Raw genomic sequence first — 139,573 nt, forward strand, 5'->3', positions numbered from 1 at the left:
GTCTTTATCAAAAAAACTGTAGTATATGTAAAATAAAAACTTATACAAAATTGAGTTGAGTGCTTAGTTGTTGTTTTTTACCTGAAAGAAAATACTTGACAATCAAAAATTAAAACCAGATATTTTTTAATTGGTACATTTTTAAGCAGGGTAGGCAAATTCAGTCTTCAATTAAAAACAAAATATAGCCATAATTCTGTTTTTGGGATTATTATTACAGAGATTATCATTTTGTAAATATAAACAACATGACATCATCGATCTTTGTAAACAAGTATGTTTAAACAGAAAATAAAATGATGGGTAACAGTGTTGTTAATATTTATGCCAATGTTTTATATTAACGCTGCATTGATTGATGATGTTTTTCCTCAAATGGAGAAACAAAGAAATGTTGTGACCACAGTAACGTAATAATGTTACAGACAGTTTTGAGGTAAACATGTTGGGAAATGTATTGATGTAGTTGACTCAGTGTGTTTGTTATGGCTTCTTGTGGAGCATTTTTCACAATGCTGCAGTTAAAACTTTAAAGGTTGAGTGTGAAGGATTTAGTGGCATCTAGTGGTGAGGTTGCAGAATGGCCCCATTTAGAGCCAGTGTTTGGTTTGTCCCTTCTGGGCTACTATAGAACACAATGGCTGACTCCATGGAAGCAGACCCGCTCCGTGTGCAGATATAAACAGCTTATTTTAAGGTAACAAATCTTATTTTCAGGTGATTATTAACAAATTAAAACATGTTTGTGAGATTATATTCCATGTTTGCCAATAGATGCCCCTAAATCCTATGCATGAAACCTTTGAAGGGTCAGTTCACTCAAATTATCACCACAGAAAACTTTAAACCTTTAACAGCATCGTATCTTTTCAGAAATGATCTGATTACCTTTATAACTCAAACCAGCAGCGTTCATTCAGGATTAAATCTTCAGTAGAAAGTTACTCCAATAAAACTACTTTACAGGACTTTATATTTATGAAAATGCATGTTAACAGACAAAACAGTCTCCCTGTGAGGTCAATTTAGTAGCTGTTCAAAACATTTGAACAGCGTTAATGTTCAAATTTCCATTTTTCCAGGCACTTTTAAGGATAAATTCTCCATGTTGGCTCAAAGCTGAGACTGAAAGTTAATTATTGTCCAACTATTTTTCCCTAGTTTCAATTTCCCAGGTCAAAAATCAGCTTTCCATCTCAACATTGCTGTTAGGTATTTCATTTTCCAAATCTCTGAGCAGCACAAAACATATTCAGTCTGCACTGCTTGATATCACAACAATAAATAAGAAAATATAAATTCTTATATAATTTAGGTGAACTGGCCCTTTAAAACAATGAAGGATTCAGGATCTGATGCATAGCTGTATAAGGTAGTTACCACATTTAAAGGATTCATCCGACACTTGGGGAAATACACTTGATCACTTTCTTATCCAGATTTTGATGAGAAGCATCAGGGGGTCATTAGCTTAGCTTAGCACAAAGACTGGAAGCGGGGGGAAACAGCAACAACAACAGAAGTCTTGTGAATTAATGAGCTTTAGAGATGAATTTTTGAACTTTGAGCTGTGCTAGCTGTTTCCCCTTGTTTCTAGTCTTAATGCTAAGCTAAGCTAATTGTGTCCTGGCTGTAGCTTCATAATAAAGACAGACACGAGAGTGGTATCAATCTTCTCATCGACCTTAGCAACAAAGCTAATACGTGTATTTTCCCAAAGGTCAAACTATTCCTTAAACTAAAATATGTACAGGATACTATCAAAGTTTACTCATCCAATCATGTTTACTTATAAATGACCTTTTAACCACCGTATGTGAATAATGTTTGCCTTTAAATAACATTAACATTTAGCTTCTTAAACTAAACTCAGTTGTGAGTCTGCACTGCTTTGTGCTATTAAGTGTAAACAACAAATAAATCTAACACACCTAAAGCCAAAGATATGTGAGTGTGCAGTTTAGTGACCACAGTTAGAGGACTTACTATTCAAAGTGAAAGGTGCCAAAAATCGGAGTGTGGTCTTTAAAATGATTACATAATCGTACCTTGTGTAGTATCATGATTTCTTGGCTTACTCCTTTAAAACATAATTGAGGGGTGCTGCTGCATCCGCCTGCGTTCTCACACTGAAAACCAGATGAGTTGTGAGGGGAAAAATAATTTAAAATAAAGTCCCGTCACATATTAAACTCTCCTGAGCTCTCATTTCATCGTAACAGGTTTGGCAGCTAAAGGGCGACTTCAAATATGCAGGATCTTACAGCAACAGTGATTACTTTGGTATTAGTGCATAGGTGCAGTTCTAGATACCAGAGCTGTAATAATATGAGGAATATGTACACATTCTTTGATATATTATCTAAAGTCATGCCGGGCAGCAGGATCAGGTTAGCTCGACACCGAGTCCCTTAGCAGAGACACACACTGCCGGACGTCCTCCAGGAGATGGAGTGATGCGCAAGGAGGCTTCTTGGGAAAAAAGAGTGCTTTTCACTACGCTAACGTGTCTCTTCCTCATGGTTTGGCTCCTCCCAGCAAAGTTGAAGAGCCAAAGCAGGCAAAAGAGAAACCCTTGGTTCCATAGCATCATGCTGAAGCGACTGTGCTACATGTGGAGGTGAGGCGTTTATATATATGCGTTTCCTCGCTCTAAGCTCCTCCAGAAGCCTCTTCTCTCCTCAAGTTGCATTTAAGGGATTGGAAGATTCTCCATGATCCGTGTCAAAGAGGACGTGTAAGTTAGCATAATGAAAAGCACCCAGTGATCATTGCCTGAATAGTTTTCTCTGATTCAAGGAGCCTTCACCTTGTTGCCCACAAGTCTGCCCCGCTGCATCACAAGCTTACATCTGCATCCCATCTGTGTGAATCACCAAACAAGAGAGCAACCCTGCCCTCCATTTAGACAACAAGTATTTGTCCATCAGCTGGTGTCATACTGAAGACAAATGGACCAGCTGACCTACCATAAACCAGCTCCCTGTCTCCTCCTGGTGGACCGCAGTGTGAAAGGGAGCTCTTGTGTCTTGCAAATGTGCAAAAGTTTTAACAAGTCAAAGACCCGTGTAGGTCTGAGTTGACTCTGAACAACAGACTGTCCTCTTCACATCCCAAACTCTATCCTCCGAGTGTTTATGATTGAGGGCCTTTAATCTGCAAGACAGAGAGGTTGTTATCGGTCAGGTGAATCAAATACACCCAGCTTCATATTTATCATACAGACATACGATCCTCTCATCTAACCCTCAGCAAGACAGTGAATGAGCTAATGTCCTTTTTCTAATATTTCACTTCATTCAGCTCAGTTCAGACACCAAAAGAAGAAAATTACCTTTTATCTTGTGAATCATCGTCAGTCTTTCAGCAGCATCTAAACAACAACCTTGGAGATAAAAAATAATTAACATCAGATGCTTTTACATAACTTTAGCTTTGTCTTTCGTGATAACAATGCTGCAAAAATATTATCACTGAATATAAGACCTGCATTCCAAAACCTATTTATGCCAGAAAAGGATTCAGTATGTCACAGTATGTCAAATGCAGTATGCCAGCAATACCAGGATGTCCATTTTCCAGTATACAAACATGTTTTTCTGACTATTCTGACCCACAATCCTCTGCACAGTGGAAGATACGTCATATCGACTGAGCTGCTGACAGCTGACAGACACCGAAATGACAGATAATGGCGCATTCATGTCTACAAACTATTTTTCTTTTTGTGACTTTTTTTTTAAGCAAGGTCAATGTTCAGCAACTATTGTTATGACGAAGTTGTATGTCTCAGCTGTATGCAACAGTATCTACTTTGTAAAAGCAGCTGCAGTACTTACTCAAAGTAAGAAAAAAACAAACAAAAAAAAAAACTAGAAGTACTACAAAGCAGCTGTATGCCTCCGTAAACGGGTCAATTTGCAGTAACAGTTTACATCTATGTGATTCCAGACTCATATGTCAGCCATGACAACAAATATGTATGCTGCTGCAAAGAAGCTACAAATTCTAAAACATGGATGCTTCACACACATCTTCCCCCTGGCAGCACAGAAGATTCACACTCAAGATTAGAGTCATCAATTCAGCATCTGTCCAGTTGTCTCCCATTCTGTTCCTGAGACATGATGTTAATTAATGGCCAGAAAAGTGATTTTGCAGAACATTATGATGTCACAGTGAAGCTGACCTCTGACCTGTTGGATATAAAATGTCATCACTTCACCATATTATCCTGTTAGACATTCGTACGGAAATTTTGTCATAATTACATATGAATTCTTGAGTTCAGTCCAGAAACAATGATCTTTGAACACCAAATTCTAATCAGTTCATCGTCGAGTCCAAGTGGACGTTTGTGCTAAATTTGAAAAAATTCTCTCAAGGCCTTCTTGAGCAATCATATTCACAAGAATGGGACGGACAAAACTTGAAACCAAAACGCCTCCAGCCACTGCTATCACCAGCATGGTGGCATAAAAAAACCCAGCGTTAATATTACCTGTTAAGGGTCGATCACCAGCCAGCGCTCGGTGCTCGTCTGCATGTCCTGCCCGCTCAGCGGCTCTCGCAGTCGGACCTTCACTTCAACACGACCACCTGTGGGTTTACGCCCATCCATCACCTGACACCAGAGACACAAGGTTTGAAGTTACCAATATTCATTCTGTCTGTCAACATCTTAGATAACAAGACTCATGTGCCTCCATCTCTCTTGACTAGCTTTGTTTTATGGTGTCCTTTTTTAAAATCTCACTCACCTCTACGATCTCCCTGATTTCACTCTGTGACTCCAGTTTTTCCAGCTTTACGAGGGCCGTCCCGATCGGCTTGTCGCTCCGCAGGAAGCCGCTGTGAGACGACACACAGCGACAGCATCACTGCCACAGTCTCAACACTAAACAGCACACAGCTGCTCAGACGTGAATGCAGTTCTGAGATCACTCACTGGCTTTCATCTGTTTACTTGTTAGTGTTTGTTGACCAGCTTGTACATAAAACTAAAAGTAGGAGTCCAAACTTTAAGAACCTTCCCCTGTGGTTTTACATGTTTTATAGCATTAAAGAAGCTTTGACTTTTGAGGTTTGAGCCACTCATTCCTAAAAAAAACACGGCACCACATCCGCTGATCTCATACTGCTGCTGTGGTCAATTACCAAACTGAAGACGAGAGAGGTCATCGTCCTGTATTGTGTGCAGCTGTCGGTGACTCACCCTTTGTGCAGCAGCTCCAGTTTGAGGCCTTTAGAGTTCACCACCCTCCTGAAGCCGCGGTGGTTACGGTTGATTGACAGGGTGAAGCTCTGGTTATATTCTGGTTTAAGAGAGGTCACAGATGAACAAATGCAGCCTTCTCCAGACACATACGATGTGAACTTCTTAATTCATTACTTAAAAAAATCTTTTGTAAACTAAATTTATAAAGTGGATGAATATCAAAAAAAAAGATCTTGTAAAGTCCCTACACTGAGAAACTTTCTGGATATAATGAGCTAGTATTGTTTCTCATTATTTTAAGACACTTAGTCTTTTTCTTGATACAAATATATGACCACAAATCTACAGCGAAGCATATGTCTCACCTGGGGAGTTAGTGTTCTTGATGACAGCTGTTTTGTGTTTCTGTGGCTGCTCCTGGTGGAAACAAAACACAAACCAAACACTTTAAGGAGAGAAGTCACCTGTTTAAACAATCTCAGCAGCCTGTGGTGGCTGTGAACATGGAAACGAGCTGCTGTAGTTCGAGTCTCTTACCGAGCTGGGGTAGGGGAAGTCAAACTTGACGTATGCATCCAGATCGTTTGTTTGAATCCCTGAAGGACAAATGGAGTGTATCACAAAGCATCAAGCAATGTTTAGATTATTTAGACCTTATAATCTTGATTGAATGTGAAGGTTTTAACAATAAATTGGTAAGAAAAAAAAAAAAAGGTCATAATGACATAAAGGTCACAGCAACCTCTATTTTAGACTCTCAAAGCAGGGCTTCAAACACAGAGAAGAATGAAGCATGAAAACCATCATCTAGAAGCCTCTAAAATTAAAGCTATAAAACACCATGTGGACTTGCTGTGCTGTATGTGAGGACTGATAGGTGAAGACTTCTGTTTTTACCACTAGGAGCAGGAAGATTCATCCCTTTCACGATAATAACAACCATGTCAGTGCTACTCAGGTCTGGAAATATCCTGAAAGGGAATGAAAGAAGAGGGGAAGACAGAATGTAAGTTAAAAAAAGAAGAGGAAAAAAGATTTATTGCTTTGGCTTCTAATTGACGCGCAAAAAAGGAAAAAAAGTTTGACAGTTACTTTAGGTTTGAGCAAAATATCAAGGCACATCTCAATTTATACATACCACCCCGGCACATTTCAGTGCACCACAGGGAATACAAACCGTGCTCTATAGTGAGGCTGTAATATATCAAACATACACACTGGCAATACATTCTACCTTTACATAGATAATCATGTTTAGTTACACATTTGTCATACACTGTAGCATAATGCATATATTTTTATATACTTCTTTTATTATATTTTTGTATAATTCCTTTATGCTTATAGAAAAGCAACTGTTTAATACTAATTAATACATTTAAAGGTTTATCAGACGGCAGATCACTGAACAATGGTTTGTAATCCTCATGGTCAGGATTTTACAACTCTGTAAAGTTTTTACAGTGGCAAATATTTTATTTTTTCTGGCAATGATCATGAGGTATGCAATAGAAAAATGGTGTTCACGTTGCAAAGTCATCTGCCAGGAATATACACTTGCTTGTAACTGACTAGCCAACGCAGCACATGAAGGGTAACAGCAGCAATGTGGGGCTGCTGTCAGTCTGAACGTCACAGCCTCATTCAGGTAGAAGTTTGCAGAGATGTTGAATTGAACTGAATTATACTGAGAGAGGTTTTTGACTTTTTGCCCAGCCTTTTACAAACATGAGAGGAAGATTATTAGAAACTACAACACCGCCACTAATGAGACCTTAAACATATAGTCAAACTGACACCTCTCCTAACATTATAATTTAATTAAAACTGCATTACATTGTTGCAGACATGTACCTAATAAAGTGACCAGGGTGTGTATATATTTCAACATTTTCATTATTTAAACAAAGCATCTTTTACTTTAACCCAGGCACTGCCAGTTTCTATATTTTTTTTTACTTTTATAACTAATAAAACAGAATTTGTTGGAATAATAAAAAATAAAAAAAATGTATGAAACTTTAGTTGAACTTTTGCAGCGCAAAACCGACCTGACAGTGTGAAACGATCTCTCCTCAAAGTGATGTTTCGGAGGAGGCAGACCTCTCGACTGCGCCAGCTTCAAAATTTCCAGACTCTTCTTACATCTCTCCGCCATCTTCTCAAACCTGAAGAGCATGCACGCATCAGCACATCATGCTGTTATTGACTGTATATTTTATCATCTAAATATTCAGGTATACAATCAAAGACACAAAAATTCAGACAAGAAATATAATTATTTAATCATATTTTCTATATTTGATCTAAATAGATAATCAGATTTATTAATTGATGAATAAAGTCTGGCATTATAACTGAGTTTGGAGCTTGTGTGTATTGTTCTGACACAGGAAGCTTACTTTGTTGTTTCCGTGATGTTCCCCAGGTGTGTGAACTGCTTGGAGTGAGTCATGCATTTCTAAAAAGGATGAAGAGGAAGACGAAATCTCAGACATCTCAAGGAAAATGTTCATCTTCACAGCAATAACAAGAACAGTGTAGAACAACCAGACTGGGAATAGAAACACAAATGCTTTTTTGGCATCAGAATTCATTTGGAAACTTATATATATGTTGGATTCTAGAGAACGTTTTTCCAAGGCCATCGGATTTCTGAACATCAAGAACAAACAAGAAGTTTACTCGTATGATTAAAATGTTATCGTAAAGAGAAAAAAAAATATTGAAATGCATTCATTTAAAACTAATTAAGGAGATATACCAATAAAAACTTTAATTAAGAACAGTGAACACGACAACATGATAATCTGTAGCCCTGCAGTTTTACCTCGTACTGCTCTTTGAGGATCTTGGCCAGTTGTGCGTAAAGCTGCTCTGCTTTCTCTGAGATCTGCACGTCACTGTGATGAACCAGAATGAAGTCGTCATCTTCGTCACCAGGGGGCGAAGGCACCTACGGGGAACAGCACAGAGAGCATCAACCACAGTAGGCCTCCATGAGCTCTATTATTTCTTAATTCCGTGCCTCCTTGTCTCCTCTTCCTCCGTCTTCCTGCCTGTGACCAAGCGCACCATCTTGTGTGCAAGTTTTCCTAAAATGCATCTCAAGGAAATAAACGAAGTGAGAGGAGGCTTAGCAGAGAAGGTATGAGAGAAGGTGCAAAGGTGTATCCATTGCAGAAGTCTTTTTGGCACTTGTGACATACAAGGCTGAGCTCAGACTACAGGAGTTTTAAAATCCTAACTGATTTTGAAATCGGGTTGCATCAAGCACATGAAGACACACAAAATTTGAAAATAATGGTGCATCACATTACAGGACAAGAGGCATCAATCAATCTCTGAATATATTTTTTTAAATCACTTTCTTCTCATCAAGTTCAAAGTACGTTGTTCTATAAAAAACTTGACATATTCTAGGGCTACAACATTAATCAGAAAAAAATCTAATTTCTCACAAGCAAGATGTTGCCATTTTAACACAAACAGTTCCTTCCACAAGGTAAAGAACCTCAATAAATAAAGCTGTGACACAGAGTGAATCACCCGTCTGCTCACCGTGCTGATGTCCACAGACTTGCCGCTGCGCGCTGCCTCGATCATGGGTTCGAAGCCCTTGGCGGTGCGGAGGAAGATCTTGGCCTGCTCCATGTCGTTCTTCTGCTTTGCCTGCAGAGCCGCCTTCATGTACTGCTTCTTCCTGCCCTCCAGAAACTCCAGTTGCTGAACCGCTGCAGGACGAAGAATGTCAGAAAGTAAACAGACTGTAAACAACTATGTACTTAAAGGGTTATCTCTCTCTTTAATTGTCACAGAAATGAAATAGTGTTGGGGTTTTAGATGACATGCATCCTTTTAGGGACTGACCTGTTGGTGAGAGTCCTTCTCTGGCAGATGTCCTGTCAGGTGAGGCTGACGGAGACCTTTTCCTTCCTTGACCTGGGGTGGGGACATCCAACGTGATCTTCTTTGGCTCTTCTGGAACAGCAGGCTTCAACTGCAACAAACACAAAACAGGGTATCAACAATTTATCCACTAATACGTATAAAACATTATAATGTGCAGCTGATAACCAACCTCCTCCTCCTTTTCATCTTCTTCCTCATCTGCTACTTCGGTAGCATCAGTGGAGGCGAGCTTATCGGCTGCCTGCAGAGCAGCAATGAGTCCCTGCTCAGCCCCCGTAGCTTTCAGGCCTGGGATTGGAGGAAAACCTGAGAAACATAAGCAAATTTGTCATTCTGACTGGCATCACATATCTTAAACACCACATTCTAGTTTTACTCTCTCTGTCAAGTACAAAAACATGTCCTTATGTAGCTGATACAGACTCACTGAAGGCTTTCACAGTGACACAGTTCACAGTAGCACCCCAGGACAACAGACCCAGAATGGCAATTCAAATCCAATTTTACGGAGCTAAATGTGACTTGGAAATTACACCGTCAACTCAAAAACATGAATGACAAAAGAGTCTTACCAGGGGGCACCGGCAGCTCCTCAAAGTTGACCGCTTTTCCTGCTTTGTGAGCTCGGATGGCACTCTGGTATTGCTGCAGAAGGAGAGAGGTGAAATATTATTTCACAGCTCAGCTTATGCTGATGTGATGCTGTAAGGGAAGAATGTGTTGCTGTAAAGTACAAAAAATGTTATTGAGAATAGTGCCATTATTGTCAGTAGTTTTACTGTTGTCATGCTGTCTTTAAAATAACTGGCTATACACTATATAGAAGAACTAACTGAAAAAAGGAGCTGTAAGCTTATAATGTTTCAGCTTCATTCTATTATGACACCTGTAACTGAAACATAATCATGTAGAAAGATGAAGCCTGACAACAGTTTTAGCAGAAGAGTTCTGTAAAGGTAGATACAGACATCGGAAGGAGTCTTTTGTCTTATACCTTGGCGATACGGTCGTGCATTCGGGCCTTGCGATCATCTCCACTGGCTTTGGCCTGATTGGACGCCTCCACATACTTGGCTCGTCTCTGCTCCAGAGCCTCCAACACATCTTTGGGAGCTGCAGGGGCTGATGGGGGTGCAGCGGCTGAGGGAGAGAGGCCACAGCATTTACAAAGAGTTTCTAGATACGTGTTTTTTTGTTCTTTTATTGTGAGATTTTACCTCAAAGCTAATATTATTAAACAAGATTATGAGTCTACAGCCACACTGTGAGGCAGTTTTAGGAGACATCAGAGGTCTCATTACAGAAATGTCCTGCATCTGAATCCTATCTAATGTCTGTTTAGGATAGCATTTAGGATTATGGGTATTACAGAAACAGATTTTCCAATTGCATCTTAAAATAGGATTTCAATGTTACAGAACTGTCCTAACTTAGAATTTCCCAAGTTAGTAATCCTGAATTAGGAAGACATACATCCTGTCCTACATTCACAATAACTGCCAAAATGGCAGCAGCACTGTTATCAGGTCTGTATGACAAAGACAATTAAGATGGGGAACAACATGAACACCAAAATATAATATCTGAAAGACAACTCAAACCCATTACACTTTAAATTTCTCAGACCATGTATATCAACTGCAGATTAGTGCCTCCAACTCCTCTTAACTAAAATTGAATGCAACTTTTTTTGTCCACGACAGTAAGCCAGCTGACCAGTGACAAGTGAGAGCCGTCAATATGATGTCTTGTCCGTCTCAAGGAGCCTACCGCCGGTACATTCTAATCAAAGATACAGGCATGACAGGACGAGTGCTGATTAAAAAAAAATCTAATTTACAGTTATAGTTAGGATTTCTCAAGTTGACATAAGATGTCTAAGACATGATGGGACATGCCCATGAGTTTAGGAATTGCTTCTGTGATAGGAAGACAGGTTTTTTTTTTTCGATCTTTAAAACTTAAGTTAAGATAGGACAGGCAGTTAGGATATTTATTTAATGAGGACCCACAGCTTTAAGCTAAATGCTAAATGCTTAAATGACAATGCTAACATGCTGACGTTTAGTAGGTAGAAATATATCCTGTTCATCATCTTAGTTTAATTTGCTGGCATGCTAATATTTGCTAATTAGCACTCAACACTAAGTACAGCTGAGGCTGATGGGAGTGTCAGTAGTTTTGCAGATATTTAATCAGACACCAAAGTACTCAACAAATTGAAATTTTGACCTGGTGACTGCACTCAATGACATATCAGGGGATCACCAAATTCAGTAGAATTTATCCTCATGAGACCTTGACTATCTGTACCAATTTTCATGGCATAGTGGTGGAGGAACCAACAGTGCCATCCCTCGTGGCGTGCTGCTGAAGTGGGGTACTGTTTTAAATGTTTCAATACTTATGCCTGATAAATGGCAGGTACTGAAGTTATATATATATATTTTTAATACTTCTTCTACAAAATCCTTTCATCATTTAACAAAATAAGTTAAACCTCTAGATGCATCAGTGCTGTCTTAACACAATGCGCTGTTCAAGAAGTTTGCCAAATAAAATCAGAAAGTATTTGACTGAAGAAATATATACAGAGCTGTGAAGGTTATTTGGTTGGTCGTCAAAAAGTATCAATGTTTGACATTAGCTGGTTGATATGAATTATGTTAAGAGAAATAAGGGAGAATTGGAAACACAACTGCATGACTGGTCAAAAAGAAGCTTGTGCCACCACAACAGCACAAGTGAAGTACAGTTACAGAATGTTGAAATTATTAATACCTGGAGCTGCTGCAACCGGTTGGGTGACTTCTACGTTTTGCCCAGCAGTAGGTTCCTTCACTGGAGCAGAGCCTCCTCCTGGACCTAAAACAAAACAACATTTTGAACATACAGAAGCAGATATAGCAGGTTTCTGTCCGGTAAAATCCATCCTTCCATAATCTGAAACTTCAGGGCTATGAGGAGGGGTGGGGGCTGGAGCTGATTCCAGCTGACACTGGGCATTGGACTCAAAGAGTGGGAGTAAGAAGCCAAATCAGCAAAACTTTGTCTTTTCCTTGTCCTCTTCTGACTCTGATATTTCCCCCTTAACCTTTCATTCCTCCATGTTTTAAAAAGAACTGTATAAAATGAGTTTGTTGTGTGTGATACACTTATTTCCTGTTATAGCAGCATTCCTCACCCTGTCCTGGAGATGGAGGAAGGCCACTTAGGTCGACTGCTTGTCCTTTTTCCAACGCCTCAATCACAGCATCGAACCTCTGCACCAAAAATACAACAAACCACCAACTCTGTCAAACATAATGATGGTCTTTGTCTTCTTCCAAATTGTTGGCATGTTTCACATACTTTAGAGGGAAATCGTCCAGTCAGAATATGCAGCAAGAGACTCCGACAGCTCAAATAGTTATGTGTAACTGCATGTTAGCAAATTAACTTTAAATATATATTTGTTTTTAAATCGGAGACATTAAAAATTTCTAAATTGGTTCATGTGTTTCAAAATTTGTCATGGTTCTTCTATTCGTCATCATTAATTTCCTGACACTGTGTTAAAATCATAGTATTCAGTAAGAATACCAATGCTGGCACACAACAGAGAAACCTGTTTGTAGGAGATTCAAATTTATATAAAACACAACGCTGTTGTTACAGATTTTGTACAGGGGCCTCTGTCTTGGTTTAAAAGCAGACATTTGTGGTTGTCCTCTTTGTACTCACCTTGCTGGTCTTGAAGTAAAGCCTAGCTTGATCCAGATCTCCCTGCTTCTTGGCCCTCAGTGCTGCCATCTTGTATTCTTTCTGCCTCTCCAAAAGCAAAGTCTTGGTTGCCTCGTTGGCTGTAGATCACGCGGACAGAAACACACAACAATTACCACAGTGAAAGGCCACATTCATCACTTATTGAGAAGCTAGAAGACACCCTCTGTGCGTCGACAATTTAATATACCTGCCACTGGGAAAAGAAAAAAAAAAAAAATCAGATTGGTACTAAAAAAGAATTTCACATGCAATCTGGTAATGTGTTACCATTACCGATAAATATGAGGAGGCCTAGAATTTACATTGCCTGTGACTTAATTCCTATAACAGTGTGTCAGTGTGTTATACGCAGAGTGTTGGAATACAGAATAAGAAATCAAATTATAGATTAAAGTATCTAATGAAGTTTATTTGTGGATTATTAAGCTTAACAACCCCATCATCTAACCAACTGGTCTCAAATTTAGGGCCAAAAAATATTTATATTTAATATTTATTTATCTGTAACTTTTAGATTTTATTTGATTTTTTTGTTTGTTTTTCTTACTACTTATTTATCATTATTAATATCAATTTTAACAATTATAATATTTTTAATTTTTTTTTTCTCACCTACAAGCTTTGTTATACTGAATTTATTGATACACGCATGTAATTGTTAATTTCTGTTTGATTACTATAAAGTACACAGGGATGGGGCTCTCTTGGTGCAGAAACGCACGCGGCAGGGTTTTATTTTGTTGATCTAACCCAATTTCATAATCAATGTAACTGTACAATCCAAATCACACAGACCATCTGTTGGACTGGTCTGAGGCTGGTCGGCAGGCTCCTCTGTTGGCTCCTCTGGAGATGGGATGGTGCTCAGAGTGGGCGGGGTGGTGGGGGCCAACTGCTCCTCTTCACCGCCAGGGGTGATGATCTCTGGTACAGCAGGCGGTGGCGTTGTGGCCTCTGACTCCCCCTGCTGATCTGAAGGAGTGGGTTCAGGAGGTGAGGGAACAGGGGGAGCAGGTCGAGGGGGAACAGCAGGACGAGGCGCGGCACTTGGGGCTCCAGTGGCAACAGGAGGGGGGATCCCTGCCTCGTCCACAGATCTCCCTTTTTTAACAGCAGCTAACATTGACTCCAGATTCTGCAGAGAGCAAAATGAACAGTCAGTATCATCTGCACCTGCATGACTGCAGTCCAGTGATTTCAGGCACAAATTATAAACTATATAACAAGACAATAAGTACATATCATAAATTATTGGCCCTGAGAACTGATTTAAAAGATGACAAACAGCAAAATGTCGTCCTTAAGGGAGCTGAACAATGTGATCAGACATGTAAATACCTAAAGATTGTAAGAATCTGTAGCTGTTGGGCATGTTTAGTGTTGTTGCTCACTGATTTAAAGAAGAGGCCTTCACTAAGGAATTGTTTTCAGCTGAAATACTGCTTTGATTTTTTTCTCTTAAAATATAAAACGTATGTTTGGAAATTGAATAGCAGTAGACCATTAAAATAACTGGTAATAAAATAAAAACTTGAAAAGCTTCTCAACACAGAGGTACTACACTTATGTCTGTGCTACGTGAAACAGTGAAACGCTGATTATCATATTAAATGTTGTGACATTTCCAGCTGACATTTTTTAGTATTTGAAGTTTGATTTTGTAAATGTTCCTTATTCATAATTAATAAAACACATGGTTACCAATTTCTAGCAAGGCTTTAATAAGGGTTCTTAAGTTGTAATTAATGGCTTTATAATTGGTTAGTTAATAATTTACTGATGCTTTTATAGATTCATTAAAAGGCATTGATGAGCTAAACATTTGGGTTGTAAAAAAATCATTTATGAACACCTTATTAACATTTAAAACTGCAGACTTGATTATTATTTAAACCTTTTATTAATAACATTAACATTTGTAAGTACAGACTTGACAGCTTATTAGAGAGTGAGAGACCCATGGAGCATTTATGAATGGATTATATCATTTAGAACTTTAACCCTTTATTACCAAACAGGCAGGATATTTCACATTTTAACTGATCTCAAAGCATTGGTAAAGTATTTATTCACCATACTAAAGACACTGGTTACAGGTTAAGATCCTTTTATAAATGGTGCCAACAATTCAATCCATTTCAAAATCCCATCCCATATTTTAACTATGACAGACAATAGTTCATAATTAAAACACTGCTGTGACTCTGCACCTTGATCATATATCTTGTCACGAGCTGGTAGTTTCACTCACCTTCAGGCCACGCTCATATCTCCGGGCTTTGGAGGTCTCCCCTGCAGTTTTAGCATTTTGTAAGGCCGTCTTGTACATGACAATTCTCTCCTCCAGTGTATGCTGAAGAGTGCCAGGAGCTGCAGAGGGGACCTTTACTTCCGGCTGCTTTACCATAACAACATACAGATACTGTCAACATTATCAGAAAACAGCTGGTGAATCTACGCTGTAAGAAATTACTCAGAACTGTGGGTTGAGAAAGTATTTGTCACAGATAAATAATGGGAGGAAAAATGCTGCAGTTTCAACAGATCTATATCTCACCTTTGATCACTGGTTTAAAAACTAGTCACACAAACTACTTCAAGGAGACCCAGACACAGGTGAGATAGGTGTCAGGAAATGTGTTTACAGAAATGCAGAAACTTACCAGAAAGATTCAACCAGTCATGTTATTAAGTAAATGACTATTGTTAGGAGATGTGACTATACTATAAAAAGATCTGAGGTGATTTAAGACTAAAACCACCAGCTAAATTTGTAAACCAGCAGCAGGCAATGAGGACAAATACAACTACCCTTTCCTGTTACTGGCAATAGCTAAAATTCTTATTCTTATTTTGGTGGCTGGTGAGTCAATTACAATGCTGACAGCAAGTAACATGTTGTGTACCTGCGGAGGTGGCGACTCTGGTGTTTCAGCTTGAGAAGATTCAGCAGTGGCGGAGGATGTGGAGGAAACATCCTCAGCTTCCTCCTCACCCACCACTTCCTGTAGCTCTGCCTGATGGGGAAAAAATACAGCAACCAATCAACAGCCAGCTTTGACTGTTCTTACACAAGGCTCAATAGAGGCACAGCGTGTGAGATAAGTTTTCCGTAAAACAGGCAGTTGTTTGACAAACGAAAGCTCTGCAAACCAAAATGTGCATGTGTAATGAAGGCCCTACAAATCAATAAATAAAAAACAATAAACAACATACTTAAATTAAAATGCATGGCAACATACCAACCAGGTCATGTTTCGTTTTGTTCCTTCTCTTTTCGGTCATTGCCTGTGCCAGTAATGAAGTGCACCTCTGATGGTTATTACGAGTACACCTGCACCTGTCCAGCTCAACTCTGCACTGCAGAAAAACTGGTTTCTGCTCCAGTTGTTTAACTAGGCTTGAAGGAGGATCAGTAGCTGGAGAAATTACCCCAAATCTTTGTAGGAATATTATCTTTGTGGCTACAAAAATCAGCCAATCACCTTAAAAACACAGTATATCTAGAATTTAAGGGACTCAGAAAATAAAATGTGCTACTGCTTTTATCTTTTGTAGGCTTGACTACTATAACATCTGTCTTTACAAGTCTCAGCAACAACTTGATCAGACAGCTTCTTCAGAACGCCGTAACAAGAGTCCTCACTTATATCAACAAAGTGGAAAACATCCATTCATTTCTTTGCACTGGTCTCCTCCACCACACAATCATAAACTGAACATGTTGACACTAGTATTGCTCTGAGGATTATTGTATTTACATTCTTGAACGAAACACTGCAGAGGCAAATTCATCAGGGAAGTGTTCTGCATAACAAACACACTAAGACATGATATTCTCATTGTGTGGAGCTTGGTGGTTGTTCATGCATTTGCAACAAGGTATGTGTGTCAAGCCTGTGTATGTGCGTGGTTGTGAATATACAACAGAGTGAAAAAAATTGAATTTCCTCTTCAGGGATTACTAGAATACGCCTACCTTGTTTCCTTCCTTCCTTCCTTCCTTGCTTTTAGCCACTAAAATACCAGTTAAAAATAATAATAAATCATTTGATATGAAGTGCCTTTCATGTGACCCAAGAGACTAAAACAATAAAAACCCTGGCTAAAAAGATACACAGTGATCGTCTACATTTGTCACAGGACTGACACATTTAGGATTCCTAGTGTTTGAAGGCAACAAGACATTTAAACCATGTGGCTGACGGCCAAAAGGAACCAAAAGAAATACAGTTTTCTTTTGTCTGATAAATGGACTCTCAAAATCTAAGCAGCCACAAACTCTGGCATGAGAGCAGTTCTAAATATACAGTAACACCAACCAATAGATCTTCATCGTCCTCCAGGTTACTGTCATCTTCATCATCATCCACATCTCTCATACACTCATCTGCCATTTTTGCGATGTCTTCCATGGGCAGCGGGCCTATGACACAAACATGATGCCATGTATCCAGCTGGGTTTGTATTTGAGATTATCAACACATATTACATGATAGAGCAGTAATAACGTAGATGTCAGCAGGGTCTATCTATAACTACCATAACCATTCTGCCAAGATAATAAATATGGAGAAGTGTTTCTTTGCCATATTGTTTTTACCAACTTAGATGTATCCAATCATGCTATGTGGCCATTTGAATAAAAATAATGTGTCCACATACACGCTTCTAACTGTACCTGTACTTCCCAATGGACTCAAAATACTATTATTTGTAGTGTTGATGTTAATGTTAATTCTTCTGTACCAGTCAAAGAGCCAATTTGGGCTCAAAACATCATACTTTTTTATTGGAGTAAAGAAAAAGAAGATTAAAAGGAGCAGATAACAGTGTAATAAGTCCTTTAGGAGACAGAAATCAGTGAGCACGTTTACATGCGCACAATAATCAGATAACTGGGAATAATCAGGTAATGGTAATAATCCAATTTGACGTGTTTACATGCACTTCAATAATCTGATCATCAGAAAAACCTGGTTTACATGATTCAGTCCTTCAGTTGGATTTCTCCCCAAGTACATGACATAAAACTCAAACTTCCTGTTACAGTAGGTACTCATATCCTTGAAAAACCTCGAAAAGTACCTACGCAAGTCATATATTTGCAGAATAAAGCACTCATCATGCCGACAGCTTATATTCTTACAGTACTGTTTGTTTTTATCATTAACAAATACATGTGAGAGCATTCTAATGTGTAGTTTATCAATGTGGAGCCAATTTTACATACTTTGGGTACATTTGTAGTAAAAGTACTGCAAAGTGCAATATACAAGTGTATTGTATATAAACTTGTCACACAAAGTGCATAACATATAACATAACATATAAGTAAGATAAAATAAAAGTGACAATTTAAACACTGAGAATATAAAAATATATTATTTTATGTAAAATCTTTATCTGAAAGGAAACAAAAGCTGTCAGATTAACGTAGTGGAGTAGAAAGTACAATATTTCCCTCTAAAATGTAGTGGAGTGGGAGCATAAAATAGAAACCAGATTAAAGGGTATACATGCACCGAATAATCTGACTATTGGGGAAAAAACTAGGTGTGTTTATCTGATTTCTCATAATCAGATAATGGCTTTTATTTGATAAAGCCTATCGGATTATGCTGTTTACATGACCACTTGAATAATCAGGTAACTCCAGATATCAGATAATGAACGGTTTATTAGTGTGCATGTAACCTCACTCATTGTTTGGAGATGGTCTTTCCTGTTTCAACATGACCATAACCCCAGTGCACAAAGAGAGATCCATGAGGAAATGGTTTTTCAAGCTTGGTGCAGAAGAACTTGATTGGCCTGTAGAGACTCTCGACCTCAACCCCATTAAAATCATTGAGATGAACTGAAATGTCGACTGTGAGTCAGACCAGTGCACAACTTCTTTGTCTTCTCTGCTGTTGTGAATAAATGGAAGCAAATCCCTGGAGCATGGTTCGGAAATGCCATCCCAGTAGAGGGGTGATAGAGCATATGGGTGAACAGTTCTAGCCTAATAATCAATGAGAAAATCCTAGATGTATGGAATGAGTTAGAGGGCTGGATCACACTAGTAATGCTCAGTTGTCCACACACTTTTGATACTATAGTAGATGTACTAGAATAAATCAACCAAGCTGTTATGTTGGCCAATAGTAGCTTTTTGCAAATATAGCAGTATTAGCAATATGTCAGCTGCTAATTCATGATATGTTTTAGGATCACCAATCTGTAGTTTGTCCACCAGAGACTAATGTTTATTTTTTTAACTGTAAAATGTCCTGCCAAATAAATGTCTTAGTCACAATTATTAAATGTCCAGTGTGTAGAATTCAGGGCCAACAATTGACAGAAATGGACAATAATATTCATAAATATGTATGTAGTTTATAATCACCTGAAAATACAAACTATTGCGTTTTCATTACCTAAGAATAAGCCATTTATATCTGTATACGGAGTGGATCCTCTGCCACAGAGACCGACATGTTGTTACACAGTTGCCATTCGCGTTTTCGTGTCAGCAGCCGTAGTTCTCCGACACGCTTGGCACACAGGAGAAGTTTTGGCTCTGCAACCTTACCGCTAGATGTCAGTAAATTCTACACACTAGACCTTTAAATAAGCAAATTTAAGGGAACTTATCATTATCAGATTTTTTAAAACTCTTTAATCTTATAATTGGTGTCTGCCTCAAACATCCAGGTATCAGTCAGGCTGTAGTTCTGACACCAGGCATGGGGACAACACAAAATACAAGGGAAAAGCCCCTCAGAGCTATAAGCAAATATTAGTGTAATCATGACCAATAATATTAACTGGTTACAGCAGTATACATCACAGCACTCACTTTTCCCCTTAGGTTTGGCTCTTTCTCCAGCAGCAGCTTTATTTCCAGTGATAGCAGCAAGTTCAGCCTCCAGGTCAGGGTCGTCCAAATCCCCCTCCATCCCCATCATCATCTGCTCAGGGTCCAGGTCTACAAACAGACCCATCTGAAACCAGGAAGTAAAAGATAACACCATGACAGCTACTGTCCAGGGAAAACGTCACATAAAACATCTGTGCCGGTTGTTGTTGTTGTTACCTGCTTGGCAGCAGCAGCGCCCTGGCCTCTGGGCTGCGGAGCTCTCTTCTTCTTCCCAAACATGTTGTTGTTGTTGTTGTTGTTGTGGCTTGTTGTTTAACAAGCGACACTCCAGCGATACAAACTACAAACACATAAAAACAATCGGTTTCCTGTTGTATAATGTCATCAGTCTGTGCGCAGCGGTTAAAATCATGTGAGCGGTTGTCAGGTGGCTCCCAGACAGAGTGAGTGGCAACGAGCTGCCCAACTGACGGTTATGTTAGCCGAACGGCTAGCTGCTAGCTAACCATGTTTGTCGCCTCTAACTCGGAAAGTTTGTTTAAGAGAAAGAAGACGACTGTTTGTGCCGCTGTAAGCAACATTTAAGTAGAGTTCTGCCCAGGTTTATATAACGTGAGTGTGTTTACCTGCTCGTTCAGCACTTCATCAGGTAGTTTTCAGAGGAACAGTTTCATTTCTGTGGTTTGACATGGTAATGGGTTAGTGTGAGTACGCATGCGCAGAGCGAGGGAGCGTCCAGGGCTAATTTTAAAGGTGCAGCCCTGACATGACCTGACTCCTGATAGACTGGATAAATAATGCACAAATAAATCTGTTAGGCAAGTAAGAAATGAATCTGCAACTGTGTTATAAGTTACATTGTTATAATTTCATCTTTTACAGTTATCTCATGATTTAAGTTTCATCAGCATCTGCATGGGAAACACCAGAAATCTGTACAATGACTTTCCTGTGCCAAGACACTCAAAAACATAGCAAACTAAGCATTTAAATATACTATATACAAATGTGTGTAATTGATATATGATAAACGTCTTTCTTTTTTTTTAAAAATGTATATACAATGTGAGTGTTTTACATTAAATACAATTCATAAAAACAAATACGATTGGATATAAAAATATTTTTCTATCTGAGGGATTTGTTTTATGACTGCAGAAAAAAATCAGAATAATTCCTTTCTAAACCCCTAAAAATTGCAGATTTCAGAGAATAAATGAAAAAAAAAAAATTCAAATCATAAAAATATCTCAGAATTTCTAACTTTATTATCAGATTTCTGGCTTTATTATTATATCAAGATATTATATCTTTTTTACTGTCAGGAATCTGGAAAAGTGCTCCCAACTGTCTTTAATAAAGCTGCATCAAGCACTTTGTTTTATCTTCTTCACAGTCTGTTGTTGCCCAATTAGTCAGGTCATGGTACAGCTGCCAAATAATTGTTTCTGTGCTACATTTATGTGTAATCAGAAATAATACTTTAGGTGACAATGACTTATGGTAAAAACTGGAACTTTCATTCATTTCAGCTTTTGATGACATGATTTTATCAGAGTTTACTCTTTGATTTTTATGTTGCTTGAAAGGAAGTCTACCTGACAGACTAAAATCAAGGCAAAAGAGACCACACTTTGTAGCTATCAGAAACACAGAATCTAACTATACTTAATTTTGTATTATCTCTCTAAATATTGTGAAATATCTGGCCTAATTACATGAACATTACAGGATAAAAATGACAGCACTACTTTGTAACCAGAGTATTTTTTTTACTCAATAACAGTATACAGAATAACATGTAAAATGATTAATAAAAAGTTATATTCCTTCCATGATATCAATCCAGATCAGGAGGTTTAGGCTGAAAACTTTGCTCATTATTGACACTTTGAGCCTGACATTTAGTGCAAAGAGAACCTGATCTGGATTTGTCTTAGGATTATACTGCATAGGTACAAAATGAAAGTGTAACACATATTGTTAAACTGTAAATATAAATGTTTACATGACAGCTGACAGCTCAGATGTAGTGATATTACAGATCTCTGTGGTTGCTGCTGAGCAGTTTAGGGTAGGACGTGCCGATGGATCTCCCGTGCCGATAGACAACCAGCTCCAGCACGTACTCGTCCACTTTCACCACCACAGACGTCACCTTCTCATTCGACATGAGGAAGATGATGGTGAAGAGAGCCACCTCAAACTCTGGGCTGACACCAATGAAACAGCCACCGACCGGCTTCACCAGGCCTTTCCAACTGAACTGCAGATTCAGGACGTGGTCATCTTCATCAGGCTGTAAAACAATCATACATACATAATTTATTAGGTGTTTAGTGTGTTGAGGATCTTCATAATGCACATGGTAACAAAGTGTTGTCTTACTGTATCTTTGTTGTCTCTTGCTTTGTAGCCTTTGTAGTCAACATGGTTGTGTTTCTCCTGCAGGTAGAACTGAACCCAGTTGTGGAGACCCATAATCTCCTGGCCGTACTTGGTCTCTCCCACAAACACATGTTCAAAGCCACAGGAATCCTCTCTGTGATAAAAAAAAACAACAACAATAAGTTTCAAAGACAGGCTTATTGAGTCTCCATGTATGACCTCAGTCATCTGAGATTAGAATTTTATTTCCTCTAATCTACTGTGTTTGCATTGCTGCCTAGATACCAAATGAAAGCACTCAATGTAACACCACCTGAAACCCTTCTTTACAGAAGCAGCTGAATATTATATGCATGCAATTTTAAGAGTTTTTTCAGTGTAACAAACAAATGTATCGTTGTTGTATCGCTGTATTTATTCATGTAAAAATTTAGATTCCTTTTTGATTCTTGAGAAAAATATTCATCTGTCTCCATGCCAGTTTATTCAGCAGCAGAAAACAGTCAAGGTTGACTTCCACCAGTTATTCTGTAGATGATTAAACCTGTGCGCTCTCTGCTCACCTCTAGTATCACATCTCTCTACACTGCAGTAGCTCCCCCTGCTGTTACTTTGAAACTCACCCTCCATTTCTGTCCCTGTGGTAGAGGCGGAACCAGATGTCGTACAGCTGTCTCTTGAACTGTCCAGGGTCTGATGACGACTGCCCCTTCTTGACCAGATACTTGTGAGCACACTATAAAGAGAAAACAGTATGATGACAGTTCAAGCTTGGGAATAGTAAAAATGTTTCGAACTTTTAAGGCAATATGAACAAGAAGTCTTAAAAATGGTCAGAAAAACAGATATTTGAACATCTACATACCCATGACAGCTGAGCAAACTCCCTGAGGAGGATCTTGTAATAAAGCAGCTCTCACGACTTCAGCTGGTACAAAATGCAGCTGCTCGGCTTTTATCTCACACTAGAAAACATGACCATATCAGCCCTGTTTTAACCTCTCTTCACTGGTTACCAGTCAGTTTTAGAATTGATTTTAAGATTTTACTGATCACTTTTAAAGCAATTCATGGCTTAGCCCCCGGCTACATTGCTGAGATGCTGCTGCCCTGTTGGGTCGCAGGCCGAGATCCTCAGGCAGCGCTCTATTGGCTGTTCCTCAGTCCTGGCTAAAAACAAAAGGTGACTGGGCTTTTCTGAGGCTTACTGAATTAGTGACATCTTTTAAATCGCTTCTTAAAAGGTCTCTGTTCAAAAAAGCCTTTTATTAGTTTTAGCACACTGCTTATTTTATATACATCTCATTCCATTATTTTTATTATTTCTATCTTGTGTTTCTTGAAATTGCCTCATTTTATTTGCTTGAATTCTGCATTGTTTTTTCCAGGATCAACCGTGTTAAGTACTTTGTAACTTTGTTGTTTTTATTAATATTATAAAGCAGCTAGAGCAGCTATTAAAGGAGCTCTGTACAACATTCAGAGCATTAATACAGCAGAAAACAGCTTCCTGTGTGAAGATATAGTGGAGCAAGAGAATGAAGTCACACTCCCTCTGTGTGTGCTGTAATCTGAGCTTCTCTGTTTCTTGTTGTGGTAGCCAGTCTGGCCGCAGGTGCATGTTAGTGCATATGTGTCTCTGTGTGTGTGTGTCCTACTGGCTAGCAAATCATTGCTACCCTGCACTGGGCTCATATACTGGTTACCACTAGGGGTGAGAGAAATAATCGATTCTTAGGTGCATTCCGATACGCCTGGTGGAGATAATAAGGATGCACAACACACACAAAAAAGTGTAATGTATGAAAGAGAAGTTACAGTATGGCATTTTTATATGTGATAGCATATGGCAGTGGTTCCCAACTGGTCCAGCCAGGGGGTCTAGATTTCTCATTAGGTCCACTCAGTTTAGTACGCATGTGTTGACTGTGCATGCAGCCTGTTGCAGGTGCTCCTGATTAGCTTTAGCTTAGCTTAGCTTTCTCTGTACTTGTTTCACAATAAAGTAAATGATCAATAAAGTATTTATGATTCTGATTAATACATTCAGCATCATGCTTGTATTTGGCCTTGTACTCAAGCTAGTTTGCTGTCTCTGTCAAGTAGCTGTCCTTTATTCAGTCAATCTATAGCAGGAAATGGCACCTCAAAATAAAAACTCTGTGCTGGAGATTCACTGTACTTAAAAATACAGTTTGTTTTTTACAAACTTGACATGTTTCTGAGTCACTTGTGGTCCATTCAGAATGGACTCTCCACCCAATTTTGGACCCCGACCCACAAGTTGGGAACCACTGGCATATGGTATACAGTTGAATGCATTCTACCAATCTACTGTACTGAATGTAAACTCCTTTGTGCAGTCTGTAGCTGGAAGTTTGGGTGCATGTTATGTGCACATTTCATTTAAGCATTCATTCTTATGTGAGATATCATGTTGAGAAAAACTTTTATAGAGTCTGCTGACGGATTTGGCCTGAAACTAAATGGTTATAAAAGTGTCACAGAGTGGAATACAGCTTGAATCTCTGTCAGCATTTTGGGAGGTAACCAGGAGTGTGAACAGCTGCTGTGTAGGATCAGTGTGTGCTGTTTGATTGTGACGATAGATGTGTTAAAGAGATGGGCTCCCTCTCTCTCACAGCCACTGCACCTTCATGAGTTCGGTCTCCACGATGGAATCAATGAAGAGCCTGTTCTCTTGAAGCTCCTCTGACGTCACCGTCTCTGCTACACCCGTGGACATCTCATAGTTGTCCAGCAAGTTGACGAAATCTGCATTTTAAAAAACACGCTTGTTAAAGGTGGTTTTAGCAAAAGAAAGAGTTTAATGGAGTACATGCACTGATACTTACGTAAGTATGTCTCGATGCTCTTGAGTTTGTCTTCATTGACATATGTGAAGAGTGGGGCCCTGGCCCTGTCTCTGGCATAGTTGCTGCCCTGAGCCACATAACCTGCCCTCCCCTGAACACAACACACACAAATACACAGACAGACATCAGCATGTAACTCTGTGGGGTTTGCGTGTACTGCATGTATCTCTGACAGAGTGTTTTGCATTGCAGAGAGGCAATGAAGGCAGACTTGTGGTGCTGACCTGGAGGGAAATTATGTAATCAGTCCCCGGCTTGAGACGGTTTGTATCCAGGCGCCAGAGGTCGTTCAGCACCTCAGTGAGCTCCTGGTTGGACTGTTTACTGTGATAAAACATTGTAACATACACATTTTGGAATCTGGTCAAAGTTATAAAGATATCCAAGAAAGAGAGAAAAGGCTTTTTTTTGACAGCAGACATTTTGACTTGTTGACTTGTTACACGGGGAAAATCACATGGTACTAATAACATTAATGATGATTCATTCCATTGAAGAGTCCCAGTAAGACACCAGTGTGACAAAAGGAAACTTGCACAAAAATAGGACCCTGAAATGGAAGCAGCTAAATGTCTTCTGGGAAAAAAGCCTGTTCTTTGGGTTAAATAAGATCAAAATATTTTCTCCATATGCAGAAATGATTAGTTTTCCTGGGGGGGGGGGGATTAAAGAAGAAGAAGATGTTTGTTTTCCACAGCCAGCATGAGTTTGAAAGACGTCTCTTGTTCTACCACCACTGATTAAATCAACCAGTTAAACCAACCAAATAGTGTCGTTCAGGAAACCTCCCCCTCATCGGCACCCTTTTATGACAGTGTGCTGCCTGATTAATTCATCCAGATAACTGTAGTTAACAGGAAGTTGCTGCAACATACCAAGACAAGTCCTTCACTTAAGGCCCAATAAAGAGAAAAATATATCGTCACATATGAGTACAACACATGAATGACAACCGGTGACCTTGTAGTGAAGAAGATACGTTCCAAAGCGTCGACAAAACATGACCAGCAGGAGCTGTGGCCATGTAGCAGAGGTAGAGTCAGGTGGTCAAAGCAGTAAAAATAAATAACATAAAAGCATTAAAGTGCGAGAGAGTGGAGCTACAACATAGATGAGAGCAAAAATGATAACAGCTGCACAGGCTTCAAGCAAGAATCTATGAGAAAAATGCAAATTAAAGCATTTGTAGGTGATAAGTTTTAATGTAGGGCTGATTATTCAGCATTAACACATGCATCTGGATACCTATAATGATGTACCTAAATGGAAAACATGAACAAAACAGTCAGTGTGAGAGGTGACCCTTAAAATATACAATATCCTACACATTTTTGAGTTGCTTAGCTCTTGATTAAACAAAAGGATGTTTCAAATGCTGGGATCATATTGTGGCTGCATTTATTTAAAAACCACTAAAAAACATTATTCCTCCTTCTCCTTAGTGGTACTTCCCCTTGCAGACACTGTAGTCTAGTTTTATTTGCAGAAGTTCTGCGATTTCTGTGGCCTAAAAATCAAATAATACAATTACTTTTTACCCTATCACCACACAACTATGGGGACACTGTATTCTTCAGTGATTTAGGTGAGCTGACCCTTAACCTCCAGATGTTATACTGTACGTACATGGCCAAAATGACAGGAAACATGTTGACAGTCCAGTTTGAAACAAGTTTATCAGGTATTATCCAGAGAGCCACAGGATGAGCTTGTTGCACTGTACAAGGGGACCTGTCTTGCACCTTTTATAGACAACACAATGCTTGCAGAAGAAATCGATATACTAGTAGGGAACACCATAGCTCCATAAAGGAACCACGCCTCCATCATTAGGTTACAACTGCATGGCTTTGAGGTAGGTTGTAACTTGAGATACACGCACCTTCCAGATGCTGTTTTTATGGGTGCTATTAAAACTTGGCCAAAGAAATATGATTCAGGGTTGTTTAATATGACACCATGATCAGATGCTTTTATGAGTTTAAAGCCTTTGTGTCTGCTCCGTCCCCTGATCACTGTGCGTTGTCTGTGACAATGCCATTGCAAGTATCAAAAATAACTGTCCCTCCCTTCCTGTCATATAAACTGAGCAGATGTTTGACACATTCAGGGGGAAAAAAAAGTTGACTAAGAAGCAAATGACAGGAAGGAGCACATAACAGTACAGAAACTTCTCTGTTCTTAATTTAGTCAGGCTTCAGTTGAATATCACAAGGGAGAACAGCTTCACACTTTGACTGCAGCAGAGGCTATTTGTTTCTAGTCTGGTCCTGTCCTGTTGTTGTATAATACAACCCCCCCCCTAATCACTACCAGACCCTGCAGCACTCACACACAAACAAATACAAACACACAACATGCAGATATCCACTGTACTGACTGTACTCTGCACTGATAGCAGCTGTTGGTTGGTCTGAACCAGATGGACATTTGTATTTAAGAAATAAAACCTGCTAACCTTTAATTTTTTCTCGACATTTCCATTAAAAACAACCATGAGACGTATCATGTTACACTTTGGCTTATGTTTACACCAAATATTTCTGTCTTGGTTGAACGCCTCGGGTTTAAAAGTGGCTGAAAATGTGTCCTCCACACTTGCACAAAACAAGAACTGAAGACAGATTTTTAAACTTAACTTATCTTGGTGTATCTCTATTATCTATAATCCAAACCTTACCTTCTTGCCATGATTCTGATCAGTGGAGGAATTCACTAAGACTTCTCATCCTCTGAAAAACTGTAGTTGCGGACTGTTATCTAAGGCGTCAATCATGATGTGTACAACGGAACCAGCCAATCATGAGACACATAGCGCCCTCGCCCCTCCCCTCTGTCATTAGATGGGCGGGGCTCATCCTGTGGTCGTAGTAGAGTAATACAGAATGGACAATGGGCTTACTGTGAGTAAAGTTTGGTATTCATAGAGATCAGCTGATTATTAAACATGCATTGATTTTTAATCGATGCTTTGTCTTAAAAACATTAATTACAAACAGTTGTTCAATTGTATTTCTGTAACCTGAGTTCAAGCAAATGAACAAAAAATGAGACTATTTTGCTGGAAACAGCATCTAACATGAAGACCCTGGGCTCTCTGAACTAAAATATTCTGTTGGGAAATTATAAAAGATCTGACGAGTTGTTATAACCAAGGTTAGGATTATGGGTTCATATGATTTATTAATATAAAGTTAAATGTTGTAACTCTAGACCCCTAACCCTAACCATAAACCCCAAAGTATTCCATTGTTCAAAGACATATTAGGAAATAGCCTATTAACAAAAGCTAATTGTGCTGTATTTTTATGTAGTTTAAATGCAAATTTAAGTTGATAGACTAAAGCTTTTCTCAATTATTATATAACTAATTATTGCGGTGGCAGGCTTCAGTCTCATTCATTGTCATTTACTATTGAACAGTCATTTAATTTTTCTCACAGCATCGTAACTCCTCGAAATGAGGCCAAGAATATGTTTTTTACAAGGTCCTTGTCCAATTTTGAGATTATTTTTATTTTTTATTTTTTGGCTTTTTTTTGGGGGGGGCTTTTTATTTGTTTATTTGTTTGTTTGTTTGTTTTGAGGCTTACAGATAGTACACGCTTATAACGTTACACATCGTTAAAGTATATAAATCAGCATCAAAAATGCCTGGCTCAAAAACGCAAATGTTTTCACACCACTGCCTTTTATTTTGAAAACCACCACCCACCAAATGGAGGGAAGTAGATTATTGCGCATGCGCACCAGCCGCACACGTTGTTTTGGATTTGGAGTGGGTTTGTCAAAAGTAGCAAGTCGATAGTCATGTTTAAATAGGTTCACCACGTTGTTCACGTTATTTATAGTCGCGGTGTTTCTCGTGTAGGTCTCTGCTTGGACTGTTACTAGCTGTTATTAGCTGTTGCTCAACCCAGGCGATAGGAAGAGGTAAAGTTTAAAAGCTAACTAGCCGGCTAGCCTAGCCCCCTGACCAAGTGGCAGCATGGCAGCTGTACTGGAGCTGATTGCTGGGAGCTACGAGCAGATCGCCTTTGGTTACCGAGTGAAAACGGATGAGAAGGTACGTTTGAGTGTCTTATTCTGTAGTTGTGTATAAGGTCAGCATTTCACTTATTGCAAAGTGTCCATTATTTCCAGTCGTTTCACGTGTTTTTGTTTGTCATGCAGGAGTGGACAGCCACGGCAGACTTCACACATCACGCCCACACTGCATCCATATCAGCTGCTGCAGCCAGTGAGAGGTTTGTTGTCACAGGAAGCAAAGATGAGACCATACAGCTTTATGACATGAAGAAGAGGACTGAACACGGAGCTCTGCTGCATCATGACGGTGAGTGACTTCTGTTTGGCATCAAAGTATGCATGCTGACAAGTAGCTGTGGATCAGTGGCACCAAGATCTCCCCACAGGGCCTTCCTATGGATGTCTAACATTGTCTGTGGCCTGTGGTGATATTCATGTGAAGTAATTAAACTTTCTACATGGGAGTATGAAGGAATCGGCAGTGAGGGAGTATATATGGACAGTTAGCAGTTGTTGGCAGTGAATTTTTTTGTCTCAGGCTCCCTCCGATAATGCTACTATTACTATTTAAAAAAATAAATTAAAAAAAAAGGTAAAAATGAGAATCCCAGACACAAGAAATAAAACATGAAATAGTGCAGTTATCATAAAATCAAATATAAGTACACATGACCCAAACCTCCATCTATTACACAGGTACCATCACCTGCCTGGAGTTTTATGGGGCGTCTCATTTACTGAGCGGAGGAGAAGATGGACTCATATGTGTGTGGAGCACAAAGAAGTGGGAATGTCTCAAATCCATCAAAGCTCACCAGTAAGCACAGAGAGAGAGAGAGATGCTGCAGAAGCACTGAGTTGATTTTGTTTGTGTGATTGTTGACATGTATTTTTTGTTTGATGGGACGAAGTGAAGTAACTTGCTTAATGCTGTTGTTTTCCTCAGTGGTCATGTCACATCGCTGTCCGTCCATCCGTCTGGAAAACTTGCACTTTCAGTTGGGACAGATAAGACTCTCAGGTAAAATTCACAGCTCTGATGGAAACTCTGTCAGGCAGATGATTAGTTTAACAGGGAATCAAAAATGATTGTTGTGTCTTTTTTTTTCTTGTAGAACATGGAATCTGACTAACGGACGATCGGCCTTCATCAAAAACATAAAACAGAGTAAGCGTTTTCTTGGACTGTGAAGTGAAGGAAATGTTCTGTTTAAGTTCTTTTAGCAACAGAAGTATGTCTGAAATGAGTTCAACCTTTATTTCTCAATGCTTTACACAGATGCACACATTGTCAGATGGTCTCCAGATGGAGATAAATATGTGACCGTGGTGAATGACACAGTGAGCATCTACGACCTGGAGACAGCCTCTGTGACAGGAACAGTCAAAAACCCCAAGAGGATCTCATCTGTTAAGTTCTTAAATGTGAGTTCTGACAAAAGCTGCATTTACAATGACATTTACTGTATATGTGATATAGAGCTTGTTGCGCTTCAGTAATAAGCAACATCAACAAAACAAACCCTGTAATTTTAAGGGGAAATTTTGTAGTTTTTCACCCTGAACCCTGTTTTCCCGTGTATTTGTTTCTAAGTGACTTATGGGTACAACTATTTTTTTAATTGGTCCAGTATTGAGAGAGAGCGCTGCAGCAAGGCTTCTCATTGAGTGAGCCTTGGACAGACACAAAAACAAACAGTCAGGTTGAGCGAAAATGTAAGAAAAATGTTTGAGTCCTTTGCATAATGCTGTCAGACCCTTATAATAACAATCTGGACCTGCCAGTGGCAAAACAAACACTTTTAGTTGACATAAATTGATGGTGCATTTTGTCCAGAAGGATTGCATCGCAGCATTTTGTGGCTGCCAGCTGCGGCGTTGTGGCTCAATACTTGACCACGTTCAAAAACTGTTGTTCCCATTAGTCACTTAGACACAAAACATGGGGAGAATAGGTTGAAAAATGTAGAAGTTGCACTTAACATAGATGTTGTAATCCTGCTTGTTTTTCAGAACTCCATTCTGGCCGTCGCAGGGGACGATGAAATTGTGAGGTTATGTGACGTAGGAAAAGAGACATGGGTGTGTGAGTTTAAGGCTCATGAAACCAGGTAAATTCATAGTGTTTTTTATTTTGCAGATTCATGTATTTAAAGTATTTTGAGTTGCATTTCTAAGCATACATTACTGATGATGAGGACAGAGAAATTTATATCCTCTTGTGATTTCAGAGTGAAAGCAGTTGACAGTTTCATGATGGAGGATTACTGCGTGCTGGTGACGGCTTCAAACGACGGATTCATCAAAATGTGGAAACTCCATCTAAAAGAGGCACGTCTATAGTGTTATATATGAACATTTAAATTCAACAACACTGAATTTGCAGCAGCAGTGTATGTTTTAAAACAACGACCAATTTACATACTGTATCTACTCAGCAAATCAGAGTAATAAAGTTCAAGCAATAATAACTACAATAAGATATGCAGATATAGTCAGATAAGTAGTGAAAATTTCTGACATAATAAAACCTGTTATAATAAAAGCAAAGATTAGCAAAGTGACATTGTTGTTACCTGATCTAGCAATGTACTCTTACTGTCCAACAGGAGGTCGAGTCTCCCTCTCTCCTTGGGGAAGTGAACACAATGGCCAGACTGACGTGCCTGGCTGTGTGGAAACCTTCATCAGTGCAGCAGATCACTGACGAACCAGCAGCTCGGGCAACAACATCTGAAGGTCCTGAAAACACTGACTGTTGTTGCATGTCATAATCATGGCACGTCTATATCTGTAGATATTAGATGTTATACTGAGGCTGGTGATTTTGGTCTTTTTAGTTTCCATGTTGATAGGGATGCACTGTAGGTGGTTCAGCTTTCTCTTACTAGAATAAGGAGCCTTGTGGTTTAACTTCTGTGTAACACACTCCCTCTGTTCACTCCTGTCCACAGAGCTCACTCAGGAGCTTTCAAAGACGAAGAGAGTCCGAATCGCAGCAGAAGAAGTCATTCTGGAAGACGAGAGCAAACCCAAAAAGAAGAAAAAGGGCACTGGAAAATAAATTGGAAAATAATAAATCTGTTTTTTCATTCATGGACTGTTTTATACTTGGTCACATATGCATGTGCTTTTTGTGATTGCTACAGCCTTTTAAGAACAGACTTTGTGAATATATTTGGCAGTCAACATTGAAAAGAAGAGAAATGACAATAGAAATGACACAGCCAACAATAAAAATGTTTTATAATCCATGAACAGTTTTTTTTTTTAGCTTGAGTTTCATTGTCACATGCATTTACTCATGGTGACCACAGGGAGGCGATAAACCACAGCTGCATATTGTATGTTCTGAGGGATATATATATTTGATTTCTTGGTGGTATGATCGTCATGAGTCGGGTTTGAGACACCACGTGTTTCGTTTGGCTCTGTTCAAAACTAATGAGAAATAATCAGTTAAAAATAATGAAAAATAGTTACGTACTTTTATTCTGAAAGCGCCGTAGTATACCGGAAGTGATATGGTCAGGGTGCGGAAGTTGTGTGCCAAGCTTGTTCTCAAATTCAGGTAGGGCTCGTTTTCATACGTTTTTGGTAATATTTTAATAGCACAATGATTGGCAGACACTTTATCGCTATTTTGTAATTGTTCAGCTGTTGACAGTTTGTTTTAAAATAAAGTGTGATTTACAGCAGCAGGTTTGTGGTCTCCTGACATGGCTGTAGACTGGATTGGGTTCACCTATGCTGCTCTGGTGTCAGCAGGAGGAATCATGGGTTATGTTAAAGCAGGTAGGAGAGACACATACCAACATAGTTTGTGTTTAGATATAACAGTGGTGGAGGAAATAATGTTATTCAGAGACTTTCCGTACTTCAAAGTACAAATTGAAAATGTTTCTTGAGTAAAAGTGTGTAAGTCATATCAGAAAAATGTACTTCAGGTATTTTAAAAGTATAAAAATGCCTCCGTTACTGTTGTACTTTAATATTATCACTCATACATTAATATAAAAACAGCATTTTACTGCTGTAGTTGTATGAGATGGAGCTCATTGTTAACTATTATGTACAGGACTCAAACTAATGTAATGATAATAAATACTTTCATTGTGAATTCATCATCTAATTATTTACTTGATTATTCAGTTGATTGTTTGGTTCATACAGTACCAATATTATAGAATTAAAAAAATATTACATAAAATGATTTTATAAAGGAAAAGCAGTAAACCCTCACAGCTGCTGCAATGCTGCATGAAATATGACTTAATTATCAATTGACCAATTGCAATAAACCCAACCTTCATGAAGGTTATAATGTTCAGTTTTGCTTAAAGTCTAAATTGAACTTTGTGGTCATTTAGGACATTTAAATTTGGGGTGCTTTTGAATTGTATTGAATTATACTAACAAGTGTTTTCATTATTTAGTCTGACCTCATTGAAATAAGTAAGGTGTATAAATATAAGAAACACTTCTCAGTTTAACCACAAAATCCTCCAAAATGATCATGACATTGACACAACACCTCTCTAAATCAGTTTAAACAAAGCTGGATATTATAACCTTAATGAAGATTGATTTTTCTTCTGCAGGGATGATGTCTTATAGCTAGTTGTCCCTAATAAACTGGCATCTTAGTGTACATACAGTATAATTCTGCAAATAAAATGTAGATAATTAGTTTTTTAGGTCAAAAATGGAGAGTTGAGAAAAAAAATGCACCAAATATAATTAAACAGTTCAAAATAAAACCCAGCTGTGTTTCCTCCGCAGGCAGCGTCACCTCTCTGGCTGCAGGGCTCCTTTTTGGCCTGCTGGCTGCAGTCGGTGCTTATCTGGCATCTCAAAATCCCAAGAATGTCTGGCTTTCACTTGGTGAGCAAGTTTAGTTTGTCAAAGTGTGACAGTCCAACTGCAGCTTTCATAAACACGACAACAACTGTTTCCCTGCAGGCACCTCGGGGACACTGGCCGTGGTGATGGGACTGCGATTTCTCAACTCGTGGAAGTTCATGCCAGCTGGTTTAATGACTTTAGCAAGGTAAGACATATTTTCTTTTATTGTCAGATGCTACTGCGCCAGTGTAGATTGTAGACCTTTGCATTTACTGACCTGAGACAAACAGACAATTATCACATTTACTATATAAATGTTTCTTTTCAGTGGACTGATGCTGGTGAAGATCATCACTGGGATGCTAAAGAAAACACATACAACTTGAAAATACACATATATGTACTCTTTCTGTGTGTCTGTACATATTTTTGACATAAAAAAATGCTCCCACATGCTGTTCATTCACAAACATTCCCTCAATGCAGTTTTCTATTATAGTCTGATTCTGTATAAAAAAAAATGTAATATAAAATATTTTTTAGAGGAAAGGGTACAAGGGTACAGTTAGGTGATGTTTTTTTAATTTTGTAAATGTATATCTACTGCTGTAAAATAATAAATTCACCCACTTGATAAAAAAGGTGTACTTAAATTCATTTTTTACTCTATTATTTAAAAAAATTCTGACAGTAGAATTTATGAGACACTTAAACAATATAAATAGCATAACAAATGTAACGACAGACTAGCAGGAAACACTTCTCTGAAGTCTGTCTTTCCTGGCAAAAGTGTAGTGGGATCTTTTTCCCATGAGTCACTGGTGGAGCAGAGCAGACTGCTGTGCTACTGGTGGCCTCCGTATTTGGCAGTCCAGTCCACCCGTCCGTGCACTGGTTGGATGTTTGTGCTCCTTGGAAACGTGTTCCTCCCTGTAGCGCTGGGCCCCATGATGTGAGGATTCAGAGATCTGCTCTTCCACCCTTCGTATTCTGGGAGATCGTAGTAAGAGAGAAGGAAAGTGCGTTTAGGATGAAATCAGGAAGACACATCGAGCTGCATATGTTGTTCTCATAGTGATGATTTTTGTCTTTACCTTCATTTGAGAGTGACAGTTTATTTGAGGAGGTCTTGCTCTTGGATGATTTGATTTTAGACTCAACTCTCAGGTCAACTAGAGTCACAAAAAGGCAATACATAAAAAAGGTTAAAAGACATGATACTGAACAGATCCATCATGTCAGTGTCTGAAAGTACTGCCTACAAAATCCTTGAATACTTCATCATCAGGGACAGACTCTCATATCTTTAAGGAGGACATTGACTTCTTTCTAACACCAGGGGGCGTTTTTGCTCAAGTATGACTGTAGAGAAAGTTAAGGACATGTACTCACTACTGTTCTCAAGACACAATGAATTAAGTTTCCAGGAACCATCTGACTCAACCATTATTCTGTGCAAGAAATAAAAAGTTCTCACCAGCAGAGGTCCCTCCTATTGGTGCCAGTGTAACCCTCTGTCGAGCTGCTCCTGTTTCAGTCTTCTGAAACGATGACGTGTGTGTCTTGTTTGGGTGGTTGGAGTTGCTCATGAAGGAGTCTGGAGAGGATAGTGAAGAATGAGATGTAAACCACTTCTCTTAAATCATTACTTAGAGGTCAATTTATTTGCCTCATCTTGAAATTTCAACAATGTCAATTATCTCCAAATGACAGTAAGGTAGAAACACCATCATAAGTCACAAACACCACCTTTAATTCGGTGACCTGCTCCTAAATTTTAGAGATACCTTTGGAGAGATCAAGATCCTCCAGGGTCTTTTCTTTCAGAGGCCGTTTATCTGGTGGTTTAGAAAGACTATTGTCTAAAACCACAACATAGAACGAAGAGAGGAGGAAAACAACACAATGATCAGAAAATAATCTGAATTTTACTATAAGAGAATGATTATTACTATGGATTTTTTTTCATTTCAGATTACTAAGTGACATTTGTATATTTATTACATCATTATGAAGTAATAAAATGGAAAGCTTCTGTATTCACCGAATTTTATTGTTTGTTAAAAACACAGGACAGCTTTATTATCAGTCCACCTGACGAGAGCGGCTTCAGCCACAGGTGCTTTCTCCACGTTCATTTTCTGTCTCCATCACCAGCAGCCATGACTGTTACACATTTTTTGAGTGGACTACACAAGGTAGCCTGAGGAAGACCCAAGTTTCACCGCTGTACCTCATTGACTCATTTTTGTCAGTTTGTTCTAAGCTTGAAGGAGACTGTTTTTCATTGAGATAAAATGACTTTCTTTTTCTTGTCATATTTTAAATGTGCACGCAGCACCAGCCTCATGTAGTCAGCTGGGAGTAGCTGAGTTGTAGCTGTATGAAAAAAACCCAAATGAACACTGTAAGCAGACTACTTGACTACACGCTAATTATTTAAACAGCATTTATATAGGAATGACTCTGTCCCAAGCCTTTTGATCCACTGTGGTGACTGAAAGCGATATACACTATATAATTTTTGCTCCGGCTGCTTCATACTCTCATAAACAGAAATCAATACGTGCACGTTACACTGATCTTTTCACCACTGTGATGCTGTAATTATCTGCAGTAGTTTCAAAACTATATTTACCAATACCAATAACTTTGTAGAACTTGAATGTCTCCCAAATTGTATTCTCAAAAAAAGCATCAGTACAGTGCTTCAAAAATTAGATGAGATGTTTGCTGCATGCGGTGAGAAGAACCAGAAAACTTACACCAGGGTCTTAGATTAATTCCCATACGGCATTCCCTCAAATGGCAGTACAGGTACCCCCAGGGGTACTTTGGAGTACTGCAGGGGGTATGTGAGATTTTTTTTATAAATACACATTCTCTAAAAATTCCTATCTGATTCCTAATATAATTATACTATAATAAGTTAAATTAAAATGTAAATGCAACTGTACACCCAATAAACCACATTTTGTATTCAGCATTACTCTTTTCAATGCAACTGTTAACTGCTGCAAGAAATGCAATCATGTGTGTTCACTGTGTATTTCTACCAAAAATGTTTTGCACTAGTCAGCAAGTACTTGGCTGAAAAAATATTTAAAGGGGGTACATTATTGAAAAAGTTTGAGAACCACTGCCATAAAGCACCAAAACAAGGTAAATTTGCTTTACAAAAATATGTAGCCCATGTCAAGAGACCTAAAGAAGTTTTTTCCCTCACTGACACTGCATCAGCATATTATCTAGTAATTTAAATTACTTTAATCATGTGATTTTTCACTGACTCTTTTACTCTGTGAACTCCTCAAACCCAGGAAACTGCTCACACCTGCTTTTCAAAACAGATATCAGTGCTACATATAAACATCCTCACATTTGTCCTCGAGTCTTTCTTACCTTTATCCAGTGGAAACTCCGGCACCTTTCCTCTGGTTAAAGACGAGCTGCCCCACAGGTTTCTGCCGACTGCCTGACGTCCTACTGATGAGTTGTTTTTAGGATTTATGCCTGAAAAGGAGAAAGTCAGAATGAACTCACTGTACCTGAGCCTACACAACAATTCACCCAGATCTCATAATGTTTCTGTTGGTATTTAATCTTCTGTCACTGGTTTTAGGCAGAGATGCCACTTTTTAATCTCACAAAAAAAAAACTCCTTTGGGAGTGGATGAACCCAAAAGTTTTTCCAGAGGGCATGGGAACCGTTCATGTGATTTTTGTGATTCAGTAGATCATGTTTTCTCACCAGGCAGATATCTGGACTGGCGGAGGTAGTGCTGCTTGGCAGACAAGGTGGAGTCAGCTCTGTTCAGCCCGCTGCTGCTCGGCACCTTTGCTCCTGTGTTGCTCTTTGACTCTGGAAATCTGGACAGAAACTTGTTATTGTATTTTTTCTTTTCAAAACAGGAATGAAAACACATCTTTTACATTAAATGAAGAGGTCTAACCGACAGCTGGGCCCGCCCAGTGCCCTGTCCTTCACAGAGCTGATGGTAGGTTTTTTGGAGATGGAGACTCCAGTGTCTGTGTCTTCACTATCGTCCCAGCTGTCGACGGATTTGAAAGACGTCTGGCCCCATCTTCGACGTCCTGTCCTCACCCTAGATATGCTGTTCTCTGCTCCTGTGGGTGCTGCTCTTGTAGGCTACAAAATGAACAAACAGAACAAAAAAGTTCTGTAAGTCCCCAGAGGGTCCCAATCTGACATTTAGAATCTGCACTTGAGTGACACCTACAGCCTGCCAGCTCACCGGTTGCCTGTTTTTCACCAGGCTGAGAGGTTCCTGTTGCCCCTCTGTCAGCGTGCTGGAACACAGTGCTTGTTTTGTGCTTGGCTCCATGTTGTCCTGAGGTAGAAGGATCTGCTGAAGGGGCTGGTGAGAAGTTTGGCTGCAGAGCTGTGTCCTACTTGGCTCACCAAACTCTGGGTCCATCTTACAGAGGGACAGGGGCTTTGTTTCTGCGGCTGCCTCGGACATCTTTGTCTGAGCCTTGTGCTGCTCCAAATACATCAGAGGAGCACCAAGCGCCTGGCCGACATGGAAGTATGGATACCGTAGAGCCTGGAAAAACCAAACCATGAATAATCTTCTTTTTACAGGGTGGATGCAGGCCCTTAAAAAAGCCCTGAAAAGTACTAAACTGTCATAATTTGGATTGGATTGGATTTAAGATGTTTTTAGTAAGGTTACTGTAAGGTTTTTTAGCGTTGGCACTACAGGAAACATCATTTTAAGAAGGGAATGGACTTCTACAAAACACCTGTATGCCCCTGTTTTTGCCCCATCTGTGCATTCAGATTACACACTGAGTTTGCATCGTTAAGCTAAGGACTTGCTAGCCTGCTCATTAGCGTAGTTGTGCAGAGCAGAAAGCAGAGAGAGTATCATTAGTGTCATTTGACCATACTGTTCAATTTGAACTGACATCAGTGTTTTTCTCTAGGAAAGACTACATTTTCACTTGATGTGTATTTCCATGGTAAGTTTGGTCTTACATTTCACTTAAAGTGGTATTAAAAAGGTCTTTAAAAGTGTTAAATGTAACTCATTTATACCCGTAGACATCCTATTTTTAGTTCATGCTCAGGCTCAAGATTTAGATTTTCCACTAATGAGAAGCTTGCAGCATAAAAAAAATTAATTAAGGGAGGAATATACATAAAAATGTGATGCATATAGCCTACTGTAAAACGTCAATTAATAGCTCGGGCTATCATTTGCTTAAATCACTGAAATCAACAGGCCTATATTTGGGACAAGCGTCTATATACTGTAGGAAGGGCTTTTAATTCCTTTCACACAAAAGCTCAGCAGAGATTGGGAAATACAATCAAATTGTTTATGTAAACCAGTATGAATATTACTTGTATATAAATTAGGCTTCAGATAATATAACAATTATAAATCATTCATTTGATCTAGCTCTGACAGATGGGGCATCAGAGAGGATTATGGCACCTTGCGTACTGACACAACACCACATCATTCTGTTAAAACAATACACACAACTTAGATAATTTTTATGAGAAAAACTTGTCATTCTTTTTATCTGAGGACCCTTATGGAGTAAAGGAGTATAAATAACTAACAGGGTAATCAAGGAATGGACACATAATTAGAGGTAGCCAACAACCCACTTTTATACATCTGAAGATTTTCTGTGAAAAAAAGATGAACTGCTTGGCAAGCAGATTAGGCCTCTAGTTTAGACAGGCGTTAATTTGTCAAAATGTGTAAAGTTTCACAGTAATAAAAACTATTGAGCCATATCACAGTGAAAGCACAGACAAAAACATAAAAATAAGTCAGTGGGTACAGGATATGGGATATGTAAAGGGAAATGTAAAACGAGTTACATTACTAGAAGGGCAGTCGAAGAGTGCAGACCTCTGCCAAGGCAAATAGTCCAGTCTTCTATGATATGCAAATCTGCCAGTGCAACCAAAATATATGTCTGTATATATTTCCTAAACTATTGGAATGATGTCAAAATATGGTTGTGCCAAGCTGAAACCTTATAATCTCAGCTGTGCATTTATTATGTATTTCTAAATTGGAAATATTTTACACACTTAACATGACTCCTGTGAAACCACTGTTGCAGTGTGCTCCATAACAACTGCTTTCTGTGTGAACTTTGAGCAGCAACATTTTTAGGCTACCCCAGAGGATTACTGTTACTGATGAATGTTGATTATGATATTGGATTTATCTTATTTTACGATTGGCTGTTTTGCCACTATTGAACTTTACTACCATCTATTGGATTTTAAGATTTATTAGCATCTATTATGCCAGGGCCAAATGCCCCATCACACACTGTTAATGAATTTGAAAAATCATTCATGTATCTGCCCCGTGATTCAGATCTGCTTCAAAATTGAACAGGTTCTTCCTTGGCTCATGCTACACCCTTCCACCAAGTTCCATTAAAATCGGGCTCGTAGTTATTCTGTAATCCTGCTGACAAACATACCGAACTAAAAACATAACCACCTTGGCGGAGGTAAATATGTGGAGCACTGGAAACTTCTTTTTTTGCGTTTTCAAGATTCAGCAGCAGTTAAAATGTTTTAATAATGCTATGTGTCTGCAGTCTGTGGACGTGCATTGGCTCAGTCGTTCACACAGATACCAAATTTGGTATTACAGTAACTGCCAAGGGTAAGCTGATTGATTCCCACTTGGGCCTCCCAGACTAAAAATAGCTGCACTCAAGGTGCTCTGGATAAAAGCATTCACCAAAGGACTTGTGTCCCTCTGCAAACACTGTCACCTCCACATTAGTCAGTCGTCTTCACTGTAGTCTTTGTAGGTTTATTCCAACCAGTGTATGCTCAGACTGAATAGGTTTTAAAATGTACCTGAGCAGCACTTGGTCTTTTCTCAGGATCCCACTGCAGCATGTCTTTCATCAGTGTGATCGCCTCGTTGCTGGCGTTAGGGATCAGGGATCTGAGGCTGGTGGCGACGCACTTTGGGAAGCGGAAGTTCATCGAGGTGGCCAGGTTGAAGCCCTCAGGCCAGGCTGACTGAAGTGGTGAGAGACACGATTTTAAAGATACATTCATGTCGACAGCAGAGCCACAACATTTGACACCCTGTTTTGATGATTCACCTTCTTCAGCGTTCCCAGCACCTGACAGATCTTGAAGATTTCGTCCACCTCGCTGTTGCCGGGGAATAGAGGTCTAAGTGTGTAAAGCTCCGCCATGATGCATCCCACAGCCCAGATGTCAATGGGTGAGCTGTAGGAGTTAGATTTTAGTAGAACCTCTGGGGCTCGGTACCTGTAACAAAAATAAATGGAACATTTACATTTAGTGATTTAACTGTACTCTTGCTTTTTTGGTCAGCATTCCTTTTACATCCATGCTATATTCCAGTACTATCTGTTGTTCAATTAACAAACTTTCCCTTTATTTCATTGTACATTTTAAGACTTTAGGCGGCTCGTGGTGCAGTGGTTAGCATTTTCGCCTCACAGCAAGAGGATGGGGGTTCGAACCATGAAAGATTAGTGACATGTTCTCCCCATGTCAGCGTGGGTTACTCTGACTTCCTCCCACAGTCCAAAGACATGCAGGTTAATTGGTGACTCTAAATTGGCCGTAGGTGTGAATGTGAGTGTGAATGGTTGTCTGTCTCTATGCATCAGCCCTGTGATAGTCTGGTAACTTGTCCAGGATGTACCCTGCCCTCGTCCAATGTCACCTGGGATAGGCTCCAGCTCCTCCATGACCCCTAACAGGATAACAAATTGTATGGATATTTCATATAATATTCAACATATCACAACAAAAATATAGAACAACTAGCACACTGTAAAATAGTAAACGCAATAACTGCAGGAAGTTTGTGTAAAATTAGAGATTTGGATGCATTTTGAGCAGATTATTTCCTGTGAATATTACATCATCAAGATTTTCCTGATATTAATAGAAATGTTTAATACAGTTCTCTATATCATGTTTGTTTTAAACAGTTATACATACTTTATGGGCTTCTTTTTGACAGATTCAATGTTTTGATCTCCCTGATCTTTGGCCATTGTTCTGTTAGCTCTTTGGTTGTTTTAATTACTATTTTTCTAATGCAGGACAAGGCTGGTGTAGAGTGAAGGCTCTGTGAATAAAGGTTTAGTTTAGGTCTTTGTGCTCTTATCCTGCAAGGTTTTTCCTAGAACTTTATATCTTGAATAATAATCTAAATCTTAAAATTGACAATTTCATTTAGTTTTATTGGCAGAAATGGATAAAATGCTGAGATAAAGGCCAACTGTATATATTTTTAAAAGGTTTCTATACACCTCTTAAAATCAAGAGGATCTCCCGACCCCCATCAAGCTCAGGCGACCCCAAGTGAGGGTCGGGACCACAGGTAGAGAGCCGGTGGATAAAGGCAGTGGTTTTCAAACTTTTTGTGCCAAAGCCACACCAGCGGGCAAGTTGAAATCTCAGGGCACACCTGTTTTTGTGTACAACAGCTTATATAACTTGCTTTATCACCCTTATCACGACATAAGACAATAAAAATAAGAAAAAACAGCTTTCATGATACTGTCTACTTCTCTTTTCTTTTGGTGGTAGGTCATCTTTGCTGGTGCTTTGCTGTAATTTACACTACACACCAGTAATTCCCATACACAACCGGTGACAAATAGGTTCCCTGTAAAGTGCCCATAAAGTGTAAAGTAGAATTTGCCTCTTAATTAGGAAATGGGTGCCCACAATATACTGATCCAGTCAATTTAAAATTAATTTGTAACTTTTTGTATGGGCTCAGGTGAATATTGCAATAATAATGTGTGGTTATCACAAAATCCCACGGCACACCTTGATTGGCATCACTGCACACCATTTGAGAACCACTGTATTAAAGGATCAAATTCAAGGCTTTACAAGGGAGAGTATGTTGTTGAATTTTCTAAATGTATGTTGGGATTACTGAACTCCTCAGATGATTTGTTCATTTGTACAGCTTTATTGAGGACATGGGAAGGCTTTTCATCTAGGTTCAATGTCCTAAAACGGGATAGCTAGTTGACATTAGTAGAAGTAATAAATTAATGGTGTTGTGTAGTATAAATAGAGGACATTAGCCAAATTAGCCCCATTAATCTCAACATTGATTATCCTCTGTCTATTCAGTTTGTCTTCCATCTCTTGAATGGATTTACTTTTCTGCAGTCAGTATCAATTTAATCTAAGCGTCTTTTTAAAGTAAGTGGTATTACAGCAGGTGTTACTGTGAGTCAAACGTCGATTCAGGTCAGACTACAAATCAACAACGCTTGTTATGTTGATCATCTACAGGAATGACTCGTACATTGCTCTGATTTTATCTTGTAGATAAATTCAGTCTCACCATCTTGTAGACACGTAATCAGTGTACGGTGGCTGTGAGCGTATTTCTCTGGCAAGTCCAAAATCAGCGATCTTAACCAGCTCTGGGCCCATGCAGAGCAAGTTCTCTGGTTTCATATCACGATGGAAATACCCTGAAAAACACGAGACAGTCAAGTAAACCTGCGCTGATGCTGCTGTTTATCTAGGCTAAACACTGCCTCTAAGTTTCTGCTACTATCACAGCCAGCACCACTTTTACTACTAATAATGACATCACTTTCTATCTATGAATATCACAATTTCATTTTTTTTAAAGATCTGAAACACAGAATTAAAACATCTCTGAAAAAAAAAGATGTTTTAACCTGATAAAGCACAGACAAGCCTTTACGGAAGTGGAGAGGAAAAGCAAAAGACAGGAGGAGTCTCTTACCGTGCTTGTGCACAAATGCTAAGCCAGACAACACTTGGAACAGAATGTTCCTTATCTCATTTTCAGAAAACATCTTATCTTCTCTGGCAGCGGCAAAAGTGGTAAGAGACAAAAGAAAGAAAGAGATGATGAAGAAAAAAAAAACCACACACACGATGCAAACAATCATGCCTTATTGAAGTGGGAATGACACTTGCACCCACGAGCACTAAAAACAGTGCTGATAGAGGAGAGAAAAACTTGTTCAGTTCAGCTTTGGTACCACTCACACCTCCTCTTCTCACAGGAGAAGTGAGTCATTTTTGGCTGGAGAAAATCCTTTGATGCCTGATGTCGTATCAACTGTCCAGCATTCATATACTTCTCAGATTTAGATATGTTGTTTAATGTTTACTCAGTTATAAACTATTTATACCAGGACAGTGCTGACAGCTTGATAACACATCGTTTTATAAGACAGAGAAGACAGCAGAGTCAGGTTTTCTTTAGTTTGTACTGAAATGCTTTGCTGGAAGTCACCTACCATGATTATGAATAAAAGACAGTCCCTGTAATATCTGAAATGTAATGTTTCTGACGACTGACTCAGGGAACAACTTGTTTCTGCAAAAATGAAGACCAACACATGATGACTCAGGCTGACCCAAATAATTCTTACATTCTGAATGGTAATAAAAAAACACACTGCTGAATTGTATCACAAAAATAACTACACAGCTGGTAAAAATAAAAAAGGCTGTGTGATGTGTTCTTACCTTTCTTTCATGAGCTGATAGAGGTTTTCTTTCATGTACTCAAAGACAAAGTAGAGATAGTCGTTTTCTCTGATGACTTCTCTCAGTTTCACCACATTGGCATGGTTCAGCTTCTTTAGTGACTGATAACACAAAGTATTAAGGAGACACATAAACAACAGAATCATCAAGAATCAGCTCATTATGTAAGTACGTTACCTCAAATGCCTCGACACAGTGTCTGAAATTAGCTTCTTCATATATCTCCAAAAGGCTCATTTACAAAAACCAGTACATGCCAAGAATAATGTGGTTTAAGTTGCCAAAATGTTTCACACTCCTTATTGTCAGTGTGTTTCCATACACAGACTCAGGTAGGGTTCATCTAAAACTTTCTGGCTAACTAGAGCAGTTTATGAAGTTTGTAATTCATCATGCAGTGCAACAGAATTAAAAATGACAGGAAAACATTGTGAAGCTGACATCTTCCTCATGTATTGTCATGTTTTCATTGTCAAAGCTAAGTTAAGACTCAAGTTTGGCCAATAACTTTATAACTTAGCTTATTTATAACAAACTCTTCAATAATATCTTAATATACCCCATGTTTATATGAAGAATAAGAAAACATACTTTATAAATCCCTGAGGGGAAATTCTATTTTTTCACTCGTCATACACACACAGGCCGGAAATACACACACATGCACAAACTGTCTGCACAAATTCTGTCTATTTTATTCGGCATTTTATATTACTGTACTCGTTTACTGCATTATGTGTTGTGATATATATTCTGAACTTTTTAACTTCTTAATCGTAGACTAATTCTTAGTCTGGTTTACTATTATATTTGGCACTTTACACTTATGTACTCTTGTATTGCATTGATGTGTTGTGACCTGTATTTTGAATTGTGCTCAATGCAGGGCGTCCTTGAAAAAGAGAGCTTGCTCTCAATGGACCTCCCTGTTAAAATAAAGGCATAAATAAAATAAATAAACAGGACCCATACATACACTAAATGGAGAGATATCAGAGCGTGTGGGCTGCCATAGACGGGCACCCCGAGCAGTTGGGGGTTCAGTGCCTTGCTCAAGGGCACCTCGGCAGTGCCCAGGAGGGAAACTGGCACCTCTCCAGCTACCAGTCCACGCTCCGTACTTGGTCTGTACGGGGACTTGAATCGGCAACTCCCTGGTTCCCAAGCCAAGTCCCTATGGACCGAGCTACTGGGGACGCAGTGGCTTAGAGGTAGAACAGGTCGTCCACCAATTGGAAGTAGGATTTTGATCCCTGGCTCCTCCAGTCCGCATGTTGAAGTATCCTTGGGCAAGATGCTGAATCCGAAATGCCCCCGATGGCTGTTCCATTGGTGTGTGACAGCGTGTGAATGGAAGCCTCAGCCACCAGTGTGTGAATGTGTGTGTCTCTGGGTGAACGTGACTCAGTAGTGTAAAACTGCTTGAGTGGTCATGAAGACTAGAAAGGTGCTATACCAGTGCAGTGCAGTGCTTAAAACAGCAATGGTAGGGCCTTCAATAGTAGCACAAAAAAACTATACTTGTCAAACAAATTATATTAGATATCAGTTTCTGTCCTTACAGCTTTACTTCATAACTTCAATATATGAATATTCCAAAACAACAGCAGGATTTTACAGGCGGAAAGACTGATTGTTTGAAATGATAATATTGCCAAATAAAGACCACCCGGACATGGTCGGCCAGAGACAACAAATGGGAAGCAAACAACCCCTTCCCCATTTCCTATCCCCCTACTTCCAGCACCCTTACTCGGACCACACCCAAGTCCGATCTCAGCCTTCATGTTTTATCTCAACCACACACCTGTAAAGTTTTGTGACTGCATCTAGCACAAGTTGTGACACTATTGTGATGACAAAAGAAACAGAAACAGAAACCCAAAATGGCTTCTTTGGTAGTTCCCTCTACATTAGGTGCCACCAGGACACACAGACACACACACACGCACACACAAGGTGAAAACAACAGCGCAACAATAGTGTTGTCATGGCTGGTACATATTATCGTTAATGTAGCCTACTGTGTGTAAAGCTACTGTATCAGCTAGTGGTGATATCTTGTCTGACTGCAGAGTTCTCACCTTCACCTCTCTTAGATTCAGGCACTCATCCCAAGAATAAAACTTCCTCTTCATCCTGTTGAGAAAAACAAATTTGCATATGTCTGATAAGTGTTGACAGTAATATGAAATGTAATTGGCCTTGTCCTAGACCTCTAAAACAAAACTCACATCTCTAATTATCTTTAAAACATATGAAATGTTTCAGTGCAATTATCATGATATCTTTACCGTGTATTCCAACTGTTATATTTAACCTGATAGCATGAGCTAATAAAGACAGCCTAGAGCAACTTTTCACATTGACAGCCACACAAAATGGCACAAAAAGCCTTTAAAATGGTAGGATAAAGTGCCTAGAATTTATATAATACAAAGCCATCTGACTCTGGTTTACTCCTATATTAGTTATTTTGTAGCAATTTTAGTTTTCATTTAACACAAATGTCAGAAGGCACTGTCTAAAACTTTTGAGAGCATTCTCTCCATAAAATGTTGCATCCCTTTATTGATATGTTTTACATGTGTAACTTGTTTTAACCTTCCGTCTTCCCATACTCCAGGGGCCACACTCTGTGGTGTACTTTCACTCCTTTCACTGTCATCTGTAGTATCAGCTTGCACTATAACCTTACATTTACAAACAGTGCCTGGCGGAGCCTCGTGAAACATTCATTATTAATTTCTTGCCAAAGATCTTAAACAGCTCATCCTTAAAATGTGCTCTATGTTCAAAGAAAGAGGTTAGGAAAGCACAACACTGTAATAATTCCAATAATAATGACAGATAAGTATTCTGTTAGTCTTCAAATTTTCCTAAACCTTGTCATTCCAGGAGCTTATTAACTATAAAATGGCTACACATGGTGCAGACCAAGGCAAAACTTTGACTCAAACATTTTCTTTTATGATGTCACGATGCAACGTATTTGAGTCTAGAGCTGTGAAGCACCTTGGAGCAGTCGCTCTGAGTTTAATCAGCTTAATGCTTCGAGACAAAACAACACAGTAAGTCCCTGGCATGTTTACTGGAGCTACACTTACCTCTTTATGGCCACCAGCTCCCCAGTGTCATTGCTCTTGCCCAGGACCACACTTCCATACGTGCCATCCCCCAGCTGCTTCAGCATGGTGTAGCGGTTCATCGTCCACAGAGAGCCCTGCCTTCCTGTCACCGAGGAGCCTTGACAATCCCAAACAGTCCAACAGTTGGTCATTGTGAGCACAGTAACATTCCTCCACAGATCAGCGTCCCTCTGCACTCCTTTACCCTGCTGCTACTATGAAGCTACTCAGAGGCTTTTACTGTAGAACCACAGAAACAAAGCCTGAGCGTTCAGCCTTTACCTTTCTCTCTGCAGATTGGTGATGAAAGAAGGTTGAAGGTTTACCTGGCAAGGGAGAGTGGAAAAGTGACGCTGCCTGTTGCCTGTGTCTCACCTATCCCAAGCTAAGCCTTGACGGCGGACAGAAGAAGGGCGATCCTCTGTGAGGGGAAGTGGATTAAAGTTGACTTGTGATTAGTTGACATGTGCCAGACAACAGGCTCAAAGGAGAACCTGGAGACGTGGTCTGACATTATCGTGTCTACATGAAAGTGGGACACATGGTGACGCATTTTTTTAAGTTTTGTTGAATTTATGATCTTGCAAACCACAACTGCACTCATGAAAGTGAGTGCAGAAACGGAGGGCTATACCTGCCTTTGTCTAACACTGATCACATACAGGTGAGCCAGCAGTGAGCAAGAGGTGCAAATGATATTATCTGAGGATGCTTTTGTCCAAAGAACAATGATGCTTGTGTCCTGCTTTTCTTCTACATCCAATTAACCCACATTTTCCAGCGGGCAGGACCTGGGAGTTCACTGTGACCAGACTTCAACAAATTAGGGCCAGTGTATTTACAACTTACATAACACTAGGTTAGAAGGGTCAAACTGGTGAAAGGGTTCACTTGTTAGTCAGGACGGTAGGCTACCACTTTATAATAAGGTATACTTTATAGCAGGGGTTATAAGCTTGTTGATAGTTAATTATTAGTTCCTCTCTCCTTGTGTCTTTTCTAGACTTTGTAAACCATGCACAATAGCAGCAATTCACATATGCATGATTCTGTATTAGGGTGTATTTATTTTGACACTTCATAGAAGTTTAAGTTATATTTTTTTCTGTTTTTGTGTCTGTGTTGTGCTAATATGTTTTAGAATTATCTTATTATTGTCACTTTTTTCTGTCTTTTATTTATTGGGTCATAAACCCATTTGTTGTCGCTGTTTCTTTGTCTCACAGGCTCAATTCTTTTTTATCTTTTAATCTGTTAAGTTGTATTGTTTTCTTACATATGCAAAAAATAAAAAAATAAAAAATATAACAACACAAAAGAAAACAAAAAAACTGTCCTGCTACATGTGGATAAACACCAGCCAGCTAGATTTTCAACAACCAGGCCACCCAAAAGTTGTTCCTAATTATGGCTTATAACTGATCAATAAAACATTAGTACCTAATATATTGTAGCAACGCCCACATTTCCCATCATGATGGACTGAGTAATTTATAGTCTGCTTTTTATTTTGATGTTTTATGTTCCATAATACACAGTCACTTTCATGTTACTGCCTACGGTGTGTCTGTTCAGAAAATGGTGGTTTATGCTAGTAATGGTCATTTATGTGTTAGCTTGTAGTTTGCACCATTAGTGAGTTGGCTATTACACTTTATGATACCAGGTTTTCATCTGTGACACAATAATAATGACAAACAATAATCAGAATTATTTCTTATCCTCTATGAAGCAGAAATTGTTGCATTACCAACCATTAATATGCATTAGTTAGACTCAGTGATGAGAGAAGTACTCAGATATTTTTAGTAAAAGTAGTATTACCGTGTAGAAATGCCTTGTTACAAGTAGAAGGTCTGCATTCAAAGTTTTACAAAGTGCAAATACATGTAAAAAAGCCTATCAAAAGTAAAAAAGAAAAAACATTATGCACAATGGCTTATTTCAGAATAATCTACAAAATATTGTTGGATTATAATTATTGATACAATAATGTGTACATCACTTTAATGTTGCAGCAGGCAAAGTTGGAGCTAATTTTAACTCTATACTGCTGGGTATTTGATTATATTTTGTTTTAATATTCTGAATCTGCAAAATAACACAAACTTTAAAACGAATGTATTGGAGTAAGAAGTACAATATTTCCCTCTGAAATGTAATGGAAGAATAAAGAAGCAGAAAATGGAAATACTCAGGTAAAGTAAAAGTATACCGACGTTTAACACTTGAGAAAATGTACTGTAGCCTACTTAGTTAGCCTTATATAACCTCATTAACCTGAATACAGAACTTCAATTTTGACGTTTTTCTCTCTAGTTTCCTTAAAAAAGGTTTTGATGTTGGCTAATATTGGACAGAACTTCACAAACTTCAAAATGCTGATGTTAAAATTCACTTTTAACCTAATAAAACATTTCATCGCTATGTCTGGAAACTTTATCACACCGCTAATTTGGCTTGTAGCAGACACCAAGCAAGACTTCTACAAGTGAATACAGTAGCTGAAGAGCAATATAAGCTAACATTATTCGGATTTTAAGACTTAATTTTTAACCATACGATCTAACAGAGTTTTTACCAACTGTAACGTCTTTACATTTACAGTAACTTAAAGTAAACCTACCATATGAGATATGTCGGTGCTGATGGTGGAAGATGCTGGTGCTCTGTCCGTCTGCAAGGGCGGCTTCCTGTCGCCTAGGCAACGCAGACCTACAAAATAAAATGTGGCCTATTAAAATCATTGTCTATTAATAATATGTACAAAATTATGCACTTTCAGTGGTGGAGAAAGTATTTAGGTCCTTAACTTAGGTAAAAGTACTAACATACTTTAAAATTACTCTGCAAGTAAAACGTTTTGCATTCAAAATCTTATTTTAGTAAAAGTAGGCTATTCCAAATACAACAAAGTATAGAATATAACCTTCTGAAGTACCAAAAGTAAAAGTACTCATCATGCGGAATGACCCATTGCAGAATAATATATATAATGTCACTGGATTAGCATATGTGTAGGCTACTGCTGGTTGTCTTAATCCATAATTAGACATAATATTTTATTATCTGAGTTATATTTTGTATTCATAATCTGAATCTGCAAAGTAACTAGTAACTAATGTTGATCAATAAATCTAGTGAAGTAAAAAGAACAACATAAAATGGAAATATTCAATGGTGTAGTGGAGGGTAGGCCTATGTGCAGGTATATGTGGCATACCCACCTATTTTTCTGACCCTTTACAGTAAACCCACCACAAAGCCACTAGAATATATAGGAAAGTATACCCTCTTTCTCCTCTGTAATCTACCCATCTACTTTGTAGTACAGCCACCACTTTAACTACCACTACACCACTGGGAATACTCAAGTAAAGTACAAGTACCTCCAATGTTCACTTAGATAGATTACACTGTGATATGCCTATAATATTGTCAGTGGTGGAAAGTAACTATCTACTTTTACGTTTGCAAGAAAAATAAGTACAAATTTGAGGTACTTGTATTTTACTTGAGTCTTTTATTTTAATGTCACATTATACTTCTACCATCTAGAGGGAAATATTTAGGTACCACACTACAATTATTTGACAGTTTTACTCACATCTAGTAGGTCAAAAGTGAACAGTGATTCTCAACTTTTAGGCCGACATGGACAAAAAAGTCATAAAAAGAAAATCTGTTCAAACCCTATATGCTGATGAAGATTGTGATAGGATCAAAAGCTCAATAACAACTTCTAAATGGACCCTGTGGTACCAAGGTAAATTATGAACTTTCAATCTCAGCTTTAGAGACCGTAAGCCTATAAAATGAATTGTATATGTAGAGAGAGAGAGAGGCACAAATATACATATAAAAACATATAGACTGTACCAACATATGTAGAAGAATGTAGTTTCAGAAGTAGTTCCCTGAAGTAAACTCACCTGAGATGTTGTATTATGTCACAAGTGCTCCATCTAATGGTTCATTTTCAACCCTGCACCTGATTGGGACTGTGGCCCCTGTATCCCAGGTAAACCCACCTCTGACCCTAAAGTGATCATGCATGTCACAAAGGACCATGATTAGTTGGCCTAACTATTTCATTCCAGTGGCCCCCATCTAAAAACAACAACATAATTTTGTTGTACCAACTGTCACAGTGTAGGTGAGTAGACAGTTGTTGAGAGACTAAATAAAGGACCCAGAGTTTTACTTTATTTGGACTGCAAAAGGAAAGAATTCCTTATTTTCCTGCAGAGCTCCCTGAGATCACCCCAAGGACCCTTGAAAAATCCCAGGACCCCAATTTGAAGACCGGATATTTCGTCCACATAATATTTACATGGACACTTGAGCTGCTTTGTGGCTCAAAATAGGTCCTGTATTTTTAGAGATTTTATAAATAACACTCAGATGATGGGAATTTGGAAACCCTCACACTGATAAGAATAATTAGTCTAATCAAAAAGGCTGATATGAAGAAAAGTCTAGTTAAAGCAGGACAATAAATGCCTTAACTATTGTAAGTATCTGCATGTAAATCAAGTGAAGTTTAAATATTATTCTGAATATTTTCCATTTTCCAAAAGCTTGACATTTTATCAGGAATGTGTATTATATAAAGAGAGAGCATGTGTGTGCCATTAGTCTGATGATAAAGAGCAGGTTCACTATCTACAGTGCAGGAGGTGTCTTTAGGCATGCAGGCATGAAATGTGAGGAATGAAAATCATGACCAGCATTCTCGAAATGGCCATGCTGTAGTAACATGACGTGCCGTGCATTGCACCTAACAACTGTGCAGTCAGATTGTTGACTGTCTGCGCAGCGGATTGTCGCGTTTTTTTCCAAGGTTGTGCTTTTGGTTACTTACGGTAAGATGGACCCGCAGTGTCCACTAAAGGATCAGGTGATCCACTAACTACGAAGCGAAGGCTGACTGGGGAAAATGCAAAATGACATATAGCAAATGTCGGAGCATAATTCATTCACATTTTCGGCTCAATTTCGGACTTAAATCGCACCGCTGGAGCTCCAATGTGACGATGGCTCGTTAGGGCTGGTGGCGCAACTGCGATTTTTTTGATATTTTAATTTATGAAAAATCACATTAACAGACAAATATTGGTTTCAACATGGGGCTGTGCTACAGTTTGCGTCCCCGGCTCTTCGGGGACCTGAGCGGGTCTATCTCCAACGCTACCTCGGACTCGGACCAGCCTCCGGACGCCGCCGTACCGACCCGCGCCGTGGGAGCTCGCCAGGAGGACACCGGGGGATGCGGGGAGACTTCGTCGCTACGCGGCGGCGGCGGCCCGGTGCGCCCCGGGGACCCTGCCAGGCTCTCGGCCGGGGAGCACCGCCGTGGAGACACCGGCACCGACGGTGTGCTCATACAAAACGGAGGTGGCGGAGGAGGAGGCGGTGGTGGTGGCGGAGGTAGCGGTAAGGGGACAGGGAAGGACCGCGGCCGACGCTTACAGCTGCTGCAAAAGACTAGCACCCAAAAGCAGAAAAACTGGGACAAATTGCTGGTGGAGGAGAAGGAGGCCGAGAAGGAGGCGAAGAAAGTCAGTAAGAATATTGACAGGGCGCTGAAGGAGCTCAAACGGGAGTACAAACAGACGCATCGGCTGCTGCTGCTCGGTAGGTTGTGTCCCTCTCTGTTGTTGTTGTTGGACTAGGGAGCCGTTTTATTATTAGAAACCAAAACGCACTGGCCTTTCCAGAAATTATGTCACTACTCTGGCGAGGCCTTTTGCCACATCTGTTGGCTTGGCTGTGAAGACTACCCCCTGCGGCTGGCAATGTCAAATGATGAAGATGGACGTGTAGACTCACTGGGCCTGCTGTCCTCTTACTGTTAATATTTGGGGTTAGAGCCAATTACACATCATGTAGACCAGCAAATGGACCAAAACACTCAGGTTTACAGAGACCTCTTAGCTTGTGGCTACTGGGCCATGACATACTCACTCTGAAAATTAGTACAGTACAGTATAGTATAGTGTAGTATAGTGTGGAGTACAGGACCACAGACTAAAAATAGACTTTGGTTTAGCTGTGTTTACTGTAACTCTTCTCAATAAGGTAGTACAGTAGGCTACAGTATAGTTTAAGACAGTAACAACATAGTAGAGTATTGTATAGATTTATAGAGACCACTTAGCTTTTGGCTATTGGGCCATGCTTACTCTGTGAGTTAGTATTAATGTAGTATATTATAGTATGGTATGGTATAGTAGGGCAGGGTAGGGTAGGGTAGGGTAGGGTATAGTATGGTCTGGTCTGGTATGGTAAAGGAGTACAGAAGTTACTTGCCATGTTTACTCTGACAATTAGTATAGTATAGTGTAGTATAGTGTGGAGTACAGGACCACAGATTAAGAACAGACTTTGGTTTAACTGTGGCATATTTACAGTAGTTCTTCTCAATAAGGTAGTAGAGTAGGCTATTAGTAGAGAGTATAGTTTAACATAGTAACAACATAGTAGAGTATTGTATAGATTTAGACCAGATAGAGAGCATAATATGGTTGGCTTTAGTGTACATATATGTAGAGAGACCACCTAGCTTTTTGCTATTTGGTCATGCTTACGCTTTGAGATAATATAGTATAGTATAGTACTAAATATGAGAAAGAGCCCTGTGAAATACATGTATAAAGTACTTTAGTATAGTGGCTTCTAGTGTTGTATAGAGTATAATTTAGTTTACTTTAAGATAAAAAATATGTAGAGACCACTTAGCCTATCTTTAGGTTACTGGACTGTTTACTCTGAAAATTAGTATAGTATAGTAAAGCATAATGTAGAGTACAGGACCACAGATGAAAAAATAGACTTTGGTTTAACTGTGGCATATTTACAGTAATTCTTTTCAATAAGGTAGGTAAGTGGGATAGAGTATAGTTTAACATAGTAACAACATAGTGGAGTATCACAGATTTATAGTGTGAGTTTATTTAGTTGGCTTTAGTATACAGATATGTAGAGAGACCACCTAACTTTTAGCTGTAGTACAGTACAGTACAGTACAGTACAGTACAGTGCAGTACAGTAAAGGACAACAGATGAAAATAGCATTTGAGTATTGTGGTGTGTAGTATAGTAGATGTGTATTTTGTAATATATAGAGTATGATTTAGTAGGCTTTCGTTTATACTTGAAACCATTTAGCTTTTGGCTACTGGACCATGTTTGCTCTGATTATGATTTAGTACAGTACAGTACAGATTAGTATAGGACTACAGATGAAAATAGCATTTTGATGAACTGTGGTATATGTATAGTTTTTTTCTTCAATAAATGCATGTCTAATCTAGTAAATTAGAGTATAATGTGTAGTGTTACAGAGAGAGTAATTTAGTCGGCTTTAGTTTACTAAGATGTAGGGAAACAGCTTAGCTTTTGTCTATCAGGCCATGTTTCCTCTGAAAACTACGATTGTACAGTGTAAAAGTGTACCTGTCGAATAAATCAGAATATATTGTGGTAGAGTGTAGTGACCTGTAGTATAGTATAGAGTTAAACAGTGTTGAATAGTGTCATGTAGAATACAGTTTAGTTTTGTTTTAGTATACAAAGATAAATATATAGGGAGAGTGCCCAGCTTTTTGGCTCTGAACCACATTTGCTCTAAATACTAACATACTGGTGGTATAATGTAGTACAGCATAGAATACTAGAGTAAATTAGATTGCTTCAGACTATAATAGTATATTATAGTGGTCTTTTGTGTAGAGTGACCTGGGACAACAGGTGAAAACTACCATTTTGACTTAAGTATTTACAGTAAGAGTTTTTAGTAAATAAATGTGTTGAATGGTAGTGTAGAATGTAGTATTGTGGTGTGTAGTATAGTAGACTATAATGTTGTGTAATATAAAGTATGGTTTAGTAGGCTTTCATGTAAAAGGTACTTGAGACCATTTAGCTTTTGGCTATTGGACCATGTTTGCACTGATTATGGTATAATACAATACAGTATCATATGGTATTGTATCGTAACGTATAGTGTCCTTTGGTGTGGGGAAACTTCAGTCCTGGGACTGCAGATAAAACATAGGTGTTAAAATGTGGCACATTTACAGTAAGGTTTGTTGTAAATGTCATATTTCTGGGTATAGTGGCCTATAGTACAGTATAGTACAATGTTATATAGTATAATTTAGTATAGTATAGTTTAATAGGCTTTAGTATCCAAAGATTTATGGAGATAACTTAGCGTTTGGCTGTTGGGCCAAGTTTGCTCTTAAAACTAATATAGTATACTATAGTACAAGAATGCAGTATACTTAAGTGTTATGGCCAGTGGTGTAAAGTATATAGCATAGTATAGTAGTATGGTATAGTAGACTGTATGTAGCATGATTAAGAATAAAATAATTTACTGTATAGAGGCCAAATAGCTTTTGCTATTAGGTTGTACAGTATAGTATATTCATAATTCATTTGAGATTATTTTTTTCGTTGTATAGTATAGGATAGTAGAGTGCTGTGTGTTGTAATATAGGTGGTGTAGTATGGCAAGTCTGATCTCTCCAGTGACAGCAGATAACAAATAGTATTTTGACTTATTGTTGCATATATATAGTTGACAAATAAATGTACAGCATAGTAGATTAGATTGTAGTATAGTGGCCTTTAGTATAGTACAATACAGTGCTGTACAGTATAGTGTAATATAGGTGATATTTTAGTAGGCTATAGTCTTAAAGTGTAGCTGTCCATGTGCTCTTTGTTGTGGGCCTTAGTGCTGACATGATGAATTGATCCACAATGTAGAACTCACTGTTTTCAATTCTGATGATCAGTTTGATGAAGATACTAAAGACGTGTTGGTTACATCTCGACATATGATAAGAATTTCTTGCTCTAGTATTTTTGTGCGAATGTTTAATTTCTGAGTTGCTGTATGGTGACACCGCCATGACTTATCAATTTTAAGGCATCAGTTAAGGCTCTGGCAACTTGTATTGTTGCATTGATGTTATTTTGGGCATTTTATAGAGTAAGTAATTAGAATTACATAAACTTTATCTGATTGCTTAATTCACAAGTGTTTATTAGCTGAAGCCCTTATCTGTTAAATTGTGTCCATATAAATTACAAGGCTTATAACACTGTTAGGTCATGCATTTTATTACCTCACTGGATGTCCATGATTGATAGTTTATGTAATTTATCAAGAGATTTTCCAAATATCCGCCAGCAGCATCCCAGTATTGTCAGTGGAAAATTATCTAGATGGAGAAGTAGTATCGGGCTCTATAACCCTGTAACTCTGCTGGTTACATAGATTTAGTTTATTGGGTTTTTTTTTTTAATTACACATAGAGTAACCATCTCTATATTGTACATATAGGATATCATAGTACACAAGTTTTCAAAAAGGTCAATATTAATGTTTCAAAAGAGAAAGTCTTCATTTACAATTAAAAGAGCACTCGTCCATTTTCAGTTTTAATGCACACTTATCATATTGCATGTATTTGCTTTACTTTAAACAGTGTTATGCTTCTTTACTCCATATAATAAATGGCTACCAGCTTAATTTCCTGGGTAAACAGCTCCCACTAATTACACACAGGAAGAGATGGTTCATCCTAATGAAGTCACACAGGGAAGTGTCATACATTCTTCCATGAGCCCCTGTTGAAAGCTATACAGTGTGTATGTGTGTGACCTGTGTTACTGTGTCATTTCAGCATGTCATTAGGGTTTGGGCGACTTTCTTCACCACTATAGAATCACAATTATTTTCTGAGCTATCTGTCCTGGTACACCCTGGAGCCTCAGCGGCTGCCACGGGCCACTTGTGTTTTTTTTAAGAGGCCTCTCGGGACTTTATACCCTCCAGGTCTCCAGTAGGACTCTTGTTGCATGCCAGAGGACTGAGGTGGTTTGTGTTCCTCTGAAAGTGGACACCTTTCAAATAGTGTTACATTTCAAGGCAACGTATGCTAGCTAATCTGGGTCACTTTATCTGTTTGTATTTGCTGCAGGTATTTAGTTGAATAATGATAGCCATAAGGAGCTAATGTTTATCCTGAGCGGGCCGCCATGTTCAGCTTGTGCTGGAGTCGGAATCCATCAGTTTCAGTCATTAATAGTGTTTGATCATGTTTGATCATATAGAACTACATTCTTGGTGTCTTACAGTGTAATTTTATACATAGTTTAGCTCTCAAATTCTGAAAAGATTTAAAAAATTACCACAGTTAGATAAAAATAAAGTTACTGAACATGAAACTAGCTCTCATGTCTGACAGATAGGACCAGTTTAATAATGCACACAGATCACCTGCTCTGATTCATATTAAGTGCGGTAAACCTGCTGAATCCAAGCTTTATAAATCAAAGTACAGTGCCCTGATATCAGACATGCTATGTCCAAACAACAAACAGTACATGTAGCTCCAGCATGGTTTTACATATATCAGAAAAAATCTAATTCAGGAATTTATGATGATTAATTGAATAGTCCGTCTGTTGGAAATCAAACAGCTGTTGGGTATTTTGATTCCAGTCAGTTTATTGTTTCAACCATTTTAAAGCAAAAATGCCTAATCTTTACCAACATTTACATTTCTCAAATGTAGATATATTTGCTAGTTTTTCTGGGGAAAATTATGTGGGACATTCTTCTTTTATTTTCTGACATTTTACAGACCAAACAACCAGTCGATTATTCAAGAAAATAACCAAATAATAGATACTAAAAATTATTTTACAGAAATAAATCTTAGGGTACATCACCAAAAAGTTTCTGACCAGGCTCCTGTTAAAGTCTTTAAGAAGGCTTCTTCATTTGAAATAGATCAAGATAGTCCTCCAAGCACTTATTAACTGTAAAGCAAGATGGTTTATGTTCATTAAAATAAGGCAGAGGTGTTTCCACTGGAGTTCTGTTGCCTTCTAATCCAAATTTGGGTTTGTTTTAGACATGTAAATTCAAGTACATGATTTTTATTTTTCGTAATTAAAGGTATCACAAGCACTGTTTTATTTTTAAAAAAATGCAAAAACAGTTATTATCAAATGTGATCGACAAGATGGCAGTTCAGAAAATCTGAATTTCTTTAATAGAGTTCTTTCAGACTTTATACTTTGGTACAGGAATACAGTGATGGGAACTGGAAGGCAAGTTCCGATTATTTCTTGGAAAGGAAGTTACTTTATTGTTAGGTCTCTTGGATCAGATTCTGTACAGGCCCGTGATAATATCTGTTACAGCTTTCCTAGATGTCCTTAGCTGGCCGTTTCATATCTCAGCCTTATCACCCTTCATGAGCCTGAACAACAGGCTGCTAGCAATGCAGTGCATTCCACAAGACGATCACTGAACTGAGGCAAACAGGCCAATGAATAGCCTGTTGGAAGTCACTGATTGTCATGTTTTTGTCTTTTTTGTGTGTGTGTGTGTGTGTGTGTGTGTGCACGTGAAGCTTTATTTTGGAAAAGCTTACTCAGTGGAACTTAAAGGCCCTGCTGTGGGCCCTCCCCTTTAAATACCAGGAGAGTCAGGTGAACTTTGCTTCAGTCTAAATGGGTTTTATCATTGACCATTGCTGAACTTTGCTACTAACTGAGTTCCCAGTTAATGTTATGACCAACATATTTATGATACTGATAGCAGATAGTTGTATCAGATGAATCAAAGTGAACCACACCAAGAGGACATTGGACTATGTTTGTTCTCCAGCTTTTGCTTACTGTATAATTTGGACTTTATCAAGAGTCTCTGCCCCTTCAGACAGTGATATAATATAGTTCCTTCCAGGTTTGTAAAAAGGCTAATTTTAGCCGGATATCATTTGGATGTGTGCCTCGTTTTTACAGTACATGCTTCAATTACAGTCGGGGCTAGTGAATAAGTGCAGAAGATTTATATGTACTTTTAAGTGTCAGATATTGTTAGATTTATTGTAACACTTAACTGGCAGAAATAATCTTTGCCCGGCCAGAAAGCCCATGTATTTGGCTATATTTAATGTATTTATTGAAATGCAGTAATGTTGCAGAACCTCCAAGATGAAGCTGTGCATTCTTGGAGAGGCTGGTCATTAATTAGCAGCTATTTTTAAGGGCCTTTGTGGTTGCCATTTTGCAGTACAGGTCCACTCTCACGCTGAAAATAGTAAAAACATCTTTGTCAGACTTTGAAAACAGAATCGGCTTGCAATAGGGTATTTTTAGATTGTTGTATTGCTGCGTTTACTTAAGTAAAGGATGTGAAAACTTCTTCCAACACTGCACATGCACACTTACTGACAGAGACATTCATCATGAAAGATAACTATTACTTACAAATATTGTAATAAGAGTTTAAGGCTCCCCTCCAGACATGTTGGAACGCATATAAAAATAATCTGGGTAACACTTTCTATGATGCCCATGTCTATGATACATTATAGACATACTTGTTATGTGTTATAATCTTCTTATGATTAATTATTATAAGCACTCATAGATACTAATAATAGTTTAAAACAATTAAATAATTCAAACACATTTAAAGCATTTTATAATAACTAAGAAGGTCAAGTATCATAATACTTCATAACTGCTGGTAACTCACTGGATCATAGTGTATTATAATTCTCATAGTTCTGCTACATTATTATCATTTTATAATGCATTATCTTCACTGTTATTTTGCATTGTAATGTGATTGTGAGTCACTGTAAGTGACCATTGTTTTCTTTAAGTAAAACACAAGTATGTGCGAGGACAACACACAGAACATTTTTGGTGAAAACTAAATGATGGACATTTACATTTCATCTATGTAATGTTTCGGCACAAGGTGCAGTGGTTGACACTGCCGCCTCACAGAGAAGGGGTTCCAGGTTTGAACCTGCTGACCGGCTCAGGGCCTTTCTGTGTAGAGTCTGCACGTTCTCCTCATGTCAGCGTGGGCTTCTCTGGGTTTTCTCCAGCTTCCTCCCACAGTCCAAAGACATGCAGGTTAATTGGTGACTCTAAATTGCCCGTAGGTGTGAATGTGAGTGTGAATGGTTGTCTGTCTCTATGTGTCGGTCCTGGTGACCTGTTCAGTGTGTACCCTGCCTCTTACCTAATGTCAGCTGGGATAGGCTTGCGACCCTGAACAGGATAAGTGGTTATGGAGAATGAATGAATGAATGATTTCCCCTAAAAATCACACTAAAGTCTCAGTTGAGTCAAATTAGAGATAATACTTACTTACATAGAGTAACTGATAATCACATTATAATGCAGTATAACAGTGATGATAATGCATTATAAAAAGACTATAATAAATTACAGCTATGAGAATTATAATACACTATAACCCTTGCAAAAAAAATGATAGTGAGCAACCAATTGCTGGTAAAGCACTTTATAATGTATTATGATTATTGTTAGAAACTATAATTAATTTCTATGAGTGCTTATAACTAATTATACAGTGCTATAAGCAGATTAAAATGCATTATAAATATCTTTATAATGCATAATAGACATAGTAATCTTCTTTGAATTATGATATTGTGTGACTGATATCAGGGGTGGGAATCACCAGTGGTCCCACGATACGATATTATCAGGATGCTTAAGTCATGATACAATATTATTGTATTATTATTATATTACCTATATGCTGAGTATTGTTATTACATATATAACATTATATTGTGATGTGTTAACTTTTTTCAACTGAAAAGTATGTCCTCAAAAGAAAACCACAACATCTGCTTTATCTAATAAGATAAAGTTTTCAGTGTGTAAATGTCACTTCTATCATTTTTTATTGCTGTAAAATATGTATAGTGGATTTATGAAGCAATCGATTTTATATTATTTTAGTAGGCTACCAAAAGTTTAATTTGTATATGTAAAGTTAATAGTTTATATAATTAAAAGAAATCTTTACTTGATATCCGTGTATTGCTACAATATTGCCTTGCGAAAATATTCAGATATGGTGATATGATATGGTTTTATTCCAGAAAAGAAGCTACAGTTTGAGGTTTTTATTTAAAGTTGAACTGCCAGACACAGGATGTCTCCTACTTCACTGAGAAGTCAGTTCTCAGTGTATGCTGTATGCAAGGGACGCTTCAAATTTCTGCATTACACTCATGTAAAGTTGCACAATGGACCATGATTGACTTCCAATCTAGTTGTAAGGCCACAAAATTGTGCTGAAACATAAATATCTTAAGCTCAGGTTGAAGGTGGCATGGAGTAACTTTCTTTCCTCTTCAGCAGATAAAATTAAAATCAGATAAACCTTAACAAACACACACCCTAAACAAACCTCTACAAATACACACCCTTTTTTTATCTAGTCAGGAGGAGGCCACAGCGAGGTAAACATAAATATCAGCACTACTTCCTAAGAAAGGACGATAATTTATGCAACAATAGCTGATTCTGTATCAGTCACATGGAGCTTACAGCATGTATGCGGTGCTGCCTCTAACCACTAGAGAGTGATGTGGGCCAGTCGCTTGTTTTGACCTTGCTTCCTAAGGTGGAGAGATGGGATTCTTTTTCCCTTTTTTGATGAGGGTGGGGGTGGTGGGGGTTGTAATATTTTCACACCACTACAGGTGAAGTGAGGGTTCCAGTTGTGATTTGCATGCCACACAACTTTGTTGCACACATTTGCCTGCATGAAACTAGTATTTGCATTGCATTTGCATAATGGAGACAATAACAGCACACGCCTTGGTACATATTACACAGATCATAATCATTCATGGTTGCCTGATGCTCTTGAGTGGTCTGAGCATTTGCAATGTGAGAATACAGTACAGTACATTTGTATTTATTTTTTTTACTTGACCTTAATGTAACAGTGTGTATGTTAGCCTAGCATTAGCTCAACCTTAAAGACAGCCTACTAACTTTTACCAGTTGCTGCTGAATCATAAAGACTTTACTCTCCTCCTCACATACTGACAGAGACATAATGAAATATGTGTGCTTCCTACAAATAACTCAGTGGTAGTGTACATGTCTTGGTTACTGTAAAGACAAACCTGTACAAACCCACATCCCATGTTGGCCTAGTTCAGAGGAAGCCGAGCTAAACATAAATGTCAGACAATGCTCACAACACTGACAGTCTTTCTGTTTCCTCCTTATTGGCGAAGGCATGACTTAGACCGCAAGACTGTCGTTGTCGTGGTGCATGACCTTTTTTTTTCTTTCTTTCTTTTTTTTAAAAAACAAATTCACATATATTGTTTAAAGTAAAGAGAATTAAGGGTCCCTCTGTCCTGTGGTGGTCTCTAGTTGAGCACTGATTTATGTCATAGTCTTTTGGAGGCAGACATTCATTAAAAAAAAAAAAATAATTGTTTCTTTTATTGGCAAAATTGGGACATTTGTAAGAAGAGTATGTTGACTGTTTTTTCAAGAAAACATCACTAGAAGATTGATAGTTTGCTCAATATGTTTTTTTTTTTGTAAACTATATCATACTTAGTGGTATTTATTTTGATTTTTGATGATGACTGTATGGTGACCTAATCAAACTGAATGTCATTTTTTATGTCCTATAGTAATACTACAATTTTACAGTGAGATGATACACTGTATAGCTTATGATTTTGCTTTGATATTTTATATGATGTTACGGTGATTATCATTTTGTACTCTGGCCAGTGCATGTAGTTGGCCAGCTAGTATTTAGGGGTTTGCATGATCTTTTTTAGCAGGTATGTCCAAATTTCTTTTTGAATGGGGGCCAGAATGTGAAAATACCTGGGGGCCAGCTGCTTCTCACGTCACATGGCTCATTACAAAGAAAAAGAAAACCACATACAAATGAGATACAAGTGTTCCTTCGTCTGAAACCGTCAGCCCTTACTTTCGACTTCACGTGTCTTTGCTGTGGCCATGTCTGCTGCTTGTCAGGAAGTGTTTGCTGCTAGGTAACCTTTCGTTTGCTTGTTACCGCCTGTTTATGAAAACATATTAGATCCACCTGCGTAGTTCCTTCTTAGTGCATGTCTACAAACTGTATGATAGTCCTGCCATCATGAGGTGAATGGTAAAAATACAAAGTGAACTTGCTTGATTTACTAATATTATGTGGCAGGGCACATATAGTTTATTATAGGAGACAAGTTGCAGGCTGTTTAAAGTTGGTCTGTGGGGCATGATTGGCCCCTGGGCCAGACTTTGGACATGCCTGATCTATAGCAATGGTTCCCAGAGCCTTTTGGCTTGTGACCCCCACTTAAACAAATCTGTGTCTACTTGCCACCCCTTGTCACTGATGTAACCAGCAGTCTCATCAATTTGTGATTCTTCTTTCTCAGATTGTTTATTTTGAATCATTTTTAGAGGCTTGAGAGGTAAATTTACACTGAATTCACAAGAAAAAAAGCAAATATTAGAGGAAAGTCTGAAAAAAACTATTAGTAGTATGTTTATTCTTCTTTGTGATATTGAGAATTATTTTGTGACCTCTTAAATTTATCTCATGACCCCCAGGATGGGAATCACTGTTCTACAGGATAGTTTAATGGCCGTCAAAGGAGACTAAAATAGAGACATATTGGATGAAAGACCCCGATTGAGCAGATTTGCATGAATTTACTTTATTTGCTGCAGTGCAGGAAGTACTCACATGCTTTACTCAAGTAAAACTTGCAGTACAATAATAAAAACCCAGTAGCTAACCTGATTTCCACCCGCAGCCCTGTTGTGCATGTCATCCCCACTCTGTCTCCCCCTTTAAAGCTGTCCTATTGTATAAAGGCAAAAAAAAAACCCACAAAAATATCTTTAAAAGAAAAGTTTCTCATTTACATGTAACAAAAGTATTATCTGCAAAATGTACTTAACATATCTGATGTGAAAGTATTCATGCACCAGAGTGTCCCCAGTCAGTTATATTATTGTATATTGTGTTATTGTGACGACTTTCTCTGATGCATAAATGTGTCGTAAGTGATTAACTGCTGTAGCTGTTCAAAGTGGAGCTGAATTCAGCTACTTCCTGTATGTTTAAGTAGTTGAATGTTACAGTGCATCATATTTCATAAACTGATCATGTTTATTTGTAGAATCTTAATCTGCAAATGAAGTATAATTGTCCAATAAATGCAGTGGACAAGCGTAAAGCAGCATAAAATGAAAATGCTTAGTCAAATACAAGTATTTCAAAATTGTACTTTAGTGCAGAACATAAAAATATACTCGGCTACTTTTTACCGCTGCCTTGCTGCACACACACAGATTGCAATTGTGACATTTACATTTTGTTTAAATATTTATAATGTACAAAATGACATTACAAAGGAGGACAATTCATTTTGTAAATCACAGTTTTCATGAATTACATTACACTGACCATAGACTAGTTGGTTTACTACTTTCACCAGTAGGGCCCTGGTGGAAAGTTACTAAAGTACAATTTTACAGTAGTTGTACTTTACTTGAGTATTTCCATTTTTATGCGGCATTATACTTATGCTCCATTACATTTGGAAGCCATTGCTGTGCTATGGAGCTATAGAATAAGTTACCCAGCAATATATGAAGTAGTTGACATTAGCACCACCTTTACCAGCTGCAACGAATCTGATATGGCCCCTTCCTGCATAATGAGCACTTTCACTTTTAGTTTAAGTGAGTATTTTGATGCCAATACTAGTAAGGTTTTGAATGCAGGAGTTTTACATGTAGCAGAGTATTCTTACACTATAGTGTTGCTACTTATGCTGAAATAAAAGATCTGAGTACTTCCTCCACCACTGCGTATGATTACTTTTACTTTAGTAAAAGCTCTGAGAAGTTTCTCCAATATGTATTATTAGTACTCATTCTCTCAAGGACCACCGTGATGGCCCCCAGATCTGTAATCAGCCATGGAAGAAGTACAGTAGGCCTACTTAAGTAAATGAACTTAGTTACTCTCCACCGATGTATAATATGGATATTAATACCCCTGAAAATAGCCATTTTGCAAAATGAGTGCTTCTACTTTTAATACCTTAGGCTCATTTTGTTGATAATACTTCTGAGCTTTTACTTGAGAAAACTTAAAACAGTATTTTTACACTGTGGCATTGCTACCTATACTTAAATAAATGATCTGAGTACTTCTTCCACATAACTGTAGTCCTTTTTTCTCAAGGACTACAATGATGGCCCCAGGCCTGTAATGTATAAAGTATAAGTACCTCAAAATTATACTTGAGTCAGTGCACTGAGTTACTTTCCATCACTTTATAATGTGCATAATAATATAGTATAAACCTCGGAAAGGGGCCATTTTGCACAATGAGCATATTTACTTTTGATACTTTAAGTTCACTTTGTTGATAATACTTTCGTACTTTTACTGCAGAGACAAGGACTACAGTTATGGCCCCCAGGCCTGTAATGTATAAAAAATAAGTACCTCAAAATTAGTACCTCAAATGTACCTAAGTACAACACTTGAGTCAATGCAATGAGTTACTTCCCACCACTTTATAATATGCATAATAATCCAGTATAAACCTCTAAAAGGGGTTTTACTTTTAATACTTTAAGTTCACTTTGTCGATAGTACTCCTGCGCCTTCACTTGAGAAAGATCAAAGAGGTTTTTTTACATGTGATATTGCTAGTTATACTTTAATAAAATATCTGAGAAGTACCTCTACCACATAAGTACACACACCACGTAAATACAGTAGGCAACAAAAAGAACTTAAGGTATTAAAAGTAAAAGCACTAATTTTTAATATTATACATATTATAACATGATGGAAAGTAACTCAGGCCAACTGTACTTCTTCCACGGCTGATAACAGATCTGGGGGCCATCATAGTAGTCCTTGAGAGAATGAGTTATACTAGTTAAGTTATCAGATGTTTTACTAAAGTAAAAGCAATAATACCCAGTGGTGGAGGAAGTACTAAGATCTTTTATTTCAGAATAAGCATAGTGTAAAAATACTCTGCTACAAGTAAAAGTCCTGCATTCAAAACCTTACTTGAGTAAATGTAGATAAGTATTGGCATCAAAATACTTAATTAAACTTAAAGTTAAAGTCCTTGTTGTTATGTAGAAAGGGGCCTATCAGACTGATACTGTAGCAGCTAGTAAAGGTGGCGCTAATGCCAATTACTTTATATACTGCTGGGTAACTTATTCAATAATAATACATCAAAATGTATAAGTTGATTTATAATTTGTATGTGTATATATCTTACTTTTCATACTTTAAGTTCATTCGGTTGCTCATGCTTCTATACTTTACTTAGACAAATGATAGTACTTCCTCCACTACTTGTAGTCCTCATACTCTCAAGGACTACAGTGATGGCCCCCAGGCCTGTAATGTATAAACTACAGAGATAGGTAAAGTCCATTGCGCACGCACACATACACACACACACACACACACACACACACACACAGAGTAAACGGGTTGCCAGTTTGGGTCAGGGCCACCTCACTGACTGGAAGCCAAGAAGAAGAAGAAGAAGAAGAAGAGACCCAGCCCCTCTCTGTAAACCAGCACACAGAGGCGTCCGGGTTTCCACCCCTTTCGCCGATTAGTTTGATAGCAGGATTGCGAGGGACTAAATCGGGAATGGCTCTTCTCTCTTTTCCACTCCAGTTATAAAATGCTATATCAGTGCGGGTTGTTAATGTTACAGTTTAACGCAGGTTTGTTTTCCACCTCCACCGTCCACGGTTACTTCCTGGTGCCACAGAGAGAGGCAGTGCTGAGTTAAAGAGACAGAAATACTGATAGAAATTCAGATAGAAAAAAATACTGAGAGAAGAGAGGGGTTGGAGACGCGATAGGAACAGTTGACTGGATTCCGTGGAATTGAAAACCCTCTCTCTCTCCTCTTATTTATATGTATTTTTGATATTTCTTTGTAGAATCGAGTCGTTATTCTTCGTTGGTTTGTGAACTGACAAACGGTTTGGATGACGATTGGCTGCGGCTAAAGCGGAATTGTAACGGGGGAACATATTCCTCCCTCCGACGGAGAAGCCTCGCAGAGATTTTTTCTCCTTTTTTTATTTTACAGTAGACTCATTCCTGTGTTATTTTTAAACCACAAAATCATCCCGGGTGTTATTTTATATTTTTTACGATTCCACAAGGAAGGGTTAGGGCGACGGAAGATGGGTTGTTTGGGCAACAGCAAGACTGAAGATCAACGCATCGACGAAAAGGCACAACGAGAGGCTAATAAAAAGATAGAAAAACAGTTGCAAAAGGAAAGACAAGCGTATAAAGCCACACACAGGCTCTTATTACTGGGTAAGGCTGATTTATATGTGATGGCTATCTGAAATGTAAGCTAATCCCTTTCGTTTACCGAACACGTAGCCCCATTTGACAGCGCTTGCAATAATATGTCATGGGGGTGGATATTGATGGAAGCGAAGCTCCAGAGAGCCTACAATTAACTGGCTTCATTTCCAAAACATGTATGGTTCTCACGCTAACCTGGATGTCCCTGCTCGTGCTCATTTTGGTGACATTTTCATGTATTTTTTTGGTCTATTTTCGAAGGTGCGGGAGAGTCCGGAAAAAGCACCATTGTGAAGCAGATGAGGATTCTACACGTCAACGGCTTCAACGCGGAGTGAGTGCTATTCAATACACTTATTAAATAGCTACATTGACGCCTCAAAAATCATATCAGTGCTTATTCTTATGGCTTCTCCCTTAATGAATAACACTGTCGAGGCCAGAATATAGCCTGTGAATGGATTTTCCCCAGGCACTGCAGCGCCTGTTGGGCCCAGTATCCCATGCAAAGCAGCTAATATCTCCCCCCTCCTCTCACTCTCCCTTTTCCTCCTTTTTTCGTGTACATGTACAGTTATCATACATATGTGATGATCTCAGTGTCACACAGATGCCAAATAATTAACCGTTTCCTGTGAGAGGGTGAAAGGTTGTGATCGACACAGGCCTATTGATGATTTGTTTTGCTGCAAGGCCTTGCATGGCATTGATCTTACCACTGGTCTATTTGAAACAGGCCTAGTACATGTCAAGAGTCCTGTAACTGTATGAAAATCCCCTGTATGTGTAAATTTAAAGTATTTATCCAATGGAAGCTGGATTTTAGAGAATATGAGGCATAATTGTCCTTTTTAAACGTTAAAAAAATAGGAAATCTTGACTACAACACATTATATCTACTAATTTCTGCATTTCACCGACCCCCATCCTGCATTTTATACTGCTACCTGCCTCTACACCTGTACTGTATGTTTAATTGTAATAAGAATACAGTCTAACCTGGCTGTAACCCCTATCTCGCTCATAACCACCTTGATGATAAATCTTTTGTGGTCTACTGTGGTTGATGTTTTCGTAACCACTGCCCCACACTCCTATTCTGTCCCCATGCAGAGAAAAGAAACAGAAAATCCAAGATATTCGGAAAAACGTGAAGGATGCCATAGTGGTGAGTTTCGTCCTTTTTGCTTCATAATGTCTCTGTTGTTTACTGATTATTATTATAAGATGTTTGTCCTGTATTCATCCTGCTTAATGCTTGTTTTTTTTCCTCCTTAAACTTCTGTTTTGTAGACTATAGTGTCTGCGATGAGCACTTTAATACCCCCAGTCCCGCTAGCCAACCCAGAGGACCAATTCAGAATCGAATACATCAAAAGCATAGCACCCCTCTCTGACTTTGACTACTCACAGGTAAGATGTCCATAAAGTTTCTATGTGTGCACATGTTGAATATGTGTGAGACACATATGTGATCGTTTGTCTTTCCTAATGTGCATTTGTGTTTGTGTGGGTGTTGGATGGTATGTGATGACAGCATTTGCTCTTTTTATGGCCAACAATGTAGGTCCTGCTGATGTAGCTGCGGGATATCAGATGTAAATTTGCTACACCAGACCCAAAGTTGCCTCTCTTCTTTAATTTACTCTTTCTTTGTGATATCTTGGAGTCTTTTTCTAACAAACCAAAGCTAAGGAGATATGCAGTTATGAATGGAAATGTCAGCTAACTTGTATGAAATCAACAGTCAGTTGATTTCATGGCTTGTCAAAAGTTTGGTTACTGTTCGTAGCCAAAACGGATGTACCATATGTAGATTTGAATGCAAATTGGTGCACATGGGATTCTTTTCAGTGTGTGTGGTCAGCCATTCAATAGAGCGAGGTCATGTGTTGGAAACGTAGATAATGTTTTACATAATTTTAAAGGTGTTCCTTGTTTGACACCGGATATTCAGCACCACAAAACAGGAATGACCGAGCTGTTCACAGACTCATAGAGGACTGAATTAAATTCTTGTTGTTGTTGATTAACTTTAGGCTTTTTTGGGAACCAAATGAAAGTATTAACATGCTGTTATGTATGTATCAAGTACAGGGTTAGTCTCCTTTTGGTGTATTGATCTGCATTTTTGCTGTTGGTTGTTTTGGAGTTGACGGTGATCCATATTGTCATCATACTGGGGTTAGGTACTGCAATTTAAAAGTGCCAACTGTGGTTGTTTTTAAAATAGAAAAGCTGTTTTTTCGAGCTGAAACTAGGCCTATTAGTTGATCACTTGATTTTTCGATCAACAAAACAATAACCAGCAACTATTTTGATAGCTAAATAGTCATTTTAGTTGTCTTTTTAAGCATAATTTTAAAGTTCCAGCTTCCCAGGTTGTAGTTTGTTGCATGTCTTTGTTTTATATTATTGTAAATGGGATATCCTTGAGTTTTGGACTCTTGGTTGGACACAGTAAGGCAGCTTGGGCCTTAAGAAATTCTGACATTTTCCACTATTTGTGAATCGATGTATCGATAATGAAAATAATTGCTTGTTGCAGCACTGCCTCCTTTATCATTGGGAAAATATTTCATCAAGTTTGCAGTTGTTCAACATGTAAAAAAGATTCAGAGGAATGAATTTCAGATGTGTGTCTTATCTCTTAGCCACATTATAGCATATGACTCTCCAACGAGGCCTCAAAATATAGCTAAATTCAGGCCTTGTGGACAGGGTGCTTGCTGGCTTTTTTGGTTCTTGCAGTTGCTCTGTGGTCTTATCCATACCATCACTTCATTGCTTTGCCCTTAAAGTGGAATTGTTACTGCATTGCTGCTTTACATCTTTTTGTATGATCCCCTTTCCAGGCTTCCCTCTCAGCAATAATATTTAATGCTACATCACAGGAATATCCATTAAAAGGATTTGAGTGTTAATTTCCTGACTGGGCCCACAGTGAGAGTGTTAACAGGGCAGCAGTAGTCTGTGCCGCTGTGATGTTGTGTTGTGTGAGGGCCGGGGCCATGGGGAGAGCCGGCGTTGAGTTCCCAGGCCCGGCCCGGCCAAAGGGAACAACATTGCTCTGTTTGGAGCGTCTGTGCTTGTCATCAGTCTCAGGCTTCACTTGTGCCGTCAGTGTCACCACTACATTGTCACTTAGTGCCACCAGGCATGATATCCAATACAGCAGCGCAGGAACACGGCCAATCAGTAACCTGTGGCTTTCACCTGTTGGCGCCGTTGTGAAATGTGGAAGTATGTTTGGCCTGGAAACTTTCGGAGAGATGATGTCATGGTGAACCAAGTTCATTAATCTTCAAGGGAAACTTTGTCTCGATAAACGTGCTGTTCAGTGCACTTTAATCGATTTTAGTAGTTGTTACGTGATAAGTTAGTGCTGTAAATGGGAAGAAGAAGTAGACACTGACCTTTGACTTCCTACATTTCAATGAATGACTTGCTGTACGTGTGTATATATAGGCAGATAAACTGATTCTAATTGCTGTAGTTGTGACATTATGAAAGTTTTTATTAGGGCTGCAAAAATAGTTTTTATTATCAGCTTATTGCTTTCAGCTTTCTTTATTTAATCGTGTCTGTAACATGACGATTTCCAATTTTAGCACATAGTTCCAAAACCCAAAGTGATATCTACAAATGTCTCAACTCTAAAATATTCGATCATTATCAAAATAGTTGTCCCTTAATCGACTAATCAGTTATTTTACTTATAATTTTAGCTCTTATTTCACAACACAATCATCCTGCTCAGAATTACCTTGGTATAAAACGTACCTTACAGAGACGATATGAAGGTCTTTACACATCACTAAAATGCTTTACTGCATAGTGGTGACTATGGAGACAAGTCATTAGGGTTGTTTTTATTGGCTGCCACTCTTTAAAAAAAAATCCCAACTTGTTCTTAAATTTTTCTGTTATAAAACCTTTTTCTGAAAACAATTAGTCAAAGACTCTCTGTGCTTTGGTGAAAGCAAAGAAAAGTTCTTCAGGCACTCAAAGGTAGTTTAAGCCTTCATTTACTCAGGCATACTATGAATCTTAAATAAAACTTTCTTTTTAACCATCTTTCATGAAGGCTGAACTCACCCTTATGTTAATAATTGCTGATTTTTGCAGCAGGGATTGAAATAATAGTATTCTTTATCAAATTATATAACTTTATTGGGCATTATAAGTTGATGTAATGGCAAGTTAGGAGGAGAGTGAGCTGGGGAACTATGTTGTGGTGTGCTGTGTCTGGTAAGTCAAATAGGAAGATGACAAGCAGTATGGCTGCCTTGCGTCATGGTCTTTTAAGAGTACTATTGGTGGAGAAGCTGGTGTCTCTTGTAAGTGATTAAGGGATGGATTTGTACTTGGTGTTTAAGTCTTTTGCTATCAAACTTGAACAAAATTCTAATGTAAAATCACATGATCTATGTTTATGGCACAGATAGATGATAAATGTTAGGAATATATGCAGGAAGTGACAGGATACATATGCAGTATCTTCTCCTCACCCACCTTTATGACTGGGAACTTTTTTAAGACAACAATTCCCCTTGTCATATATGTAAATCGGCGTGTTTTGCTGGACTCTTTATCATCAAAGCATCCCTTTTGTAAAACCTTTCCCAACAGTAGCCTGGGATAACAGTAGGCCCATGGAAAAGAAAGCACAGACGCAACGGTCGTCTATGCAAATGGAAACAAATGCCACTGTGGTAGCTATGCTAGCCACCCGACAGCGTCCATCGACTGAAGTGGAGCAAATTCAAATGAGCCCCTGTTTTTACACCATGTAGCTCTCTCTTTGCCAGTCATGTTAAAGCCTACATTTAATCCTGGTTGTTTGATGTTAGAACAAGCAGGTCACTGTAAGTGTTGAGAGGCATTTGAGACCTGTTGGTGTTATTTTTATACAATTTCAACAAAAGAACAAGGATTAGGTTCACAAAAGTTTATTCTTTTGTTGTGCTTCTTTTTAGCGTATGAATTACAGTCTGTTGTGGAACGTGAGCTTCATATTATGTTCAGCCCCACCCATTGTTGGAGTGATCTATTTTTGTGTTGGGGTGCAGGATTACTGTACCGACGATGAATGGTTTAAATCTTATACTGCTGCTAAACTTGTGCACATCAGCAACTGTCACTGAGCGTGTAACTTTATTTAATGTTGTCTGATGTCAGTTTACTGGCCGACCCATACTTACGATTTTCCATTCGGGAACTTGACCTGCTTTGTGCTGCTTTTGTTGTTCACTACGACCGTGAAGGGCTGCACCTTTATAGCATCCCCTTGTTAGATTCTTGGTAAGTTCCCTATGATGAAAAGATTCAGACCTGGAAGTTTGTTTTTCCTTAAATTGATTACCTGAGGATCTGTGATGTGGGGCAGAGGGTGGCACGAAGGGCTGCTTGATTCTTGGAAAACCCGTGTTATGAAAGATGAACAGTCTCGAACAGTCGCTCCCTCTCTCCTTTGCTTTTGCTCTTTTTTTATTTTTTTGTTTTTTTTTTTTGCTAAATTTGTCTGTTCTCTTTAACTGAGATAACCCATGAAAGTCAGGTCTCTCTCTGTGCATGGTTATCTAACACAGATATCCTATTCAAATCCAATAAATGTGATGTTGATAGTTTACTGAGGAGCTAGCTGGTTGTCTGCCTGGCTATGTATGGAGGGATTTGAGATTAGTGGCTGTACATTTTTCTCCAAGGCCAAAGGTCTCTTCAAAACTTTACCCAAAGGAATTCAAGTGTCCCCTCGCGACGGAAGATGCAAGCCATTTGCTCCACAACTTTGTTTTGCTAAGTTGAATCAGATTTAGGCCATTTTGTTCCCTGTGTCAGCCTGACCTATATGATTCAAGTGAAATATTACATCACACACACAACTTGATTAACATTGAAACTTAGGCTGAACTGAGAGTTGGTCTTCGCCGAGCCACCAGAGAATCAGCATCTCATTGCTGGTGGTGGAGGGGGTGTGGAAGTGGACTGGAAAAGGCACAGGAAAGAGTTAAAAAAAAAAAGCTTGTGTTAAAGCAAATTCCCTCCTGGTCTCTTTCTGTGTTATCAGTTCCTCTGTAGGGCACTGCAGCACACACTGCATTTATTCAAAGGCCCAGTGTCACACGCCTCTGTGGAAAAGAGCCCTGAGGACCATACTCTGCCCCCCCTCCCCTCTCTCTGCCCCTTCCACCCTCTACCCCTCGTCCTCCCTCCATCCAGTCCCAATGCTTGCTAGCTTTGTTGGGCCCTTCTTTGGGTTTTTAAGCCCCTCAATGTCTACTGGTAAAAAAAAATGTCAAGACCTGCAGAACTAATATCAGAAGAATGTAATCAGCGCTGTTGAATCTTATTGATACTAGTTGAGGTCGGTGTTAAAGTTTGACTGTAACAGAAGTGGAAGCAAATACAGGCAAGAAAGCAAATATGGCCCCATTTTCTTTGTTAATCAAGAGTTTGGTGCAGCAGGTAAACGCAAAATTGATCTATGGTTGTAGAATTAAAAATAATGTGTTAAAGTATCATACTTTGGTATGATACTCAAACACACCTAACATGATAGCATCCTTGTTAGGGTTATTCCTGACTTGTGCCTGAAGTGTGAGCCTATATTCATCTGTAACCAAAAAAGTAAACAAATATTAACGTCTCTCTCTCTGTGAGACATCTGCGGACTGGATCAGTGGATTTCCTCCATGTTGAACTTAATCACCGGATCTGCCGAGAGGAGATCTCCCGGACCATGTGATCATTTATCAGGCTCCTTCTCCCTCGCTCGCTCTGGTTCGGGGCTACTTTCACCCTCTCCCCAGTCAGAGTGCAGAGCCAGTGCTGAGTGCAGAGAGTCATGTGGTGGTTCCAGGCTAGAGGAGGAGCCCATCTGAAAGACATGTGCACAGGAGGCGACAAGGGATATTAGCCCAATCATCTTTGTTTAGGGCATACAGAGAGTCCTGGGAAATGTCTCAAAGTCATTGATAAGATGAGCTCCTACTGAGACATGTATCGTTATTTACATCATGCCAATGGCTGGGGTTTGAACAGCAGGACTGTAGAGGCTATATTTGTATAGTGTTAGAGCTGTAATTAACTGTTTCTGTAGTCACAATAGCAGAATTTCTAACTTTGTGGCAATATCAAGAAAAATATTGATATTTGATACAATTTTTGATACCATGGGGAAAAAAATTGACACTGGGAACATAATTTATTTATTTATTTTTTTTAAATTTAAAGATAATTCACTTGAAATTGAACTGAAATATAACAAGGCTATCTCATGAAAGCGATGACTTTTCTTTTTTATTAGCAGCAGAGAAAAGCAAAATGACTGTAGTAAATATTAACTATTAGAGAGAGCGAGAAGGTCCAGCTGGTACCACTGTATCAATACTGCCAAAAATGAGTATTGTATTGATAAACTGATATTTTCGACAAGACTAATCTCAACCACAATTAAGCTGTGTCATCAAAGTGTACCACTTTTGTTGCTTAAGCTTACAGTTAAGAGAAGAGAGCTTGTGACCAGGAAGTCATACGCTGAAATTCAATTCTGTATCGAGGAAGTGAATGAGAGCTCACATCAGCTCCTTCTGCTACTGTAAATAGCTTTTCCTTGTATTTTTCGTGGAAATACGAAACCAGTATTTCTGCTTTCACTTTCGTAGATTCTTGATGCAGTGCTGCATTCAAATACTTTTTACAGAATGGCCTACAGTTATGCTGTCATGGCATTATGAGAATGGTATTACTTTAACTTTGAGGTGACTCTGTCTTCCTTAGAAAGGCAGTAAGCCTGTTTAGAACTGGTATTAGCATGCATTTTGGTGATCCGAACAGAAATGGACAGCTCCTGTTCACACCTGTGCCTATCATGCCTTTCCAGCTGACCACTTGTGTTCAGATTTTAATACTGCCCGGCACTGTAGCATGCTTGCTAGTCACGTTTGTAGTTGTGTCAGTACAGATGGAGATATCACTGTCAGCAGAATTCAACGTCTCCCTCCATAAAACAAAACAAAGGATGGTCAGGCAACACTAAAATGAGTAAGTTAGCTTTAGTGCGCTGTCACCAAAGCATCCACCATGTCCTGCACTGATGACGTAGTCGTTCTTGGGGACACATCAGGACGTATTAGTGTTCACAGTACAAAAGATATGTGGTCAAATGCATCCCAGACCACCTCGGCAAGTGGTTTGAGTGCTCGGATCACGATGCATCATTTGTAATTCGCACTGTCTGCTCATGATAGATCACCCAAAACACATTTTAATACCAGGTATAAACAGCGCCAATATGTGAGAAGCTGTTAATATTCAGAAAAAGTGGCCAGCACTTTGAAGAGCATCCATATGACCATTTATAACTGAGTCTCTGAGTTTAGTAGATTTCAGCACAGATCATTCTACTTATCTGTTAATATGACTTATAAATGTTAAAGGAACACTTAACCATAATGGAAATAGTCTTGTTTGCTTTCTTTAAGAGAGTTAGAGGAGAAATATTGATGTTTATGTTGATGGATGTCTGTGTTGTAAGTACGTAGTTGAAGCTTCTGTCTTGTTGGTTTAATCCATACACAACATGCTGGGACTATTTCTTGACGAACAACAGTTCATATATCCACCAGCATGTTTGTGCAGCGTCTCTGGTTGCTATTGTTCACCAGGAAGTAGTTATAGCACGTGTTGGGTAGTAGTATTTTTTCACTTCAGACAGTCAGGCTAGCTGCTCCCCCCTGCCTACAGTTAGTATGCTAAGCTAGGCTAAACATATCCCTACTCCAGCTCCCAATGCATTACACACACATGGAAATCCTGTTAAGACAACAAATAAGCGCTTGTCCCAAAATGTTGAGCCATACCTTTAAGTGAAATACAATACTAATACTTGTTGAGTAAGACATTCTACTTATCTCTGCGCTTACTGTGAACGGCAGTCCTGCACCCGGCTGCTTTAACTAAACAGATCAAGTAGAAGTCAGTGTCTGCTGGGCTGATGTATGTATGTATGTATGTATGTATGTATTGGCTGTATGTATTGCGTGTAACTGACCAATTATTTCTCTTTGGATAAATGTGTATATAAAATAGGCAATAGAATTTCCCTTTCATGTGTTTGTTTATTTAGCTATCCAGTTGTCATGGCAGCACGAGTTTCAATGGCTTAAAGTTGCGTTTTCAATGTACAAGTTTGGATTTACTAAAAGTCTGCACAATAGTTTGTCTTAATTTATTGTATCCATACCTATACTTACCTGTATTTTCTATAGTAAGTATTGAAAAAGTCTGCTAAGGTGACACAGATAGATACTGGCAATTAAGTTGGCATTGTTTTGCATTTGTGTGGACATCTAAATAAAGTAAACTTCCTTTAATGACCATCTTAACACTCAGATCATACTTTCAAGAATCATTTACATAATTAAAAGTGGACTACAAAACTCACAAAAGAGGAGAACTTTTTGTTGTGTGCTTCAACAGTACCACCATGAATGAATCCAAGACCCCTGTTCGTCCCATCATAGCATTTTACTTCAAGTCTTTTAATGTTCAATATGTTATTTTCAACTGCTGTTTTTTTGTTTCCTTTCCTCAGGAGTTCTTTGATCACGCAAAGAAGCTGTGGGATGACGAAGGAGTGAAGGCATGCTTTGAGAGGTCCAATGAGTACCAGCTCATCGACTGTGCACAATAGTGAGTTCAAACATTAAAAGACATTTTGTGGTGTGATTTTCAGCTTCGCATACTAGCAAGTTTGCAGAAGATTTTTTTACAACTACATACATTATGTAATCAGTTATTTGTGCAGCTATCATATAGTGAGCTATTTTTTTACTGCCTGTAAACTGTTGTCACATCCCTGCTCTGTCTGTCTGTCCTCTTTGTGTTCTGTTTGAGGTGTATGCTCTGCGGTGTGTGCTGGTGTCATGTCATATATGAATATGACCAAGATATGTTTGCTCTGGGTGTGGCAAGGCGAGCGGCAGTTGCATTGGTCCTTGCATTGGAAAATTATACATATATCTCCTCACGTTATTGTGTTTCACATCTCACCATGGCAATATGCAAAGCCTGTATCACAATGCCCAATTCATTGGGATTGTATTGATGTAAAATGTGTCTGCAAACACATGCAAATATATAATACTGCTGTAGTTTAAATTAGGATCTCTCGTTTCAGCGTTGGTGATGGTAATAACCTACCTGCGGGGTTGATGGACTCAAGTTCAGTGTCTCTGAGGCTGGACAAAAGCTATGTGGGTCATGATCTGATTTTGGCTACAATCTGTATCGTTTTTCCTAATACAATTGTACTCCAGATACTGTAGTTAGGAAATCCTGATAACTGCAATGTGGCAAGGTGCAGAAACCGATGCCTCTTTGCACGGTGCCCCAGATTGTTTAGAAGGCTCCCCTTTTACCTTGGGCCACCATAGGGTGCTGGTTGTACACAGTAGAGGGCCCCTGTCTCGCCTGTAAAAGGAAGTTTGGATATGCAAAGTGACTCACTGATTACAGCGCTCTCGTTCCGCTTCCTCTCTGACTCACCTCTGGATTCACATGTAAATATCAGGACATGTACATGGTACAGACGCAGGGGTGCAGCATGCTTGGAAGTTGTCCCCTCCCATCCCAAAGGTTGGTTCCCTTTATCGCTTTGGGTTCGCTCTGAGGCACACTCTATCAGTGACCGGAGATATTGTCTTGTTGTCAGCGATCTGTGAGCCCGCGTTACATGGACGCAGTGTCGAGATGTTTCAGAGATGGGAAAGCACGCAGACAAACAGTCTCTATACTCTCTTCGTGAATGTCTTCCGTTTCTCGAACATAAATTTGACTTCAGGTCAAGTCTCCCCCTGGTTGCCCTGTCTGAAAGCAGCTTCCATAGAAAGGAGAGAGATAGTCAGGTGATGGTTGGAGAGTCACATGAATCTGTAAGGTGGAGCTGTTACAGTCGAAGTGTTTGTCTTTGCTGCTCTGAGTCAGTCTGTGTCTGTGCGGGACGACTGCACAATATGTAAAAAAGCATCTAGTGTTTATTTTAGTCACTCATCCAGTATCATACTAGCACATAATGTTGTGGTTTAAATAAACATTTAAAATCTTTTTCCCCAAATGTCCTTGTCAAAACTCTGCAAATGCCTTGGTCCACTGATCGTTGATATAAGCAAGAATATTTATATTTCAATAACCTAAACTACTGAGGCTTGTAAATAGCTGTAAACATCAACAGAGTGAAATGAAGACAGTTTTTAAATACAGTGCTTTATTTATGACTTCTCTGGTGTTGGAATGCATTTATTGCCTGAACTTTCTGTCCTCATGTTGTAAGTAGCCAACATTTTGTTTGCAAGGAGGTTGTGATACACCAACTCTTCCAAATCCAAAATATTGCAGGATGGCTGATGCTTTAACCTTAATTATAAGTCCCAATTGTGCTCTCTGTTTCCAACCCCTTTCCTCTTCAGTGTCATTCATTCTTGGATTGCTTCTCCCTCCTGCCCTTCTTGCTGTCCTCCTATCACTGCCTCTCTGGCTGTTACATTGCTGCTCCTGATTGGCTGGCAGCATGTGAGCAGTTGTATATTTGGCCAATAAATTTTCAACAAGCTAACTAATGTATTTTACTGGTGTGTAAAGGAGGTGAAAGATGATGATAAGTTTTGTGAACAAATGTTCAAACTGCGATTTCAGTTTTGATGTGGTTAATAATTGTGCGGTTCTAGTGTGTTGTCTTTTACTTTTATTTGTCAGTAATCCTGTGTTTTTCTTGTTGTGTTTCGTCGCTCAAGTGCTTTTCCTTTTCCATAGGAGAGCGAATGTGTGATGTAGTGCTGTGACTTTACTAAAAATTCAACTTGAAGTACAATAAATCTATCTCAATACCTACCATGATTTTTGGAACAGGAAAAAACTGTTTCCACATTTGCAATTCATATTGAAATCTCACTGTTCGGTAGAGACATCACAATATGCCCCTATTGTCAGTGTGTTTGATTGATGTCTGGAATTTGTCAGACTGCGTGACCTCTCACTTAGTTCCTCTCTTAGTTTTAACCTCTGTATGAACTGTGTGGATGGAGGGCATTCATAGATACTCTGTCCTACATGGCAGCAGACCTGTCTGTGTTTAAAGGCCCGCACACACACACACACACACACACACACACGCATACACCTATTGTTGTTTTGACCACTCAGCTATACTGAATGTTCTCAGCAACTGTCCTGGAAGTAGTTAAACACTGGCAGACGGCCTCAGCAGCCAACTGGGCTGAAATGAAGGGAGCAGAGGTCATAACGTTGGACTCGGGCTATATTTAAACAAACTTTATATTGTTTGGGAATGTCTGTTGTATTGATTTGGCTGTTCCTCTAGGTTCAAGACTATATAGGCCTGTCTGTTTGCTTGCCCCTTTCATGCTAGTGCTAGCTACTTTTGAGCTAGCACTAACTCAACCTGCTCTTATAATCCTATAGTCAGTCCAGGAAGCTTTCATTTCATCTTCTACTTTTTGTTCTCTGCACCTGCCCTCTGTTATGTTTTTTGTGTTTCCACAGACTTGTGCTCATGTTGTAGGCTATGTCTTAGATCACAAATGTGATAAGAGTGCTTTCAGTTACTCTGAGTGTAAATTAAAGAGGAAGTTGGCCGACAAGTGGCTGTTTGTGGAAGGAACAGATTGGCAGGCAGCAACCTTACATGCTAACAGTCGAACACAGTAGATACACTGTCGTAAAAACCACCAAACAAGATCAAGATACAGCTGTTTGTCATATTTAGGTGTTGTGAAGGCAGATTATACACCTCGGCCGTTCCATCTGTGTTGTCCTTCACAGACCTTGCTACACTGGCAGATATTTTTTCCAGCAGGCCTAACGCCGGACGACCCATTGGATAGAGTCACAGGAAATAAGTATGGGCCGATGGCGAGCACTTGTTATGCCAAAGAGCATGTCCATATCGATGCTTGTGGAATCCTGTCACCCATTGATCCGCCCTCTGCATCGCACATTTATACGTTTTAAGAGCACAGATATGTGTCTGCCAGTTGATTGATTATGAGCTATTTTCAGCTGCGGCCGGCTGGTTCCATTGCAATGCCTTGGATGTGTCAACGGCAAAATCAAACACTTTTTCTCACGCAAATCCAAACTCCCGGCCCTCCTGCTTTGTTTTCTGCAACGAGTATTTGTTGCAGTCCTCTAGCAAATACGACACAATTCATAACATAATTCATACACTAAGGAATTTCTTTCTGTAGTGGATGATTGTTATCCAGTGTAAGATGCTGTCTGGTCTGGTCTGGAGCTCTCCCTGTGTTGGTGTGCTCAGTGGCTGAAAGGCCAGGCTGCAGCAGCAGCAGGGACTGGGCCAGAGGAGAGCTGGCCTGAATGGAGCTGGAGTCTGGGAGTGCAACTGAAGAAATGAGGCTATGAAACAGCTGAGCGATACAGCAGGGGTTTATTCCTGCAGTGAGAATGAGGCCTGGGACAGAGGTGGAGCTGATGCTGGGTTTGGTACAGGAGCACAATGTGCCTTAGAGGCTGTAAATGTATTTGCTTAATTTATATTTTTTTGTGATTTAAAATGACGAACCTTGTAAACACTTGGAGTGGCCTTGTTTGATCACTTTGAGTCAAAAGACCACTGGCTATTTTGGAAACACCATGCTTTTGTTTAAGGCACAGTGCATTGTGGTCATTGTAGTTCATCAGTATGATTTTAGTATTGGTCTGTATTAAAATAAGTGATTCAAATAAGAAGAGTTTCATGTGTCCTGGATGAATTTAACAGAAGTTAATATACAGACATGCCACTATATAAAAACTTTAGAGCTTTGACTAGGCAATTATTAAACTAATTGCGTAGTTGATCAACAAAAAATATCTGCAACTACTTACTATCTATAAAGCAATTCAACAAATATTCCCAACTGGTCGTAATTCCAGCTTTTCAGTTGTGAAGATTTGATGCTTTTCGTTGTCTTATGTGATGGTACACTGGATATCTTTAGGTTTTGGACAACTAAACACACAAGACAAACAATTTGCAGATGTCACCTTGGGGTTTAGTAAATTGAGTTAGGCATTTTCACCATTTTCTGATATATAATAGACCAGATGATGCAACCATTAATCAGCAAAATAAGTGGCAGATTAATTGATAATAGAAATAATTGCTAGTAGCAGCCCTACGATCCTGTGTCTGTAATCCAAATGATCATCCCTCTACAGTTATTAATCCCCACAATCCCATCTAGATTTTATGGTAATCACACCAAACACACATACACACACCAGTAGACACATGAATTCAAAACATACAGGAAGACAAGACTTGGCCCTGACTCACCCTTCATACTGAGACAAATATCAGATTGTTCTTGCTTCAGCCGTCCACAGACATTCACACTTTTTTGGCACTACCACCATCGATCCTAATGAAGATTAAATACACGGGGCAACAACCAAATACTGAAGAAAAGTGGGGCTTTTCAGGGTGGGGAGGAAAATGGGTGTCATCATCACACAATTTAAAAGGTGTTAATCACAAAAAACATTTCCCGCCTCCTGCTGGAACTGAAATAGTTGCAACATTTTGACATGAAAACCCTCTGGTAAATCTGTTTTGGATATCTGAAGTCTGAAATGTGCCATAACTTTGTTAAAAGTCTATCACAGTTTCTCAGAGTGCAAGTCGATGTATTTAAATGTCTTGTTTTGTCTGACCAGCAGAACAAAACCTTAAGATACTTATTTTACACCAAAAAACTGAGAAAAGCAGCAAATACTCAAATAAGAGACGCTGGAATCAAAACAATCAACTGATTATGAAAATAGTTGCCAATTACTGTTCTGTTTGTTAATAATTAATCGACTAATCGTTGTATCTCTGCAACACAGAATTTAGGGACTTGGAGCACCCTGTTTCAACCCCCCTCTTAGGAGAAGGTTTTAATTTCCATCATTGGACAAAGAATAGAGTTAAATACATCCAAAACCTTCCGAAACTTTCATCTGCAGTTCTCAGGGTTTAAAAAGTGATAAATAGAACTTTTTTGCTTGACAAAACTTGATGAACCACAAATGTCTAGATTTGCAAGTATCATCATATGGGGATGCAAAGCTCTGTAGGATGTAGAGGCACAGCTGGGACGGGACAGATCCGCAGCAGTCCCGCGGTCCCGGAGATGGGACTGTGGATAGACATAAGGCTGGGTCTGGTTCTTGGCCTAGGCTGGGGCTGGGGTTGGGGCTGGGGTGTAGTGCTGGTCACGGGACTCTGTCACCAGCCTGGGGGCCACTGACACAGTCATCTGGGGCAGTAAAGTGCTAAGAATGGCCGGCATTGTCAGCCAGCCCCGGCCCCTGAAGGGCCTACAGAAACAGAGGGGCTACGCTTCGCAAACAGTGGCTCTCCTCAATAAGGAGCCTCTTCTGTTCACGGAAGAGCCCGAGAGAGCGATATTTATACACCGGCTGCATGTCACTGCTGCTTTTTCCAGTCACCAATAAGTTGCTTCATTTCTTAATGTTTTAACTGCTTTGATGTTACACAGTATAACACCAACAGATGAGGCTGACTGTGACAGGGTCTGGGCTCCTCTTACATGTCTGAACGGAGCAGTGTGTTTATATTTCAGTGTAATAACTTGTTTCAGATTGGTTATCAGGTTATTTTTAACACATGAGACACTTTTTTTACTGGGATGTTTGTCTCACTGCAGCCAGAGCGTCTTTTGAAACTGTGTTAAACCTTTGTGCACTGCATTGTTTAAAGCTTGCATTGTTTGGGAGTGAAATCTGAAGTCACAGTTTGAATTTCTGCATCTAAAAAGCATGAAGCAGAGAGTCTATAAGATAATCACAGTCTGTAGGGACAAGCAGAAGACTCCATACCAAATGGCAGTGATGGCCAGGTATGGAGCAAAGGGAGAAACTAAGATACGTTAGCTTTTAAGTTCTTTTAAGAGAACAAAAACAACTTATAATTTGTGGTGTGATCATACATTAAGTGTCACGACTTTGGTCTTAAAACAGAAATAATGGCTGATAGAGGCAATTTGCTCTAAAAAGTCAAACAAAGTTAAGAGAAAAAATTAAAGCTCATATTTAGCCAGTAAAAGTGCTTTTGAAGGCATTTTAAAGTAATCCTCATTTTTCAGTATCCTCGTGTTTTAGTTGTTGAGTGCTTCAGCCACTTCCAGTAAACAAACTCTTAAAAATAGCCTAAATAGTTTCAGTTCGGTTTCTTAAATCTTTTTATATTTTAGTAAATTCTGTGTTCATGTTTTTTTTTTCATCTTGCCTTTTAACAAAAAATAAAATTTTTACTACTGCCCATTCCAAATTATAATTACTACTACACCGATCGTAAGCAAATATATACTTTCCTCATAAAAAGAGTCGCAACAGGCCTTAATCCAGATTAACAAAAACCTTTGTGTCGCTTGCTAAAATCAGATGACCCTGCTGTCAGCTGACTGAGAAATAATCAAAGGGGGCACTATGGAAGTGTGTGTGTGTTTGTTTGTTTGAATTTATCTGCGGGTGTGTAGATGTGTGTAGATGTGTGCTTCGTGTGCATGATTTCTGAGGAAAAGGAAGGAGTGGTTTTGAGCTGAACTGTAGAATCTGATCTACTGGAAGCTTAGTGGGACTCCATCTACACAAACCACTGTCCTTAAGGTTGTTAGAGCCCCCTGTGGGACCAACTCTCTCCCTCTTTCTCCCACTGTCCTTCTTGCTCTCTCTCCGTCTCTCTCAGTCTATCTGTTCAGTCCTCTCTTGAGGCCAGAAAGCGACAGCAGCAGAGAGGATGTTGCAGAACACATGTTGTTCCCTATATGAAGCATTTTCCAAAGTGTGTGTGTGTGTATAAAGCCCAACATTTAACGTGCTCATGTTTAGCAGCAGGGCTCGAGATTTAGTGTCACTGTAGCTGTTAATGGCTTTCTCTGTCCATTAGGTAAGTGATTTAAAGTACTGTGGATGTTGTTTGAAGTTTCAAGTCGTAGATGTCGGTTTTTTAGAAAGCTCTCATCCTGCTTGGGCATTTGGAAACAGTTAAGAGAGCCTAAAGCTGCCCAGCATAGCATGCTACATGTCACAAGATTAGCTACACTGGCAGTGTGTTTTTATTTTGTTTCTAGAGACCAGAGGCTCTGACAGCCTGTATTTAGTTTAGTCAATGAGTTGGATCACATTTGAAACCAGCCATTGAAAAACAATATACATTTTGAAAATCTAAATCTGTATCAAACTCAAAACACCACAATTTTTCCTGTGAACGTGTTGGATCTCAGTTTACAAAAATTAGCAAAACTGACGTGTTGCAATTGTTTGTAGGTTCATGTTAAGTGTTTTGTCTCTCTGAATGTTTAACATGAACAGTGCTGCAGAGAGAAATGGGAATTTATGTTCCACTTAAAGAAGGGGAATTGTACCTATAAATAGATTTTTATTTTTGGGTTAAAATGTGCGTCCATTTTAAAGGACAGACAGAGACACAGAGCGAGGCTGGTGAATGGCGGATATCTGCGAGTCTGTTACTGTGTGCCGACTACACACATACAGTACACACACATACCTTTCTCTCTCTCGCTCACACACACACACACACACACACACTCACACACACTCTGCTGTTGACCAGGAGTGTAAAGGCACAGACTGCTGGAGGACAGCAGTGGCGCTGCAGGTTCCCTTCTCAGAGATTGTGGAATGGTCGTCCATAGACACCCCCCCCCCCTTCCTCCTCCTCTTCCTCCTCTCTCCTTCTCTCTCTCTTCACAGAGGCTCCCCCTCCTCTCTCTCCCCCCTCTGTCGCTCCCTTTTCTCCCCCTCCCCTTCCACCCCCCACCCCCCTTAGAGCTTATGTAAACTAGCTGTGGAGCCAGGGCAAGCTGAGGCTATTTTTAGCAGCAGCACTGCAGAGCAGAAACTGGCGGAGGGTCACGTGTGCGCAGCCGAATCAAAGGGAGTATCCCGGCAATGCGCTGTAAACAAAGGGAAGGTCAGTAGCAGAAGGTGAGACACAAAACGCCTCTGTGTTGGTTTTGTGTGTGTGTGTGCGTGTGCGTGTGTGTGTGTGTGTGTGTGTGTGTGTGTGAGCGACTACGTACTGCCTGGCCATACCTTCTCTTCTCTTAATGCCCTGACATAAAACAAATCATTGCGAGTGTATGAATGCACCCATATGCTTCCCTGCTCACTCTGTCTCCCCTACTACACACACACACACACACACACACACACACACACACACACACACACATACATAGCTCAACCATTTCTGCCACTGCTAGAGACGGGGGGGGGGGGGGCTGAATTGATCAAAGCAGGGTTTGACACGCGAGGAGACATTTTGCTGTCTAATCATGACAGGGGCTCCCAGCTCCACACTCTCTCCCTGTTGCTGCCAAGCCGGCCTATCAGAGTGAGCAGCAGCAGACTTGGAGCCATGCAAAATCCATCAGAAAGCACATGACCACGTGTGTTTAGCATTGACATTAGCATGTTTTGTATCACATGGGGGCTTTCAAACTCCCAGCGCCTGCTCAGAGTTGGGCCTGGCTGTGTGCTGTAGCTCAGGTTGTGCAGCCTGCAGGCCTGGCTAGCACTGAGGCTAGCAGTTAGCGGTGTCCAGCAGCCACACCCAGGCAAAAAGGTCTCCCTCCACCTCGGCCACTAGTCAAACAAGCCTCAACTTTCACCTCCTGTGGAATGTGGTCAGAGGGGGGCATGGAGCTATTTATAGAAACCTTTTATATTTTTCTGTCACAGCGGTTTGTTTGCCCAGACAGTTTGAGCTGTTGGCTGTTTCATCAGGCCAGGCTGAAGGAGGTAGCTCGGAGGCTAACTTAAGTAAACATTTGGCTCCAGCACAAGCCATGGTTGGGCGGTTTGGTTGGATGATTTATTGTTGTAGGCATTCTTAACCTGGGATTCTGCAGCTTCTCTGCACTGACCAGATAGATAAGGAGCCCATCTTAAAGTATCCTGACAAAACAATATGCCATGTCAAGGGAACATCCGGTTCGTCTTTGTATGCCGTCGCGGTTCTTCAGAGCGATACTGTACTCTAAAACAATATTTACTTAGAAATTTAATTCCAGTCCACACCTATTGTGTTTTTTCAGCTGCTACAGGTTAAACAAAGGCGTAATGTAACTTACATGTTCCTTTGTGTCATTTGTTACTTGCTAATTTGTCTTTCTGTGTCTGTCGAAGCACTAACACCGGAAACTCGAGTTTAAACAACATCGATTAGTCCATCAACAGAGAATGAATCTGCAACTATTTAGGTAACAAACAAATCATTTAAGTTATTTCTCAAGCAGAAATGCCAAATAGTCCCTCATTCCATCGTCTTGATTGTCAGGATTTGGTGCTTATCTGCGTTGTACGTGATTCCAGACTACATATATTTGGGTTTTTGAGTGTGGGTCAGACAAAACAACGACTCTGATTACCTTGGGCGTTAAGAAACTGAGATGTGTATTTGACACTATTATAAAGACATTTTAAAGACTAGGGATGTGCGCGGTTATTCGGCTGGTCGATTGAATATTACTACCCTTACCAGTCAGCACCAGAAATACTAAGCAGTTAAACTTATTATTAAAATTATTATTATTATTTCAAATTATTGCGTTCAACCAGTGAAAATTGTCCAAAAGAATATTGTTTCAATAAATGTTATTTTTTCAACTTTTATTTAGTGAGTTCTTGTTACAATATGTTTTGTGTGATAATTTGCAGTGTTCACAATGCACAGTGCAAAGTGCCACACATTTAATTTAAAATACAATTCGGTAAAGGAAAAATGTGATTAAAAATGGCTCTCATATATGCAAAAAAAATTTTTATTTATTTATTTATTTATTTTTATTTTTTTCAGAAAATATTTGACCTTATAGATTAAATTGTGCTCAGTTTTGACTGTTGTGTTTTCTTACTTTTAGACCAGTTAACTTGTCGAAGTTTTAACTTCTTTTAAACATCAGGGAAATTAGTTGTAAGGAACATCCCTATTATAGATCACTCAAGAAAGTAATTATTAAAATGATTAATAATGAAATAGTAGAAATGTATATGTGTGTGTTTTTTTTATTATGCTTAGTTTGACTTTACTGAAAACTATAAATTATTGACCACCAAATATATAAACCAGCAGCATACATACAACACGTACATGTTGTCACCCTGTGCATCAAAGATGTACAGCTCATATGGTTCAATTTTTAGGCTAATTGTGCTTTCATTGGATTCCACTAGCATTTTGCTATCACATGAAATCCACACCACCTGTATCTCTGTGCCATGAGCCCAATATATTCAGAGAGGAGTGATGACTTGACTTTGAGTTAAAAGTAACATCACCCACAACTACATAAGACGATTTCAGTGTAATTGACATCATCTTTAACTTTTTTTAGAGCTGTGTAGAAGTGGAGGGAAATGACGGAGAGGGGTATATCAGCAAGATGACCGGGATTACCTGCATGGCTCTAACCCTGCTGTTCTCACCTGTTTGTTGGAAAAGTCATGACACTGTACACTTACTACTTTGTACAGATATCCCACCTATCGCCAACACATCAAATCACCGTAAATCCGTTTCCCCTGATCTGCTGCTGTAACGACAAAAGAAACTAGCTTGCTAATTTGTTGACTTTCTGCATCCCAGTGTGCAAAAAGCCGCCATGATTCATGTTGTCACCATATACATTCCCTGGAGAGTGGTATATCAGTGCATTTTATAAGTTTGAACTTGAGTCTTCTGACCCTGCTGTTCTCACCTGTTCGTCTGCAAAGTCATGACACTGTTCACTTGTTACTTTGTACAGATATCCATCCTATCACCAACACATCAAATAACTTGAAATCAATTTCCCCTGATCTGCTGCTGTAATGACAGAAGAAACTACCTTGCTAATTTGTTGACTGGCTGCATCCAAGACAGCGTGCATAAAGCCACTGTGATTTTTTTATTTTGGGGGCTTGCGGATGTGTTGCTTTCTCCGTGGAGGGTTGTTTCAAAGCCGTCACAACATAAGCACAGTTTGCAGTTACCTCTTGGCCGTAAAGAGTAATTTTCCAGTGTGCATTACCGTAACAGCGGCCCATCTCATGGGACTCCTATTGACTGCTCCGTGACTTGTAACATCCTTATCAATTATCCCCACAGTTCAGCTCTCAACTCATATAACCCTGTGCGTCTAATTTTTCACAACTGACGCCTCATCTGTCATGTTGTGACAGTAACTTTGTGTCTCTTTTTACACACACTTCAGACTACACATTACATTCCTCCCCTTTACTGAAATGTGACTTATTTTGGGTTGTGTGCTTGAGACGGTGGCACTCTAAAATAATCTGTCTTCATAAGCCTAAATTTGCTGTGCCCTCCCACCAAAGACACACACACGCAGTGACACACATGCAATGTAGAAAGCTAGCACAGAGCACGGTTCTGCTTTGTGTTGATGTATGGGAGAGTCTGGGAATGGAAGGATACAAGTGCGGCCTGGCTTAGGAAGAGACAGGGGGATAGAGAGAGAATGACACAGAGAGAGAGAGGGAGAGAGGGAGAGAGGAGTGGTATGGACCGACTGGGGTTGCCATGGGAACCCAGCTGCTAAAAGCAGGCAGGGTCAGTGTGGAAGAGAGGCTGTGTGCAGCAGGAGCGAAGGGATGCCACCCGGAGGCCAGCTTGTGAACTACACAAACAGCACAGAGGCCTCGACAGTGCAAGCTCCAGCTGAGAATCTGTATTTTTAACATCTTTATATAAAAGTTAAAAACAGAAAACTTTTTTTTAAAATGGAGAATTTATTTCCTTCTGTGTGGATCTGGTTAATTTCTAATCCCCACCTGGTTCAGTCAGGCTTATGCAATCTGCACTGATACTGTAGCCTCCCCTGTCTGATATTAGTCATTGGTTATTGACTTTTGATTAGGGGAAAGGAGGAAAAGCTCATTTTCACTGGGTCACAGATTGGCTTCCAAGCAGAACAACTAATTTGACGTGGAGGCTGTGGTTGTTTACGGCCGAGTTAAAACCTGCTCGATATTGTTGATTAGACTATTTTTATTTCATTCTCTATTTTTGGCACAGACTAATTCAGCAGCTGACAGATAGTGTATCGATGTTGTGCTTCAATATTATTTAGAGAAACCCATAAGTCAATTTGACTGTGAGAACTGTAGTTGGGAGCTCAGGCCTGACAGATTCCAAGTGCTCCCACTGTAGCTCGAATTTGGGGGATGAGTCTATTTTAAGCAGAGGTAATGTAATGGTCCACGTAGACACTGAGCAGAGACAAAAGGGCATTACAATGTATTTCACATTTTTATACAACACCTTTCAAAACCATGACTTGATGCGGCCCTGGAAGGCGAATTGGCGGCCTTGAGATAAAGCAGGCACTTTTGTTTACACAAGATTTGGTTTGACTTTCAGGAGTGTCTCCGTTCTTGCTCCTATATTTAGGAAGTACCCACTGAGCCGTTGATGGATTTGTCTAGTTTCAGATCCATCTCCCAAACTGCACAGTGTTCCTGTTTGGATGGATGAGTTGAACTCCGGGCTCAGATCTTTCCACCAGGTGACCAGGATCCTGCGCAGCTCCACCTTCACTCTGTCCTGCCGCACGTAGCTGTGTGTGCTGTACCAGCTCAATACCACTGACAGTCTGTGTTATGTGATGTGTAGTGTGGCTGGTTTTGTGAGAATACTGGGTTTGTTTTGTGAGACAAGACAGATGATGAAACAAGGAAAAGTTCTCGGTTGAAATATTAGATTACAGTTTTTCAGACATATATTTTATGAATGATCCAAGTAGCACTAGTTTTTGGTCATTTCATCAATTAATTTATTGACAGAAAATTAATCACTAACTATTTTCAGAATTTTTCATTAATTTTTTTTAAACCAAAAAAGCAAAACAAAAACAAAACCCCACAGTTTCTCCAGTGTGAGGATTTGGTACTTACTTCTGTTCATTTTGAACTGAGTGTCTTTGGGCTGTTGGTCGCACAGAACAAGACATAAGAACCCATTATTTTAGCTTCTGGAAACTTATATTGTGGGGTTTTTTTTTTTGTTTTTTTTTTAAATGTATGTTTAGACATTTTGTAGACCAAGTGTTGAAGAAAATAACTGGCGGATTAATCGACAATTAAAGTAATTGTTAGATGCTTTTTTAAGATTTTAAAATCTGTTAATTCAGTGTTCTTATTAATAACAAGCAGTCACTACTGTTACTGTCATGTTTTTGCCCCAGAGATCATTTGTTTGTCAAACAGTGTGGTCGGTACGGTGATGCCGTTTGGTGTCAATTTTCCATCGCTGAACATTGACAGACTTAAAGGAATACTTCACCCCCCAAATGACCATTTGTATATTAATTACTCACAGCATCTTACGTTGAGATTGTGAATAAAACTTTTTTTCTTGCATTCCTCCAAAGGGAACGAAGACAGAAAATTCTTAATGAATTGAAGTCATAGGGGTCCATGTTTAACAACGGCAAACAGACAGCCCTTTTCGATGGGGAACTAAACTGAAAGTGAAACTTATCTATGCTCTTTTTAATGCCAGACTCCATTAACAAAAATAGTAATTTTACTTTACACAGGAGCTGCTGGTTTATCACTGACTCAATTGTGGTGTGTTTGTTGTATTATGTGACCGCTGAATCCAAACTAACCCCTTTAAATGTCATAGAATAACATTAGCTAACTGATCAATGTGGCAGCAAGAAAGAATTTTCTCAGTTTTTGGATTCTTTGTTCTCAGGATTCATGCAAGAAATTACTACACAAATTACTGTTTTCGTCAGTGGAGTCTGGCTTTAAAGAGATCATAAAAAAGTTTCACTTTTAGCTTAGTTCCCCATTTGAAAGGGCTACCTATGTGGGAAGTACTGAGCATACAAATGAATAAATGAGACTTGGATTCTACTGCTAGTCGTATGAGAGTCTGTAAACAAATGTTTTGATAAAGTTTTGCTGTTAATAAACGTGGACCCCTATGACTTCAATTCATTAAGCATTTTCTGTGTCTTTGGATTCTTCATTTCTTTGTGGAGGCATGCGAGAAAAACAACATTTTTTTCATGAAATTAAGGCAATACAGGGTGAGTAATTGATATCCAAATAATCTTTTGGAGAGTGAGGTGTGCCTTTTAAGGTGTTTTTTTTGTTTTTTGTTTTTTTTTTTCCTTTCCTTTCAGCAATGGCGAATATTGCTACTCATGCTCCGTTCCCACCCAAATTTATTTCAAATTAATGTCGTGAATTGTTACTTTAAGTTTTTCTCAGGCAAAATGAACATAAAGCACAACTGAGCCCTAACAAAAACATTAGAATAAAGCTTTACTGTCTGGAAACAGTATGGTGGTGTTGCTGCCGTGTCCAGCAGTGAGTTTTACAGCGCTGTCACCAGTCAGTCGGAGACTAAAGTGAAAGTCCATTATGCTGGCCTGAGCGGCTCAAAATATGGAAACTATTGATTGGATCCTCTGCACTGCTAATTAAAGATGCTCCACTATTTGTAAAAAGTCAACCCAATTATCAAATGAGCACATGAGGCTGGGCGCTGTTGGTTGGTGTGAAGGTTGCGGGTCTATTGGAGAGGACTGTTTTCCAGCCTTTATTCCAGCGTTGTTGCAACTTTTCAGTGTCTTTGTACTTTTGTGCATATTCACAACTGGCTGTGTTTATGGACATGTGTTGTCTCTAGATACATAGCAGTTTGTTTTGGCTTAAAATTGAATGTTTGGTGCACTTCTTGGCTACGTTAGTCTGTTTGTAGCTTTATTTGTATTTAGGCCTGTTTGTTTATTTGTTTGCTGTGGCTCTCCGAAAGCAATCTAATGGTACCAGAGTTTCTGTCAGTGCTCTGGTTCAGGGAGAATCCCCCGTGGAGCTGGGTGACCCATGTCCCCGAGCCCCGGTGTGAAGCGTTTTAATGCCCCCGCCTCTCCACTGCCACCATCTTCCCTCTACCCCCTTTTCTGCTCAATGGCCAGCAACATGTGACCTGAGACCCCCCCATACAAACACACACGCATCAACTATCCCTCAACATACTGGTGTGTGTGTGTGTGTGTGTGTGTGTGTGTGTGTATTCATGCCTATGTCAGTGTTTTATGGAAAGATGAGGCTAACAACACAGGAAGACCAGGCCAAGTCAAGTGATACTGTCCACAACAAAGCCTATACATAGCAGCACAGCCTGGCCCGCAGGACAGTGTGTTTTGGCTAAATACAGAGACAACCCAGCCCCGCAGACAGAAAGAGAGCGACTGTAATGGACAAGATAGTGGTGGAGTTTTCTTTCTTTTTTTTTAATTCAACCTGCCAATAAAGAAACTGTCATGAACCACTAAAAGATAAATCCAAAGTTACAGCTGGAATAATGTGGTTTAATGGTCTTGAACAGGCTTTAAAGTTAAAAACAAACAAACAAAAAAAAAAAAACAAGGTGACAAATTCATAACAAATAATAAACTATAATTTACTGTGAAAGTACATACTAAGAGCAAACTAGGTGCCAGTTATCCCTCAAATCCACAAATTTGCCAAAATGACCACATCACATAACGATCCCTGACGCCAGCAGAGAGCAGCTCTGGGAGGAAATTTAAGAAACCAAACACAAACCACTGATCTTCCCGGACCTGAAACCCAGCTCGTCTACTTTGTGGGGCTTGACCAGAATGGCCGTAGTTTCTGAAAACTGCACCCAAACCTTTTGACAAGGCATTATCTGGACGGCCACTTGGTAATCAATGTTATCTTTTTCTGCGTTTTTTTTTTTTTTCCCCCTGGATCCAGGACCCTTGTTCTTTTTCTCTTGCTGGGTACGAGGACTATATTTGGCTCTCCAGTGCTCTAGCAATAGTACTTCTGTCACATGGCAGTCACAAAGCGCTCAGTAATTATAACCTAGCTAGGTTTCTGAAAGGAAGGCTGACTAAAAATACTCCCACATTGTTGCAGTGATGGGGCAAAAGCTGGAGATTTTTGGAGGTTTTTCGAATGTTTTTGTGTGTGTCTGTCTGCTCAGGGGAGACAAGTGTGTGTGATACTCTGCTGTATGTTGTGTCTTGTCAGATACAGTGCAGATTAATGGCTGTGTTTGTCTTGGTTCCTGGGAAGCACTAATTGAAAAATAGATAATTGTGTGATTTGCTAAATTGCTAAATTTGATTCTCTGACCAATGTACATCTCTGTATGTGATGAGTTTGACTATAGATTTGTGTTGACATCTCTTGTTTCAACATGATGAATGTCTTTTTTTTTTGTTTGTTTGTTTGAAATGCACTCTTTATCTAGTGTAGAGTTGAAACAGAAGTTGATTAATTGATCGATCGACAGAAAAGTAATTTGCTATTTTTGTAACTATTTTGGTAATCGAATTAATAATATTATTTCAGTTATTTTCTTTCAAGCAAAAAAAAGAAATGTGACAATAAGTTGAGTATCTTCAAATTTTTTCTGACATAATTTGATGACACCACCTTTGGTTTCAGGAAATGTGGTGGACATTTGTTATTTGTTTTTGACATCTTATATTAGGGTGTCTGCAGGTCCTGAAAAAGACTTTAAGTAAGTTTAACATTGAACCTAATACTTGCACTTACCTTGTGGCAAAATGTTGATTAACCTAATTCACATGTAAGCATATTTCTACATAAATCCTACCTCTACACGAGACTACATACTACTTACCTTGAATTAAAAAACGATGAACTGTCCAAAAACCAGGTTTAAATTTGGTTAAAAATGAACTTGGTCTTAAAAAGCATTTAATTTAAGTGTCTGACACCTGTAGACACCCTGTGTATTGATTAAATGATTCATAGAGAAAATAATTAGCAGATTAATCAGTGGTAAAAACTAAAATAAAATAAAAATTAGACCTAATACAGTGAGGTCGAACTCACTGGATTAGGGTTTATTTTCGACCTCATGAAAACTTTTTGAAGATGTTTTGGAAACCTGCATTATTCACATCTACAGCTAAGCTTCTTCTTCATGTTTTTTTTTAGCTATTACTTCCTGTCTGTGCGCCACCAGCTGTCAATAGTTGTTACTGCCCTCTATAGTCAGTAGAAATCATGTTAACTTGGGTCTTGGGAAGCCCACAAGGGGTGTTTAAGAAAATTATTCCCCAGTTAAGAAATAAGAAAAGGTTTGATTGTACATCTCACAACTTGTGTATGAGCAGCTACAGGGTGACGAAGGGTTGCAAGGAAACATAACTTTGTGTTAAAGTAGGTATAACTTTGTATTAAAGGGGCCACATGTGGAAAAAGTTTGGGAACCCCCTGCAATTGCACATGAGATCTAAAATTATGAGCACCTGTCATTTAAACATTGCTCTGCAGTGCTACAAGTGGTAACATAAACTCCTCAGGGTGTATCAAAGCTTCAGATTTAGGTGTTAAAGGTCTTTAGAAAGAAAGTAACAACCATCCAAAGGTCAATTTGTAAGTTAAAGACAAGGTGTGGAGAACTGTGGGAGTTTTTCATACTGGATTAGACCTCTGATCAGGCCAGGGAGATGACTTGACACACAAACCTCATCTGGTTAATAAGTACATGGTGTAACGTGCACTAAAATAATAAATAAGCAATTTTTAGATGTCACTTTAGCCTGTAGTACCCTGTGGCGTGCATTTGTCATTCTTGTGACATTGTAAAAACTGATTCAGCAGGTCAATAAAGACTATGTTTAGAACATTTTGCACAACATTTTATCATTGTAATTCATTGGTAATGCTCCCTTCCTTTGCTTCACACGGCTATGTCTGGTGATACAGTAGAAGCTACTCTGTGTGTGTGAAAGTCTAGTGCCCTTTCAGAAATAGCCTCACTTCTCCTTTTGTGTGCACTGTGTGAGGCAGAAATAAAGTCAGTGTGATGAAAACATTGTTGTCAGAGCACATGAGCGGCGTTATCTTTCATAATCATATGAATAATAGACTATTCATTTTTAGGTTATTTAATTCTACATGGGCGTGTTGGGTGTGCTACTTTTAGTGGCTGGATTGAAAATGAACTGACAACCATCCCCGGCTCAAACCGTACAAATACCCCGACTTACTAATCTTATGTACATCAGGTTTCTTGTAGCCGTGTCGACTGTCTTGTGACATCCTGAAGCTACAGACAGTTTGGGGAGAACATTCAGGGATGGTGAGGTTGGCTGTGTGGTCCACATCTCTGTCCTATATACTGACTGGATTCAGTCACCAACTTCAGCTTTAGGATGGAAACTCCTCTCCTACAGAAATACCTGACGCACCTTTACCTTCTTAGCTTGCTCTTTTACTTTCCTTTCATTTGTACCATTCTCTCCATAGTAGTTTGAATTATTGTTCTTTAATAGTATTGCTGTCACAATCATGGCATTCTGTGACTTTTAAGGATAACTATGTTCTTTTAATGCTGGCAAACATATTAGTACCACTAGAATTTTCAAGGCCGGTTCATTTGGAGCTCTGGTGTGGTCCGCTTTAATTGTCTGGATAGACATACTGAATGTTAAATGGCTGTTTCGGAAAATATATTTTTCGGCTATATTATGTAACCTAATTTATGTTACATGCCTGTATGGTAGTGTTATGATACAGAAATGTTTAACTTTGATGCAATATTGTGAAAAATATCGATAATCGATACCATTTTCAATACCACAGGAAAAAAAATTGACATTGAGGGCATACAAGTAAAAAAAAAAAAAATTACCATAACATAACACAGCTATAACACGACAGCAACTTTAGTGTATCAGTGCTGTGCAATGAGTATTTAAACCGTTTCAAATATTCAGAACCTATATGTATAGTGCTTTTCCCACAGCAGTGTCGCAATGGAGCTTTTTATTTAGTGTATATACATTGTGCCCTTAGACCCGCATTGTTGGAGTCCTTTAATTGTGTGAGCCAGACCATCCAGGGGCCCGTGTGACCATGTGTCCCCAGCCTCAGTGTCCTGAGCCTGCTGTGCTGCAGAGAGGCCCAGCTGCTGCTGCTGCTGCTGCCGCCGCCGCTGATGCTGCACATGCTCTCTCAGTAGTGAAGAGATGGCAACAGCAAGCTGTCTAACCTCCACAATAACCGCCTTATGTAATCACTCTGGCTAGAGACAGACCAAAATAGCCCAGACTGAGCAGCCCTGCCCTCTTGTGGCAAGCGGCTGCACTAACACCGGGCTACCGAGCCTCCACAGGGAGTCAGACATGGCGGCCGCCGTTTGCAGCATCCAGTGTAGCTCACATGAACATCTAAACAACTGTTGGGACTGATGCAGCACAGGAAGAAGGTTTAATGAATGATATAACAGTTGTGACGATGTCATATTTGAAAATTGCAGTTGATAGATGGGTTGAAATGAATAAATAGGATTGTGTTCAGATTGTTGGAAATGACACTGGGTCTCTCTGTAAAATGAGCTCTGGTTTCTTGTTTATTTGGTTTAGAAATCAGTTTTTATTGAGACTAATCTGATTCATTTGCCAGTTTTCATACACATTAACGATGAATGAATTTTTTGTAGTGGAATCCCACTAACTTTAGTGTTCCTGAACCCTATAAAAATAGTTAGACCTGAGTGCAAAATCTAAATCTGTTCTGTTTCTTTGTTTGCAGTTTCCTGGACAGAATTGACTCTGTAAGACAGAACGACTACACACCAACGGACCAGGTCAGTCCTCCCATTATTGCCCACAGCTTATAGTTTCCAAATCACTAACAAAAGCTTGCTTGTCTTAAATTTTTACTGAACTGGGTACATCTTAATTTCCCTGTTTGACAGGACCTGCTACGCTGCCGAGTGTTAACTTCAGGGATTTTCGAGACGAGGTTCCAAGTAGACAAAGTCAACTTTCAGTAAGTGTTTGCCCGCTTTCACTCGGACATAAAACACATGATGAAGACATGTTTTCCCTTTGCTGATGAAGTTGTTGATTAATAGTTTATTTTTCATTGCACAACATTTTTCAAACAAATCACATTTGATTTTATGTTTGCCAAGTAGCTTGTTAGCAACTTCTATATGTTCACTAATTTGCGCAAAAGACTTCCTACATAAATCATACAGGTGCCCCCTCTAAAAATTTCCCATCTGCACTGTAAATCAGAAAAAAAAGCATATTTCCAAACATGGAACATCCAAAACATCCCAGTGCCAGGCAGCCAAAGACAGAACAAAGAGGGGTCTACAAAAATGCAAAGACACTAAGTTAGGCATAAACTATACAAAGGAGTAAAGAAATTTTTATAAAAGAAATCTTAAATATCTTCAAACACGTCCACTTCCTTTCATAAGCACCAGCTTCTCCTAACTCTGTCTCCCATTCCTGTGAAGGAGGCTCTCCAGGCGTTTTTCCAGTCAGTGTGAAAACTTGTTGACCTTACGCCTTTCATAAACATTTAACTGTGCCTGTTTTTTAGAATTACTGTTGTACCAATAATCTCACTTAAGAATTCACTCTTGGGTTGTGCCTCTATATTTGCCCTGGCCTCGTGAAACGTCATAAGTTCATACCCCGTAACAATAATGAACAAAACACTGAAGCCCCGACCTGCTCTGCGGCTTCGAGCTGAGGTAGATAAGAGCGTCACTGAAGTGCCTAAAATGCAAAGTGAATCCTCTGCGGTCGACCGCTGTGATTTTGGAGTTTTTGACCATTGGTTGCAGTTACAAGAGCAGCCAATAAAAGTTAAAGTAAATGTTTCGTAACTGTGTAGATGATGTCAGATGAGATGACCTATTTCCGCAGTCGCAGACACAACAGACTTATTCTACCATCTGAAACGGGCCTTTGTATCAAATTATATCATCCCGAATGATTGATACAAAGGCCCTGGGATGTGACTTCCCTTTGGGTGTGCATTTTTTCCATTATTCAGCTTTGATGACTTCTAAACATCCAGCCAGGGTCACACAGGGTACTGAGTATGTGCAAATAATGCTGCTCTTTATGTTATCTGTTCATTAATTGATTATTCATGTATCCAGCTGTATCCCTTTAAGATTTAGGATTGCCTTTTGCAAGCCAGACCTGAGATCAGTAACAGAAAACCTTTTGTCATGATTAGAAAAAAAAAAAAAATTCTTATGTGAACAGTCATCAAAACTAAAACTGGGGTGTAATCGTTCTCGGGCCAGCCAACTGCAGCACAATATGTACCTGATGTCCCAATAGAAATATGCACTCTTTGATAAAAGAGGGCAGCAGCGAGTGTGTTGTTGTGTCTGAGTCTGACCCAGTATTTCTGTCTCCTCCGTAGCATGTTTGATGTTGGGGGCCAGAGAGATGAAAGGAGAAAATGGATCCAGTGCTTTAACGGTGAGACTTTTTGTTCCTGTTCTTCTTCAAATAGCTGCGCTGCACGTCCTTGACCAAACGCACGTTCTCCTCCTATCACAGCTCACCTATCTTAAAGTATTCTTTACCAGCTGAATCATCCCGTCACCTCTTATTTTTTTGGTGTGATGTCAGAGAGCTGTCCTGATGTAGTTCCTCTCCTCTCCTCTCCTTCTAGACGTCACTGCTATCATCTTCGTGGTGGCCAGCAGCAGCTACAACATGGTAATAAGGGAAGACAATAACACCAACAGGCTACGGGAAGCCCTGGACCTCTTCCGCAGTATTTGGAACAACAGGTGAGTCAGAAACATGAATGAAGTTTGAGTCAAGTGGTTAATTCACATGTCAGGTCCAGGAGGGAGTTCTCTGCTTTGTTATCCTTTTCTTGTCTTGCTTACTGCTCCTCTGGGGTCTCATTTATAAACATTGCATACGCACAAAGCGAGGCCGGAAAGAGGCGTACACCACCTCCCTCGCAAAAGTTGTGATCTGTAAAAACAAACTTGATGGGAGAAACTTGAACCCATGCTTACGAAATTTTGGAAATGGGAAATTGGCGACATAGATGGTGAGGTGGAAGCCCGATTGTAGAAATTGTTGAATATTTTTGGTTTAACCAGGAATATGAGTTTAGTGAAGTCAAACTCTGCTTTATGAACCTAAAGCAACTGAACACAGACTTTAAATCTTCAAATTAGAATTGAATCTCTGATAGTTGTTTTTGTCAACCTAGGTAGTTATGTCGTTTGTCCTTTTTAACTACTGTATATTGTAACAGTCAACTCACCACCTCCACTGCAGACATTTGAGAAATACAGACTGTAGTGGGCTAGAAGCCCAAACCTGCCACAGTTTCACAAATCATGTTAATTGAATCATTTTAAACAGTTGTTTTTCAGTTGTACCACAGATAAATGTGTAAAGCAGTCATTTGAAAAACCCGGTAGTGTTCCAGTTTGACTATAGCATGAAAAGTATACCAGAATTTCCCAGTTTAATTTCTCTTAGAACAGGTCGATGAGGTCATTAAAGAAACCTAGAGAGCTCAGGGGTGACACAGCCGGCTGTGAACCGCAACTTCCCCGTCTTCCTCACTTCTAATTTCCTGTAATGTGTCTCTAATGACAGCATAAAAACCCCAAACCCCAAAAATGCAAATAAAAAAGCACCTCTTTTATCATCAACACACCCGAATGTATCATAGAAACTGAACTGACTGGCATTCCCCTTTCTTGACTGTCTTTGAGCAAATTAAAGTTGTACTATGCAGGATTATTGGTTAGTGTTTGTTAACACTCTCGCCGGCAGAAGTCAAAGTGAAGGCCAACCCCAGATTCACTTGGATGAGTATGTCTTATGGCCTGGCGCCTGGTAGCTACCTTTTTACAAAGCCTCATCCACACCTGAGCGCTGTGGGGGCAAACACACATGAACGGCCCAACTATAGAAAATAAGCAAATACAGATAGTCACGGCAGATAAAAACACTGCCACACTCCTCTAGTGGGTCATAAGTGATGATTGAGAGGGATTACTTCTGTACAAGTCTGTTCATTGTTTTTTGAATTTAAATAAAGGGGGTCTAATTGTTTTACTTCCCAATAGGCCAAAACATCCATTAATTTAGTTAATTGTTGCTTTACTAGGAGCCGTGTTGACTCTGTATGCAGTGCTAACAATACTGTGTCTTTAATGGTGTTTTGTTGTTGTTTTTCAGATGGTTACGCACTATATCGGTCATATTATTCCTGAACAAGCAGGACATGCTGGCTGAGAAAGTATTAGCTGGAAAATCCAAAATTGAAGACTACTTCCCCGAATATGCTCGCTACACCATACCAAATGAAGGTTTGTGCCCCAAAGAACTACACAACTAACTACTAACATAGTTCCCCTTTACATCAGTCAAGGCTTAACTGTGAATCTGTCATTCTTTTAGCAACTCCTGAACCTGGTGAAGACCCAAGAGTGACGAGAGCTAAGTTCTTCATCCGAGACGAGTTTCTTGTAAGTATACCGCTGTGTGTGTGGACTGTTTGAAGTCAGCTGAGGTTAATGAATGTTGAGCCGTGAATAGCCTCGTCCTGTTAATTCATAACTGTGTTTTATGCTTATTGCTGCTGAAACACAAATGCCAATTGTGCATCTTATGTGGCTTTGAACTTGATAAAACACTTCTGCTGATTGTTACCTTCTCATGAGGACGAGGCGTCTGCTGAAGATCAATGGTGTTTAGCAACCAGTCATGTTGCTGTGTATCCTGCAAAATAATTTTAACTCAAGCTTACTTACAGTGTTTGTCAGCGGATGTAGAGTTAATTTTTTACTGTTACATGTTGATACTGTTTCTTAGGTCAAGAATAAACCCTGACATTCACTGTAATCACATTTATTGAAAAATAGCCTTTATTTTTATATAAGACTGGTGTTTATTCAGCCCAATCGGCAGAATAAAATGATGGCATTGTATGCTTCTGCAAACCATGTTACATTTGTACATTTCATACATATTATATCAACATTTTTAAAATGTTGTAGATCAGATTAGATGTATATAAGTGGAATCATAGGGAGGAGGAGCGGAAGAAAGATGGCGTGACACCCAGGCGAGGTGGCTACCAAGAAGCAGATCATTGTTTGAGGCCAACAAACAACAGAATTGGGGATTTTTTAGCCAGAGGTCTGGACATTTCCAGGTGTGTTTGTGGTGACCAAACAGGTTATTTTCCCCTAACCATAACCAAGTGCTTTTTGTGCCTAAACCTAACCACACATTAATCACAGTATTGTCACAACAGAAATCTAAAATGTTTCTACATATCTGTTACATATGAAACCCCCTACCCCTGTGGCTCACAGACACGTACAATGCCAACATTTATTCTGGTGACTGGGTTGGTTTGTCACAAGTCTTCTTCTTCCCCTTCTGTCCCTTCATGAGTTTTCCAGTGTCTTCATGGTTTTCTTTTATAATAGAATAATAATAGCAGCAGTGATTTAGCTTAATAACCAACATTAGATTAATTTGGTCTAATATAGGGCCATAGTTGTTTGGCAGTGGAGGTCAGTTACCTCACTTTGTAGTAGGGACAGCAGGAGGGTTGAACAGCGGGAATATCCTCAGCATATCTGTGAGATCCTGGGAAATCTGCATGACTGTATTTGTGTTTGGATTAGGGGTGGGTGACATGGACCTAAATTAATGTCACAGTATTTCAGGGTATTTTTGCGATAAGAATATTCTTGACAATATGACAAATTAGTTTAAAAAAAGAAATATATATATATATATATATATATATATATATATATATATATATATATATATACAGTTAATTTAAGAAAATAGAATTGCAACAAAATAAGAGATTTAGTTTTACAGTTTGCCTTCAAATATTCAGTAAAAGCTATACAAAATTTATCTCTAATTTCTTTAGTTTGTGAACAACGACAGTATCTCAGATTGAGATTCAGATTCTGTCACAATATTAATAGTGCAACAAAATGAAATCTACTATAATTACACATTTAAACAGCTCCCAAATACAAAAAAGTTTACCCTGGGACCCTTTTCTTATATAAATCAACAGGTGATTTCCTTGTCTTTCAGCAAAATACCAAAAGATATAGTTGGGGTTTTTTTCCACCTGGACCTCCTATTCTCTGCCATTTCTCCATTCACATTCACATATATGTACTTTTTCGTCAAGCTGTGAGTGTCACATAGGTTTACATTACCAAAGGTTTATCATAAAATCACTTGACGACACCCCATGTGCACATAGTGAGAGAGGAGAGGGAGAGATGCTGTGCTGCTGCTAAACGAGTTCACTCTTCAAAGATTGGGTATTCCTTAAATGAGTTGTTACACTAGAAAAAAAATCATATGGTCGAGCATGCATGAAAGAATAACATTAGAAAATCATTTTACGTTTAGTTATCGGCAGTCCTCCTCATCTGTGGCGACAAATCCCAGGAATCCTGGTGATATATTCCCAAGAAATAATCTTTTTTTTAATCACAGGAAAACTTCATCTCTCGACAGCAGACATCCTGATGGGTGTCAGCTGATTTAAAGCAGAAATGTGTGTGAGTAAAACAGAAGTTTCTAGTGTCTGTTATCAAAGTGAAGCCACAGTCCAGACAGATGACGTGCAGATGGAATTTTGTTTTGTCTCACTTAAAGGCTTTACTCTATGCACAACTGCATACTGCACACTACCCACAGTGCAGTATTAAGAAGGTATTAGACATGGATCACAGATGTGGAGATGAAAAGCTATATTCTTGCCTAAAAAAAGCTTTTTCCTCCGCCATTGCCGCTGGTTGATGCAAGCACTTTGCATTGTGGGATACAGTAGGCGAGTTAGACTGGCATACTGAAGTTTGTTTTTTTTTTTCAAATGGTTGGTTGGTTAAATCAGTACGTACTGCTAGTAAAGGGACAGGAAGTGGTCTTATTTGAAACTTTAACGCAAGGGAACTTTTAAGATTCATTAAGGTCAAAGGTCAGGAACTACCACAGAGCAGCACACCTGAAGATAGAAGAAATCAGAGACTAGTTGAAGGTCCAAAGTGGCAAAAAGAGGAGCTTAAATCTGCCTCAGATTATATTTTTCTCTAATGTCTTCTCTCCCATCTCCCGCCCCCAGCGGATCAGCACTGCGAGTGGTGACGGCAGACATTACTGCTACCCCCACTTCACCTGCGCCGTGGACACAGAGAACATCCGGCGGGTGTTCAACGACTGCCGGGACATCATCCAGAGAATGCACCTGCGGCAGTATGAACTCTTGTGATGGGAGACCGCCTCCGTCAGCCTTCTGTGTTTTTTCTCCACCATTCTGCATCCTTGACAAACCCTTCCTCCTCCTCCTGCTCCTCCACCCTTCCTCCTCACCCCTCCTCCCCCAAAGAAACCCTCAAGAACCCCCCTGACCACCCCTCCTGTCGAGGACTATGAAGTACTACTGAAGTGTGTCAAATCCTCTTCCTCTTCTTAACTTAGCTTTTTGTACTTTTTTTTTTTCCTCTCTCTGAGACCGATTCATCCCCATTTCACCGATGTGAAAGGAAGGTTGGGGAACAAAGTTGTTGCGTGCCGCTTCTTGTTTTTTTCTTTTTCTTTTAATCCTTCCTTTTTGAATGCCTTGATTTTTTTGTCATTCCACTAAGCCTTGGGCTACCTCCTTTTTTTTTTTGCCCCTTTTGTGTCCTGTTTTTTGGCTTTGTCATTGGACCTGGACTGGTGGGTGTGGATACATAAAGACACACCTACAGGACCTCAGTGTAGAGGCAGTGTGTGTGCGTGTTAATGTGTGTGTGTAATGAAGAAAAGGAGGAATGCCATGTGAGCGAGCGCATGCGTGTTTGTTCATGTCTGTGTGTCACCTGCCGGTCAAAGCTGGCATCACCACCATGACCTTTGCCCCCCTCCTTTTTTGGCCCCCGTCACCCCCTCTGACCTGCTTCTCCTCTCCGCGTGGAAGACGACTGGATGCCGCCGGAGAGGAACGGGAGTGGACGGAGGGGAACCGAGTGGATGAAGAGATAAATGCACTTTGCATCAGGTTCCTTAATAACTTTTTTTGTTGTTGTTGTTGTTGTTGTTTTTTCTCCAGAGGAAGCATACACACAATGTAGCATCACAATATTTATTACCCTGTCACGATGTTAGCTTGCCAAGCTGCAGGGTGCACCGAGCAGCCGAGGGACGTGTGGAGCAAAAGATTAAATTGGGAGGGGGGCAGGAAATACACGAAGAAGAAGAAGAAGAAGAAGAAGAAGAAGAACAAGAACAAGAAGAAGAAGAAGGATTTAAATGAAGGAAAAGGGACTGAGCTCTCTGCACCTTAGCCCTGCTGCCTCCACGGACTCGGACCTGCCTCCTTTTTCCACACAAACCATCCTTTTAGCTTAGAGATACTGATGGGAGGGGTGGGTGGGAGGGAGGAGGGACGGGAGAGAAAAATGTATTGTTCTCTTTAATTTTTTTTCTTTCTTTTTTTTTTTTTGTTTTGTTTTGTTTTTTTTGTTAACTTGTACACTGTGCAAGGTTGAATTATCCTGTACAGACTGTAAAATGTAATATTATTTTGTACAACTTAATTGAAAGAAAAACAAATCTACTTGTAGATCTTTGTGCCTTGATTATGGCTGTACCTGTAAATGAGCTCAGATGTAAGTATGTTTTCGACTGCGCTGTACAGCTTGATGTCAATCTCTATCAGCAGCGGAAGACTGCGGGTAGGGGACTTTCTCTGTAGAGTTTAGTTTTTTCTGGTTTATAAAAAAAAGGAAATGCTGTTTAGTAAAAAATAAAAAAATAGGGAAAAAATCCTAAAAACCTGTATACATTATGCAAATTAACCACTTACCTGCAGTGAAGACCAGATGTTGCAGCGCCATGCCTTTTTTTTTCTTCTGTTGGTTTTATTTTTCCTCCTTTTTAATTTTATTTTATTTTATTTTGTTTTGTTTTTTTTTTTTTTTGAATTTCACAGCTTTAAACAAACATTGGAAATCCATTGAAAGTGTCCAAATTGCAACCTGGTGTTGTTTTAATAGGAACCAACGTTTTTTCGATATGAAGTGTGTCTGAGATCTGTACTGATGTGCGTGCCTGTGCGCATGTGTACATAAGACAAACATAGACTCACAGACGCATTGTGTGTGTGTGTGTGCGTGCGTGTGTGCAAGGGTGAGTGTGCGTTGTGTGTAAAATTTTATAAATGTATGTACATGTAAATTTATAGGTCTATATAAATATATATGTACAATTATACATGTTTAATTATGTGTGTGCCTAGGTGTACATACCTATGTATGTATACGGTAAATATGTATACATACACACATAGGAAAGCATGTTTAGAATGGAGATGAATAAATGAGAGCGTGCAATATTAGTAATTCTTTGGTCCTTTGGAGCCATACCCAATGGCACAGGCACTATGAATGTGTGAGCAGCACCCAACAAGACAAGCTCTTCTCCTTGTACAAACAGCATCAGCCTTTTCTTCTGCTACAGTACACGTCTATCCCCAAAAGAGAGTGAACTGACTGGAGGTGCAAAAACCTTGTTTGGCCTGGGAGGATGATTAAATGACATTTTTATTTTCTTTAAATAAAGAGGCACATTAGAGGACTTTGCTTTATTTCCATCTTGGTGTCCAGTTGTGTCCAGATTTGTTACCTTTTGAGTTTTGTTTTTTGTTTTTGTTCTTGTGGATGCTGCAGTGGAGTCAATGTGAGTGGTCGTACGTACAGTACACACACATGTATGTGGGTGAGTAGGGCTGGGTACATTGAGTATCTTTACTGTTTCAGCAGGATTGTTTTGGTGTAAATATAGACCTTTTTCACAGCTGACATTTTGAGTCGTCAAAGTAGGAACAACACAGGTGCTACTAATAACATTAAGGATGGAAGTTAAGATGTACAGCATGAATAATACCAGGACCCTGAAACTGAAGCAGCTAAATGGAATTCAACCATTTATTCACTTTTATTATTTACTCTAGGGTTGGGTGACATGGATAAAATCAAATATCACAATATTTTTGATGAAATACTATCGATATTGTAGGGTTGACTGTTGCTGCTTCCACAAGTTACTTACACAATGAGATTTTTCACAAATAACGATCAGTTATGTGGGTATGAGTCCGGCAAGTTCAGAAAATTATATCACTTTACTGTAATGCAGCCTTTGAAACCAGAAACACTTAAATCCAAAATCTAAGATGATATCTGGTCTCATATCATGATATCGATATAATATAGATATATTGCCCAGCCCTAGTTTACACCTGAACTTTTCCTCCTGTGTGTGTCTGCTGTGAAAAGGGCCCACAGAGATGTTCTTACATATCGTGATATACAGTTCGGTGACTCTGCTCTCATGGCCCCTCACAGCCATGTTCAGTTTCTACCTGATTAGATGTCTGCTGAGGTTAAAGTTGATCGGAGCTACTGTATACTGGGAATGACAGGAGGTCCCAGGACTACATGTACATTACATGATAAAAGTGTGACTTCAGGTGCTGTAAAGGTCACAGGAGAGTCAGGGAGATGTCGATCAAACACAGAGAAGAGGTCTAATCAAGCAAAAGCTTTGAAATCATGCACCTATGCAGGTGACGCACCAGTCATAAGGAAGAAACATAGTGAGCAGTATGGATAAACATCTCCCATCTCGATATACATGTAGTTTTATCAAACCATATGTATAAGAATACAGTTACTTTTCTGAAAATGACTTGAGAACCAGACAGGATTTTTTTCATGACTACAGCTAAAACAATTGTTAAATTACTCAATAAGTTGATTAACCAGAAATTATTTGGTGACAATTTTATCTATCGATGAATTATTAAAGTTGATTATTAAAAAAATACCTAAGGGAATACTTAAACCCTAATTAACCATCTGTTTATGAATTACTCACCCTCTGTTACATTGAATTTGTGAAGAACAGTTTTTCTCCAGTGCCTTAATGGTGAACGAAGAATCCAAAAATGGGTTAGAACAAAGTAGCGTTGTGCTGGAGGAAAATGCAGGTGCTTTTGAAGAAAAGGGTTAGCACATCGGAAGAAAAAATAGACTTCAGGCACTCATTAGGATCGCCATGGGGGCAAAACTGTTCAGTGTTTTAATGTAAGCAGCCATGTTTTATTTGATAAAGGCTTTTTAACTTCATTGAAGTACATTTGTTCCTGCTCCATGCATGAGTGCCTGAAGTTTATTTTTGTCTTCCCATGGGTTAGAACATTCTTGATGAACTGAACTAAAGGGAGGCTGCATGTAACAACAGCAAAACTATATCAAAACGTGTGTTTGCAAACTCTCACACAACTCGTGCAGTGTGACATAAGTGACATTTATCCAGTTGTGTGCTCAGTACTTCCCCAACACATGCATTTCTGTTAAAACCATGGACGGATTATTTAACAGGCCTACTGGGCACAGGCCCAGGGGCCCCAAAGTGTGAGGGACCCCCTCTGGCCTTCACCTGCAAAATGTCACTCAAATTAACACCTACTAATCAGAGGGTTTACCATGAAGCAAGATTAGTGTCTAAGTGAGGTGTGTCAAGCCTAGATCCAGAGTTTTCTACAAAGGTCGCACTCCCTTAGCCTGGCTAGATCTCCATGGTAACTTATGCTACAGAACTTACCTACAAGGTAATATTAAACGTTTTTGCTTGTAATCAGCTAAAAAGCGTCCTTATTGTTCCAGTAAAGAGCACCACACTCTATTCAATATATGAGCGATACAGACTGTCAGCTGAGGGAATACATTATAAATGCACTTTATCCAACTTGTTGAGCCATAACCATAAAAATAGGATGACAGTCATTCTGTTTCTGTGGCCGTATTGTTACATATATGCCCCCAAATGAAGTCGTGCAGTTACAGTAGTGCTTAGTGTATGCATCACGTCGCATTCTTTTATACAGGTACCTACACTCCATCACTGATGCAGAAAATCTGAGTTAGAACATTGTTTTATTTTATTTGCAAGGTTGTTGCTCTCACTGAACTACTGAATATGTGTGTGTTCTCTGGTCCATCTGTCCATGCTGGCTCTTTAAGAAGCCATCTTTAAAATCACAGGTAGCATTATACATTAACAGTTCACTATATATATCAATCTGGAAGATGTTTATATGCATATGAAATGTCATATAATTCCTTCAAACCATCATAACGTTTCCACTTTATGCACCTCATTTGCCAAAATCTGTTTTACACGGCTGTTTTTTTTTTTTGTTTTTTTTTTTACAGCTGATAAAACACTGACTAGAAAATTGATTAGTTTATTGGTATTCATCACAGAAAACAGCCTATTCAATCAGTAGAATTTCATTTCATTTTGGGTATAGCATGTAAATCTGCTGCATCAAGTTTAAATTTTATTAGCTAAATTACATATTCACCTGTGAGTTTGCACGATTAGTCATATTAATGCAAGCACTCCTCTCTTGGCTTAACTGAAGCAACAGCATTGCTTTTTGTGTAATGCTTTTTTGGTCATGTAATATTGGTCAATGGCGTAAGAAGCAATTTTAAGATCAGTGAAATGACTCGTTGACCACGTCATTTCACTCGTTTTATGGGAGAACACACAAAGGTCGAGAAAGAAAGCAAGCAAACAAACAAGTTGTCCCAAGTTGTAGCCCCGTTATCCCCAAGGCTTTAGGGTTCATCGAACCAGCTCAGGCAAAGACAGCCTGGCTCTGGTGAACTTGCTTTGTGGTACAGTCCTTGGGAAGAGATTCCAAGAGACACCAAAAGGCCACAGAGTGATGCAAAATAAGTACAAAAACAACCTGAAATGCACAAAATGACCACAAAGAGACACAAAGTCTGTGTGTCTTGCTCCTGTGTAGGAGAGGAGGTGGGGCCTTTTGTGTATCTGTGCCCAGAGGACTCATTGTTTCATAATCCGCCCATGGCTAAGAGTTCACTATTTAAAACACTTCCCCAGGCACGACAGGTAACACGCCTGCACTTTTTGTTGTGATGTGTTTTAAATAGTAAGTAAGTTAAAATGCATGTGTTCGGGAAGTACTGATCATACAAATGAAGTTTGGATTATACTACGAGTTGTGTGAGAGTTTGTAAACGGATGTTTTGATGGGGTTTTGCTGTTGCTAAATGTAGACACCCTTCAGTTCAATTCAGCTGGAATTTTTGCCTTTTGAATTCTTCGTTCACTGGAGAGGAACACCAGAAGAACTAAATTTTCTTCACAAATTGAACTTAACACATGATGAGTATGGATATACAAATTGGGATTGAAGAATTCCTTTTAGGTTCTTTAAACCAATATCTCTTTAAATTAGATATATTAGGCTGTTGAACAGCAAGACAAATGAAACAAAAAAGCTGTTTGAAGATGTCACCTTGGGCTCTGGAAAATTGTGAGAGGCACAATTCACAACTTCTCAGTTTTTTGAAAGTGTAATCAAACTTGACATTGAAATTATTTTTAGTCGCAGCCCTTTTTGTTAGGAATCCAGTCATTTAAGCACCTGACAAATCACAAAATTCACAAAAAATACTCATCACATTGATGCACAAATCATGTAAGATTTTCAAATATTGCTGCTCACGTACAATAAACATTTCATACTGTTCAGCCCAAAAGATAATGTAAAGAGACAACCAGAAGATGATTTAAGACAAGTCTGTATCTCAGTATCAGGAAAATGTCCCCAATATTTTACTACTTTTTTTTATTTGACATGACATTTGCAAACACACATTTGTGTCTCAATCACATTCATTTCTTTTCGTTACCACGACTTTGTTTCTTTCCAGGTTTTGAAAAGTCGACAGCGTAGAGCCTCCCATGATATTTAGTGTTTCATCCTCACAGAGTGACATGGCTTTAGGTGACTGGTTTACCTCTAACATTGATTATCAACCTGCAGCTCCAACCACCACTCTCTTTCTTAAGATTCTGATTTATTATGTACAGCTCATCAGAAATGTTTCAACAATTTGGCAAAAACCCTCACAAACATTTGGCACAGAAAGTCAGCAATAAATATATTCACATATGCATCATAAAAACAACGAGGAACCTGGATGGATGATCGGACGTCAACAACGGAAACAAACGGTGTTCAGGGTGAGATGATGAGTGTGTTTACATCAGATCACAGTTAACATCAGAGTGGAGAGACATAAAGCAACATCTGACTTTACCACCTTAAATCAGACCAGGGACAGTTTCTATTTACATATGTACTCTTTGTTTGATTTGTCTTACTTAATGCCACGTGTGTGTACTTGCTAACACTCCTGCCGGTCAAAGGAAACTGTTGTAAAGTCAGTGATGGTTACTTCTCTTTGCTGTGATAGAAAAGCTTCACATTTGTGCTCCACCCATCTGGCACTCCCAGGGAAGGTAAACAAACACCAGAGATTATTTGTAACAACAATTTGGCCCCACGTATGCTCTGTCATCACAGGCAATAAAAAGTGATAAACTTTGAGTCCTTGTCAGACATCTAAAACATATATTCGTGTCCTTCACAGTGCCGTGAAACATTTGGACAAACAAATCGAAGTTTTCACGAACAGACTTTTTGGACCTGTTCAGAAGAGGAACGTCACATCTGCAAATCCTCACATCAAGTATTTACCAAGTCCGGTGTACTCTACTCTCATGGCTCTGTCCTGGTGCACTGTGGGTAACGTAGTTCACAGAGACTTGTGCTTCCCCAGCAGGCAGAGGCTGAGGCACTGCAGCAGGCCTTTCATCCACAGACAGTGAGCCAGGAACAGCAGCAGCATGCAGGCGCCAGCTGAACAGTACACGCCGATCACCGTGCTCTCCTCCGGCAGGAAACACTTGGACAAAGCGTAATTGCCGGGTGACACCGACGCCTGAGATGGGGGAGGAGGGGGGAGACAAGGAGGATAATGGGTTAGAGGTGACAGACACTGCTAATGATGGCAAAGGTGTCTGCTTTTGGGCCCCTCAGCCACCAGGGGGCCTCCAAACACTAAAAATCAGAGCTCCTATTTGTTTCCTCACTGGATATTTTTCTGCTAATTTGACTATTTAAAGATACAATCCCTATTTTTTCATTGTCCCAATGAATTTGACAATTTAATGGTGCTGTTTGAAATTTTGTTGTAATAACACAGTTTTTTGGGACACTAGAATATATTTTCAAAAAGGAAATCTTGCCACAAGATCCATTTCACAGCTGTTCAAAGAGCATTCCATTAAATCACATTATTTTTATTTATTGTCGATAGTCATATTGCACCAGAGTGTTTAAGGGATGATGGTTATTTGGAGGCCAACAAAGAAATTAACATCGCCCTGGTTCCCTTAACAAAAAGCCCATGGGATTTTTCCTTTGTATTTAGGATTATTGCCGAAAATAAGCTCTGTGGCGACCGTTTATGATACTTACATATTTTGTCAAGAAAGATACTGTTTAGAAATGAACACCACTTTTATGATTTTTGGAGCCTAAATACGATCACCATAAATAAAAAGGTAACATTAGGCTATGAACAAACTACACTACGGTCGCATGACTTCAACATAACCACAACAACAATGCTGTAAAGCCATGTTCCTCATGAGGACATTCTGTAGTCTCATTTAGCCACTCGTTAGTAACCACCTTTTTTAAGACACATAAAAGTTCACAAATGGGGTATTAACTGACATATTCTATGTCGTAGAACAAAACGAGAAAGTCTCTTCAAGCTTGTGTTCATTATTTCAGGCATCTAACCCAAAACCTGTTGACTTTATGCCAAGGGAACCGTGGGTGCTAAAATGCTAACTCATTTCCAGGCACTCATTCCTGCACCACTTTATATGGGCGAGTAGGGCTGAAACGGTTCCTCGAGGACCTTGAATAATTTGATTACTAAAAAGCCTCGAGGCTTTGTTAAATCCAGTACACAATATACAGTGCATATACTCTTAAGTCGCAGAGTCTTGTAATTGAATGAAAACACGCAGTATTTCTTATCCGATTACTCGATTAATTGCCAGAATAATCGACAGAATACTCAGTTTACTAAAATAATCGATAGCTGCAGCACTATGGACGAGTAGTACTTAAAGGGACAGTTCACCCCAAAATCAAAAATACATATATTTCCTCTTACCTGTAGTGCTATTTATCAATCTAGATTGTTTTGGTGTGAGTTGCAGAGTGTTGGAGATATCGACCATAGAGATGTCTGCCTTCTTTAGAATAAAATGGAACTAGATGGCTCAGCTTGTGGTGCTCAAAACGCATCATGCCTGTGACCATATCATGCGCAGAAGGAAGCGTGCGTCCACTGTGAGCTCACCTAGCACCACTGACCAAGCAAACGTTACAGCTCAGCTGAGGAGGACGCCATTAATGTTTACATCTCACGCTGTCTCGAGCACTCTCATTCATGAGTAGATGCACACTTCCTTCTGCGCCATGCAGGTGTAGTTTGGTAGAGAGAAAGTAGTTCCTACATGAAACTGGTCACAACAAGGTCTGTGGGATATCTTGAGTAACCAGGTCATGATTTCTGGAAAGAGACATTGCTGTTGAGATTTTAAAATGAGGGGTGCTTTGAGCACCACAAACCAAGTGCCATCTAGTTCCATCATATTCAAGAGGAAGCAGACGTCTCTACACTGATGTGAATTTTTGATTTTGGGATGAAGTGTCCCTTTACAACAGCTGCCAGCTGCACAAGGAAACAAAGCGATAAGAGAAATGAGAATGAAACAAAACAGTACAGTTGCAGCCGGACACTACAAAAGGAGATTCTGGTGATAATTCTCATCACTGTGGGAAGACCCTCTTTAACACCACACTGTTACATTATAGCTGCTTTATAAATTCACACTATAGAAGTGTTATTTTTCTTCCCAAAGAATGAACCCACCCACACACACACAATCATTCACCATCATTTGTTTACATCATCTCCTCACACAGCCAAACTCTCCAGATGTTTTTACTCACCAGGATGAAGCTGGGGTTGTTTCTGTTCCTCCAGCTGAAGGACGGCACGCTGATTTCTGGGTACTTGTTGTCATGGAGAACCTCACATCCGCTGTGGGTGTGTCCACTCAGGATCAGGCGGGGCTTAAACCACTGCAGCAGCTGAGGAGAGAAAACCCACATCTACCTCAAAGACTGGTTGTTGCTGCTCGCTTACATCATCAGTTTCATCATCATCATCATCTGCTGCTTCCGTACGGGACTATTTCTGACAGCAGACTGTTGTACTGTATTTTAATTGGATGAAACCGCTTCAGAGGAGATCCGAGAGAGACCCAGCAGAGGCGGTGTGATGAGACTGCAGAGTACTCACCCTCTGTGAGGCCTCCTTAGACAACACGTCATATTTCTCTCTGAACAGCAGGTGTCGCTCTTCAGGCGGTGCAGCATCCAGTCCTGTGCAGCCGGCATCACTCACTCTGTACAGAGGATAGTGCTGGAAGACAGGGAGAACATGACTATTATCTTCTCTTCAGATTATTTTTCCTGTTAAATTATGTTTTGAAAATTTGCAGGAGTTTATGTGTTGCAAAGATCCTGGTGTAGTTTAGTCCATGTGTTGTACTATTATAACAAACATGCAGCCATGAAACTGCATGAAAACTTGCTGCTACAACAATTTAATCATAAATTAGTTGATCAACTGTGTCTCATAAGTTGTTGCATGTACTACTACTGGGCTGCAAACCTCCACAAACTGATATACTGGGTCTGCGATTTGCCAGAGGGAGAAGCACCAATCTGGGTGCATATGGAGCAACACTCAAGCAACCGAGTATCATTGCGTTCGCTGGTGTGTGCCCCAATACCCTTGAGTAAACGCTACTTCACTAACAACCCAGTTATCCGCGGTTTGCTCAGGATATGGTCACAGTTCAGAATCCACTTTAACAGTAGAGAAGCCCTCCCCACAGCCCCCATTGTGTCAAACCCTATGTTCCCTCCGTCCCTTATAGACTCTTCATTTCAGCTCTGGGAATGTCCCAGGTTGGCTAAATTCTGGACAGATGTATTCCAAACCGTCTCATTTATATGTGGCAAAGACATCAATCCTAACCCTTTAACATCCATCTTTGGTGTGGTGCTGGATGAGGCACAGCTATCGGCAAGTCAGGCAGAGATTGTAGCTTTTTACACATTATTGGCTAGACGACTGATTCTTTCAAGTTGGAAAAAGGCAGCACCACCGTCACATAAACGCTGAGTGGAGACGATTATGGCACACCTCACACTTGAATACCTCAAGTACACCATTCGAGGCTCCTCTCGAAATTTCTATAAAGTCTGGCAACCATTTTTATCTTATTTTGAACAGGAATTTCTCTATGTGGGTACAGGCAATCCTGGCACCTGATTTTATCTTAATTTTATTTTAATTATATTTTGAATCTATTTATTTATACTTTCTTCTCTTTTTTTTTAATTTATTTATTTATTTACTTTACATTATTTATTTATTTAATATGTTGATCAACTAGTATATGGTCCAATATGAGCACAATTGTGAGCACAGTTGGTATGTGTATTTGGTACGATGTGAGTATGTAGGCTTTGTGCGCACTGTTTCTGTGCTGCTTCTTGTTTGAATGTTTTAAATATGTGAAAATTCAATAAAAATATTTGAATAATAATAAGTTGTTGCAGCAATTTTAAGGTTGCTACAATTTGCTAAACAGATTTGGTGCAAAGTTTAAGCATTTTTACCATTCGAGAATCTCTCCAAAATACAACATTCAGACACCAAGACCTTGAGGAATACCATGGAAAGATTGATACTGTGATCTGGTATCAAAAACTTTTCATATCTCTGTAAGTATTGTAGTATCTGTAAGCACTTCTATTATGGAAATTGCTGGGAAACCCCTATATTGTCAGTACACCTATGAAAGCCTTACGTTCTCTGAATTCCCAAGGTCTCTGGTTTGTGGTTGTAAATGTTTAATGATGTTCTGATGATCCTAGCGGTCACTATAGGTCATTTTATAAAGTAAATGAACTGCATTTACATAGCACTGTTCTAGTATTAATGACCACTCAAAACGATTTACACTACTGGCACCATTCTCCCCATTCACACACATTCATGAACTGGTAGCCGAAGCCTGCCACCTGTTCATCACATAATCATTTACACACACTCCCACTCTGATGGTAGTATGTATGTATGTCTCCCAAGGATACTTCAACATGTAGACTGCAGTGGCCAGGGACTGAACCACTAACCTTCCAATTGGTAGCTGAAGCCTCTTTCTCCTTAGCTACACTTGATAGTGAGTTGAAGTTTCGAAAAAATAGTGTCGCTACAGTGAAATGGCTACTATGTGGGCTTACATGATCACACATGAATACAGTTAGGGGCCTTGAATCAGTAAGAGTCTCAGCTTTCCAGTCAATTTCATGCAATCTAAGAGTGTTTAAGGACCCCAGTATGCAAAAATACTCAAATACACCATTTTTAGGATAGGCAGACCACATGGTTTTTGCCCAAAATAATATGGGACTAGTATAGCAGTCATGTCTGTTGAAGGGAGACTCGTTGGAGCCCACTGAATCCATTTTCATTCAGATATCTTGATGTGAGAGGTCAAGGCACCCCTGTGAAAATAGCCATATCACTTTTTCCCTTATCAAAATTTGGAATTACTGTGGAGCATTATTTAGCTCCCTTCCCGACAAGCTAGCATGACAGGGTTGGTACTAATGGATGCCTTCTGGGGTCGTCTAGTCTCTTTGGTACCACTTCCTTCTGCTAAAGAAATTAGCACACCAAAGCCTCTTAAAGACTTAGGACAAAATCTGCCAGATGATGGTACAGTTAAACCCCCAAGAAAATGATGTGAAGCAGAGTTCAGCTGCAAATATTCACATCTGAGAAACAGGAATCAGCTTGTGTTTTACTGAATTTTGACTTGATAAATGACAATAAATCAGTTGCTTAAATTGTCTTTGCTTAATTTTCTGTCGGTTGAATAATTATTTAATGGATGAGTATGGAAATGTTTGAGTCTGTTTTAACATGATATTCACATGCTTGTGTGTGCTGAAACAGTTACTGGTCACTGTAATCATTCCTCATGTCCATAATGGCTGTGAAGAGATCCCTGCTTATCTGAATGATGGGAGAAAATCCACAGTCCTCAAAGATAATACCAGGCTTCAGCAGTGTGAATCTAATTTAGCAGGTATTTTCTCAGCGGGAAATTCCCTCTTTCTGTGACCATCCCTTATCTGAAGGAAACAGTCTGGGAAAAACAGGGATTTCGATCTTAAAAGTCAGTAACTTTGAAAGACAGGAGTCTCTTCAAGGCCAGCATGGATGGGAGGAAAAATCACAAGACAGACTTGTCCTCTAATCAACTAATGGTTTCAGCACTAATTCTTTCCCTGACCAGAGCATCTGATGAGGAGCGACTGTATCCTTGTTGGCGTTTATGTTTTCAGACATAAAAACAGAGCACATGCAGAGTACACCTGCAGTTTACCTGTAACATGATGGGGGGTGTGGGAGGATAGAGCTGCGAGCCCTCACAGCTGTCCGCTGCTCCGCTGCCGGACTGAGAATTCTGCAGAAAAGACGACATAAAGAATTAATCGGCCGTCTTGTCCACGAGCTCACAGTGCGTCCTCAGACATCAGTCATCATTTTTATTTCATATCTCTCCACTCCTTCTGTCTCAAAATTTGTGGGAAGATGGAGAAGCAGACACTTTTAATTTGCCTCTACAAACTCTGCATGTATAAAAAAGGCAAAACACCTGCTCCAGGTACAACCGAGCTTTGGATGTAAGTTGTGGATGTGTTTTTTTCCTTCCTCCTCGCTTGACTTGAGTCTTTCACACTCCAGCAGCAGAGTGTGTTCAAGGTGCTGACAGCGTGAAAGTGTGCAACTTCCAGAAAAATTTTCCTCCTACCTGAAGAGAACAGTTGAGGTCTCTGGAGAGTTTGATCAGCTCCTTCTCCACTGACTGGCAGATGGGACACCCGTCGCCATGCAGGGCCACGCTATTCACCAGAAGAAAACTGAAGGCAGAAAGACAGAAAAAAAGACTCAGTAAGTCTGGCATGAAGTACAGAGGAGCTGCAGTGAGGCTGTGGAGATACATCATATTATAAGGTTTTTGGGTGCTTTAAGAAAATTCTGTCGAATACCTTAACATAAATCTTGTGTGGAGGGAAAGCTGCGCTGACATCTTTGGGCTTAAAGGTCAACTGTTGAGCTTCTGAGCAGCCATGATAACAGCTCTGTGTGGTGTCTCTTGTACTTAAAGGAACAGTTCATCCTGAAATCAAAAATACATATTTCTCCTCTTACCTGTAGTGCTATTTATCAGTCTAGATTGTTTTGGTGTGAGTTCTCGAGTGTTGGAGATATCAGCTGTAGAGATGTCTGCCTTCTCTCCAATATAATGAAACTCGATGGCACTCAGCTTGTGGTGCTCAAAGTGCCAAAAACTTACATTTGAAAACCTCAACAGCAATGTCTCTTTCCTGAAATCATGACCTGGTTACTCAAGATAATCCACAGACCTTGTTGTGAGCAGTTTCATGTGGGAACTATTTTCTTTTTACTGAACTACACCCACCAACTATGTCACTGCACAGAAGGAAGTGAGCATCTACTCAGTTCAAGATGTACAGATCAATGGCGTCCTCTTTGGCTGATATGTAACAGAAGCTAGCTCAGTGGTGCTATGTCAGCCAGAGTGTGGATACCCGAGACAAGCTCGAAGGGACCCATTGGAACCTGATGGCGTTCAGATAATAAATCAGAAATTTTGCTCGGGTTCAGTTCAGGTTCGGCCCATTTGACATGCTGCTGTGTTGTGCTATGGACTATTCAAGTGCTGAAATTTGTTATTTACGTGACAACGTCTGAACGTAACACAGGCTCCGCTCCAATTGAGTGTGTGCGCTGTGCTGCCCTGCAGTGTGTGTGGTGTGTTTGACTGTGCGTAACAGCAGCCTTTAGCTGGTCATTTACACACTGTCCATGTGTGATCACAGTAAACAGACAAGCTGTAACCATGATAACAATTACTATGTCAGGTAACAAACTGTGTTGGGCTCGAGTTGGGTTCGGACTTAAAAATCAGAAAGTCTGTCAGGGTCAGGCCGGGCTCAGTTATAATTGTCTCGGACTGTCAGGTTTGGTCAGGAAAATGCGGCCCGAGCCGTGCTCTAATGTGAGCTACCAGAAGATGCACACTTCCCTCTGCGCAGTGATATGATTGGTGGGTGTAATTTGGTAGAAAGAAAATAGCTCCTGCATTAAACTGCTCACCACAACTTCTGTGAATTGTCTTGAGTAACTGGGTCTTGATTTCTAGAAAGAGACATTACTGTTGTGCTTTTCAAATGTACTATTTTGGCGCTTTGAGCACCACAAGCTGAGTGCCATCTAGTTCCATTATACTGGAGAGAAGGCAGACATCTTTACAGCTGATATCTCCAACATTTGGCAACTCACACCAAAACAATCTAGACTGATAAACAGTACTACAGGTAAGAGGAAAAATATGCATTTTTGATTTTGGGGTGACCTGCCCCTTTAAGACCACACCAAGCACTGACGTAACATTGTACGACATTTCAAAGCTACATCACTACTGCACCAACATAGTTATTTGTCCGCTTGCAGTTTAGTATGACTCACACCATAACAACCTTCAAAATGGTCTATTATTATTTTTGAAGTGCAGCTACAGGAGGCAAATTGTGTATTTGCTGGATTTTTAAAAAAAAAAAAAATAATAATCACAGGCAGTTATGGACAGTTATGTGAAAATACATATTGTTTTATCAATTTAATATTAACCATATTCATGATAAATGCAGTTTTATAATAAATTTTTGGTTAATATATATTTAATATAATATAATAATACCTTTCTGATTGGTTAAATTATATAATAAAAGCATATCGCCTGAAATTAGTAACTATTGTTGTTTCGAATGGCATTGGGCGAGAGGCAGGGTACACCTTAGACAGGTCTCCAGACTGTCACAGAGCTGACACATAGAGACAGACAACCATTCACACTCATATTCACATGTACAGGCAATTTAGAGTCACCAGTTAACCTGCATGTCTTTGGACTGTGGGAGGAAGCTGGAGAAAACCCACGCTGACATGGGGAGAACATACAAACTCCACACACCCCGGGCTTCAGCAAACAAGGACAAACTTTAAAGACTTTCAGAACTCTGCAACAAACAAAAAATGCACAATTTTTGCAGCGTTTGCTGTTCTTCAGCACACAGTATGAAAACAGCAACGCAATTTTGTCATTTGTGCCTGTTTGCAGATATTGGTGGAACAGTTTTACGCCTGTTGTGTGTTTAAAAAGCTTTTTTTTGGCACAAACTGACTCAAGGGGATTAAACCTGTGACCTTCCAGCCTGCTGAGTAACAGTCCCGCAGGGGTCATCATGTATGTTGTATGTTGCATCCTCCCATCACTCACTTGACTCCCTTTTTGGTGACGATGCGGGTGGAGGAAGCGTTGAAGACCTTCTCAAAGCGCTGCAGCTTGAACCAGTCCATCCTGCAGGGAGACACAACACGCTCGTCACACAGCACAGAAAAAAAAAGAGAAACCCTGCTGCTCAGTCTGTCACGTCTGTCATACACTGTTACATAAGAGCTGTGCCATCTCACTTCCTCCTGCACGCGCCCAATCAAAGCACATACGAGCAGCTGTGTGTCTGCATAATCCCACATTTCTGAATCACAGGCATCAAATACTTTACTGCAGGATGATTTCGTGCATCTCATTTTGTTTTCTCTCATCGCTCCTTCCCCTGAGATATTAAGAACAAGAGTTTCAAACAAAAAAGAGCGCTGCATTCACGGGGGTGGACACAATAAATTCAACATCTCTGCAATATAATGCAATGCAATACAGGCTCGGTAAATTACCATAAAGTTGAATCAAGACCTGTTTGACACAAGTGTTGCATTTTATTGTACAGGTGCTTTTTCTTACAGATTTGTTTTTGTGACCCAAGAGGGCTGACTGTAATAAAGCCTTTTGTTTCTGCTTTGTTGACAGTATAAAAAAAAAGATATCGACATCCTACTTCAGACAATACCTCAGTGTCCTCACAGGTATCTATGGCCCTGAACACTTTTTACAGTGTCCCACCCTTGTACCGTATATCTCAGTGTAATTCATCCTATTTGGCTTATAATCAAATGTTTCCTCAAAGGTTATGTGATGTGGACAAAGTCTTGCCTAGCTAAATAACTGTTTTCAGATATTTCTGTAGCTGTGGCAGTGAATGACAAGACTAAAAATCATCATGTGGTAACTAGTAAAATCAAAGTTCAGATTTTATTGTGACTCTTTCCTTGAACCCTGCACACCTTAATCAGAGGCAACCTGAACCTGATTGGGCAGCACACAAGACTGAAGGTTGAACAATAAAACAATAATGCTGTAAAGCCTGTTCTCACTCGTAATGGAAACCGATGTCGTGATTTCCAACCAGCACAACCAGTTCTGTGTCAGTGGAGTGCCTGAACATCCTGTGGAAGCGGCGCACGTCGTCCTCCCAGTGCTGCAGAGACAGAGACAGGGAACAACACAAACACACACACAGCTGAAGCAGGTTTCAGTGGTGCCTTTAATAAGACAAAACTCCCCTGGGAAGCTCATGAGAGTTAATGGGATCTCTGAGGGTCACCCCGCAGCCCCCATGGGTGGCTGAGACGGGCGGCTTTGATTCAGACTCCAGATTCAATTTTACACCTGCAGGGGCCGAGGATGCACACGGGAGGCCTTTAATTACGCCAGTGCTGTGGGTTTATATAATGTTTTTCCTACTGATGTGTCTCTAAATGACTCCATGATGCTACTTTTAATTAGCTCTGAAACAATAAATCAACTGAGAAAAGATTAATTGACAGTAACTCTGCTAATTGATTCATCTTTGAAGTCACTTACCAGGTAAAACTGCAGAACACTTGCTGGTTTATGGTTCTAAAACATGCAGATTTGCTTATTTTTTATGTTTTATATCATTTTAAATTTGGATTTTGGACAAAACAGGCAAATTTGAAGATGTCACATTGGGGGTTAATCACTGTTATGTTACTTGCCACTTTTTTTCCAACATTTATATATTAAAGAATTTGTCAAGAAAGAATAAGTTTTTAGTTGCAGCTCAGTTTTTAGTAGGCCTATTATCTCTCTTTCTGCAAAGTCAAAGCTTTGAATTCTCCAACAGGACGCCTGAAACCATTCGTTTTTATGAAGCATTTTAAGCAAAAATACTGAATATTTGTGAGGATTTGCAAGTTTTTCTGTGTTTGATATAATCATAACTAAAATATCTTTGTGTTTAGGGCAATATTTCAGACAAAAGAGCAATTAAAACATGTCATTTTGAAGTCTGGGAATGTGTGCCATTCATTTTTCTCCATTGTATTACATGTAAACCACGCAATTGATTGATCAATCAAGGCAGTAACTGCCAGACTAATCAACAATAAAGATAAATGTTAGTAGGAAGCCCTACTTCAGACAAAACAAGCAGCCTCAGGATGTTGTCTTGGGGGCTGGTAACTTTTTAAAAAGCACTTAAAACTGTTTTTTGACATGCAAACCAATCACTCAAGAAAATAATTGACAGACTGATACATAATGTTAAAAAACATCTCTGCAGCAGCCCTACTTTCAGCATTTCTCTGTCTACAAATTGAAAGATTTGAGTCATCCCTCTCTTTAAAACATCTAGAATACAAATTACAGGTGAGATGCAAACCAAGTGTGAAAATGAGGAAGCTGACGGGGGAACATAGTGGATTAGTGGAAATTTTACAGTCTGCAAGCTCTGTTTCCTGTTTTTAATGAGGCTTTCCTCTGTGCTGCACTTGCTCAACACTTACTCTTTCTTCTATCTGACTTGATGGATCCCATTTGACAATCCAGTAATGGATGTGTGAAAATTCCCAGGGGATGTTTCTTCTTTTTTTGGTCTGCTAAAGCAGGATGGATGTAGCATGGAGGGCTGAGAGGAGGGTGCAGGCTGCAGCTGCTGCTGCTGTTGTGTGTTTTCTTAAAAAAATAAGCTGCAGCCTTTCAGGCCTGGATTGTACAAGATGATGATGATGATGGTGATGATGATGATGATGATGATGATGACCGGTGAGTACCGGCCTCTGCTCTGCATCCTCTTACTGTTTTCTACCACCACCACCACCACCATCATCACAAGCACTATGCAGACAAAGCAAGAAGGAGAATAAAGGGAGCTCTACGTTACCTTCTGCGAGCTCCACTTGCCTTCGTCGAAGATATCCCCGAGAATAAAGACTATTTCGGGCCTGAGCAGCCACAGAGCGGTCTGGAAAGCCCTCTCCATCTGCCATTCCCTGTGCGTTTGGAGACAACAAGTAAGCGTTATTTGTTGTTTTTGTTTACACTCCTGCAGAAGCCGGAGCACAGACGGATAGATGGAGGAGCAGTGATGGATTGCCTTTATGACAAAGATGACATTACCTCCTCAGCTTGTCGAACCAGTGTCCCCCGACGGCTCCGAGGAGGTGGGTGTCCGACAGCACCATAGCGCGGACTGTTGAGTCCATCGGCCGGCCGTCGATGCCCTCTTCGCCCCGTGCATGGCTGATCTTCGGCCAGGCGCACTTGAGGATGGTCGGGAAGTAAATGAGATACTCGCAGAAGAAGAAAGCGCCGCCGACCAGGAGAATCAGCAGCGCCGCAACCATCCATCTGGCGCTAAACCTCGGCATTTCTTTGTTATTCGGCGTTTGGGATGCCCTGAACTGGCGCACTGGCGGTGATGGAGCGGTCCATGAGGCATCTTCTCTTCCAGACCCGACTGTTTAGGTCTCCAGCCGTGTGATGCTCATGGCAAGTTGCTCTGAGGCTGCGCCGGGTACACAATGAAAAAGCTCCGTCAGGTCCCGGGGATTCAAAATATGGGAGGAAAAGTTAAAAATGTCCTCTGGTGCTGGAGAGACAGGCGAGAGGAGCAGCAGCCTGCCGCTGTTTCGCAACCAAATCTCATGCAGCTCTAATAGTCAAGCTGGAAATGACACTTCCGGTGACCCTTTCAAAATGAAACACAATCCTTTACATTAAAAATCATCAAATGATGCTTTTTTTTTGGTTTTCATATTTCATATATTTTTTTATTAAAGTTTTCAAAAAAGAAAAACAAACACAAAAGAAAAAGAAGAAATAAAACACCAGGGTTGGGCAGCGCCACACAGTATAGGCTACATCAGTGTGCAGAACAAAAAGTAGACATGACCCTGAGGCGATTACAGTAATACCCTTTATGATACATCAGCCCTCCACCCATCCTCCTCATATTCCCATTTTTTTCTTTCTTTAAATATTTCTAGGGTACAATGGATTTAATATGCAGAGTAACAACATCCACGGAGACAGGTTTTACTTTTTTCTTTTTTGATTTTGATATCAAGGGCTGAACTAAAACACATTGAGAGCAGATGTTGTTTGGGTGTTATGAAAATGAGACAAAAGGGTCCCAGGTCTTATACATTTTTCTCTCTGAATCACTGCCAGAGAAGTGCAGCATCTCTCATTTTTATTAATGCTTTTTGAACAGTGGTGAAAGAAGTACTCAGATCTTACTTAAGATTGAGAAATACCATGTGGAAATACTCTTTTACAAGTTAAAGTCCTGCATTCAGAATCAAAATTCAAAGTTAGGGTACTTAACCTAGCTACTTATTGTACAGAATAGCCCATTTCAGAATAATATATATACTAGGCCTATACATCAATGGATTATAGCTAATGGCTGATGCATTAACATGTAAGCATCACTATACTGCAGCAAGTGAAGGTGGAGCTGATTTTAACTGTACTGTTGGCTACCTTAGTCCAGAATGATATGCCTCCATAATGATTCAGTAGGTTATTTACATCTTGTATTAGTGATCAGACTCTGCAAAGTAGCTAATGCTGTCAAATAAATGTGGTGAAGTAAAAATTATTCCAAACTGTAGTGGAGAAACTAGCATAAAATGGAAATAGTCAAGTAAATGCAAGGCAAGTTTATTTTTATGGCACATTTCAGGAACAAGGCAATCAAAAGTGCCCTACATAAAACATCTAAAGCATTAAGACAAGGTGCAAAAGAAACACATTATAAAGGGACATTTAAAAATAATGCATTAAAGAACTAGACAATAGCAAATAAAAAGTTAAGATAAAAGTTAAATAAAAGTAACAGTGCAATTAAAATCAATACAAATATTTGAATAATAGAAGTTACAGTGCAGTGTAAAAAATGAATAAATATTTGATTGAATAAAACTGCAAACAGAAAAATCTTTAGTGAAGTACAAGTATTTCAAAATGGCATTTAAGTGTAGTACTTAGTTATCTACCATTCCTGGTTCTGAGTAATGGCCTACTTTAACATAGTATATTTACTGGCAAAAGTTAGTGATGCTTGTGGCCAACTTTGATTGAGTATTTCTATTTCTACACTAAATTTCAAGGGAAACATACGTTTTACTACACTACATTTATTTGACAACTGTAGCTACTTACTTTGCACGTTCACACACAATATTTGAGTTATTAAAATAAAATTTTAATCAAAAAAATAATTTTAAATGAAAACAAATTGCCTACTCACAAAAACTGCTTGTGTTTAATAAAAATAAATTTTAAAAAAAGTAAGAAATTTCTCTCAGCCTAGAAATCTGACAAAAATAAAACATTACTTTACATTAATGTAAATCTTTTTTAAACGGATCTTTCACTTTTTTTCGTTTAACTCACAAAGTGCCACCTTTTAAAAATCAATGTGGCAAATGTAACTCTACCTAAACGCAACATCGGCCAACTTCCGGTATTTTCCTTGCTCACTCCCGCGAGCTTTACAGTGTCTGTGGAGCGGTGGAGGGATGGTTGACATGACAGAGATTAAAAACACTTGAATTAAAAGTTATTAAAAAGCCATCTGTAAACTATAAATCATAAAAACTATTGATAAATCTGATCAGTGATAAGAAAAGCTGGCACTGGTCCACATGATGACACAAATACTGGCCCAACACATAGAAAGAAGCAAACAACTATGGGACAAATGAGATTAAGTGATTAAGAGCAGAAATCTAATCAGCCAGAGACTGCTTGTGTGTTCAGCTCTAAAACTACAACTAGAGAGGAGTTTGATCCACACGGCTCTGACAGAAGTGTTCTCATTACGTCCTCCAGTTACCGGCTAAACCAGTTGGTTTGCAATAGTCACTTAAGTCCTACTCACACATGCAAAGCAAAGGCCCTGTCACTCATTTCCTGTCGACACCCTGACTATGAGTTCATTTGTTTCAGCAGCAGGAACAGACGTTCAGTGTAATATCTGACTCTTGCAGAATGAGGAAGCTGCAAGGAGTGAAAAGTAGAGTACTGCAACAGCACCAGCACAGAGGGGGAAACTGACACATGACAGCATGATTAAAGGGAAAGTCTTCACAGCTTTCAGGCATATGATTTGTTTGTGATCATGAATGAGCATTTTTGTCTCTAGAAAAAAAAAAAAGGGTGGAGACTCAGGCCTCTTCTCCTCTCCAGATGTTCAGCCTGGCTTTGCTCCACTCACAACAGGCTTTGATGACATGAAGAGCATTTGCTTTAAACTGTAAACTGCCCTTCAACTGCATGACTTTGTTTAAAACCCTAAAACTGATTTAGCAAAGCTGTTCTATAAGTCTGAAAGAGGAAGCACAGAGGGACTGCCTCACGCCTGCAAACTTACACCAACAAGACGACACTCTAGAAACTAGAATTCACACCCTTTTATATTACAAATCCTGCTTTTATTTACAGTCACGTTGCACTGGAGACACTGAGATCAGTGTCCTCAGGAGGTTTTTTGGGAATTTAGGCAAGTAGCAACCTCAGAGGAGCTCAAAATGTACTTCAAATTGCACAATCTTAAGCCTAATGTTTTTTTTTTTTTTTCAGTATCTCCTCACCTTAATTTCGAGAACAGGCTTTAAAACACCATTTAGACCTTCATGTTGGGAAGTGAAAAGGTTCACACATAACAGACTCAAAAGGAGGAGGAGAGTATGTCAATTACGTGCTCAGAGCAACACACACACACAGGAGCATTTGAGCTTCACGAGAGGCCAGAGACTGCTGCCTACTGTCTGTATCTGTATGCATGAAGGCAGTGTGATCTTTAGCCTGGGTCAAACTCCAAAAACATGACCTAAAACAACTGGGCAATGTAGCAAATGTTACTTAAATTAAATTAGGGATAAATGACTGCTGGAAATATCGACCACAGAGATGTCTGCCTTCTCTCAGATATAAATGAACTAGATGGCACTCTTTTGTCATAACAAACATGAATTCTTTTCAAACTAATAAATCAACAAATCAAGTATTTCTCCACCAAAATTTTATTCCTGACATTGTGGAGAGGGCGTTGTGAGCAGTATAACTGAACAGCTGAGTCTACAAATAATGAAATCCCTCTATAGAATAAGTTCCCCATAGGCTGCAAACCCCAAGCTGCAGAGCACATGATTTCAGTATCTGAAAAAGCCCCTTTCAAATCTGTAGGAAACACTGATCCATAATGTCTTTAACAACTGGAGGAAACAAATAAGTCACTTCCCCGGGAGTCAGACTTGCATGTAAGGAGAAGTGTTACCGGGAGGTGGTTACAGTGCTGTCTGCTGGCTCTCTGTGATACTGTGTCCAAACCCAGATTTGATTCATGTTAAATTAGTCTGACTAGTCAGTCTCCAGACTCTCATTAGAAGCTGTTTGTGCAGATGTTATGCAGTGTGGGTCAAAAGCAAAATGCAGCTGTAAGCTCCCCCTTTCCTGAGACCTGCCAACGCTGTTTCACCATGGCTGAATTTAAATGTGTGACTCAGCTCGCCTGTCATTTGGAGGAATAAATAGTTTCCTTAGAAATGTCTGATAATGGGTCTGAAGTGAGGGACCTGCAGTTTTTGGCACACTGTGGTGTTTTTTTCTTTCTTTTTCAGAGAATGAGTTTTGAGCTTAAAAATTGAATTCAGGAGCAGGTCATTTGCCCAGGTTGCATATTAGAATCTTGCAGGGCATAAAAAAAAAAACATTGCGTGTGAATGCTGGAAGCATGTTTTTTTTGTGCCAAAATTTCTTTGGTAAAATATCTATTTAAAGTCAGTGTCTAAATGTGGTTAACCTTGTAACATTTATGTGGATAGCTGTGAAATCAATCTGTAATAAAAAGGCTTTTCAAGTGTGTTTCTACGGATTGTGGACATAAAAATGAAGCTAATGTTTCCTTCTTAAAGGAATAAGAGTAAAAAAATAGAGAAATAAGCTTATTTGCTTTCTTGGAGCGAGGTAGATGAGAAAACTGATACCTATCTCACATTTGTGCAGTAATTCTGTTGCTACAGCCAGTAGCCAATTAGCTTAGCTTAGCATAAAGACTGGAAACAGGTGGAAACAGGTAGCCTGGTTTCAAATCCTTTAACTGGTGGGTCCTGGTCCAAAAGTGGTTCCCAGTCTCATTCTGAATGCACAGCAAGTGACTTGTGAAGGTGTCAAGTTTGTAAAAAAAAAAAAGACACATTTTATTTTGAAGTACAGTGAAATTCCGGCACAGAGCTTTTATTTTGAAGTCCCATCCCCTGCTGCAAAGTGAGTGACTAATGGACAGCTACATGACAGAGACAGCAATCTAGCTCAATAACATGGCCAAAGGCAGGTATGACACTGAATACACTGCACTTTGTGGATCTTGAACAAATGATCGAGGAGAAATCTGGACCCTGGGAATGAACCAGTTGGAAATCACTGCTTTAAAGGTTACTAGCTAAGTAACATATTGTCCCTCATTTATCAATCTGACAGACAAACCAGTGCACAGAAATCATCTTATGATGGGATTTGCATGTGATTCATGAGTCACAGTTAGGAAGGATAAATGTGGCCGCTAAAAACAATCAACATTTAAATATCCCACCCCAATATATTCTGGGTTTAGAGGCCTCGCCCCTGGAGTTTACCACATGGAGAGGCGCAATAGGGCCAAGAGGAGAAACCTCTCTCAGCTAGAAATGGAAACACTGACGTCCCAGGTCCAGTTTAACCAACTGGTTTTATTTGGCAGCCTGAAAAGTGACATCAAAGTTGCAGTATGGAAGGAAATCACTGCTGTGGTCAACAGCATTGCAGTGGACAAACGAACTCCAGCTGAGGTTGAAATATTTAGTTTATACATCCATGATATGTACCAATCTATAGCCTACATATAGTAATAATATTAGCCCATATATTATACAATATTGATATCATATAAAAGCTTATAATTGACCCAGATCAAGGAGCACTTGGCTGCACACATGAAGTCTGCTTCTGGAGCCCGTCCCACAGAGCCAGGCAACTTCAAGCTGTGACAGAAAGCGTGCATGTGGCAGCTATGCATTTTGAAGTAATTAATATGTGGCCCCAAATACTTAGATGCCAGTCAAAATGTGGTCTAATAGCAATTCTCCAACTCAGCAAGATTTACTACGCTGCACCCCAAATCCACACTGCGTACACGAGCTGAAACCTGACATGAGATTTGATCGTAGCCTCCGCTCAACTCCACATTGATAAATGCCGAGCTTTGCGTGGAAATCACCACTCGCCCGGTTTCCTGTCATACCTTTGTTTCATAAATGAGGGCCATTGTTTCTGGTTTGTTTTAATAAGCACAAAAGTGTAAAAATGACACGTTGTGCTTTTACTAGGAGTTGTGTGCCAAACTGTGCAATGGCCTGAACTAGTTGCTTGGCAACCAGCTGAGACTCCAGGAAGTTACTGCTCGCGTCCAAGAAATATTTGGCAAAAAAAACCCCATACATAACACAAATGATTGTATTTTTTCAACCATTTTTTTCCAAATGATCAAAATTAGTTATTGTAAATGTACAGTTACTTAAAAAAAGCAGAGCCACGACAAAACTAGTGTCCATCAGTTTCATTTGGCACCTATGTCACAATAGGGTCTCCATATGCACAGTTTTTCTCAATACCCAGGTTGAACCAGTTGCCTTTTCCTCCTTTATAGGCGCTGGTGACAATTCTTGCCCAGCCGTGTTCTCCCTGAAAGCAAAACAAAACAAACGTTACTTAATCTGGATGCAAGAAACCCACTATCAAAGTCACTTCTTAAAAACACTGGCTGGCAACTCAATGTAAAAGAGTGAATTCATGACTTGTAAAGTAGTGAGGTGTGGACGTTTTAGCTACAGGCTGACTCATGTTAGAAAGAGGGAAGGGCAGCATAGGCAGGGTGTGGAGCAGAGAGAAAGAGAGACCAACCCAAAACTCTCCCCAGGAGTTCCTGACTATCCAGTACTCGATCCCATCCTCCGCCACACTCCACCCAGCCACAGAGACGATGTGATTGGGCAAAGACAGGGGGTGAAACTCGGAGAAGATCCCTCCAGAGTATTGCTCCAGGCCATCAGTAGCCATCAGGGCGCAGCTGAAAGACAAATTGCAGAGTTTCTTTAGTCTTTTAATAAGCTACAATAAAATCTTCACACATCTCTTTTTTTTGTTTTCTTTTCACATTATTGTGATCACAAAATAAACTAAAAATCACTTCTTTTTGGCAGTGCTTTTGGCTGTTACAGCAGGATCAGAACTTGTAACTTAATGTGTCTCATGTAGCGTGGGAACTTTCAGTGCCAAGTTTCACACACAGTTTCCTGCTCTGACTCTCCAGTCAGATGTTCACTAAAGCAGTTTTCCCCCTGCAGGTTCCTTTATTGATGTATGTGTACAGATTTTACATGGACATTCCCATTTTTTTCTACAACTAGTGATTGTTTCTACTCATTATTAAACTTTAAACTCTTATGCAGTTTAACATTCTTCATGTCACAATCTTATTAACGCATGCATTTCAAATGACAGCAGATGGGAAAGTTTTGAAACCAACCTGCAGGTATTATGAGAGCAAACTAAAGACTTTGTCAAGACTTTGTTAATACTGCATGGAAATAACTTAAAGACAAAATGAAGCTGTCAAAGCCAGAACTTTACTTAAAGAATAACATCTGATGAAATATGTAACAAAAATAAATGTTTAAGTAACTTAAGGCTCAATTGTGTTCATTAAAGTGGATACATGATGAAAAATATGTCTATATACGACACCACTATTTCAAATTCATATTATTTACTGTATTTTATGACTTATCTGAATAAAATTCACTTCCAGTCAGTGCTGTTATGTTTCTCAAAGGTTATAATAATGATTAAATATGTATCCTCTAATAAAAACTTCAACATGAAGAATCGCTCTGTGAAAAGTTCAGGCTGATTCTCTTACTTCACACGAAGCGTGTGGGTGGATGGATAATTAGAAAATGACTGGGGAGGATGACTTACTCTACCTGATGGGCCCGTTGGTGTAAATTTCAGCTTTTATCTTGTCTCTTCCAGAAACTTCTCCATAGTCGCCCACTTTCCACATAGTGTAGTTCTTCACAACAGCACACGACTCGAAGAAGGAGCAGGTGCCACACTGGTTGAACTGTTCACACTCTGAAACAAATGAGATCATTTATAATGATTATCACTGCAGTGCAACACTCATATTACTCAATTCTATACAATTTCCATAGAGTTAGATTTGAAATTAACAGTGTATTGTTACAGTGTTATGTAACATAACCTTTAAGGGCTGTGACATTGCAAATGTGCTTAGTTTGAGACTCAGAGAAGCTGCTGTGCGTATCAACTGCAACCTATGATGTTGGTTACATTTCCCCAATAACATCCTATTAATTATGTGTTTCCCAAAAGACATTCCTGCCATTTAAAGATTTATGTGTCCTTAAAAATGCCACAGAAAAAAAAAACATTTTACAAAATCACCGGTGACCTTCAGTTTACAATGTCACAACACTTCTCTTAACTTGATCCTAAATTGATGTCTTTTCCAATGAAATAGACACATACTATATGGCCAAAAATATATGGACACCAAACCATTACTCCTGTACGTGACTGCTGAACATCTCATTCCACACTCATGGGTATTTATATGCTTCGACAGAATAACAGCCTCCACTCTTTTGTGAAGACTTTCCATCAGATTTTGGATCCCGGCTGCCAGAATTTACACCCATTTTGCTACAGGAGCATTACAGAGGTCCAACTGTAATGTCTTGTGATAAGGTCGGGCTTGCAGTCAGCTTCCCGTTCATCCTAAAGGTGCTGAGTGGGGTAATGGTCAGGGCTTTGTGAAAACTATTTCTTTATGGCTTTGTGCATGGGGGTATTGTCATGTTGACACAGGAAAGGCTTTTCCCAAACTGTCAGCACATAGTTGGAGGCACACTGTCCTGTACTGGAACTAAGGGGTCTAGCCCAAACCATTGAAAAAAGAGACCTAAACCATGGTGTCCACATACTCTTGGCCAGTTAGTGTAAATATAGCACCAGACAGAGTGATCAGAGTAAAAAAAAAAGGATAGAAATTGTAGTTTTACTTTGGTTTATGGCTTGGTAGTTGTTGCAGGTTTCGTCAGGAATGCCGCTGTGGTGTGCGTAGGCGTAGACTCTCAGGTGATCTCCTCCGTAACAAGAGCCCGCCCTCCCACAGTCTATCACGTTCTGGACTGACAGGTAGGCCGACGGCCACACTCCTCTACGCTTGATGTTGATACGGTCTTGGACAAAAGAAGGACAACAACAAATGTTGAAATGGAAAAAATGTCCTCTGGGGATTCACAGTCTTCCTCATTTGGCAAACTGCAGGGTGGAAAAATATATTTATATATGCATGCAATATATTGTAATACATATATTTTAAATAAACATAATATTATATGTACCATATATATCATATTTTACATGAATCCCATCTATCCATCACTCTATCCTCATCTTATTTCCCCCCTCCTCCATTCCTTCCTCCATTGCCGTGGTTACCAGCTAGTGCACTGGTGGCTCCCATGGCCCAGCAGGACCCACAGTACTGGGGGATGTGCTGGTTCCGTGTGACGCTCACATAATTCTTCCCCTTGATGTTCCTCCAGTCCCAGGACGGAGGGAGGTCTGACACCTTCACATACTCATGTGGGCGGGCATGTGTCCTGAAATAAGTAAAAGGATGAGGCTCACGTTTCAATTTTGACATCTTTATGAGAGATGCTTTTTATTTACATTAGCTATACCTGTCAAGTTGAAATTAATATCACACAAAGCATGAGGTACATTGAATCTACCATAATTAATTTGCTTTTTTGTCTAATTTAGTACAATTAAAGGTAATCAATCAAGGATTGTCTAAAGCAGTGGTTCCCAAAGTGGAACACAGGCCCATTCTGAATGGACCACAAGTGATTTGCAGCAAAAAAAAAAAAAAAAAAAAACTTAATCTTTAAGTACAGTAAATTTCTGGAACATTTATTTTAAATTGCCATTTTCTACTGCAGAGTGAGTGACTAACTGACAGCTTCATGACAGAGACAGCAAACCAGCTTGAGGACATGGCCAAATGCAAGTATGATGCTGAATATATTCAACTGTGTGGACCTCGAATTAATGACTAAGAAGAAATATGGACCCCATGGCTGAACCAGTTATGAACCACAGACCTAAAGGACTTTTGATCAATTTAATATTTCATTCAACCTTAATAATAATCATCCTAGAAGTCTTAAAAATGTCCCGTATCCCGTTGATAACCCTACTTTTTTTTTTTTTTTTTAAGGTTGTTAAGTACCACAAATAAAAATACTCATTGTACATAATGGCCCATTTCAGAATAATGTATATTACTGGATTATAACTAGTGATGCATTCATGTGCACATCACTTTAATGCTGCAGCTGGTAAAGGTGGAGTGATTAATATTTTATTTTGACAGGAAGTAACGAGTAACTAACTAATCTTGTTGCAGTAAAATGTTGCCTCCAAATTGTAGAGGAGCATAAGTATAAAATAATATAAAATGGAAATACGTTACTGAAGTAAAGTAGGCTACAAGTACCTGAAAATTGTCTCTCAGTATGGTACTTAACCTTAGTTAATGTTAAATACCACCACCACTGAATACTTAATGAGCCTGTACTGCTAATAACAGTGATATGGGCTACTTATGAACATGAACTCGCAAATATGTTGTCAGAAACACCGGTAATATGAGTAACATAGGCTATTCGTAAAATATGAGTAACACGCTAACGATAGTTCTTAACTTAGACTTAGATTAAATGTAGCTAACGTTTAAGTTAGTGTCAAATCTCAAGTGAGGAGTAACGTTAACATTAGTTCACTCAGGAGGTAAACAATGAGTCCAAATCCTTAAACTGTGTCACTGTGAGAACAAAATGTCCATTTTCTCGTCACTCACCTGACAGAGTCCGGCCTGTCGTCTCTGATGGGTTTGTAACAAGGCTCAGATAAAAGTCTGGAGGAGCTGATATGCAGAGACACTGATGCTAAACAATACAGCAGCGGTACAGTTACTGAAGACGCCATGTTGGATCTAATCCTTCATAGGAGAGTGTAGCACACATACACACAGCGCCCTCTGTCTGTTACCATGACAACCTCCACTGTGCACCGTCACATACAGTATTATGACCTACTATATACACACGCAGAGTTCACTGAACAATACAGAACACAGAGGCAGAGGGAGAAGGCTACCATGCTATTGAACAAGTAGTTTGACCACATTAACAGTAGCTTGCAGGAAGTTCAACTACATTCATATTTGCATAGTGATTCAGATAGATAGTCTACTTTATATATATTATATACTATAAACAATTTTGGTCATAAAAGGAAATTATTATTATTATCATTATTATTATTTTTTATCATTGCTTCTCTATTGTTATTAAACCCACTTCGACCACAAATATTGATAAGTATGGGTCACTATTTTATGAATAAATGTTCAGAGAAGTTGTTTCATGCTGCTTCAGAAGTTACCTGGCTAACAGAGTAATCCTGCTTGGTGCTGTACCCCCACCCGGACTCTAGTTTATGGGAGGCAGGTGTCTGACTGATGGACATTGCATGTAAAACCAAAGCTTGAAAGCTCTGATATGGTTCTGAAACTGGTGCTGAGGGGATCAAATATAGGGATGAACTCAAAGTATCCAAAGTGTGAAAGACTCACCAGGTCCTAAGAAAAAAGAGAGAAAAATCTATTTCTTTAAACGTGGAAAAGAGACAGCTCACATCCCATCCTTAAGTGATAGGCTGAGACAGCCAGGGTTGGGGAGTAGTGCACTGAATGTAATTTTAGTAGTAGTTTGGCAACAGCAGCTTACTGAAAGTTTTACTATATTCATAAATGCACAGTGAGTCAGATAGTTCAGTTAGTCATCTAGTCATCCATTTTTTGTGCAGTAAACTACTGAAACTACAAACACCTTTGGGCCATAAAAGGAAAGTATTGATTAATTTTTATTTTGCCACAATTGCTTCCCTTCTGTAATTAAACCCACTTTGACCACAAGTAGTCATAGGTATTGATTATTGCTAACTGAATGAGCCCTTTAGCATGTGAAATTATATGTGTATTTATAGTTTTTCTTATGCATATAGTTGTGTTTGAATTGTATGTACAGAGTGTAATATCTTTGACCACTAGATGGTAGGTGTGTATAGTCAATGAGATAATGTTGGTCACTGGTGATTTGAATCAGGTGTTTTAAGGTCACAGTTGAAGGGAAAGTCATTTTGAACATATGCAAGGGAATTTGTGGTTCTTAGGGTAAGCACAGCAAAGCAGGAAATGCTAAAGTAATCTGGATTACTTCACCTTCACATTCTCATCAAGTCATCAAGGCAAGTCATTCTGCAATAAATGGGATCATAACCCAGAGAGACTTAACTGTTTTGTACATTCATTCATTTAATTGCATACATATCAAGAACATACTTTACACCTATGCAAGTGACTGTATTGAAATATTTGACCTTTATCAACAGTCACAACACTATTTATGAACAAATGTTCAGAGCAGTTGCTACATGAAGTTACCTGGCTAACTGAGTAATCCTCGGTGCTGTACCCCCACCTGGACTCTAGGTTTTATTTATTCATCATTTTTTTTGTCTATATAGCCAATACCCTGCAAACAAGTGGGCAGTAATTGAAGTGGGCCAACTGATGCATCAATGTTGAATTTGGCCTCCAATTATTAAGAAAAACACCTGTTTCTAACAACAATGTTTAATTAACAGTAATAAGAGTCAAACACCAAAATCAGATGTTTCTTACAGTTTATTTAGCCTCAAAACAAGAAATTACATCAACGTATCTGCATTAAACAGGCTACTTTTATTTTAATCCTTTATTTTCCTGGTTATACTTATATATTTCCACTGAAGCAACAACTATTGCCTTGCCCTTTGTTCAGAATAAATACATTTGAGCTTCTAATATTTTTTAATGGTTGAAATGTTATTTACTTACTCACTTTCCAGCACTCTCCAGCATGTCACTGACCATATATCTGACTGTAGCTTGTGCATTATAAGATAGTGCTTCCTATAGTAGGCTGTTGGATCTGTAAACCATACTGTATGTTGTTTTTTGTTTCTTTTCTTGCAGCCTTGAAATAATAAGAGGTCTAATTACCAACATAGTAAGTTGTTTGCAACAAAAGTACAAATCTTGCTCTCACTTCATGTGTAAACACTCCAAAAGGAGACTAATAACTTTTGAGGACATAAAAAACATGCTTCAGTGGAAAAAAAAGGTTGTGCAAGAACTTCTGCCCCATGCCATGTGATCATGCAGACAAGGGATCTCTAAATTTGGTACATAACTTATAACTTAACTTATTCATGTTCTGTTCTTTCATGCTGAGTGAGTGTTTTTCTGTTATTTTTTCAACTCATATGTTATAACACCAAACTTGAATGAGAAATCAATCAATGGCTGGCTCATTGATCAATTGAGAATTTGTCTGACCTGAGGTAACAGCATTTTGTCCACCAAATGTTTTTCTGCTGTAGCCAAATGGTTAAGGCAATCCATATAATGGAAATCCTCAGTATGCATGCATACATGCTCAAAATTCTGAGTTCGAGGGTTTGACTTCCAAAAGGATTAAATTGCATAATGACAGTCAAACAGATTTAAACTGTGCTGTGCTTGCTTCAGCTTCTCCAGCTGAACTCTCCTATACTGTATCAGACACGTACCTCAGCTGCAACCAAGTTTTCTGTTGTGACTCCTCTTGATTGCAGTCTGGGTGAACTGCTGTGTGATTTCATGTCAGTCCACTGAACAATTTCTTCATTGCCAGAGACTAATTTTTAAGGCCGTATAAGTGCTGCACAGTACTGTAGTAAATGTACTTTCCACCACTGACAAAACAGGAGAATGTCACTAGACACAAGAACAAACTTGTAACTAAAACAGGGGCAGTGTGAAAATAACTTTAGGTTGAATTGCAAATACAAAAAGCATCAAGTACCTTTCAAAATGTGCAACAGAAGAGTGTCATAAAAAGAAATGTGAAGACACAGGTGGATTGTAATACTCAAGCTATATTAGAGACTGTTTTCAGATATGTGTCCTGAAACATTAATATTTCCTTTTCCCACACTTTCACTACCTTCTAGAGGAATATATCATCTTTTATTCTCCACCTTATTCATTCCGCTACTGTAGTTTGTAATAATTCAGCAGATTACATAAAAAAATCAGACAGTTCTCCAGTATTATATGAATTAATTACATTTGGCCCGGCTCTCACATTGAATTTCTGCTTACTTATATCAATATTAACACTCTGCTGTTATACACTGCTATACACTTATTTACACGTATCGCAAAACTTTAATTAAAACTTCAAGTAAAACTTTATCCTGTTATAACAATACTCACAGCTCAGATACATTCATTTGTTCATTCATCTTCTAACCGCTTCATCTTCTTGAGGGTCGCGGGGGGGCTGGAGCCTATCCTATCCTAATTGGTGTGCAGACAGGCAGGCAGACCCAGTGCACTGCCCTGTGGCGGTCATCCTGGACTTTTTACAGTCCCTTTTGGGTAGTGGGTGTTCTCACTCCACCATAAAGGTATTTGTAGCTGCCATCTTGTGTCAGCACGCCAAAGTCGACGGGGTCACAGTGGGATCCCACAGACTGGTGTCCCTGTTTCTGAAGGGGGCCCTGAGACTGTGTCCTCCAAAGGCTAAGGGGGCCCCAGCATGGGACTTGCCCCTGGTACTGGAAGCATTGTGCAGGCCCCCCTTTGAGCCTCTAGCCCAGGTTGAGCTCAAGTGGCTATCAATGAAGACAGTGTTTCTCCTTGCCATTGCTTCTGCAAAACGGGTGGGGGAACTCCATGCCCTCTCTGTGAGTGACTCATGGTTGAGGTGGAACCCCGATGGGTCTGGTGTGACATTGTGGCCGAACATGGCATTCCTCCCTAAAGTCCTGACACCCTCTTACAGCAATCCCTCAAACTATCCCGATTCGAACCGCCTCCTGAGGGGGGCGGGTCTAGCCTCCAGTGCCCAGTGCGGGCCCTACAGGCATACATTGACACAACCGATGGTATGCAGCGGTGTGAGCAGTTCTTCGTATGCTACGGAGGTCATAGGAAGGGCTGCGGCCTTTCCAAACAGCGGCTGTCCCACTGGGTCGTGGACGCCATTATGCACGCCTACTCTGCCAGCACCCGCCCTCCACCATCTGGGGTGCAGTGCCACTCTACTCAGGGTGTGTCTGCATCATGGGCTGCCCTGAGAGGAGTGCCCCTTGATGTCATTTGTGCTGCGGCTTCCTGGACCTCGTTTTTATAGGATCAATGTGGCTGCTCCCTCTCAGTTGGGCACAGTCCTGGTCCCTGGGTCCTCTGCATCTGGTATCTAAGGTGAGTCTTCTTGGATTCCTTGTGACTCTGTTGGTATAGGTCATCCAGTGCTTAAGCATCGCCTCTGGCGGTCAGTAGGGATGAAATAGAACGAAAGTTACGGATGTAACTACGGTTCTATGAATCCCGGATGACCGCCAGAGCGTTCAGTCACTCGGAATCCTGGTGGTTTCGCGAGAAGATTCCAGAGGAACAGATCCTCAGGTGACACCGGAACTTATAGTTTCTTGGGGTCACGTGAGGGTCACAGGTGACTTTGTTGGTATATGTACTCGACCCGTGCATGCGCAAGACGGAGATATCCAGTGCTTAAGCACCGCCTCTGGCGGTCATCTGGGATTCATAGAACCGTAGTTACATCCGTAACTTTCGTTTTAGGGTAATTTCACATATATGTACAGACAATGTGCTTATATTCATATAGTTTCTTGCATCTGTTGACTCTTTTGCAGCCATCAATAAATGGATGTCTTCTAAATACAAACAGGTGTGGGAGAGGTGCAGGTTTTGCAGGGTCAGCAGGAAACTTTAAAATAACATACTCAGTTCCCAGTTACAATCACATTACACCTAATGCAGGGCCCGATGATTGGTTGAGTTTTCATAGATAATGTGCAGCTCTTAACAAGGTTATCATATCACAGGATAAGGCTCAACTTCAATCAAGGTCTGTTTTTGTGAGGGGGAAGCACTATTGTTTGTGCTTTTAATGATTTAAACTTGAATCAGATTAGATGTGCATTAGGCAGCTAATGAACCCTGGGCAGGAACACGAGATAAATCACTCACCAGTTGTTTTTTGTTGTGTGATCCATCTTCAGATTGTGATGGTGATGCTGAGCAGCTTGTGTAAGAGCAGTAAGAGGAAAGGATGTTCACGTGTTGATGTCGGTGTAAACTGTGGAAAATGGGCTCTAAAAATG

At 39.4% G+C, this 139,573-nt stretch overlaps 8 protein-coding genes and 1 long non-coding RNA gene across 13 annotated transcripts; 4 read left to right on the top strand and 5 right to left on the bottom strand.

Moving 5' to 3' along the window:
- Positions 1–1,491: 1,491 nt before the first annotated feature.
- On the bottom strand, positions 1,492–20,469 carry cc2d1b (coiled-coil and C2 domain containing 1B). Of its 2 annotated transcripts, none has more exons than XM_033651366.2 (26): positions 20,387–20,469; positions 19,977–20,100; positions 19,740–19,884; positions 17,218–17,321; positions 15,802–15,912; positions 15,147–15,290; positions 13,691–14,030; positions 12,854–12,972; positions 12,315–12,393; positions 11,912–11,995; positions 10,125–10,270; positions 9,703–9,775; positions 9,300–9,436; positions 9,089–9,218; positions 8,780–8,952; positions 8,049–8,174; positions 7,621–7,679; positions 7,270–7,386; positions 6,116–6,189; positions 5,756–5,814; positions 5,584–5,635; positions 5,216–5,315; positions 4,761–4,851; positions 4,502–4,624; positions 3,335–3,385; positions 1,492–3,156 (listed from the first exon to the last, which is right to left on the bottom strand). In XM_033651366.2, the coding sequence occupies exons 2-24, from the start codon at positions 20,037–20,039 to the stop codon at positions 4,505–4,507; spliced, it is 2,646 nt and encodes an 881-aa protein (XP_033507257.2). In that variant the 5' UTR covers positions 20,040–20,100; positions 20,387–20,469; the 3' UTR covers positions 1,492–3,156; positions 3,335–3,385; positions 4,502–4,504. The 2 variants fall into 2 exon arrangements, with proteins under 2 accessions (XP_033507257.2, XP_033507255.2); XM_033651364.2 differs by having other exon boundaries at positions 15,147–15,293.
- A 1,042-nt stretch (positions 20,470–21,511) lies between these two features.
- Positions 21,512–27,807, bottom strand: LOC117271556 (uridylate-specific endoribonuclease C-like). Its single transcript, XM_033649812.2, has 7 exons — positions 27,705–27,807; positions 25,249–25,348; positions 25,004–25,115; positions 24,802–24,923; positions 22,772–22,884; positions 22,149–22,302; positions 21,512–22,059 (listed from the first exon to the last, which is right to left on the bottom strand). The coding sequence occupies exons 1-7, from the start codon at positions 27,713–27,715 to the stop codon at positions 21,799–21,801; spliced, it is 873 nt and encodes a 290-aa protein (XP_033505703.2). The 5' UTR covers positions 27,716–27,807; the 3' UTR covers positions 21,512–21,798.
- Positions 27,808–28,762: 955 nt separating this feature from the next.
- On the top strand, positions 28,763–32,307 carry pak1ip1 (PAK1 interacting protein 1). Its single transcript, XM_033649507.2, has 10 exons — positions 28,763–29,090; positions 29,198–29,360; positions 29,750–29,870; positions 30,000–30,074; positions 30,169–30,221; positions 30,333–30,478; positions 31,067–31,164; positions 31,285–31,384; positions 31,663–31,792; positions 32,008–32,307. Exons 1-10 carry the CDS (start codon positions 29,013–29,015, stop codon positions 32,115–32,117), a joined length of 1,074 nt encoding a protein of 357 aa, XP_033505398.1. The 5' UTR covers positions 28,763–29,012; the 3' UTR covers positions 32,118–32,307.
- A 124-nt stretch (positions 32,308–32,431) lies between these two features.
- Positions 32,432–34,517, top strand: LOC117271385 (transmembrane protein 14C-like). Of its 3 annotated transcripts, none has more exons than XM_033649510.2 (5): positions 32,432–32,624; positions 32,738–32,848; positions 33,836–33,937; positions 34,016–34,103; positions 34,227–34,517. In XM_033649510.2, the coding sequence occupies exons 2-5, from the start codon at positions 32,773–32,775 to the stop codon at positions 34,282–34,284; spliced, it is 324 nt and encodes a 107-aa protein (XP_033505401.1). In that variant the 5' UTR covers positions 32,432–32,624; positions 32,738–32,772; the 3' UTR covers positions 34,285–34,517. The 3 variants fall into 3 exon arrangements, with proteins under 3 accessions (XP_033505401.1, XP_033505400.1, XP_033505399.1); XM_033649509.2 differs by having other exon boundaries at positions 32,753–32,848; XM_033649508.2 differs by having other exon boundaries at positions 32,750–32,848; positions 34,227–34,515.
- LOC117271383 (serine/threonine-protein kinase MAK-like) lies at positions 34,105–47,892 on the bottom strand. Its single transcript, XM_033649506.2, has 15 exons — positions 47,570–47,892; positions 46,547–46,601; positions 44,442–44,563; positions 43,687–43,769; positions 43,273–43,405; positions 41,024–41,195; positions 40,770–40,937; positions 38,155–38,466; positions 37,852–38,048; positions 37,650–37,768; positions 37,301–37,411; positions 35,686–35,760; positions 35,376–35,495; positions 34,993–35,070; positions 34,105–34,888 (listed from the first exon to the last, which is right to left on the bottom strand). Exons 1-15 carry the CDS (start codon positions 47,740–47,742, stop codon positions 34,743–34,745), a joined length of 2,064 nt encoding a protein of 687 aa, XP_033505397.2. The 5' UTR covers positions 47,743–47,892; the 3' UTR covers positions 34,105–34,742.
- On the top strand, positions 40,827–48,021 carry LOC144465086 (uncharacterized). Its single transcript, XR_013492432.1, has 3 exons — positions 40,827–40,945; positions 41,033–41,148; positions 47,887–48,021. It is a non-coding gene; the product is annotated as an uncharacterized LOC144465086 (long non-coding RNA).
- A 4,506-nt stretch (positions 48,022–52,527) lies between these two features.
- gnal2 (guanine nucleotide binding protein (G protein), alpha activating activity polypeptide, olfactory type 2) lies at positions 52,528–106,397 on the top strand. Of its 2 annotated transcripts, none has more exons than XM_033650911.2 (12): positions 52,528–53,227; positions 68,097–68,169; positions 68,949–69,003; positions 69,129–69,248; positions 77,434–77,531; positions 97,512–97,566; positions 97,678–97,751; positions 99,156–99,214; positions 99,411–99,531; positions 100,952–101,082; positions 101,174–101,241; positions 103,887–106,397. In XM_033650911.2, the coding sequence occupies exons 1-12, from the start codon at positions 52,717–52,719 to the stop codon at positions 104,031–104,033; spliced, it is 1,512 nt and encodes a 503-aa protein (XP_033506802.1). In that variant the 5' UTR covers positions 52,528–52,716; the 3' UTR covers positions 104,034–106,397. The 2 variants fall into 2 exon arrangements, with proteins under 2 accessions (XP_033506802.1, XP_033506803.1); XM_033650912.2 differs by lacking the exon at positions 52,528–53,227 and adding an exon at positions 67,039–67,841.
- Positions 106,398–110,462: 4,065 nt separating this feature from the next.
- Positions 110,463–123,827, bottom strand: mppe1 (metallophosphoesterase 1). Its single transcript, XM_033651339.2, has 9 exons — positions 123,275–123,827; positions 123,039–123,147; positions 121,228–121,331; positions 120,236–120,316; positions 117,683–117,791; positions 117,254–117,334; positions 114,085–114,207; positions 113,733–113,873; positions 110,463–111,636 (listed from the first exon to the last, which is right to left on the bottom strand). Exons 1-9 carry the CDS (start codon positions 123,523–123,525, stop codon positions 111,451–111,453), a joined length of 1,185 nt encoding a protein of 394 aa, XP_033507230.1. The 5' UTR covers positions 123,526–123,827; the 3' UTR covers positions 110,463–111,450.
- Positions 123,828–128,362: 4,535 nt separating this feature from the next.
- Positions 128,363–134,306, bottom strand: LOC117271606 (cathepsin Z). The gene is made up of 6 exons (XM_033649892.2): positions 134,154–134,306; positions 132,728–132,891; positions 132,286–132,465; positions 131,185–131,335; positions 130,103–130,268; positions 128,363–129,883 (listed from the first exon to the last, which is right to left on the bottom strand). The coding sequence occupies exons 1-6, from the start codon at positions 134,279–134,281 to the stop codon at positions 129,770–129,772; spliced, it is 903 nt and encodes a 300-aa protein (XP_033505783.1). The 5' UTR covers positions 134,282–134,306; the 3' UTR covers positions 128,363–129,769.
- Positions 134,307–139,573: the final 5,267 nt, after the last annotated feature.

This window comes from Epinephelus lanceolatus, chromosome 12 (assembly GCF_041903045.1).
Source record: "Epinephelus lanceolatus isolate andai-2023 chromosome 12, ASM4190304v1, whole genome shotgun sequence".
Taxonomy (NCBI): Eukaryota; Metazoa; Chordata; class Actinopteri; order Perciformes; family Serranidae; genus Epinephelus; species Epinephelus lanceolatus.

Coding starts and splice junctions, on each gene's coding strand:
- cc2d1b (XM_033651364.2), bottom strand. CDS start 20,039: ATGTTTGGGAAGAAGAAGAGAGCTCCGCAGCCCAGAGGCCAGGGCGCT. Junction 11,996..12,314: donor TCCTCCATCTCCAGGACAGG/GTGAGGAATGCT, acceptor GTTTTGTTTTAG/GTCCAGGAGGAGGCTCTGCT. Junction 4,852..5,215: donor CTGGAGCTGCTGCACAAAGG/GTGAGTCACCGA, acceptor GTCGTCTCACAG/CGGCTTCCTGCGGAGCGACA.
- LOC117271556 (XM_033649812.2), bottom strand. Junction 25,116..25,248: donor ATTACATAATTTCCCTCCAG/GTCAGCACCACA, acceptor TGTTGTGTTCAG/GGGAGGGCAGGTTATGTGGC. Junction 22,303..22,771: donor CACAGGGACAGAAATGGAGG/GTGAGTTTCAAA, acceptor TTTTTATCACAG/AGAGGATTCCTGTGGCTTTG.
- pak1ip1 (XM_033649507.2), top strand. CDS start 29,013: ATGGCAGCTGTACTGGAGCTGATTGCTGGGAGCTACGAGCAGATCGCC. Junction 29,091..29,197: donor GAGTGAAAACGGATGAGAAG/GTACGTTTGAGT, acceptor TTTGTCATGCAG/GAGTGGACAGCCACGGCAGA. Junction 31,385..31,662: donor GGAAACTCCATCTAAAAGAG/GCACGTCTATAG, acceptor ACTGTCCAACAG/GAGGTCGAGTCTCCCTCTCT.
- LOC117271385 (XM_033649510.2), top strand. CDS start 32,773: ATGGCTGTAGACTGGATTGGGTTCACCTATGCTGCTCTGGTGTCAGCA. Junction 32,849..33,835: donor CATGGGTTATGTTAAAGCAG/GTAGGAGAGACA, acceptor TTTCCTCCGCAG/GCAGCGTCACCTCTCTGGCT. Junction 34,104..34,226: donor GGTTTAATGACTTTAGCAAG/GTAAGACATATT, acceptor GTTTCTTTTCAG/TGGACTGATGCTGGTGAAGA.
- LOC117271383 (XM_033649506.2), bottom strand. CDS start 47,742: ATGACCAACTGTTGGACTGTTTGGGATTGTCAAGGCTCCTCGGTGACA. Junction 38,049..38,154: donor TGGTGAAAAACAGGCAACCG/GTGAGCTGGCAG, acceptor TTCATTTTGTAG/CCTACAAGAGCAGCACCCAC. Junction 35,761..37,300: donor GGAGTTTCCACTGGATAAAG/GTAAGAAAGACT, acceptor TTGTGGTTTTAG/ACAATAGTCTTTCTAAACCA.
- gnal2 (XM_033650911.2), top strand. CDS start 52,717: ATGGGGCTGTGCTACAGTTTGCGTCCCCGGCTCTTCGGGGACCTGAGC. Junction 53,228..68,096: donor GCATCGGCTGCTGCTGCTCG/GTAGGTTGTGTC, acceptor CTATTTTCGAAG/GTGCGGGAGAGTCCGGAAAA. Junction 99,532..100,951: donor CGCAGTATTTGGAACAACAG/GTGAGTCAGAAA, acceptor GTTGTTTTTCAG/ATGGTTACGCACTATATCGG.
- mppe1 (XM_033651339.2), bottom strand. CDS start 123,525: ATGCCGAGGTTTAGCGCCAGATGGATGGTTGCGGCGCTGCTGATTCTC. Junction 123,148..123,274: donor TGGTTCGACAAGCTGAGGAG/GTAATGTCATCT, acceptor CCAAACGCACAG/GGAATGGCAGATGGAGAGGG. Junction 113,874..114,084: donor CTAAGGAGGCCTCACAGAGG/GTGAGTACTCTG, acceptor TTCTCTCCTCAG/CTGCTGCAGTGGTTTAAGCC.
- LOC117271606 (XM_033649892.2), bottom strand. CDS start 134,281: ATGGCGTCTTCAGTAACTGTACCGCTGCTGTATTGTTTAGCATCAGTG. Junction 132,892..134,153: donor GACAGGCCGGACTCTGTCAG/GTGAGTGACGAG, acceptor TACTTATTTCAG/GACACATGCCCGCCCACATG. Junction 130,269..131,184: donor TACACCAACGGGCCCATCAG/GTAGAGTAAGTC, acceptor TTTGTCTTTCAG/CTGCGCCCTGATGGCTACTG.